The sequence below is a fragment of the Carcharhinus amblyrhynchos genome, chromosome 18 (assembly GCF_965287045.1).
Source record: "Carcharhinus amblyrhynchos chromosome 18, sCarAmb.v2.hapA, whole genome shotgun sequence".
Lineage (NCBI taxonomy): Eukaryota > Metazoa > Chordata > Chondrichthyes > Carcharhiniformes > Carcharhinidae > Carcharhinus > Carcharhinus amblyrhynchos.
Genome location: NC_137341.1, coordinates 25361418 through 25505596, shown reverse-complemented (window position 1 = coordinate 25505596; position 144179 = coordinate 25361418). Strand labels below are relative to the sequence as shown.

The 144179-nt window shown below is 43.6% G+C and overlaps 2 protein-coding genes across 4 annotated transcripts; both read right to left on the bottom strand.

Annotated features, from left to right (window-relative positions):
• Positions 1–13083: 13083 nt before the first annotated feature.
• On the bottom strand, positions 13084–55917 carry LOC145354933 (interleukin-9 receptor-like). Of its 3 annotated transcripts, none has more exons than XM_080206598.1 (9): positions 55850–55917; positions 43826–43908; positions 35630–35723; positions 30506–30714; positions 29366–29511; positions 27626–27800; positions 22187–22283; positions 20036–20120; positions 13084–15215 (listed from the first exon to the last, which is right to left on the bottom strand). In XM_080206598.1, the coding sequence occupies exons 2-9, from the start codon at positions 43893–43895 to the stop codon at positions 14532–14534; spliced, it is 1560 nt and encodes a 519-aa protein (XP_080062724.1). In that variant the 5' UTR covers positions 43896–43908; positions 55850–55917; the 3' UTR covers positions 13084–14531. The 3 variants fall into 3 exon arrangements, with proteins under 3 accessions (XP_080062724.1, XP_080062721.1, XP_080062723.1); XM_080206595.1 differs by lacking the exon at positions 55850–55917 and adding an exon at positions 44009–44427; XM_080206597.1 differs by lacking the exon at positions 55850–55917 and adding an exon at positions 44310–44420.
• Positions 55918–64299: 8382 nt separating this feature from the next.
• Positions 64300–126809, bottom strand: LOC145354666 (interleukin-21 receptor-like). Its single transcript, XM_080206099.1, has 9 exons — positions 126589–126809; positions 123730–123805; positions 117855–117969; positions 109021–109217; positions 106940–107091; positions 101628–101796; positions 95955–96063; positions 87527–87611; positions 64300–66331 (listed from the first exon to the last, which is right to left on the bottom strand). The coding sequence occupies exons 2-9, from the start codon at positions 123791–123793 to the stop codon at positions 65372–65374; spliced, it is 1851 nt and encodes a 616-aa protein (XP_080062225.1). The 5' UTR covers positions 123794–123805; positions 126589–126809; the 3' UTR covers positions 64300–65371.
• Between the last annotated feature and the right edge of the window lie 17370 nt (positions 126810–144179).

The following is a 144179-nucleotide window of genomic DNA, read 5'->3' as shown; positions in this document are numbered from 1 at the left end:
ATCCAGCTTGATGCAATATCTGATAGCTGATGTCTCAGGTTCCATTGCAGCACCATTAGTCTCCATCAAATTTGACAGAGATCTGCAGAGGAAGCTCTGACTGTTGCTTTCATGGCTCTAGATGCCAGTGTTCAAGAGGGCTTTCAGAGCTTCACCACATTTCAAGCTGTTTCACAGTTTTCCATCAGATTCCTAGCTTTGCTGAGGTGCTGCCCCAATAAAATGGTAGTGGCCCCACAGGGTATAAAGCTGCTGCTCTCTCTCAGAATGCCAGTATTTGTATGACTACCATTGCCAGCCAATCGACCAGTGTTCTTGATGTCGCCGGTGTGACAGCAAGCCCAAGCTGTAATTCCATTTGAATTTGGACATTCTACTGTTGAAGCTGCTGAAAGATGCCCTCCAGGGCCATCTTCAATCTCCCCACGTGTAGGTCAACAGCTTTCCACCTCTAGCCACTGGGTAACACCTTGTTCGTACCAATATCAGTAGGAGTGATCACCACACACTCTCTGGAGAAACTAATGTCCCTGTTTTCACATTGAGAATACTCTCCATCTTATTGTCTGGCACTATCACTGTGGTAAATGGGATAGATTTGTAATAATTCTATCAACTCAAAACTGGGCATCCATGATGCACTGTGGGCCATCAGAATTGTACTCCAGCACCATGTCACCTCATGGCCTGGCATATACCCCACTCTACCATTATCACCTAGTCAGGGGATCAACCCTTGACTTAATGAAAAGTGCAGGAGGGTATGCCAGAAGCAGCATTAGGCATACCTAAAAATGAAGTCTCAAACTGGTGAAGCTACAACACAAGGTTACTTGCATGCCAAACAGCACAAGCTGCAAATGATAGAGCTAAATGAATCCACAACCAACAGACCAAATCTAAACTCTGTACCGACATTCAGCCATGAACGGTAGTAGACAATTAAACAATTCACTGGAGGAGAAGGCTCCACAAATATCCAGTACCCTAATGGGTCAGATCTCTAATCATGACGAAACAGAGTACAGGAATGAGATAGAGAATTTGGTGAACTGGGGTGATGACAATAATCTCTCCCTCAATGTCAACAAAACAAAGGAGATTTCATCGCCTTCAGGAAGCATAGTGGAAAACATACCTATCTACGTCAATGGGAATGAAGAAGAAGCTTCAAGTTTTTAGGTGTCCAGATCACTGACAACCTGTCCTGGTCCCAGTCCCCCCAGGCCGACACTATCGTTAAGAAAGCCCACCAACACTTCTACTTTCTCAGAAGACTAAGGAAATTTGTCCGCTACGGCTGTCACCAACTTTTACAGATGCAACATAGAAAGCATTCTTTCTGGTTGTATCACAGCATGGTATGGCTTCTACTCTGCCCAAGACCACGAGGAACTACAAAAGGTCGTGAAGGTAGCCCCATCCATCACACAAACCACCCGTTGACTCTGTCTACACTTCCTGCTGTCTCAGCAGAGCAGCCAGCATTATTAGGGACCCCACGCACCCCAAACATTCTCTCCTTCACCTTCTTCCATTGGGAAAAATATACAAAAGTCTGAGGCCATGTACCGGCTGACTCAAGAACAGTTTCTTCCCTGTTGCCATCAAGACTTTTGAATGGACCTACCTTGCATTAAGTTGATCTTTCTCTATACCCTAGCTACGACTGTAACACTACATTCTGCACTTTCATTTCCTTTTCTATGAATGGTATGCTTTGTCTGTGTAGCACACAAGAAACAATACTTTTCACTGTGTGCTAATACATGTGACAATAATAAATCAGATCAAAATCAAATCACCCTTAATGTTGGGGTGCCCAACACAATGTTGCAAAAGAGAAGGCTAAAGCATTTGCAACAATCATCAGCCAGAATTTTGTCCTGTACACAAAATGCAGGACAAATCCAACTTGACAATTACTGTCAGCCTACTCTTAATTGTCAGTAAATGGGGATCATCAGCAGTGCTGTCCAGCAGCATTTATTCAGTAATAACTTGCTCATAATGCTCAGTTTTCATTCCATGCTCAGTTTTGGTACTACCAATGTCAGTCAGCTCCTGACTTAATTCAAATGAGGAAATGAGAGTTGGGCTCCAGGGGTGAGGTGAGAGTGACTGCCTTTGATATCAAGGCAGCATTTGACCGAGTATGGCATCAAAGAGCCCTCGCAAAACTGGATTCAATGAAAATCAGGGGGAAAACTTTCCACGTGTTGGAGTTATATTTGCCAAGTTTTTTGCCTCGGTCTTCACGGAGGAGGACGCGAATAGTTTGCCGGGTGTTAACGATGGAAAGATGGTAGGAATGGAGGGCCTGAATGAGATCATTGTTACTAGAGAGGTAGTGCTCGACAGACTAGTGGGACTGATGGTGGACAAGTCCCCAGGACCAGATGGAATGCATCCCAGGGTTCTGAAGGAAATGGCAGAGGTGATAGTGGATGCCTTAGTGATTATTTTCCAAACCTCGCTGGATTCCGGGGAAGTGCCGGAAGATTGGAAAATGGCTAATGTTACACCGCTGTTTAAAAAAGGTTGCAGGCAAAAGGCAGGGAATTATAGGCCGGTTAGTTTAACGTCTGTTGTAGGAAAAATGCTTGAATCCATCATCAAAGAGGGAATAGCGAGGCATCTTGAGAAGAATTATTTGATAGAGCAGACGCAGCACGGATTTGTTAAGGGGAAGTCGTGTCTGACGAATTTATTGGAATTCTATGAGGATGTGTCTACTGCGGTGGATGGAGGGGAACCGGTGGATGTGGTGTTTCTCGATTTTCAGAAGGCGTTTGATAAGGTGCCGCACAAAAGGTTGCTTCAGAAGGTTAGGGGGCATGGAGTTGGGGGTAAGGTGTTAGAGTGGATAGGGGATTGGTTGTCAAATAGGAGGCAGAGAGTGGGTGTCAATGGGTGCTATTCGTATTGGCGGTTGGTGACTAGTGGAGTGCCCCAGGGATCGGTGCTGGGGCCTCAGCTATTTACCATTTATATAGAAGATCTGGAGGAGGGAGCCGAGTGTAAGGTGTCGAAATTTGCTGATGACACAAAGATGAGTGGAAAAGCAAATTGTGCGGAGGGTGTGGAAAGTCTGCAGAGGGATCTAGATAGGCTGAGCGAGTGGGCGAGGACCTGGCAGATGGAATACAATGTTGGCAAGTGTGAGGTTATCCACTTTGGCAGGAATAATGGTAGGAAGGACTACTACTTACAGGGTGAAAAGCTGCAGCATGCTTATGGTGCAGAGGGACCTGGGGGCCCTTGTGCATGAGTCGCAAAAACCCAGCCTACAGGTGCAGCAGGTGGTCAGGAAGGCAAATGGGATGCTGGCCTTCATAGCGAGGGGGATTGAATATAAAAGTAGGGAGGTCTTGCTGCAACTGTACAGGGCACTGGTGAGGCCGCAGCTGGAGTACTGTGTGCAGTTTTGGTCGCCGCACTTGCGCAAGGATATTTTGGCCTTGGAGGGAGTGCAGAGGAGGTTCACTAGGCTGATACCGGAGTTGAGGGGGTTGAGCTATGAAGAGAAGCTGAATAGACTGGGCTGGTACTCGTTAGAGTTTAGAAGGATGAGGGGGGATCTTATTGAGACGTATAAGATGATGAAAGGGATGGATAGGGTAGAGGTGGAGAGGTTCTTCCCACTCAGAAAGAACAGCAGGACTAGAGGGCACAGCCTCAAGATAAGGCGGGGGGCAGTTTAGAACGGAGTTGAGGAGGAACTTCTTCACTCAAAGGGTGGTGAATCTCTGGAATTCTGTGCCCGTTGAAGTGGTGGAGGCTACCTCGCTAAATATATTTAAGACGCGGGTAGATAGGTTTTTGGTAGGCAAGGGGATTAAGGGTTACGGGGAGAAAGCGGGGAAGTGGAAGTGAGCCACTTCAGATCAGCCATGATCTTATTGAATGGCGGGGCAGGCTTGAGGGGCTAGATGGCCTACTCCTGCTCCTATTTCTTATGTTCTTATGTTCTTAACATAGAACATAGAACACTACAGCACAAACAGGCCCTTCGGCCCACGAGTTGCGCCGATCACATCAACACCTACCAATCCATAGACCTATCTATAACCCCCAATCCCATTAAATCCCATATACTCATCCAGAAGTCTTTTAAAAGACCCCAGCGAGTTCGCCTCCACCACCACTGACGGCAGCCGATTCCATTCACTCACCACCCTCTGAGTGAAAAACTTACCCCTAACATCACTTCTGTACTTGCCTCCCCGCACCTTAAATCTGTGTGCTCTCGTAGTGACCATTTCAACCCGGGGAAATAGCCTCTGAGAATCCACCCTATCTATTCCTCTCAACATTTTATAAACTTCTAACAGGTCGCCTCTCAACCTTCGTCTCTCCAGGGAAAAGAGTCCCAGCTCCCTCAACCTATCTTCATAAGGCATGCCTCCCAGTCCAGGCAACATCCTTGTAAATCTCCTCTGTACCCTTTCAATAGCTTTTACGTCCTTCCTATAGTGAGGCGACCAGAACTGCGCACAGTACTCCAAGTGAGGCCTGACAAGGGTCTTATAAAGTTGCAGCATTACCTCCCGACTCCTAAACTCAATCCCTCGATTAATGAAGGCCAGTACACCATACGCCTTCTTGACCACTGCCTCCACCTGCGAGGCCGATTTAACAGTCTTGTGGACCTGGACCCCAAGATCCTTCTGCTCTTCAATACTACTAAGACTCCTGCCCAAAGGAACACTCTTGCCAAAGGGAAAATGGTTATGGTGGTTGGAAATCATAGACACATAGAAACCAGAAGCAGGAGTAGGCATTCAGCACTTCGAGCCTGTTCTGCCATTCATTAGATCATAGTTGATCATCAAATTCATTATCCTGATCTGTCTCCCAACCCTCCCATCCCTTGATCCCTTTAGCTCCGAGAGCTATATCTAATTTCTTCTTGAAATCAGACAACATTTTGGCTTTAACTACTTTCTGTGGTAGTGAATTCCATACATTCACCACTCACAGGGTGAAGAAATTTATCCTCACCTCAGTTTTAAAAGGTTTACCCCTTATCCTCAAACTGTGACTCACTAGTTCTAGAATCCTCCACCATTTGGTACATTCTTTCTGAATCTGCCCTGTGAGAATTTTATCAGTTTCTATGAGATCCCCTCTCACTCTTCCAAACTCCAGTGAATACAACCATAACCAATTTGGTCTCTCCTCATATGACAGATCTGCCATCCCAGGAGTCAGCCTGCGAATCTTCGCTGTGCTCCCTCTTTAGCAAAGACATCCTACCTCAGATAAGGACACCAAAATTGCACACAATACTCTAGGTGTGGCCTCACCAAAGCCCTATACAATTGCAGTAAAACATCCCTATTTCTATACTCAAATCCTTATGATGAAAGTGAACATACCATTTGCCTTTTTTGCTGCCTGCTGTCAATTATCTCGGTGCCAGGACATCACTGCAGGAGTTCCTTAGGAAAGTGTCCAAAGCCCAACCATCTTCAGCTGCTTCATCAATGACCTTCCTTCCATCATAAGGTCAGAAGTGGGGATGCTTGCCAATGATTGCACAATATTCAGCACCATTTGCAACTCCTCAGATACTGAAACACTCCTTGTCCAAATGCAGCAAGACCTGGACAATATCCAAGCTTGGGCTGATAAGTGGCAAGTAACATTCATGTCACACAAGTGTCAGGCAATGGTCATTTCTAACAAGAAAGAATGTAACCATAGTCCCTTGACATTCATTGTCATTATCCCAACTATCAACATCCTGGGGGCATTACCATTGACCAGAAACTAAACTGGACTAATCATATACTGTGGAACCCCGATTTTACGCACCCTGATTTAGCATGCATTCGGATTTGATGCATCATGACAGATGGACCTTTTTTGCTATTTCCAGTTTAGTGAGTTAGCGTGACCCCGATTTAGCATGACCCCGATAACATTCGGGTAACATTTTATGGACCCCAACTATCGTGTTACAACATGGCTGCACTGTAATTACCATGACTACAAGAACAGGTCAGCAGCTAGGAATTCTCTGGCAAGTAATTCACCTCCTAACCCACTTTCTAAGAGCACTGTGGGCATACCTACACCACACAGACTGCAGCAAAGATGAAGGCAGCTCACCTCCACCTTCTTGAGGGAAACTAAGGATGGGCAATACATGCTGGCCCAACCAGCACTGCCCACATCCTGGAAATGAATTTTAAAAAATTAGGATTGGCAAAGGCAAACTGAAGAGGCATGTAGGAAATGCACAAGTGTGATTAGTTTATATTTATTGCCTTAAGGCATGTTTTAATTTATGATTTTGGATTGTAATGTACATTTTCTGGTGGCTTTTAGTTTGGTATTGTCAGCAAGAGGGAGATGTAAAGGTCAGTGTAATAAGTGGAGGCAACTCGATGTGGCTCCTACAACAAAAAGCATTTACTAAAGTATGATAACTATTCACACAATAGAGTCTGACAGAAGATCGCCTCCCTGGCTCCAACTGAACTCCTTCCAGTCACCCTCATTCCTGATTGGCTAGGCTTCCAGTGCTTCTGTTCCATAGGGTCCAACTTGATCATGTAAACTGCAATGGATCACCCCTTAAAGGGGCCACATTACTACAGTCAGCAATCAAGGAAAGGTAATTTGTGCAGGACTGTTGGATTAAAGGGAGTAATGGGCACAGTTCCTAGTAGCACCTGGTAATTATTTGATCATGTACAGTCTAGACAGAATCTATTTGCAATAGTAATTAATTAGATCGCAGTAGTTAGGTACCCACTTGCAAAGTGCTAGATGAAGACAGTGTCCAGTATGTGCCTCACAGGGAGTGTGCACATGCATCTAGCATCTATTTTGGTCTCCAGGAAGCTGTTAAATGCCTAAAAATGGGGGCAACAAAGTAAAATGATCTCCCAATGTCTCAGACAGGCTAAGAAATAAGCACAATTACCTCATTGCCCCCGGATAGATGTAATCATTTCATGATTCTTTTGATCCTATGATCCAATTCATTATGAAGGAAAGCTGAAGACTTCTTTAGACATCCAGCCACACTTTACCCTTGGTGATGCATTATATCCTGATAGATTTTGTGAAATGAAGTTGTTCCTACAAAATACCAGGAACCAACATGTTTACTATCCAGGCATGTAATGAATCATCTTAACCTGTTGTCCCTCTTCTTTTTGCTATCTTGGGCGTTTTGTATTTGTAAAAAGAACGTGCAAACAGGAACAAACATCCTGCACTTTTAGCATAAGTTAAGCAAATCAGTCAGCTAAATTATACCCTAACAAATCAAACGCATAAGAACTCTGGGAATGAACAATTTCATTTTCCAGCATTTCTCTCGCTACAGAACAGATCCATAAGCCTATCATAGCTATCAAGAAAACCCCATTACAGTCACTCTCTCGTACTGACCACAATGAGTACAGTCACTCCCTAGTACTGACCATTACTGGTACAGCCACTCTTTGGTACTGACCACTATGGGTACAGTCACTTCTTAGTACTGGCCACAATGAGTATAGTCATTCCTTAGTACTGGCCACAATGGGTACAGTCAGTCTCTGGGACTGTACATTATGGGTACAGGCATACTTTAGTACTGACCATTCTGTATTCATCCTCTAGTATTGACTGCAATGGATACAGTCACACTCCAGTATTGACCGCAATGGGTACAGTTACTACTAGTACTGACCACAATGCAGAAAGCTACCTTGTTCTCCTGACCACAATGGGTACAATTACCCACAAGTACTGAACACCAGGGCATTATGATTCCCATAGAAACTGTTGACTCTTTAAAATGAAAGGAATCCCCACGACACCAATGGAAAGAAAACTGTTTGACAAGATTTTACTTTTTAAATCTTTACTGTTACCAACTGTTATGAACCCAAGAAAAAGAAACTCTAACCTTTTGATGTGATGATCGAGCCTCAAAGTTCAGGAGCTACAGTATCCAGCAGGCCTCAGCAATCTCTGTGTATGCACCAACCCTGGAATGGCCGTACATATACTATTTGATACCTTTCACAGTCATCAGGTTCTGCCTATGTCCCAGCCGGACAATGGTTGCATATATGCAATCAGTGGGTGCAATCTTACCGCCTCGCCGCACCCAGCGATTGGTGTAGCAAGCTGGGAAAATAGCTTCTGACGCTAAATATCTGATTTGCGTCCAGCACAAAATGGTTTGCTATCTTCCTAGCCCCTTTTACTGGCACGAACTGCTTTAAAGCTTTGAAGGGCGTGAAGTGTACTAGAATGAGATTGACTAGATTTCAGTAGAATTAGCAAGCTCAGCACCTATTGAAAGGATGCAGAGGAGATTTACAAGGATGTTGCCTGGATTGGGAGGCATGCCTTATGAAGATAGGTTGAGGGAGCTGGGACTCCCTGGAGAGACGAAGGTTGAGAGGCGACCTGATAGAGGTTTATAAGATGTTGGGAGGAATAGATGGATTCTCAGAGGCTATTTCCCAGGGCTGAAATGGTCACTACGAGAGGACACAGATTTAAGGTGCAGGGAAGCAAGTACAGAGGAGATGTTAGGGGTAAGTTTTTCACTCAGAGGGTGGTGAGTGAATGGAATCGGCTGCCGCCGGTGGTGGTGGAGGCGAACTCGCTGGGGTCTTTTAAAAGACTTCTGGATGAGAATATGGGATCTAATGGGATTGGGGGTTATAGATAGGTCTATGGCTTAGTAGATATAGAAGTGATCGGCGCTACTAGTGGCCTGAAGGGCCTGTTTGTGCTGTAGAGTTCTATGTTCTATGCCCGCTTCCCCCCTCCCAGATGCTTCCCACCTCACTAATGAGATGTCACATCAGTGCAAATCACTACTGCTCTATAAAAGTGTGGTTCAGATGCAGCAGTAATGAAGGGGAGCAAGAAGGTGACTACCACTGAGCACCAACCTCCGGGCTGCAGGGGGGCATCTCAGCCAATGCCATGGTGTGGGATGGGGGTTTTTGCATAAGTGCAGGAGTTCTGGGGGTGGCTATGCTAGATGGGCAGTGCCAAGGTGCCCCTGGACATTGGCACTTTGCCCCTTGGGCAGTGCCAGGGGCCTCAGGCTGGCACCCCTCACCTGACCATGAATATAGCCACAGTTGAAGGGCATACTGTTGGGATGGATGACCCTGTCGATCACCTGCTGCCAGGACCTGTTGAGTGCCACCTGTAAATCCTTTAGAAATTCCAGTGAGTGCTATTAAACAATTAACAAACAAATTAGGTCTAAAGTGGGAGGTGCATTTAACCCATTCCTAACAGCTATACCCTCTCTGTGAAATGGTCCTGGGAAGATAAAAAGTGGAAAATTTCTTATGCTTGCTCCTCCTGTCATAACAAAATCAGTAATTTTATGAATTTGTGCTCTGTTCCAACATATGATTTTGAGAATTCCCTGGAATAAAAGATAATTAACTCAGGGAAGAAACTAAACACGATATACATGTTAATGTCTTTATTTGTGGTGATGAGATACATAATTGCAGCAATATATGTTTTATATACATAAATCCCATCATAGAACCTATACAGATATCTTAGAAACAGCGACTCAGTAGAAATATGGTTAGGTGAATATAGTATTACTGTAAATGAAATACTTGGAAAGTTATCAATAATGATAATCATTTTAACACAATAAGCAAAGTGCATAAGCTCCTAAATATTCTCCCATGGGACTATGTACAATTCAAGTCTACCATCCATTGAGAATAATTTGATCGGGTGCCCCTCTTCTGTTGTTCAGAGGAAGCAGCTGCCCCAGCTATGACTGGACAACATAAGCAGTAAAAGCATAAGGCACCAAGCTGTGAGTGGCAGCAGAAAACTTGCTGATTTTAACATCAGGTTTGATTTACACAAGGATGGCTAACTGCTGGCCAAAATGGCCACAGAGTTAGTACATTATTTGTAAAAAATTAAAAATCTTCAGACAAATGTATTTTAAAAAACAATAAAATGAACATAACCAGGCTTAAAATGAGCCAGAGGGCAATGTGATGTGTTACCCTTATTCTTGATTACAATGACTGGTGACATTATGCAATATGTATCCCCGTCTCAAATTACAAAAGGCAGGGGATGAGACAGTCCGGATGTATGAGCAGGTTTGTATATCAGGATAAATTCTATGGGCCCCCATAACATTCACTTTCTGATTAAGATATTGTTAGGTTTCTATTGATGTAATATGATGCTAATTTGCATATATGTTTGAGGGTTTCACTTGACTCAGAAGTCAGAAATGTTCAAATCGCAAAAGCTGTTGATGGAGCAGGAAATTCACCCATTCCATTTTGGCTCTGCAGTTTATGCCAAGTTGGGGGAATGGGTGGTGGGATTCAAATCCCCATCCACTTTGTCAAGTTATTACCAAAATGGCAACAGTGGAATCTGGAACACCAACCTCAACGAACATCCAGAATTGCTCAGTTAAGGAATTCCCCACAGAGAGTTTAGTGAGCTCAGTAGAGATTTGTTTCACCCTCAGATATTGGAAAGATCATTAGGTCCATTAGAACCCTCATTCGCCATTCCTATCACCACAGTGTTCAGAAATGGAGTGCATTCCCCTTTAGATTCCTGAATTAATCTCTATCCACACCTGCACCTCCATCCTGATAATAGCAGGCTCCATGGAACATGTGGGCAACATGCTAATTAGGTTGATATTGTGATGTTTCCAGAGAATGTCTTTCAGTGTCTTAGTTCAAGATCATCAAGTAGGCCCTCCACACATCCAGAATGATATTGCTGCTGGAGTGGAAATTGTGAGTAGAACACAATCCTGTGAGGAATCTTTACCTTCAAGGAAGGAGAGAGTGCAGAGGAAGCAGAAAGGAGACTCCAAAATAAAACATATAATACTGGAAATACTCAGCAGCATCTGTGGTCAGAGAAGCAAAGTTGACAGACTGGATTTTTATCTTGGAGAAGGGCAGCGGGTGTTGGGAAAATTCCAGACATGGGAGTAGGGGGAGCACCTCAAAAGGCATGATTTTCATTCCAGAGTCAGGGAGACAGGTGTGCATGCTGGGGTTGGGTCTGCTGCTCCCACAAGCAGTTTGCAGGTGCCACAGTGGATGCTGCATGTCGAGGCAGGCTGATTAAAAGGCCCACCTCTGTTCTCTGTTTGATTCAGTTGTCTTGTTCAATAATAAGCCCTCTAGCATTTACACCCCTTCGTGTCCCCACCCACTTCCCATGCTCCATCCAGGCCAACGCATGCCTACAATCCACTCCCAATGATCTTTTGTACTTTCCATACAAATCCACCCTTCCACACACCCTCAATTCCCTCCATGCCAATTCAGAGCATTTCGATACAGAACAAATTGAACCTATAGTAACAATGGCCCATTCATAACTTTCTTTAAAAATTGCTGTTACAACAACTCTAGAATTGTAGCTATTCAGACCTTTAAAGTAGTAAAAGCAGAAACTGTAAGAACCTAACACAGAGTCATAGAGGTTCACAGCATGGAAACAAACCCCTTCTGCCCAACTTGTCCATGCTGCCCTTTTTTTTAAAATCCCTAAGCTAGTCCCAATTGCCCGCATTTGGCCCATTTCCCTTGATACCCATCTTACCCATATAACTATCTAAATGCTTTTCAAAAGACAAAGTTGTGTCCACTACCAATGGCAGCTTGTTCCAGACATTCACCACCTCTGTGTGAAAAAATTGCCCCTCTGGACACTTTTGTACTTCTCCCCTCTCAACTTAAACCTATGCCCTCTAGTTTTAGACTCCCCTACCTTTGTGAAAAGATATTGACTATGTAGCTGATCTATGCCCCTCATTATTTTATAGATCTCTATAAGAACACCGCTCAGCCTTCTAGCTACAGAGAAAAAAGTCCCAGTCTACCGGCCTCTCATAACTCAAATCATCAAGTCCCGGTAGCATCCTAGTAAATCTTTTCTGCATTCTTTCTAGTTTAATAATATCCTTTCTATAATACGGTGACCAGAATTGTACGCAGTATTCCAAATGTGGCCTTACCAATGTCTCATGCAACTTCAACAAGATGTCCCAACTCCTGTATTCAACATTCTGACCAATGAAACCAAGCATGTTAAATGCCTTCTTCATCACTCTGTCCACCTATGACTCCACTTTCAATGAGCTATGAACCCGAACCCAAGATTTCTTTGTTCTGTAACACTCTCCAATGCCCTACCATTAACGAGTTAAGTCCTGCCCTGGTTCAATCTACCAAAGTGCATCACCTCACATTTATTTAAATTAAACTCTATCTGCCATTCGTCAGCCCACTGGCCCAATTGATCAAGATCCCGTTGCAATCAGAGATGACTTATTTCTCTGTTCACTATGCCACCAATCTTGGTGTTATCTGCAAATTTACTAACCATGCCGTCTATATTCTCATCCAAATCATTAATATAAATGACAAATAACAGTGCACCCAGCACTGATCCCTAAGGCACACTGCTGGTCACAGGCCTCCAGTTTGAAAAACAACCCTCTACCACTACCCCCTGGCTTCTATCATCAAGGCAATTTTGTATCCATTTAGCTACCTGGATCCCGTGAGATTTAACGTTGTGCAACAACCTACCATGTGGTACCTTGTGTAAATAAAGATAGGAATACTGACAAAATAAATCTAAGAAAACAAAAGTTATTAATCAAGCATGATTTTCCTGTTTCAAGAAGCCAATGGAAGTTTGAGTTCTGAGCCAAGCATATATAATGAAACTCAGTTGAGAGCCCAGACTTTTATTAGTTTGTTGAAACAAGTACACACAGGGAAAACATCGCTTGATTGACAGACTTTTTCTTCGATCAATTTGTCAGTGATTGAGTGTACACTGGGTGAATTAACATGGAAGTTCTGAGTTGGTATGGAGGGTATGAGGGGTCATTGGGGGTGGATGGGGGAACAAGAGTTGACCTGAAGTTAAAGAGTCAGAGTCATACAGTACAGAAGAGGCCCTTTAGTCCATCAAATCTGCACCGACAAAACTACACTAAATCTACACTAATCTTTCCTGCACTTGATCCTTAGCTTTGAATGTTATGGCATTTTGAGTGCTTATCTGTGATACTTTTAAAATTTGTGAGGTTTCCTACCTCTACTCAGGCAGTGCATTCCAGACTAGTGCCACCCTCTGGGTGAAAATGTTTTTCCTCAGATCCCCTCTAAACCTCCTGCCCCTCACTTTAAAATTATGCCCTTCATTATTGACCCTTCAGCTACTTCCTATCAATCCTGTCCATATCCGTTGTGGTCTTATACAACTCAGTCAGGTCCCCCTCAGTCTTCTCTGCTCAAAGAAAACAATCCAAGCCTACCTAGCCTCTCTTTGTTGCTCAAGTGCTCCATCCCAGGGAATCTCATTTGCACCTTCTCCAGCGCAATCTCATTTTTCCCACAGTGAGACAACCAGAACTATAGCACTCCAGCTGTGGCCAAACTAAAGTTTTGTACAGCTCCAACGTAATCTCCCTGCCACTATAATCTGTGCCACAACTGATAAAGGCAAGTGTCCCATATGCCTCCTTAGCTACCTATTAACCTGTCTTGGTGCTTTCAGGAATCTGTGGACATTCGACCCATGACCCCTCTGTTTCTCTGAGATTCCTAGTCTCCTGCCATTTATTGAATGCTCCCTTGTCTTGTTAGTCCTTCTAAAGTGCATCTCTTCACACTTTAAGATTAAATTTCATCTGCCATTTATCTACCTATCTGACATATTAAACGCTCATCCATGTATCTTTTAAAAGTTATGAGGTTTCCCACCTCTACTGCCCTCCCAGGTAGTGCATTCCAGACTGTTGTCATGCTCTGGGTGAATATAGTTTTCCTCAGATCTGCTCTAAACCTCCTGCTCCTCACCTTAGAATTATACCACCTCATTATTGGCCCTTCAACCAAGGGGAACAGTTGCTTCCTACCCATGTATCTAGGGGTCTGTATCTTTCTACAAACGAAGACCTTCCTCCTCACTATGACTCCTTTGATCTTTAAAAGGTTCCATCATTCCAGACTATGGTTCATAGAAGGACGTGAACTACATGTCCTTGAGAAGTTGGCCTAACATCTTAAAAATTGCAGGGGGGATGGGGGATTGCAGTTTTAGGAATGTTTACCCCCCACACTGGAGTCAGCCTGGTTTAGAAGAAGAAACAGAACAGAGCACAGATTATGGTCTGAAATTTTTTAACTAGTGTTGAGTTCACAAGACTGTAAAATGCCTGAATGACTGAGATATAGGCACTTTACAGAAACTCTGTTTCTCTCTCCTTAAATGCTGCTTGACCTGTTAAGTATTTCCAGCCCTTTCTGTTTTTTATTTCAGATTTCCATTACCTGCCGTATTCTGTTTCTCAAGTAACTAACAATACTTGGCTTCAGGGATTCAGTTGATATGCACAACCCTAGGACATGGTCATAGTGAGGACACTGCATGTAGAGTCACTGTGGAAGCTGCTGCTTCTCTGAAGGGTTATCCTGACTCAAAACTTTGGCTCTGTTTTCTCTCTACAGATGCTGTCAGACCAGCTGAGTTTCTCCAGCATTTTCTGTTTTTGTTTCAGATTCCAGCACCTGCAGTATCTTGCCTTTATCTGCTGCTTCTCTGCTGGTGCTAGACAAATTGGGGTTGTCATCAGCCTCAATGCCATCAAAAATCGGGGCAACTTCTCTCTTCTCTGTCTGGCATCGATTGGTTGCGTTGAGCCGGAACCCAATCTTTGCAGGCACCAGGCCGTGGCTGATATCAGATTGAGAGAGGGTGCAGTATTCATCGCTGTAACTGTACCCACCATCTGAATCCTGGGGCACTATGGACAAGGCAGCATTTGCCAGATCCTCAAACAGCAACCAGCTCTCAGTCCTATGTTGAACCTCAAGTGGCGCAAAGGGCAGTTTCCCACTCAAACCAGAAGTGTCACCACAATATTCAGGCTTTGAAGTGGAATAAAAGCTTTTGCTGGATTCAGTGCAATAATTCTTCTTTACATACATGGCATCTGAATCAAAGTTTTGTTTTGTGCTGTCTGGGTTAATGGGTGACATATGGTTAATTGGAATGGGCTTTAGGTAGGAGATGTTAGAAACAACTTCAGCCCTGGGATTCACAATCACTATGCCAGTTTCATTTTCCAGTGGCCTCTTCATTTCTCTCATCTCCTGGACTGGGCTTCCACCAGCGTTTTGATGAACGTGGATCCATTCCTGAAATACATAATCAAAATTAGATAGTATTTTCACATCTTCCCTTCTCTTGCAAAGTTGCACAGGCCTGGTCATCATTTTTACCCATTGAGTAGGTAGGCTCCCCATTCTCACCCCACTTCTAAGTTGCCTCCTACTTGAGTGGGAAAAATCTTTAATTCCTGCTCTATGTGCCCCGCTGTTGTGTTTCCTCCCTCCCACCGATACATACACACATTTACATCATAACAATAGGGATCAGAAATTATCTATATTTATGTAAACTGATGAACTTAACCATGCAGTACCAGGTTAACCTGTAGGACAGTTTGATATTTAGAAAGAGAAACAGAACAGGACACAGATTACACTCTGAAATTTTTGAACTCGTGTTGAGTTCAAAATGCCTGAACGATTGACAACCCTTCACTTTTCCTCACTGTCCTCAATTTAAAACCTCCATGACCTTTTTTGTCATCACGATAACCTCTTCCTTCCCTATAACTCTCAGGTACAGCCATTCAATATTGGTCTCTTGTGCATCCCTTATTTGCTCCATTCCACGGCTGGTCCTAATTCCAGGGCCCTAACCCTAAGCGTGAATTTCTCCCTAAACTTCTCTGCCACTTTTTTCTACTGTTCGGAAAACAAAGATAGTTTTATGGTATTATTTTTGCGTTGGTAAGCATTAGAAATAAGGTGTAGTTTTCATTGGATTTAATTTTATGTTTCTGTGCCTAGAAGGATAAAACCTATAGTTAGATACATGCTGGACAAAAATGTTTGAATATATGATTAAATTCCAGCTGTGATTCTATTATGCTTAGAGAGGGTTACGCATGAAAAATAATAAAAAGCATAAGCATTTGGCCATTGCTTAGCAACTGGAGTCACTGTAAGGTAGAAAAGCTTTTAAGTCTTAGTATTAGCTGGATATATTGCAGTTGGGTACAGGACACTGGGGAGTGAATATCTCTCAACTCTGGCAGGAGAAGCTGGACAGGACAAGGAAGTTGCAAAGATGCGGGTTTCCTACGGAAAAAATTGCAGTACAGATAACCAGGTATTGGGACAGAAAGAACATCTTAAGACAACTGAAGTTAAGAGAATAGAGATGAAGGTATTATTCAAAATAATTCAAGGAAGAGTAAACAAAAAGAGTTCTGAGATAAAGTGACAATTGCAGTAACTAGTTTTAAAATGGGACAGCAGGATTAAGAGGTAAGAACAGAAGAACATAAGAAATAGGAGCAGGAGTAGGCCATCCAGCCCTTCGAGCCTGCCCCGCCATTCAATAAGATCATGGCTGATCTTATATGGCCTATAATTCCCCGCCTTTTGCCTGGCACCCTTCTTAAACAACGGCGTAACATTAGCCGTTTTCCAATCATCCGGCACTTCCCCGGAATCCAGCGAATTAAATTAAATTAAATTAAATTAAATGTATTATGCCACTTTACTGGAGTCTGGGAATTGAAAGTTAAAGCAATTGTGGGCAACATTGTGGTAAGTAATGCTGCGTCACAGTCTAGGGACCCAGGTTTGATTCCGGCCTTGGGTGACAATCTAGAGCTTGCACATTCTCCCCTTGTCTGCTTGGGCTTCCTTGGGTGCTCCAGTTTCCCTCCACAGTCCAAAGATGTGCAGGTTATGTGGATTTGCCATGCTAAATTTCCCCTTAGTGTCCAAAGATGTGCAGGTTAGGTGGATTAACATAAGAACATAAGAAATAGGAGCTGGAGTAGGCCATCTAGCCCTTTGAGCCTGCCCCGCCATTCAATAAGATCATGGCTGATCTGAAGTGGCTCACTTCCACTTTTCCGCTTTCTCCCCAAAACCCTTAACCCCCTTGCCTACCAAAAACCTATCTACCCACGTCTTAAATATATTTAGCGAGGTATCCTCCACCACTTCAACGGGCAGAGAATTCCAGAGATTCACCACCCTTTGAGTGAAGAAGTTCCTCCTCAACTCTGTTCTAAACTGCCCCCCCCTTATCTTGAGGCTGTGCCCTCTAGTCCTGCTGTCCTTTCTGTGTGGGAAGAACCTCTCCACCTCTACCCTATCCATCCCTTTCATCATCTTATACGTCTCAATAAGATCCCCCCTCATCCTTCTAAACTCTAACGAGTACAAGCCCAGTCTATTCAGCCTCTCTTCATAGCTCAACCCCCTCAACTCCGGTATCAGCCTAGTGAACCTCCTCTGCACTCCCAAAATATCCTTGCGCAAGTGCGGCGACCAAAACTGCACACAGTACTCCAGCTGCGGCCTCACCAGTGCCCTGTACAGTTGCAGCAAGACCTCCCTACTTTTATATTCAATCCCCCTTGCTATGAAGGCCAGCATCCCATTTGCCTTCCTGACCACCTGCTGCACCTGTAGGCTGGGTTTTTGCGACTCATGCACAAGGACCCCCAGGTCCCTCTGCACCGTAGCATGCTGAAGCTTTTCGCCCTGTAGTCCTTCCTACCATTATTCCTGCCAAAGTGGATAACCTCACACTTGCCAACATTGTATTCCATCTGCCAGGTCCTCGCCCACTCGCTCAGCCTATCTAGATCCCTCTGCAGACTATCCACACCCTCTACACAATTTGCTGTTCCACTTATCTTTGTGTCATCAGCAAATTTCGACACCTTACACTCGGCTCCCTCCTCCAGATCATCTATATAAATGGTAAATAGCTGAGGCCCCAGCACCGATCCCTGGGGCACTCCACTAGTCACCAACCGCCAATACGAATAGCACCCATTGACACCCACTCTCTGCCTCCTATTTGACAGCCAATCCCCTATCCACTCTAACATCTTACCCCCAACTCCATGCCCCCTTACCTTCTGTAACAACCTTTTGTGCGGCACCTTATCAAACGCCTTCTGAAAATCGAGAAACACCACATCCACCGGTTCTCCTCCATCCACCGCACTAGACACATCCTCATAGAATTTCGATAAATTCGTCAGACACGACTTCCCCTTAACGAGTCCGTGCTGCATCTGCTCTATCAAACAATTCTTCTCAAGATGCCTCACTTTTCCCTCTTTGATGACGGATTCAAGCATTTTTCCTACAACAGACTTTAAACTCACCGGCCTATAATTCCCTGCCTTTTGCCTGCTACCCTTTTTAAACAGCGGCGTAACATTAGCCGTTTTCCAATCTTCCGGCACTTCCCCGGAATCCAGCGAGGTTTGGAAAATAATCACTAAGGCATCCACTATCACCTCTGCCATTTCCTTCATTAACCATGGTAAATGCTTGAGGCTATGGGGATATGGTGGAGGGGAGGCCTTAATAAGATGCTCTTTTGGAGAGTCGGTGCAGACTTGACTGGCTGAATGGCCTCCTTCTGTATTGTATGGAATCTATGATGTTGAACAGTGTTGGCAGGATTTTCCAGCCACCCTCGTGCCAAAACAGGAAAAATCTAAGGTTAATGAACTTTAGATCATCCACGGCCCCTGTCTGCTACGATTCCTGTGGCAAATGGATGGGAAAATTCACCTTGATGTACAGCAATCAAGGCAAAGAAATCCAAAAGGGATTAGTGTAATTCCCAGACTGGATTCACTGTTAAAAGTACAGAGGAAGTTTTATTTAAAATTTGGAAAACCTGGACTGGATTTCAGAATGCAAACAATTAATGAAAGCATTGTTGTAACTAAAGATTTTAAAGCATTTTTTTAGGTGGAGAAGTTTGGAAACTCTCACATCATAAACACCTGGGTGGGAATCTGAGGAAAAATCCACATACATTCACTTAAGGTTCAGAGTGAAGAGTGTACCTGACTATAGGCATCTTGTGTGTTTAAAGGGACTTTGTGTTACTGAGATGTTATAGCTTAAGGTATGTTTTGCCTTAAAATCTGCATGTAGTTGTGAAGCTAAAGAGAAGTAAAGGAGTATTGAATTATAATCCAATTTTTCCATGTTTAGTAAATTTTTTCTTGTTGTTAAAACTAATTAGCAGTTTTGTGACTCTGTTCCTCCATGTTTTATGAAAAAAAAAGTAAAAGTTATGGTTGTTTGAGCCAGGGTTCCATTCTGGTATCTTTCCGCTCAGTTATAAATACTCAGCCTTCTTACCAATCCACGAGATTGTGTGGACGAGACACCTGGGACTTCCCCACTGAGAGAATAGTACCTTACCATAATAGAATAAGATGTAGAAGCAGAAATAGGCCATTTGCTTATCAAGTCTGCTACACCACTCAGTAAGCTCATGATTGATCTGATATACTAATCCCCAATTCCACTTCCCCGCCATATCCTCATAACCCTTGATTTCCTTACTAATTAAAAATCTGTCTATCTAAGCCTTGAACACGCTAAACAACCCAATTCTAAGGCCCAGGCGGGTAATGAATTCCACAGATTCACTACTGTCTGAGAGAAGAAATTCTTGATCATCTCTGTCTTAAATAGGCACTCCTTACTCTGAAAATATACCCTTTGGTCCTAGACTCTCCCACAAGGGGAAGCAACCTTTCAGCATCTACTCTGTCAAGCCCCCTGAGAATCTTATGTCTCAATAAGGCTGCCTCTCATTCTTCTAAACTCCAATAAGTACAGGCCAGCTGCCTCAACCTCTCCTATTGAGCAAATCGCTCCTTACCTATTGAACCTTCCCTGGACTGCCTCCAAAGTCAGTATATTTTTCTTTAGACAAGGGGATCAAAACTGTTCACAGTATTCCAGGTGTGGGTCTAACTAATGCCTTGTATAGTTTTAGCAAGACTTCCCTATTTTTATATGCCATATACCCAATAAGCTATGAGGTCCCAGAGGAACGTAACTTCAGTTGTGAGTGTAATTCTATTGAGCATTAGTGTCTTTACCTTAAAGTCTCCATTGTGTTCACTGTAGAGTGGCTGGAAAAAGGTGGCTGGGTTTGGAACATGAATCCATACCTTATTCACAACACTAAAAATAGATTGAAATTAAAGCAAAAATTAACCGTTTATATCATTTGGATAAAAGGCATTAAATATTTATCAAATACTGAGAGTGAACATGTGGCTGGTGAAAAGGAAATTTTGATACTGACAAGATTGGAAGATGCAGAAAATGTGTTCATGAATGAAAAGACAAATGGGAGAAAACATAAAGGGTAGGATCTCATTGAGACGTATAAGATGATGAATGGGATGGATAGGATAGAGGTGGAGAGACTCTTCCCGCTCAAAAAAGACAGTAGGACTAGGGGGCACAGCCTCAAGATAAAGGGGAGGCGGTTTAGAACGGAATTGAGGAGGAACTTCTTCACTCAAAGGGTGGTGAATCTCTGGAATTCTCTGCCCGTTGAAGTGGTGGAGGCTGCCTCGCTAAATATTTTTAAGAAGCGGGTTGATGGGTTCTTGATAAGAGAGGGGATTAAGGGTTATGGGGAGAGGGCGGGAAAGTGGAACTGAGCCACAACAGATCAGCCATGATCTTATTGAATGGCGGGGCAGGCTCGAAGGGCTAGATGGCCTACTCCTGCTCCTATTTCTTATGTTCTTATGTTCTTATTTTCCTTCTCTCTGTGACGTGTTTCGCAGCAGCTGGAGACGGCATGCCGTTCAGTGGCGGTCGGATCTTGTGGTCTCGCTGTTGTCAACAGGATTTCCCATTGAACATACCTCTTTCCTCCAAGAAAGTCATGGGGATGCATTGTTGTAGGATCATAAATGGAGACCAGGCGTGATGGTTACGCCGGGGAGCTCGGAGGCTCTTGAAATGCCTGGATGGTTGTTGACATGGCTGAGCACTGCCCACCTAACAGTGCCAGTGTGCTAGAGGCAGTGCCAAGGGGATGGGGCCTGAGTGGGGGTGGGGAAACATGCTACCAATGAAGAGGAGGGATTCCTAATGTCTGTGGGGGGAGGGAGGGGTCTTCCAGTGCACTGTGACATCGGCACCCAATCGCTTTGTAGCTCGCCTCATTGGCCCTCTCAGAACTGGCGTGAAACCCACCACTCTCCCAAAAAATGACTAAGTGTGGGACAACTATGGTTCAATCCACACTGGACAGACTGGCACAGATCACTCCAGTTTTCTTGCCCTTAAGACAGTTAGTCATTTTTTGAGAAAGTTTTGCCCATCGTTTTCCCTCTAATTCAGTCAGTGGTTAGGGACAGCAGTATGTGACTGCAAATGAGGCAGGTAGAGGGATCCTGAATTCAGAAACAGAAGAGCTTTCGCTCTTGACCTTGTCTAACAGATACAAGGTACTTGCTCCCTTGTTGAATGTTTTTAAGGCAAAGATAGATAGATTTTGAACAGTAAAGGAATTAAGAGTTATGATGATCTTACTGAATGGCGGAGCAGGCTCAAGTGGTCAGATGGCCTACCCTTGCTCCTAGTTCTTGTGTTCTTATGTTCTTGTCATTGAATATATTTAAGAACTCAGACAAACAAATTTTTGATCTCTCAGAAAATCGAAGGATATTGGAATGTGTGGGGAAATGGAGTTGAAGACCAGGTTCAGCTATGATCAAATTGAATGGTTCGAAGGCTCAAAGGTATTCTCCTGCACCTATTCCTTAAGGCCTGTAGAGAGCTGTAAAGTGAAGGAAACACTAGTACTAGCATGATGGGAGAATGGCCTCTTCATTGCTGAAATTAGTGCATTTCTAAAGGATTGGTACCTGACAGCATCAATCCCTAATCACTTTGAGATTGTTACTGGTTCCAGTGAGCTGTGGGATAATTGTTACAAGCTCCAGTGGCAGTGCAAATAAACGGTTACTGTTGACAGTGACACTGGGAGAAACTGTTGCCGACACTTGTGATATTGGTAAAGACTGTTGCTGGCTCCATTAATGCTGGGATGGAGTGATCAACTGGGAGAAACTGTTACTGGTTAAAGTAAGACCTGGGATAGACTTTCTGGCTCCATTGAAACTGGAATTGACTGTTACTGGTTACATTGAGCACTGGGCTTGACCGTAACTGGGTTCAGTGTGCATGTTGGAGAGACTGTTACAGGTTGAATTAAATAGACTTACCATGCATAAATCCTGAAGTACATAAATGTGAAAATGATGACAGCCAATAGTAGTGGAGCCAGGACAACAAGCAACTGTTTGGTAGGATTGCCTGGAACTTTAAAGAAAATAAAACAGAAATAGAGTATTTATTGTTGGTAAATCATGGGACCAACTCCACAGGATAAAATAGGTCATAGCTTCTGATTGGGTGGCAATTGAGTCAAATTGTCTCTGCTTATAAGTACTTATTCTAAACTGCAAGTGATCGTATCTCACCCATCCTTCTGTTTCAGGCCAGGCAGATTCTGGGCAGTGCAGCACAATCCTGGGGACTAATGTTTAAGGGCTGCAGAGTTAAAGGAAGGAAGTCATATACCTTGTTTACAGCAGTTGGTGTCAGGCCTGGGGTTGGCTAGGCCTTGATGGAGAGGGGAGGGATCAAGTCAGACTGGGCCTGGGGATGAGAGCCAGGCATGGTTGGGGAGTCCCTGTTGGGGGTGGGGGAGCAGTAGACTCCTGGGAGTTGGAACTGTGAGGAGGTTGAGGGGGTGGGGGGTGGTCAGTGCAATAGTTACCCAGAAGTTATAAGAGATTTTAATTCTTATAGCTATTTCTGGTTAACTATTGATGTTACTGAACCATCCGAAGTTTGCAATTTAAATTGCATTTTCAAACAGCTCCCAGTGCAAGGCAATTGCTCAGGTGACTTTTGCACCACAGGTACAGGGTATGTTAGATGCATAGTAACATTCCCTTTACACTGTCCCACACTAATAAATTACACATTTTTGTAATAATATCATCACTTATTTATTGAATCATCTTTGTCAGGCTTAATTAATGGTATCTTACAGTGCTATCAAAACCCAGGACCAATTCCCATTCTATAAACTCAGCCCCTTGCCTCAGACTTTGGTGGTCAGTTAATATACAATAGGCCCACATGAGTTGGCTCTTTCTGCTTCATATAACTTTTAATTTATTCACAGGATATGAGCATTGCCAGTCAAGCCTGTATTTATTTTTACCTTAATTGCTCTTGAGAAAATGGTGGTGGTGAGTTACCTTCTCAAACCACTGTTGTACAAGTTGTTGGTACTCCCACAGTGTCAGAGGCAAAAGTCCAGGATTTTGAACAAATGACAGTGAAGGAAGAGTGATATATTTCAAAGTTGACGTGGTGTGTAACTTGGAAGGGAGTTTGCAGGTGGTGGTGTTCCCTTGTGACAGCTGCCCTTGTCCTTCTAGGTTATAGAGGTCGCAAGTTTGTAAGGTGACGTTGAAGGAGCGTTGGCAAATTGCTCCAATGCATCTGTAGACGGGAACACACATGTACCACTGTGCATCTATGGTGAAGGGAGTGAATATTTAAAGTGGTGGATTGCGTGTCAGTTAAGCAGGTTCCTTTGTCCAGTTTGTGCCCAGTGTTTTGGATTACTCATCCAAGTAAGTGGAGAATATTATTTTTTACTCCTGACTTGTACCTTGTAGATAGTGGAAAAGTTTCAGGGAGTCGAAAGATGAATTACTTCCCACAGAATTCCCAGCCTTTGACTGCTCATGTAGCCAAAGTATTTTTGTAGCTAATCCAGTTAAATTTCTGGTCAATGGTGATCCCAGGAGTGTCACTGAGTAGGCTATTGCTAAGTAAGTATCGTGGTGCCATAAACCTGTTGATGACACCTTCCATCACACTGCATTGAACTGATGGAGCAGGAGTTGGTCAGATTAAATCTTTCCAGCTCCTTTGTGGACAGGATATACTGAGGCAATTTTCCACATTGTTGTGTAAACGCTAGTGATGTAATGGTTGCTAGAACAACTTAGCTACAGGCACTAGCTCTGGTGCACATCTCTTCAGCATTACTGTTGGAATGTTGTCGTGGCCTGTGGCCTTTATTGTACCCCATACCCTCAGCCTTTTTATGTCATGTAAGATGAGCGAGATTAGTTGAAGATTGGCATCTATGATAAGGGGTAGGCCATTTAAGACCAAGACGAGGAGGCATTTATTCACTCAGAATGTGGTGGAACTTTTGGAATTCTCTACCCCAGAGGGCTGTGGAAGTTCAATTGAATATGTTTAAGAGAGAAATCGATAGATTTCTGGAGACTAATGACATAAAGCGAAAATGGAGATTGTGATAGCTCCCCATGATTTGCATGAGGAATCACTGATTGACCTCCCTATAGAACTTGTTGCAAACGAGCTCTCTGGGAATTGGTAATTAACCAACCAGGTGGAGCTTGTATACCAATCCCTGTATCAAGCAGGCCCCTGAGCAGGTCCATTATTCCTTCTGTCCAGGTCGGAGCCAGTTGTGTTCACCACAGGCTTGTGATTTTGTTTTACTTTATTTTGTGCAATTAAAGCACTGTTCTTTTACAACCGACTCCTTGAGTTATCATAGAGATAATGCAGGGAAGTAATACTGAGATAGTTGATCAGCCATGAATGACAATTGAATGACAAAACAGGCTCAGTGATCACAGGCCTACTCCTGTTCCTATGATGGGGACCTCAAAAGAAAGGGACAATGAGCCATCCACTCAGCACGACTAACTGAAGATGGTTCCAGAAAATCTGCAGCATCGTCTTTTGTACTGATGTACTGGATGCAGTCATCCTTGAGAATGAGAGTGTTTGTGGAATCCACCGTCTTGTTTGTTGTGTAAATTGTCCACCCAAGATTTGTGACTGGATTTGACAGAACTTTGATCTCAACTGATGGCTGAACAGAAAACCGTCTTGATGTCTGCCAGCTATCTGAAAGAGAGCCATATGTTCCATTCCCTTCATCTAGTAGAGATGACTAAAAAATTCCTAAGCAGACCTTCTATAGGGAATTGTCTCAGGGCAAACAACAAACATCAGGTGGTCAGCACAAATGATCCAAGGACACCCGAAAAAAAGCCTTACCAACTTCTGCACTGCTGACTACCTCTCTTGGGCCAGTCAGCTGCAATGTTTTCACATGTAGTTGCATGCAGTGAAATTTGGTTCAGCATGCATTGAGGACCATCCACTCACAAATTCGTAAAATATAACATAGCCAGAGGAAGGCCACAGATGGTGCGTCTGCAGAAGCAACAACAATGACAATAGGAACTGGTAGTTAAGTGGATGTCCATGCTGATCTCACATTGGATTCTTCAGTCACAAGAAGACCCACAAAAAATTAACATTATAACTTGGGCATGCTTGAATAATGAGGAGTATATCACAATAGTCTTGATCCAATTCAACGTTATAGGAGTTTGGAGCAGTTTCTGCTCAGAAACTGAACTGGACTAATCAGGTAAATACTGGGGCATCTACAAAGCAGAAGTATGGAGTGTGATGGAATGCCCTCCACTTGCCAGGATGAGTACAACTCCAACAACAATCAAAAAGCTCAATATCATCCAGGATGAAACAGCCCATTTGTTTGGCATCCCTTCCACAAACATTCACTCCTTCTGCCACCATGGTGGCAGCAGTATGTACCATTTACAAGATGCTCTGCAGCAACTCTCCAAAGCTTGTTAAGCAGCAGCTGCCAAACCCATGACGCTAGTATCTAAAAGGACAAGGTCAGTCGACACATGGGACACATGTAGACACAGTTTCCACATGGAAACTCTCCCTCTAAAACCACTCACCATCCTGACTTGGAAATATATCACCATTCCTTTACTGTCACTGGGTCAAAACCCTGGAACTCTCTCCCTAACAGCACTATGCATTACGGAGCACTCCCTCCATAGCAAGAACATTCTTCCTCCAATAAGAACACCATAACTGCACACAACTTTCCAGGTGTGGTCTCACCAAGGCTCTGTCTAGCTGCAGAAAGATATCCCTGCATCTGTATTCAAATCCCCTCCCTATGAAGGCCAACTTACCATTTGCCTTCCTCATCGCCTGCTGCACTTGCATATTAACTTTTCAAAGACCCGTATACAAGGATCTCCAGCAGTTTTACACATTCCCCTCTCTTAATCCATAGCCAGTAAGATAATAATCTGCCTTCCTGTTTTTGCTACTAATGTCACATTTATCCATATTATACTGCATTTGTCATACATTTGCCCAATCATTCAACTTGTCCAAATCACAGTGAAGCATTTCAGCATCCTCCTAACAGTTCATCCTCCCACCAAACTTTGTATTATCTGCAAATTTGGAGATATTACATTTTGTTCCCTCATATAAATCATTAATATATATCGTGACTAGCCAGGGTTCTAGCTCTGATCCCTGTAGTACGCTGCTAGTCACTGCCTGTTATTTAGAAAGAGCTCATTTATTCCTGCTCTTTGTTTTCTCTGTCAACCAGTTTTCTCTCCATCTCAATACGCCACTACCATCCCACGCACTTTAATTTTACATGCCACATTGCATTTTACTTTGCTAAAAGCCTTCTGAAAGTTGAAGTAAACCACATCCACTGGCTCCACTTCATCAACCATACTAGTTATATCCTCAAATAATTCCAGTTACAATTGTAGAATTCATCAGTGCAGTAGGAGGCCATTCAGCCCATCGAGTCTGCACCAACCACAATTCCACTTGGGCCCTATCCCCATAACTCCATGCATTTACCCTAGCTAGTCCCCTTCATACTAAGGACCAATTTAGCATGGCCAATTCACCTAACCCACACATCTTTGGGCTATGAGAGGAAACCGGAGCATCCAGAGGAAACCCACGCGACACAGGGAGAATGTGTAAACTCCACACAGACAGTGACCTAAGCCAGTAATCGAATCCAGGTCCCTGGTGCTGTGAGACCCCATTGATTTGTCAAGCATGATATATCTTTCATAAATCCATGCTGACTCTGCATGATCCTGCCACTGTTTTCCAAATGCTCTGTTATTAAATATTTTATAATGGACTCTAGCATTTTCCACTACTGACATTAGGCTGACTGGTCTATAATTCCCTGTTTTCTATCTACCTCACTTTTTAATTAGTGGGTTTACATTAGTCACCTTCCAATCTGTAGGGACTGTTCCAGAGTTTATAGAATCTTGGAAGATGACTACTATTTCTAGGGCCACTTCCTTAAGTACTCTGGGATGTAGAATATCAGGCCCTGGGGATTTATTGTCTTCAATTCATCAATTTCCCCAATATTATTTCCTTACTAATAGATTTCCTTCAGTTTCTTCCTCTCACTAGACCTTGGGCTCGTCAATATTTCTGGTATGTTATTTGTGTCCTCCTTTGTGAAGACAGAACCAAAGTATGTACTTAGCTGGTCAACACAGTAAAGAGTCTCATAACACCAGGTTAAAGTCCAACAGATGTATTTGGCAGCAAAAGCCACTAGCTTTTGGAGCGCTGCTCCTTCTGGCTGGAGACAAAACATGTCTCATTTTAGCTGGTCAACCATTTCTTTGTTCCTGTGTTTTTGACTGGAAGGAACCTGTCTCATATTTCAAACTGATACTTGACAGCAGTATACTTGCCAGGGTTTGTCATCCATTCTACTTCTGGGCTCCACTTGCTCCAGATGCCCCTATACAGTCCATTTTCTGAAGGTTTGCTGCGGACTCTTGCTTTATAATTGGTCTCTGGTTCAAGTTCTGTTTCCTCGATAACCAGATTTCGGATATCGTTAACCCTACTTTTTACCTTTACATCCTGGAGGAAAGAAAGATATTCAGTTAGGATGTAAAATTAAACAGAAGGTAAAACTTACCTTGAAACAAAGAATGTGTTTATCATAAACAGGAAGTTTTCAGAACAGTGCTGGGTGGTTTATTTACAGTGTGGCAAATTTACATGGCATAGGAATGTCTAATGTAAATGGCAGCCAAAAAAAGCTGTGAGAATATTGACAAGATAGGGAATGGTCTAATACATGCCAGATGGAATTTGGTATCATTAAATGTGTGGTAATGAACTTTCAATTTTTAAAAATATGTAATTCCTCAGGTACCGTGAGGGGAGGCGGGGAGAAAGTCTTGAAAAAATGGTCCTGTGTTTGCAACGCAAATGGATGGGCCACATAATGCATTTTTGAACTACGACATGATAGGTAGGGGTAGACGGAAGCAGCAGTTTCTAGTGGTTGAGGGTCAAGGAATCATAGATACATAATGCATTATTTAGAATAGAGAGCAGGAGAAGTTTTTTCAGATTTGTGAGACTGGAATTCATATTTTAGATGAAACTGGATGGATGAAGGAAGGGATTCAAGAGATCTGGGAACAGTGTGGATAAATGTAAATTTTTTTTGTGTGCAGGGAATCAGTCCAAACTGGTTAGACCAAATGGCCTGTTTTGCCTTTTGTTGGAACTTCTATGTATAAAAATCAGGACAAATCTAGGGCATTAAAATGGAAACTGGGTTCAGCCTATAGTTTTTGGTCTGAATATCCCCCCCGTCCTGTACCTCATTTCACTTCAAGACTAAGCTTATTCTTTATTTCCCAAATGTGATGTTACAGCAGGTCCACTTGAACATATTTAAAGAGCAGTGTTCCAAGCAAAATCTCCCCGTGTGCAGGCGACACCAAAATAAAAGCAGGGCAATTGAACATAATTCAACCAGTTTCAGAAAGATTAAGAACAGTTAAAATAATAGGGCAAAGAATTGGCAGACTCAAGTGAGTATGAAGAAATACAGAATAACAGTCGATGTTTCTAACTCTTGTTTCTCAGGAACAGCCAGTTTCCTTGATACAAAGACTGTGGTTAAAGGGGTTGACATGTTTATTCTATCTTTTTACCTATTTACCAATAATTATGTTAGATAACTTATTATGTGAAATGTGCAAAAGCAAGAATTATTCTCTTATTGTTTTCCAGGATGTGTGCACAGATGATAAGGCTGAAATTTATTACCCGCCCTTAGCTGCAGGCCATGTGATGAAAGTACTCCCACAAATCATGGATTTTTGACCCAGCGACAATAAAGGAATAGCAATATACGTATCCAAATCAGGATATCATTTGTTTTGAAGGGAAACTTGGAGGTGATGTCATTTATGCCCCTCCTGTCCGTGTCCTTCTCGGTGATGGAGGTTGTGGGTTTGGTAGGGGCTGCTGAAGTTGTTGCAGTGCATTCTGCAAACAGTAGAAACTGCAGCAACGATGTACTGGCAGTGGAGGGAATGGATATTGAAGCTTCTAAAAGCCACAGGATGGAACCTGGGAGGGTGCTTTGTGGTGAGTGTCAGTGAGCAGCAGCTAGAATCACCCACCTCTTTTGTCTTTCTGCTCCAGTATTCTACTTCATGCTCCAGACGGCTGTACAGAAAAGCTACTGCATCATTCTGCCAAGTGATGTTAACCCTCTGTGTGGTGGAGTTCACTATCGCAGACAGTTGCTGAGGAGCGCTGAGCTGGACTGCAAGATATGAGTGATTCAAGAGATAGGCAATGAGATATCAGATAGTCACAAGAAGAAAAGAACATCCTGTTAAGACTGAAATGGAGAAAAAAATAACTTTTTTGTGTATTATGGAAACAGTTGATAGCTCTGAGAGATAAAGCTCTTCCATTTCAGATGTCCTGCTCCAGCATTAAACATTCAGAGCAACTGCACAATGTAGCCAGATATCAAGATGCACTTACTGTTATCACAGAATCCTTACAGTGCGGAAGGAGGCCATTTGGCCCATTGAGTCTGCACCAACCGCATTTCCACCCAGGCCCTGTTCCAGTAACCCACATATTTACCCTGCTAATTCCCTGACACTATTGTCAATTTAGCATGGCCAATCAACCTAGACACGGGCAGAATGTGCAAACTCACACAAGACTGTGACCCAAGCTGGGAATCGAACCTGGGTCCCTGGCACTGTGTGGCAGTAGTGCTAACCATTGTGCCACCATGCTACCCTCAAAATAATGGCATCCAACATGGGGCACGAACCCACGACCCTGAGATTAAGAGTCTCATGCTCTACTGATTGAGCTACCCGGGTTACGGGGAGGGAATAATAGTAATGCTGTTGTGGAGGGGATATTGCTATGCAGTCAGTACACACAATATTATGGAGGGACTAAATAGACATTTACCTTTAAGGAAAAGAGTGTCCCCTCACCTCCCCCCCACCTTACTCGTAGTGGATTTTGCTGTGGCTGAGGTGGCTCACCATTTGGCTGGCAGTGGGATCTTCCGCTCCCACAGTAATCTATGGCGTTTTACATGACTCACCTGCTCCACCACTGGGGAGCCTTTCGCAGTGAGTTGCCTTTGGTGGGAAAGGCTGAAAAATCCTGCCTAATGTTATGGACGGAATACCCTTTTAAATACACATTTACAGTTATGGAGCAAAAGTCCCTTTAAATAATCAGTGACTGGTATAGAAGAAGTGCCCCTTTAAACTAACACTTACTGTTCTTAGATGGAAAAAAATCCTCAATGGTACAAGAGTGCGATGTCCTTGCCCAGCTGTTTGACTCAAGAACCAGTTTGAACCATTGAAAACTCATGAACAAATGGAATTCCATAGTACAAGTGTAGACGTGGACCCATTCCTCCTCCTCTATTGCTCGCACTGAACTTCTCGTGAAAGTACAATAATTCGCCAGGGTAGTCTTTGGCCTGTTTGGAAATGATTGATCAAAAAGTAAGAGTCCATCAGTGCTGGTAATATGGCCCAAACATTTGTGGCCAACCCCCATCAGCATCCATCATGCGGCCTTAAAAATTTAAACGTGTACTCTCTCTTGCACTGGTGTACTTTAGCTATAGTTTGTACTACCTATAGGATGCACTTCTTAAAATTGTTTGGACTATGAAGAGAGGTTGGACTGTGAAGAGAGGCTGGTTGGACTATGAAGAGAGGCTGAATAGACTGGGTCTGTACTCGTTGGAGTTTAGAAGGATGAGGGGGGATCTTATAGAGACGTATAAGGTAATGAAGGGGATGGATAGGGTAGAGGTAGAGAGATTCTTCCTGCTCAGTAAGGACAGCAGGACTAGAGGGCACAGCCTCAAGATAAGGGGAGAGCAGTTTAGAACGGAGTTGAGGAGGAACTTCTTCACTCAAAGGGTGGTGAATCTCTGGAATTCTCTGCCCGTTGAAGTGGTGGAGGCTATCTGGCTAAGTATATTTAAGTCATGGGTAGATAGGTTTTTGCTAGGCAAGGGAATTAAGGGTTATGGGGAGAAAGACTGAAAGTGGAACAGAGACACTTCAGATCAGCCATGATCTTATTGAATGGCGGGGCAGGTTCGAAGGGCTAGATGGCCTACTCCTGCTCCTATTTCTTATGTTCACAGAATGTGAGCTTTACTGGCTAGGCTAGTATTTGTTACCCATCCCTAATTGCCCTTGAGAAGGAGTGATGAGCCATTTTCTTGAACTGCTGCAGTCTATGTGACTTGAGTACACCCGCAATGCTGTTAGGGAGGGCATTGATGATCTTGATTCAGCGACAGTGAAGGAACGGTGATATAATTCCAAGTCAGAATGGAGTGTGGCTTGAGGCGGTGGGGGTACTGTAGGCAATGGGTTTCCCATGCGTCTACTGTCCTTGTCCCCTTGGATGGTAGAGGTGGCAAGTTTGGAAGATGCTGTTGAAGTTAGGTTGCTGCACTGAATATTGTAAATCAGTGGTGGGCAACCTAGGCTAGTGAGTTGCATAAGTGGCTCTCCTTCAGCGGGCCACAAGGTTGAAATCAGGCTTGTTCACTAATCATGACCCCCTCCGCTCCCCCCATCGATCAGATCAAATATATTTAATACATGCTGAATATTTCATAACGACTTATAGAAAATGCTTAATCGTTCATATATTAGTAGAATTGTCATCAACTTCAAATGATAAAAACAAAAGATATATTTACACTTTGGATGCAGTGGAAGTGCACAGCTCACTGTCAGTGTTGTATGCAGTCAGCATGCACCTCACTTCACATGTGTCATGTATCATACTGGTAGGAAAACAACTACGTGGTCAGAAATCAGCAGAATGTGCAGCCCTACACATGGGCAATGCTCAACAAAATGTCTCATGGCTGGATTCAGAACCCACATGTGGCTCCCAGGCCGCACGCTGCCCATCACTGTTGTAGAAGATGCCATTGTGAGCAATCGTGGAGTGAGAGGATGTTTAAGGCGGTGGATGGGGTGCTATTCCAAGTGGGCTGCTTTGCTCTGGATGGTGTTGAGCTTTTTTGAGTTTTTTGTTGGGGCTATATTCATCAAGGAAAGTGAAGAGTCCTCACTTGTGCTTTGTTCGTGGTGGGCAGGCTTTGAGGAATCAGGAGATGAGTTCCTCTCTGAAGAATTCCTAGCCTCTGACCTTCTCATGTGACCACAGTATTTAGAAGGCTGGTGCAGTACAGCTTCTGGTCAACGGTAACTCCCAGGATGTTGATTTTAGGCTGTCAGTGATGGCAATGAATGTTCAAAGAATGTTATCTGTTTCCCAAACACTGTCCCAGTGGATCAAGAAGGGAAACAACATTGTGCACTTTTTAACTCATTGACATATCTTAAGACTCATTTAAAGAGCTGGGCACTGATCTATTTACACTCTGAGGAGGGTGACAGCAGGAAAAAATAATTAAACCAAAGGTGCTACATTTGAAGGCATAAAGCATTCACACAAAATAAATTCATTAATAGCAAATGTTACAAATTAATGGGTTTGTTCGAATAACCGTTAAGGAGATGTGCTTACAGAGTGACCAAAGTTGGAATTAAATAGTCGAGGGTAATTGACTCTTAGAAGAGATAGACAAGCTGGAAAAGTGGAAAGGTTGGGATTAAAACATTAGCCTGGGCTGCATGTGTAGGTGTAGGTTATACATCCGTGATTGACAGAGGCAGCTACACATGTAAAGTACATTTGCCTTTAAACAGATCCAATTTTCGCAATGAAATGACCAAAGCAGGATATGTGGGCTTGATACTTTTCAAGAGAAGCTCTAAAGCTGCCAGAGTTATTTGGTGAAGTAAGGTAACTTTCTGGATAGGTCTAGGAATACATTTGGAAGAGTTTAGCGGCCTCTTTTTGCAGGGAGGCTAAGTGCCCTTTGGAATTATTAAAAGTAGACATAAATGTGTTTATAAAATGGATTAACTGATTTGAATTGTCAAGGCACTAATTCTCCTGACTTTCTAAATTATAAAAAAATCTTCACTTTAAAGTCTTTGATGTGGGGTTATAAATACAAATTTTCATTTTTATTAAGGATTGAGCACTTGAACGAAATGTTTGTGTTTACATTGGAATAGCTCTTGAAGGAATGCAAATGCAATGACTATAGTGAGTTTTATGAATAGGAGTTTTAAAAAAGTCTGCATTAGACAATTAAAACTTTATTTTGTTTCATTTCAGCAATTCAGCATTGTCCTGAGGTCTGCCTATTGGTGAATACTGGATGAGCACTGGAGGGTGTAAAGGCAAATGAAAGTGGGTGAGTGACATGATTTGACAATAAGTTGGCATGGCATTAAGTACAATGGGTGTGGATGAAATGGCATAGGTTGACATGAAGGATATAAGGGGCCAATGAGGTGCTAGAGGGGCATTGGCTGGAATGGAGTGTATGAATGGCCATGGGGAGTAGTTGGGGATGGGGCATTGGTAGGGCATGGAGACTGTGCAGTAAGGCTTGGAGGGCTTCTTTGTTTTATAGTTGCTTTTACAGTTAAGACAATTTAGGAATAATAGTAGGAAGGACTACTACTTACAGGGCGAAAAGCTGCAGCATGCTACGGTGCAGAGGGACCTGGGGGTCCTTGTGCATGAGTCGCAAAAACCCAGCCTACAGGTGCAGCAGGTGGTCAGGAAGGCAAATGGGATGCTGGCCTTCATAGCGAGGGGGATTGAATATAAAAGTAGGGAGGTCTTGCTGCAACTGTACAGGGCACTGGTGAGGCCGCAGCTGGAGTACTGTGTGCAGTTTTGGTTGCTGCACTTGCGCAAGGATATTTTGGCCTTGGAGGGAGTGCAGAGGAGGTTCACTAGGCTGATACCGGAGTTGAGGGGGTTGAGCTATGAAGAGAGGCTGAATAGACTGGGCTTGTACTCGTTAGAGTTTAGAAGGATGAGGGGGGATCTTATTGAGACGTATAAGATGATGAAAGGGATGGATAGGGTAGAGGTGGAGAGGTTCTTCCCACTCAGAAAGGACAGCAGGACTAGAGGGCACAGCCTCAAGATAAGGGGGGGGGCAGTTTAGAACAGAGTTGAGGAGGAACTTCTTCACTCAAAGGGTGGTGAATCTCTGGAATTCTGTGCCCGTTGAAGTGGTGGAGGCTACCTCGCTAAATATATTTAAGATGCGGGTAGATAGGTTTTTGGTAGGCAAGGGGATTAAGGGTTATGGGGAGAAAGCGGGAAAGTGGAAGTGAGCCACTTCAGATCAGCCATGATCTTATTGAATGGCGGGGCAGGCTCGAGGGGCTAGATGGCCTACTCCTGCTCCTATTTCTTATGTTCTTATGTTCAAAGTCTCAGATCAGTGAAGCGGACCTTTCACTTCTGTAACCAGTAGCCCCATGGCAGGAATGGCAGGTCTCTAGTTATTAGCTGCTCCCACCCCCATCACCTCCACAAGGAACGAAAACTTTACTATCTAGGGCACTTTCTCCTGAGTTGATTTTGTGGAGCCAGGAATTTTCCTAACTTTGCTAAGAGTGAAGATTTGGGTCTTTTTATCTGTAAAATGTAAAACAAAAAAATCCTGAAGTAGTGGGGAACATATGTCTAGTGACTGAATGCTGGAATAAGGGAAGATGGACTAATTAGTTCTCCCCTAAAGTTTAGAAGGATGAGGCGTGACTTTATTGAAATACACAAAATTCTTAAGGGGCTTGACTAGGTACAACAGACGGTCAGAAAATGTTTTTCCTGTTGGACGTCTAGAATGAGCTCGTCAAATCTCTGAATTTAGGACAGTCAGTCATTTAGGACTGAAGTGAGGATAAGTTCCTTCAGTCAAAGGGTTAAAACTTTTTGGACTTCTCTACCCCAGCATGCTCTGATGCTCAGTCATTGAGTATATTCAAGTCAGAAAAAGATAGATTTTTCGTTTTGGATACTGAGGAAATCAAGGGATATGAGTAGTGCAGGAATATGTACCATGATTAGAATGTGAAGAAAACCAGAGGAGTTGAAAGGCCTATTCATGTTCTTGTTTCTTTTGTTCTTATGCTGCATAACAAACATTCCTGGTTCAGCACAGGCTATAGTGGAGTTCCTTCTAATGTGTCCTTGGAAACGCCTTCAAGACTGACAGATCAGTTTTTTTACTGGAAATCATATTGGTCCTCTGAATCAGAACCCAAGTTTCTGTTCTTTTGTGTTTGTGCTATTCATTAGGATAGGGATTGAAACAGCCTAAGCTTTATTCAAAGGGGTGGAGTTCATGAAGTCTGTCTGGACTGGATTTGAACTCAGGTTTCCAAACTGAAATTGGCTCATGTTCAGGTATCAATTTCTTAGTATAGAAACTAAATGCTATGGGATTGCACAAGAGTTAGTCAGTGTGAAGTGCTTACCCATAGACTTCCAGTGTGACATTGCTATTGTTGTTTCTGTCCTTCCACGTGCAATCCATTGTATGATTATAGTCAACATAACAGCTTAGTGGACCTTCATAACAAAAAATATTTCCAATTAAATATGAAGAAACATGGTTAGGCAGTTGACAACCCACACTCAATCAAAGACCAGAAGTATGCTTTCTCTTGCTCAGCCCCTATCTATGAAATGTCTAGGTCGCCTTACGATCTGTTTCAAAATTCAGTTGCAAACCACTAAGAGTAAGAGTCTTATGAACAATAACATTGAGATTTACTTTAATTATTAAACAGCCTTTACTGATAATTTTTACTTTCACCTATTGACACTAGTAACTTGATGGACCAGAACAATTACCCAGAGAGAAATCAATGGGAATGAAAACCTGGCAGGTAAGGTGAGTGATCCACTTGGTCAGTTTGCTGCCCTAGTGGTGAGAGTGCAAATAATTCCCGAATTGCGCTGCATGAGGTGAAGCTGAACATGGATGAGATGATGGGTATCAGCTCTCTAAACTCAAATGTAACATTTTGTCCCCCTTTGTTAACCATGACAGAGTCTTAAAATTGTCTCCATGTTGATTACAGCAGTCTAGAACACTGGGGAAAGCAGGATTTGATTGTAGTTTTTGCCTTTGGTTACTGCTGGCCTCTCAGCAATGGAAATGTGGATCAACTCTAAACTCAAAATGACTGAAATTATTAAAGGAGCCTCAATGTCCTTTGGATAGTCTCTCTTCTCTACTCTCCCACTACTTGACTGTTCTTCCTTTCTGCCAAGATGGACGGTATAGATTATAGAGACATTGTACATGCATGGATAGACTGATCAATCAATATTTAGACAAACTGGTTCATAGATATATGGGTTAACCAATAGATTTATATGTGGACAGATAGATTACTCAATACATAGAGGGTGAGACTATTCAATAAATACGTGGATAGACTGATCAATTGTCACATAAAGAGACAGCAATCGACATATAGGTAAATACATTTCTGGGCAGCTGAATTTGGTTGGAGCCAGGCTTACTTCAGGCCTTTACAATGCCTTCTGACATGGCTGTACCATCCCTGCACAAGATGTGGCATGATACCTTTTACATCCCCAGTGCGATTGAGTGGTCGCTGGAGTGCACCACAGATCTGCCCCCCACCCAGATATGGGGTACAGACCTCTGAGACCACAGATCATTGGCAGCAGCATGAGACTGACTGGGCTCAGCACTCCGATGCTTACGTAGAGCACATGGGTAACTGTGGGAAGGACCTCGTTGAAGAACTCTTGCAGTATACATCTGTGTGTACCACCTGGACAGGCTTCCAGACATGGCGTATATTTCAAACAGATGATAGGAAGATACCCTCCTGACTCCCACACGATGGGTGGCCATTGTAGGGACCACTGTAGAGCTCATGCAGAGCTGTATTAATGCCTGCTGAGCTACATTGATTTCTGCCAGGTACTTGTGACTGTTACTGGGGCCTGGAGTTTGTTGTCCACGGTTAACCACGGGATCCTTTCCAGCAGATGAGTGGCAGGATAGTGGTTGCTACATTAGTGGGATTTGACCTCGACCGTTGGAACCTCTTGGCAGGGGCGCGGGGAGGCATCTTTCAGAAGGCAGGCAGAAGCTTGCCTTAGGCCCAGCCTGAGCGTTCTCCTGCCCCTATCCCATACTGTGGCAGCAGCTAACCCACCCTCTTGCAACCTGCAGGTGGGTGCTCAGTGGTACTCATCTCCTCATTCAACTCCCCAAATGTTGCGCCGGAACCGGACCAGTAATGTTTTGCACTGGTGTGACATCACCCCAGAGGGGCTGGTGTATTCTGGGAAGGAGGAACATCACATGGCGACCTGGCTGATGAGACTGAAATGAAGTCAATCTCATGCTAATCAGCCATGCACCCTTTCTGGGCACGAATCAGTTCGTACCATTAGAAAGGGGCCAGGAGAATTGAGAACTGTTTGGTGCCAGGTGCAAAAAGGATATTTAGGTTCACACGCTATTCCCCAGCATCGACGTGATCTATCATTGGCATGGCGAGGCTGTACTTGTATTCCTATAGAAAATACAGCCAGCAGGACCTTAAAATTATTTTCCAAGCTAAAGAAATCGGAATGCTGTACTGAAAAGCTACAAAGACACCCGCATTCTTTTTCTCTCTTGAAATTATTGTGCCAGGATTTGCAGAGTAAACATCCAGAGAAGAGAAATCTACTGCAAACAGATCTTTAGGAAATAAAATGTGAAAATCTGCTCCATCGAACTACATCCAGGATGACAATTGATCAAAAAGACCACAATGTGGAATCACCGCAACAAGACCGACCAAAGAACAATAAATTGGATCTTTTCTTTTCTTTATCATTTTCACAAACTGAAAATATCTTTAAGCCTAGCCTCTTATTCTACCAGCATATGTGTGAGTCCAGGGAATGTGAATGATGTATGAATGGTGGCTGCAATTTACCTAGTTCTATTTTAATTGGGGAAGTATTTTCAATAAATGTACCTTGCTGTTTAAATTCAGAACACCTTTATAATCTGAAAGCATACATAGTCAAACTTCTGCAGTATTAGCAAAGCATATCCTCCCTCAATTCACAAAAATACTCTGTCAAATCAAACTTGCTGTAGTAGAATTGGGGAGTCATTTTTTACCCCTCGCATGGTTGTAACATTGTTCATTGAGTAGGGAAGGAACTGATCATTGCCAATCCTGCACCTGATTATTGGACAAACTTTTTAATTCAGCAGGTCTGAGATCAGAGTTGGGAGGTGCACTGTTTCACACTGCCAGCCTCCACCCCAGTTTAATGCTATCATCCTGATCCGATTGGATGCCAGTTGCTTCCTGTCAGGCACATAATTTAGCACAATGAATATTAGCCACGGGACAATTGAGGTCACATTCATGGGTCAAGTGAGATTTTCAATTGACAACGTAGGCATCCCACATCGGCCTGCCATGGTGAACTCATGGTGGGAAGTTGTGGGGCATGGTGGTAGAGTTACATAGAAACAAGAAGCAGGAGTAGGCAATTCGGGCCCTTCGAGCCTGCTCCGCCATTCATTTTGATCATGGCTGATCATCAAATTCAATATCTTGATCCTTCCTTCCCCATATCCCTTGATCCCTTTAGCCCCAAGAGCTATATCTAATTTTTGCTAGAAATCAGACAACATTTTGGCCTCAGATACTCTGTGGTAGTGAATTCTACACGTTCACCACTCTGGGTGAAGAAATTTCTCCTCACCTCAGTTCTAAAAGGTTTACTCTTTATCCTCAAACTATAACCCCTAGTTCTGGACTCTGTCACCATTGGGAACATTCTTTCTGATTCTACCCCATCCAACCCTGTTTGAATTTTAAACATTTCTATGAGATCCCCTCTCACTCATCTAAACTTCAGTGAATATAATCCTAACTGACTTAATCTCTCCTCATATGACAGACCTGGCATCCCAGAAATCAATCTAATAAACCTTCACTGTACTCCCTCTATAGCTAGTATATCCTTCTTCAGATAAGGACACCAAAGCTGCACACAGTACTCAAGATGTGGCCTCACCAACACCATATACAATTGCAGCAAAGCATCTCTATACTCAAATCCTCTCTCTATGAAGGCCAACATCCAATTTGCCTTCTTTACTGCCTGCTGTACCTGCACACTTACTTTCAGCAACTGATGCACAAGGACACCAAGGTCTTGCTGAGCATCCACCTCTTTCGATTTACACCCATTTAAGTAATAATCTGTCTTTTAATTATTGCTACCAAAATGGATATCTCACATTTATCCACATCATACTGCACCTGCTGTGCACATGCCCATTCATTGAACTTATCCAAATCACGCTGAAGCATCTCTGTATCCTCCTCATAGCTTACCCTTCCACCCAACTTTGTATCATCAGCAAATTTGGAGAAAATACATTCAGTTCCCTCTTCTAAGTCATTAATATATAATGTGAACAGTTGGGGTCCTAGCATAGATCCCTGTGGAATCCCAATAGTCACTGATTGCCAATCAGAAAAAGATCCATTTATGCCATGGAGGTTTCCCCTTCATGACCACGGTCAGACAGCTGTGGCTGTTTTGAATCACAAACAAATTTACCTTTTCTTTAGAGGAGGGTCTCCTTGCCTCTCTCTTTCAATTGCAAACCTGCACCTCAGATGATAGAGTTGTTGGTATGTCAGTGTTGTAAGGCCTCTTATTGGCTCTCAAGCCTCAGGAACGTGACAACATGTCTGCACCCTGTCATTAATTAGCGAAGATGGTGGTGTTATGGTAATGCTACTGGGCCAGTAAACCAGAGACCAAGTTTTGGAATTTGTATTCAGTTAATAAATCTGGAATATAAAGCTAACCTCAATACTAGTGCCCATAATTGAATGGTGTAAAAACCCATCTGGTTCACTAACGTCCTTCATTATCATCTGATTCATAGTCATAGTCGTAGAGGTTTATAGCATGGAAACAGGCTCTTCAGCCCACCTTGTCCATTCCACTCAGTTTTTACCACTAACGTAGTTTCAATTGCCCACATTTGCTCTATACGATCTGTATCCATTTTGCCCATGTAACTGTCTAAATGATTTTTAAAAGACAAAATTTTACCTGCCTCTACTACTGCCTCTGGCAGCTCGTTCCAGATATTCACTCACCCTCTGAATGAAAAAATTGCTCCTCTGGACCCTTTTGTATCTCTGCCCTCTAGTTTTAGACTCCCCTGCCTTTGGGAAAAGATGTTGACTATCTACCTCATCTGTGCCCCTAATTATTTTATAGACCTCTATAAGATTACCACTAAGCCTTCTACATTCCTGGGAAAAATGTCCCAATCTACCCAGCCTCCCTTTATAACTCAAACCATCATGTCCCAGCATCCTAGTAAATCTTTTTTGCACTGTTTTTTCTAGTTTAATAGCCTTTTGATAATAGGGTGACCAGAACTGTATGCAGTATTCCAAGTGTGGCTTGTGCAACTTCAACAAGACGTCCCAACCCCTGTATTCAGTGTTCTGACCAATGAAACCAAGCATGCTAAATGCCTTTTTCACCACTCTATCCACCTGTGACTGAACTTTCAAGGAGTTATGTACTTGTACTCCTAGATCTCTTTGCTCTGTAACTCTCCTTAGTGCCCTGCCATTAACTGAGTAAGTCTTGCCCTGATTCGATATACCAAAATGCACCACCTTGCATTTGTCTAAACTAAACTCCATCTGCCATTCATCGGCCCACTGGCCCAATTTATCAAGATCCTGTTACAATCCTAGATAATCTTCTTCACTGTCCTCTATGCCACTAATCTTGGAGTCATCTGCAAACTTACTAACCACTTCTCCTAAATTCTTATCCAAATCATTCATATAAATAACAAATAACAGTGGATCTAACACCGACCCCTGAGGCACACTGCTGGTCATAGGTCTCCAGTTTGAAAAACAACCATCTACAACCACCCTCTGTCTTCTGTCACAAGCCAATTTTGTATCCAATTGGCTACCTCACCCTGGATCCTGTGAGATTTAACTTGATGCGACAATCTACCATGCAGAACCTTTTCAAAGGCCTTGCTAAAGTCTGTTTTTAGACAACATCAGCTGCACTGCCCTCATCTACCTTCTTGGTTACACCTTCAAAAAACTCATCAAATTTGAAAGACATGATTTTCCACTCACAAAGCCATGCGGACTGTCCTTAATCAATCCTTCCTCTCTAAATGCCTGTAAATCCTGTCTCTCAGAATACCTTCTAATAACTTACCCACTACAGATGTTAGGCTCATAGATCTATAATTCCCAGGCTTTTCCCTGCAGCCTTTCTTACACAAAGGCAGAAAATTTGCTACCTTTCAATCTTCAGGCATCTCACCTATGGCTGTTGATGATTCAGAATATCTCTGCTATGGGACTTGCAAATTTCCTCCCTTGCCTCCCACAGTGTCCTAGGATATATTTCAACAGGTCCCAGGGATTTATGTACTTTGATGTGCTTTAAGATTTCTAGTGCCTTCTTCTCTGTAATACGTACATTCCTCAAGATATCACTATTTAGTTCCCCAAGTTCCCTAACATCCTTTCTCAACAGTAAATACTGATGAGAAATATTAATTTAGAATCTTACCCATCTCTTGTGGATCCTCACATAGATGATCTTGTTGATCCTTCAGAGGCCCTACTCTATTCCTAGTTACTCTTTTGCCCTTTATGTAGTTGTAGAAGGTCTTGGGATTCTTCTTTGCCTTATCTTTCAAAACAATCTCATGTCCCCTTTTTGCCCTCCTGATTTCTCTTAACTCTACTCCGACAACCTCTATACTCTTCAAGGGATCCACTTGATTCCAGCTGCCTACTCATGTCATTTGGCTCCTTCTTCTTTTTAACCAGGGCCTCAACATCCTGAGTCTTCCAGGGTTCTCTACTTCTATCAACCTTGCCCTTCACTCCAAAAGGAATGTGCTTACCCTGAACCCTGGTTAATACATTTTGAAAACCTCCCACTTACCAGTCATCCCTTTGCCAGCCAACTTTTGAAAGTTCCTGTCTATTACCATCAAATTTGGCCTTGCCCCAATTTAGAATTTTAACTTCTGGGCCAGACTTATCATTCTCATAGCTATCTTAAAACTAATGGAATTATGGTCACTGGTCCCAAAGTTCATCACTTCATAAGATGTCAGAGCAGAATTAGGCCATTTGGTTCATCGAGAACACTCCGCCATTTGATCATGGCTGATATGCTCCTCATCCCCATTTTCCTTCTCCCTGTAACCCTTCAAAGTGATCCCTGACTAATACTTCTGCAACCTGCCCTTCTTATTTCCTAAGAGGAGGTCAAGCTTTGCCCCCTCTCTAGTCGGGCCATTTCTTCTCAATACACTCAACAAATTTCTCTCCATTCAAGCCCCTAATGCTATGGCTGATCCAGTCAACATTGGAAAGTTAAAGTCCCCTGCTATTACCACCCTATTTTTCTTGCAGGTATCTGTAATCTCCTTACATATTTGTTCCTCAATTTCCCGCTGATTATTTGGGGGCCTGTAATACAAACCTATCAAAATAAAGTACAGCACAGGAACAGGTACCTCAGCCCTCCAAACCTGCGCCAATCATAATACCTGCCTAACTAAAACCATATGCACTTAGCGTCTGTAACCTTCCATTCCCACCCTATTCATATAATCGTCCAGTTGCCTCTGAAATGCTACTATCATACCTGCTCCCACCACCTTCCCAGGCAGCATGTTCCAGACATTCACTACCCACTGTGTAAAAAATTTGCCTCACACATCTCTAAATTTTCCCCCACACACCTTAAACCTATGTCCCCTAGTACTTGATTCTTCTACCCTAGGAAAGAGCATCTGACTATCCATGCCACTCATAATCTTGTAAACATCTATCAGGTCACCTCTCAACCTCTGTTGTTCCAGTGAGAACAAACCAAGTTTATCCAACATCTCCTTATAGCTAATACCCTTCGGACCAAGCAACGTCCTTGTAAACCTCTTCTGTACCCTCTCAAAAACATCCACATCCTTCTGGTAGTGTGGTGACCAGAATTGTACACAATATTCTAAATGAGGCCTAATAAGGTTCTGTACATCTGTAACATGACCTTTTATACTCAATGCCCCGACTGATGAAGACAAGCTTACAACTACAATGCCAAGAGAAAAGGAAAAGAAAAACTACTTATCAGTCATCAGCCAATCACTTACCTGCTGGCTGTGACTGCACAGTTCAATTTCTTTCCACCTCTCATTGGTCCTCGAGTCTCCCTTGCAGGTCTGCCTCTCCGCTGCTCACAATGATGAGCACCTCTTTCCCCTCAGCTCCAAATTCCTGATACCCCCTCGCTCTGGCTGAAATCTCACTCCTGCTGACTGGTCGTGCGCTTGCTAAACCCACTGCCTTATATAGAGCTGAGGTGAGCTGGGATGACTCACACACCCAGTGTAAAATTCCTAGGTGTTCACATCTATTGAGGCCCTAGTCAGTCTTCAATTGATTGACAGATAACTGCCACTTAGCTAACTGGACAGAGCAGATAGACATCAAAGTGGAAGAGGAAAGAGGAGGAAATTGGGAAAAAAACAGGTAAACTGGCTAAGAACCAATTCTGATGAAGACAAATCTCCAAATACCTACATGGCTTTTGAGCTTTCACAGTGAAACACAGCAGTGGAAGAAGGATTAGCCTTATTCTGATGATTGCCATGGCAAAAGCAAATCTGCAAAACAAAATGCAAAACAGAACAAAATGAAGAGATCTTTATAAATGAAAGAGCCTACAGTGCAAAACTAAATTAAAACAGCAGTTGGCAACCTTACCCAAATATGGCACAGGTCCTGAGGTTGAGAATGCTGAATCTGCCCTTGGAGTGTTTGATGGGACAGTGTAAAGGGAGCTTTACTCCATATCTAACCAGCGCTGTGCCTGCCCAGGGATTGCTTGATGGAACAGCGTTTACTGAATTTTGCTCTTTTTCTAATCTGTGCTGTACCTGCCGTAGGAATGTTTGATGGGACAGTGTAGAGGGAGTTTTTACCCTGTTTCTAATCTATGCTGTATCAGTCCTGGGATTGTTTAATGGCTTTGTGCAGACTTAAGGAAGCTGTACTCTGCACTTACCCTGTTTCAACCAGATCTCAAGTGCTCAGTGTTGACAAGAGACTTGAAAATAGTCACCCTTATTTGCAAAAATTCACCCACACCTTAAACAGTTATACAGAGCCTGATCTTATCTAGGAAGTGCCTGCACTTTGAAACCAAAGTGATGTGATCGACAAGAATGCATGGAATGACTAAATCTGATTAATCATTATCAGCTATGAGTGTCAGAACTGAGATGTTGTTGCTGCTTATTGCAACATGCAGTTCAATCATTAATCAGTAGAGATCGAACTCCGCTTGTCAAACATCCTGTCAAGGATTGGTTGAGAGTTCCAGCTTCTCAAGGCATCACATAGAATAAATAAATTAAGCCACTTTTGTAATTCTATTGGAATGTGGATCTAATTTAAAGCTGCAGCTTTCATAGCAATTTCTAACAGTGGGTGGTTGAGAATAACAGATGCAAGCGTATTTGCAGTGGCGTATCTGTCACCTCCTTCAGCAGTGCTGAGAGGAGCTATTCTATCTGATTCAGGCACTGCACCTTTGCTGTTGTGGGTATCTTGGTGGCCAATTGCATTGATACACTCTCTGAGAGTTGAGTTCCTGTGAGGAGATATTAATCTAAATACCTCTCTATCCTCCCCCCCACTTCCACCAACACCCTCCCAGAGTTACTTTATTTTGGTTGAACCTTTGTATATGGACTTCGCCTTATTTTGTAAATAAGGTTGAATTATAATTATGATAAAGTAAAGTAAATAAAGTTTATTTATTAGTCACAAGTAAAATTTACATTAACATTGCAATGAAGTTACTGTGAAATTCCCCTAGTTGCCTCACTCTGGTGTCTGTTTGGGTCAATGCACTAACCAACATGTCTTTCAAACAGTGGGAGGAAACCAGAGCACCTGGAGAAAACCTGCACAGACAAGGGAGAACGTGCAGACTCTGCACAGACAGTAACTAAAGCCAGGAATCGAACTTGGGTCCCTGGTGCTGTAAGGCAGCAGTGCTAACCATTGTGCCACCATGCCACCTGCTAAATGCACCATTAAATAGAATAAAATGCTCCATATTTAGTAATGGATATTTACTCCCCTCTGGTAATGTATGACCCATATGTATCTCAGTGTCTGCTTCTGTGCATATGTAATGACCTCAGCCACTAATTGGGAGTAATTGTATTGTTCCTGCTGTTGTGTTCAAGTAAAACAAAATATTCTGTTGACAGGTAGCAGATGAAACCACTCTGTTCAAATATAAGCACACTGAATGGTCATTTGCAGCCTATATTTGCACGGGCATGCACCATTTTGAATTCTGGCAATACCTGACTACCAAAATGTAATTGAACGAATTTCCTTGGTTCTGGGATATGTACAAATCGAAGAAATCTGAGGCTACATTTTGACTATTCCATAATAAAACACAGGTTAGTTGGAAGAAATCTGAGATACAAGGCCAATTCACCAGTGGGTGTGGCAAAGACTAACCGTATGAGAAGTAAGGGGCGATATTTGTCTTATGCTCAGGGTTAATACAGGAGTGGTGTTTTTGTTGTTTTTAATGTTCTGAGATTGGCATTGGTTTTCTTACAGATCACTCAGGCAGTCCAAATTGTTGTGACAGCACATCTGAATCCATGGATAGTGATAGTACACATATGGTTGACCATGCTCCTCCCTCCTGCTGTTGGTGGACATTGGAAGGATTTACAGGTTAACAATAGGCCTGTTTGGCTATGTTATGAACACATCTTCCTTGGTCATCAAGTTTTGAGTGGCACCGAGCCTGCAGTTTCTGATTCAAAAACAGAAACTTACTACTGTGTCATTAGACTTCCCACATATTTGTACTTACTATAAATTAACTGCCCATGTGCATTGCTATCCATTTATCTGTTTAATATTCATTGACTATGTAGGTTAGCAGAATGGGCAGTCAAGTAGCATAGGAACATAGGAGCTGGAGTAGGCCATCCGACCTTTTTGAGCTTGCTCTATGCATTGTCCATGGTCATCAAGTCCTGAAGTAAGACTTGAATCCAGAGATAGGACCTCTGCACCACAAAACCTCCTTCACAAGGGGATTCTCGGCAGAGTAAATGAGTGAGGGAAAACTTGGCAGATGAAATATAATGTGGGAAAACCTGAACTTGTTTACTTTGGCAGAAAAGGAATATATTACTTAAATGGAGAGAGATTACAGAACTCAGTGGCACAGCAAGATCTGGTTGTCCTGATCCATGAATCACACAAAGTTAGTATTTAGTCATCACAAATGATTAGGAAATTTGGTGTTTATTGCAAGTGGAATGGAGTATAAAAGTAAGAGTGCTTTACTGCAGTTGTATGGGGATTGGTAAGATCACATATGGACTACTGTGTATAGTTTCGGTCACCTTATTTGGAATAAGATTTTCCAGTCCCATCCACCAGTGGGACCATCTAGTCCCATCAAAGTCAATGGACTTTTGGCTGGCTCACTGCATCTTCCGCAGAGGAACTCGCCATGTCAGAGCTGGAAAATACCAGTCATAATTGGTTTGTTGTTCATTGGCTCATTCCTTAGATGAAGGGCTTAGGATATGAAGAAAGATTGAACAGGTTGGGCCTAATGTGAGGTGATATATTGAAACATATAAGATCCTGAGGGGATTTGATAGAGTAGATATAAAAGGATATTTCCACTAGCTGGAGAGACTAGGACTAGGGGACACAGTTTAAGAATGAGTTGTCTTCCTTCTAAGACTGAGATGAGGAAAATTATTTGCTCTCAGAGAGTCACTGATATGTGGAAATCTCTTCTCCAATCAGCAGCGAAGCCTGGGTCATTGAATTTATTCAAGGTTGAGTTAGATAGAGTTTTGCTAGACAGGGCAATCAAGAGTCAACTGTTTTCCTTTGGAAAAGGGAGAGACAGGAAAGTGTAATTGAAACCGCAACCAGATCAGTCATGGTGTTATTGAATGGCATTTGTAACGTGGCCTAATCAGCCTGTAAATCCTTGCAATGACAAGTAGTACGAGCAGAAGAGTTTTCTGGTCAGCCATGCTGCAGAAGGCAATGGCAGACCACTGAAGTACTTTGCGAAGCATATATCATGAGTAAAGCCAATGCCCTCTTTGGTATCTGAAAGCGGAAGATATCTCTTTGCAGATTGTCTATCTCCTCTTGACAATTTACTTTTCTGCCTATCTTGGTGCCATTATCAAATTTAGCTATCATGTATTCCAAATCATTGAGGTATATTGTAACTAATTGAGGCCACAACACTGATCCCTGTGGCACTCCACTTGTTACAGCTTGCCAACCCAAAAGAGACCTATGTATCCTTGCTCTCTGCTTTCTGTTAACTACCCAACACTTTATCCATACTAATATGTTACCCCCTACACCATGTCCTCTTATCTTATGTAGTAAACTTTGATGTGGCACTGTTATGTATTTAAAATAGTTGCATCATTGCTAGCAGAACATAACGTGACATGTTAGCAGAGTGGTTTGTGAGCTTTTATAGCATTTCTATTTTGGACCTTAGACAAGCAACATCACCTCTTTAAACCTGCATCATGTTTGACTTTAACCCATGAGTGTAGCATTACTTTTCTTTTTGGTTCAAATTTCTAGTCAATACATAACAAAGAGAAAACTGGTGACGAGAGTGGAAATATTTGAGAAAAATATCTAGCACCTTGGATGAAAAAGGTTATCAAAGGCAAGGAGGAGAAACTACTGAGGCAAAAAGAAAAAAGGTTGAGAAAAAAGTGTGTCAGCAAGAATGAAAAAAAAACCTTATTTACTATTTAAATAAAGTAGATAGACTTCCAGGCAAAAGAAAAATTTTGCACAGTTGGATAGGGAGATTTCTTGGATTGTAAAAAGGTAGTTTGGAAAAAAAAGTATAGAACCTGGGAGCCAGTAACCAAAAAGGACAGGCCAAAGGGATGCATTTGATGAAGATTGCGAGACTTGGAACTCAAATGAAGAAAGATTCCAATATTATTTACAAGCAAGTCAAATACCAGATGACCTAAAGGTAGAACATAAAACTTTATGACAAAGTCTTGTCCATCCAGCAAAGACAGGAGTTAAATCTACAATGAATTGATAAAAATCTTCGAAGAGTTTTTCTCGCTGAAGCTCCTCATCATTGCAGAAAGATATAGGCTGCACTGCCAAAGGCAGGAGGAAGGCGAAAGTATTTCACAGTTCATGGCAACCTTACAGAGGCTAGCTAACAACTACAAATTTAGTTCAATATCTGATGATACTCTTCACGATAGGTTGGTATGTGAACTCCAGATAAGGCCGCTCACTGAAAATACATTGAGCGGAATCTTACCGGTTTCTTGTACTGGTCGATTGACATGGCAAGCTGGTAAGATTGGGTGAGAGGTGAAAAACCCTTCTCGCAATTTTGCTGGCCCTGGGTGATGCAGCCAGGGCGGCGATCGAGCGAGGGGGTGGGGTGAAGGATTGGCGTCAGACAGAATGCTACGAGTTTGGGGTGCCTTGCAGTTGCACCCCTAGAGCTCAGCAGCTGGCCTTACAGGTGAGCGGACACTCCACCCACTCCCCCTCCTGACGAGATTCATATTATTGACTCTGTATTGCTCAGAGTTCTGTAAATTACCATAACCTGCCTCATTGAAAAAAAAAAGTGGAAAAACCTTCCATTTCTCACCCATTTTACACTGAGAATTTTTTTGAGAAAATTCTAGCCATTGACCCTTAAATCAGGAATAGACCTGCAGTGCCAATGGAGCTAGCTGCAAAAGAGGGATAAAGATCCACGAAATGGAGACTGCTAGAAATAAATCTGCAAAACTACAAGCATGTCACCTGGGGAAAAGCTGGAGTCGGGAAAACAACGCAGGAATTGTGGCAAAAAGTCCATTTTGCCAAAGCATGCTGGACACAGCAAACTTTTGCTACACCATAGATGTGTAAAGAACACATCCAAGCCTGCAAGAAGAATCTATAAGATGACAGGCAAAGGTAAAGACACCTTAGAAGATAATGTGCCAAGCTACGTTAAGGGGCTGAAGCTAGGCATCTTGTTGGTACAGGGCGATTCACAATGTTTTTGGATAATGGTAAACTAGCCAAAATGGAGGTTGATACTGAAGCTGCAGGACCATTGATGTCTGAGACAATCTATAATCAGTCAGAAGCCATTGAAACCGTCAAATGTTATTCTATGGATGTACACAGAAGAGGTCGTACAACTAAAAGAATACATAACGGTAAAAGTAAAAGTGAATGGACAAACAGTGGAGTTGCATGGGAACTTTCCTGCTTGATTGGGTTGGGAAAAATTAAACTCAACTGAGGAACTGTAAATCACTGGTCAAGTCTGACCCACAGCAACTTGTGGAAAAATACGAAAGTGTCTTTGAAAATTCACTGGGCTTAATGACAGGAGTTGAAACCATACTCAAATTTAAGCCCAACAGTATGCCAAAAAGCCAGAACAGTACCACATGCCATCAGATCAAAAGTTGAAGAACTGGAAAGACTAGTCCAAACTGGAATCATTGAACCAATTATACAAATTTTAGCGGTCCATGGATCAAACTCTGTGGAAAATATAAAAGAGCAAAGGAAGAGGTTAAATGGCACCTGTATCAGATAAGCTTCTCTTCTGTACAGATTCTCCTGACTGTAACAATTTTGGTCTGATAGTCATGATGGTTTTACTTAGCCTCGTGACATGACCAGTGTTCCTGCAAACCTGTATATGTACAAGTCTGAGCTACAGCCTGGAAGATAGTGTGCTGGACTTGTTCTTAACAAATACTGTACCTGCATGGTCATGCAAATAAATTTGAAATTACTAGAATTTTAGTCATTCTACTACCTTGGTTATATGACACACCAGAACACTGGTCCTAGCACAGTTCAGCTGAAGCTTCCACACCAATCATCGAGCCATGCATTTTCTCTCTAATCTTATTTACACCAATTTGCTTGTGAATCAGGTAATAATTCAGAGATTATTGCCTGTGAGGTTCTGATTTTTAATTTAGCCCCTAGCTGCTCATAATCCTTAAACATATGTGGGATGATTTTCTGGCCTCTCTGTAATGTGTTTTTCGTGGTGGGTAATGGTCATTACCTACCACAAGAAACATGCTGGTATTCCCCATCAATTGCATCCCAGGCTGCCGGGACATCCGTGGCAGGGGGGCACCATTGGCGGTGGACCAAAGGATTCCACTGGCATGAACAGTTGGGAAGTTCTGTCCATGGAATGTAATGCAGAGAAGTGACGTGATAATTTTGGCAAATGGATTAGGTACAGAGAATATATACTTAATGGCACAGCTCTTAAGTGTCAAGGAACTTGGAGGCTGATGTGCATGGACCTCCGAAGATGGCAGGGCAAATTGAGAACTCTTAGCAAAACATGTGAGAAGTCAGACTTCATAAATAAGAAGTATTGAGTACAAATGCAGGGATGGTACGCTGAATCTATTAAGCCCTAGTTAGGTCACAGCATATTGCATCCAGTTCTGGTTGCTGCACTTCAGGAATGATGTATATTTATTACCCAACCTAAGTTGCCCTGAGAAAGAGGTGCTGGGCCTTCTTGGTACATTCCAATCAGTCAGTGTTTAGTAACAAGAGATCTGATGAAGAGTCCAGCCCCAAAACATTAAGTTTTTATTTCTGTTTCCAGATACTGAGTTGCCACTTATGTGCTCTCAATATGTTTTGTTCTTATTTCTGACCCCTGGGGCAAAGGCAAACATTATTTTGCAGGGGCTTCAGATTCGCTTTTAGGAATGGCTAGAGGAGAACATATAAAGCTGCAAGAGTTGATGGAGTCCAGTAACATAATTCATGATGCAGTAGTGTAGTGATTGTGGTATGGGACTGGAAACTCAAAAGGCCAGAATTAATAATCCAGACAATGTGAGACATGGCAGTTTGATAATTAGAATTTTAAAACAAAACGTACGAATACAAACCTTTATCAGTGTAAGGGACCATGAAGTTGGAGGATTATAGTAAAAACTTAACTGGCTCACTAATGGTGTTTAGGGAAACAAACCTTATGTCCTCACTTGGCTGTGTCTACATGTGACTCCAGTCTAATTCTTTACTATACTGAAGTGGAAAAAAAAGGTGCTAGAGTGTGGGGACTTCTTGCGAGCTGTCCCCAGCATACCCTCTAATTATATCTTTCATTCTCGTCCTATGCTCTTAAAACTGTACTTGAACACTTTTAAACTTTCTAATAATGCTCTTTTTGAATCTCTTAGCTGCAAAACAATATTCTGCACCTTCTCCTTTCCTTCTCCCTTATGTACTCCATGAATGGTATGTTTTGTCTGTATAGCTCGCAAGAAACACTTTTCACAGTATCCCAATATATGTGACAATAATAAATCAATTCAAAAAGTGGATGAACAAGCCACTCAGTTGGGGGCAACTAGGGATGTACAATAAATATCAGCCTTTTCGTCGACACACACACTCCAGAGATAAAAACAGGAGTGAGATTCCTATTTGTTATCCCAGTCACCTTATGTGGGAGTGTGCTGGTTTATTTAATGCCAGCTAAAGTCTCAGTGTGAATAGTGGAGATCTGTACCAACCAGGATTGGCTGACTTTCTCCCAAACATGTCCAACATAAGTCCCCTGAAGGTAATGGAGAATCACCCAGACCCCAGTGACTAAATTGAGAGTATTTTACCAAGAGCATGTGTGTGCGGTCTTAATACACTTCAAAGAAACGTACTCAACTGAAGAAAAATCCCCAACAGTTTGAAACAGTAAATGTCACATATTAGCAATGAGCATCAGAGGAGAGCTGTGGAAAATATAAAAGAGCAAAGGAAGAGGTTAAATGCCACTATGTAAGATAAGCCTCTCTTCTGCACAGATTCTCCTGACTGTAACAATTTTGGTCTGATAGTCATGATGGTGTTACTTAGCCTCGTGACGTGACCAGTGTTCCTGCAAACCTGTATATGTACAATTCTGAGCTACAGCCTGGAAGATACTGTGCTGGACTTGTTCTTAACAAATACTGCACCTGCATGGTCACGCAAATAAATTTGAAATTACTGTGCTGAAAAACTGGCCGCACACATCAGCATTTTACAAGGAATATTGCTCCTAACCAGGAGTTTCTGATTTGTTTTTTTGACTCTCTGACATGTTTGCGGACTGTGATTCATAACCAGTTTTGTGGTACTATATTGTATAGACCCTTTTGGCTAAGGGTTTTCTCTGTCTCAAACTCTACCAGGTTAGTTTCTCCTTCAGTCAAGGTCAGTGTAGCTTCACTAATTTTCATTCCCAAGAAGGTTAATTATTCATTCTTTATTCTACACTGTGCACAAATACACAGCTGTGACTATAACACTAGATTCTGCACCTCTCCTTTCCTTATCTATGAACGGTATGCTTTGCCTGTATAACATGCAAGAAACAATACTTTTCACTGTATACTAATACATGTGACAATAGTAAATCAAATCAAAAAAATTTTTTAAATACATAGCATTTTACCCAATTCTCTATTGCCTGCATACTTGCAGCTTCTCTGATTTCTGCCTTAAGTCCTGAAATGGGCAGCATATTCTTAAAGTGAGATTGAATTTCTCCTAAATTACTTTCTGGAGCAGACCCTTGCACAGAAAGTGCTGACAAATAATTACAAAGAAAAATATTGCTACAACATATCTGGGGAGGATTATCAAACAAAGAATTATTGTATTTACTTGGGACTATCCAAACCTGTTAAAAGGTAGCTTAGAAATACAATATGCAAAAGACCCTTCAAATGGGGGGGAGAATTATTCTTGTGCTGTCTTAATCCATATTCCAGTTAGTTAAGAGACTTCAATCTCATAGAAAGAGGAAAAGGCCATTTAGCTCTTTGAGCCTGTTCTGCCATTCTAATAGGGTCATGATTTGATCTGTACCTCAACTCAATTTACCTTTGCTCCATATCCCTTGATAGACTTGGCTGACAAAAATCTATCAATCTCTGCCCCAAAAATTTCAATTCACAACCCCCTCACCCTGCATCACAGGAGAGACAGTAGTGTCTGTCCCCATACACCTACCCTGCACGATTGTAAGCATATTTACAAGCTTTTTGAAGCCTAATACTTCCATTGTGCATGAACTCACCCTAAAAACGTACCGACTGAGGCTGTTCACGTAGATGCTTTTGATCAGGGGTAGGTGTGCTCAGGATAACTCAATTAAAACCCTGCTCATAAAGAGTGGACACCTGGAGGGGAAGCTCCTCGAACAAGCTCTTGTTGATGTTACACTCACTAAGAGAAGTGACTAACTATGGGGAAAATCACAAAGGAGAGGTAACTCCCTGGGTCCTCATCCAAAAGACATTGCGGTGCCAAAAATCAGAAGCTGTTTGGAATTAATTGGCTGAAATAAGGATGCTGTGTATTTAAACTCACACGGTCACATCTGTTCAGACAAAAAGACCGTTCAACCCATTTCACCCAATCTCTCTAGAGCTTCCCACCTTACCCTCACCCCATCACCAATAGTAGCTGGCTTTTTAACATGTCTCTTGTCCTGGCCTCATTCACATTCTGAAACCATTTCAGCTGTTGGTCACAATCCATGTACAGGAATCATTCCCAACTATCCCAATTTCAATCCATGTACAGGAATCATTCCCAACTATCCCAATTTCAATCCATGTACAGGAATCATTCCCAACTATCCCAATTTCAATCCATGTACAGGAATCATTCCCAACTATCCCAATTTCAATCCATGTACAGGAATCATTCCCAACTATCCCTTGCAACCTGCGCTAGTTCCTTGCCTGAGAGGTACACACTCCAATTATCTCATGTGTCTTTTTAAAGTGATGCCCCACTTTAATGAGACTGTTCATTAAATGAGATCCTACTTTAACTGTACACCTCATTAATCAGCCCCCTTGTTAATCAGACCACATTTTAACCATTTTAAACAGACCACTCTTAAATCAGACTCTCATTTATAGGCTGAAGTAACTCAGATTACTTCATTATAAGGGTGCAGCCTTATTTCTCTCTGGACAATGTTTGTAGTCTGGCAGTGCACATATCACCCCAGGTGTGACCTATACAGGTATATTGCATCAATCATAGAAAGGTTTGAAAGCAGCACAGGAATGCAACACATGAAAGGAGTAATGAGTAGCTCTGCACAGGAGACACACAATCCTCCCCCTCCCCTTACAGCCCATGATCCCTTTGCCACCATTGCAAGTTTCTGCCATTGGTCTTCATATAGTTGAACAGAATGTACACAGAGGCAAAGACCACCCCCCCCCCCCCCCCCCCCCCCGCCCCATCCACCTCCCATTGAGCAGCCACTCCACCACCCCTCACTCACAGTGCGGACTCCCCTCAAACTCCATAACTCCCTTGTCCACAATGCAGATATCCCTCACACCCTATCACCACCTCCCCACAACATCCTTCACACCGTAACAGTCCCCTCACCAAGGACAGACGTCCTCCACGACGTATCCACACCCCCCCCAACCAAGAGCAGACATTCCTCACTCCCTATCAACCCTACCCTACTCACCTCTAAGGGCAGACATCCCTCACACCCTATCAGCCCCTCACCAAGGCCAGACATCCTTCATACCTATCACCCATCCCCCCTCCCCTCCACCAAGGGCAGACATCTCTCACACCCTATCACCCCCTCGCCAAGACTAAACATCTCTCACACACTACCACCCCCTCACCAAGGGCAAACATCTCTCACACCCTATCACCTCCTCACCAAGACTAGACATCCCTCAAACACTACCATCCCCTCACCAAGAGCAGACATCTCTCACACACTATCACCTCTTCACCAAGACTAGACATCTCTCAAACACTACCACCCCCTCACCAAGGGCAGACATCTCTCACACTCTATCACCTTCTCACCAAGAGCAGACACTCTCATACCTTATCACCCCCACACCAAGGGCAGACACCCCAAACACCTTATCACCCATTCCCCTCCCCTCCACAAAGAGCAGACATCTATCACCCCCTCACCAAGGCCAGACATCTCAACATTCCATCCCTCTGCCTCACTGAGCAGCTCCTTTTCACACCTCTCATTGAGCAGATATCCTTTGCATCCCACATTGGAATTTCCATTAGGGGTGCTGCTGAGGAAACCTAAGTATAGACCAGGTGGCTCACATTGTATGGGGAGAAATATCGAAGTCAAAACAAGTAACAAATTATGTGACTTATCTTTGGCTATTCCTTCTGTCCAGAAAGCTGGAAACAGGGGAGCAGGTTGTGGTCTTTCAGCAGTAAGATTGGGGGAGGGTAGAAACAAAAAAAGGAGTGGGCAGACATATTCCCTTTTCAATTCAATTGTCATGAGTTACGTTTTTTGCTGTTGGCAAATCTACTCATCAATATCTTGAGAATAGCCCAGAATACAAAGAAACTTCAGAGACTGACAATGACTGAGAAACTAAGAATAATCGCAAAGAGTGAAAATGCTCAACCCTCTGTTCATCATGTTCTCCAAGGTGTCAATCAACATACCTGCAGTAGCTGGCTCCGGATGAAGAGCCTTTTCAACTGGCCCACGGATTTGGCAAATTCAGATGTGGTGCTGTGGGATGCTTTCCATTGTAGCAGTGAATAATTTCCACACACACACACAAAATACAAACTTCTAAAGTTTTTTTAAAGCTATTTGTCACAGAGTCATTTATATCTCACCCCCACATAACTGCACATCTGATAAGGATTTGAGAGACCAATAAGCATTAGGGGTGTGGCCAGCTGCTCCAGATGTGACTGGCGATGTACTGTAGTGATGTACTCTCCTTATCTCTCTTTCTCTCAGTTCTGTTTTATCTTTTTAATTTTCTTTTTCTCTGTCCCAATTCTATCTCTTTTTTCTCCTCATTGTTTTTTTTATTTTGTTTTCCTCCTTTTTGCAGGATGATTCTCCCTCTCATCTTGCCTATGTTTGTAGAAAGAGCCACGGATTGCTGAAAAAAGGACTAAATGGTATTTACACATTTTCCTGGGGTTTCTGATGCTCCTTTTGCCATAGAATACAAGCTAATGGGACAATTTGTGTGGTGAGTGCAACCAATACCATTTTCCAGCACAGCAGGTTTTTGTCTCATTGTCCTGTGCCCTCTGTCAAAGCTCTCTCATCAGTCCCATTCCTCAACCCTTTCCCCATTTGACCTATTGCCATCCATGCTATCTCTTTGAAACAGCTCTCCTTATTCTCAATGCTCTTTCTCTGTCTCCTCTTATTTAAAAGGAAGATGGTTGTGATTGGTGAAGGCCAATCATCTTGGCCCCAGGACATTGCTGCAGGTGTGCCTGGAGGTAATGTCCTAAGCCCAACCATCTTCAGCTGCTTCATCAGTGACCTTCATCATAAGGTCAGAAGTGGGATTTTCACTGATGATTGCACAATGCTTATTTGCAAATCCTCAGATATTGAAGCTTTCTGTATCCATAATGCCACAAGAGCTAATCAACTTTCAGACTTCAGCTGACATGTGGAAAGTGACATTTGCACCACAGATGTGTCAGGCAATGTCCATCTCCCAACAAGAGAGAATCTAACCTTCTTCCCATGGTGTTCCCTGACACCACCATCTCTGAATTTCCCACTGTCGACACTCTGGAAGTTACCATTGACCAGAAACTGAACCACATCAGTCATGTAAATACCATGGCTACAAGAGCAAGTCAGAAGTTGGGAATCTGAGATGGGTAACTTCTTTCCTGACTCCCCAAAGCTTGTCCACGATCTACAAGGCACAAGTCAGGAGTGTGATAAAATACTCTCCACTTGCCTGGATTAGTGCAGCTCCACATGTGAAGTTTGACACTGTTCTGGACAAAGCAGCCGCTTGATTGGCACCCTGTCCACCACCATTAACATTCACTCTCTATACTACCGGTATACAGTCACTCCCTATACCATCGGTACAGAGTAATTGCAGTGTGTACTATTTACAGCATGCACTGCAGCAACTCACCCAGGCTCGTCTGAAAGTGCCTTCTAAACCTGGGACTGCTACCACCTAGAAGAATAAGGGAAATGGACGTCTGCAAGCTTTCCCCCAAGGCACATACCATCCTGAAATAGAACTATGCCACCGTTCCTTCAAGTCACTGAGTGAAAATTCTCAAACTCCCTTTCTAACAGCATTGTAAATGTTCCTACACCACATGGTTCCTACTACTGCTGGTTCACTACCATCTTCTCAAGGGTCATTAGGGATGGGCAATTAATGCTGGCCTTTCCATTGATACTCACATCCTGTGAAAGAATAAAAAACAATGTTATCCCTTTTTTGATATTTTATATACTGTCTCCCGCATTGATTTTGGTCAGGCATTCTATATCTTACTAACCACAAAAAAACTCTCCTAACCACATCATTTCTTTTTGGTGATGACCTTTAATTTGTGTTCTCTAATTACTGACTCATCCACCATGGAAATAGTGGAAATATTTATCTCATGAAGTCTCACATCATTCTCAGCATCTCTATCAGGTCAAATGTGAACCATTTCTGTTTAAATGAAAAGACCTCAGTTTGTTGATTTTTCTCTAAAATTGAAGCACCTAAAGCTGGCATTACTTCAATGAAATCCCCATGAAAAAAGTGAGATGCTCAAAATATCCTAACTGTTGTCATAACCAGCAATCTGTTCATGTTTAGCACAGTTTTTATGAGTTTATATTTTACCAGTTTATAACATTTTGGCTCCCAAGTGTTTTTTCCTTTAATTGTATCAGGCACATGCAATATAGGCTTGTGGATTTATGGAAAATGGATACTGCTTTGAAAACCAAATGCAAAAATGTGTCCTTCACTTTTTAAAAAAACAAAATTGAGTTGGGAGGTCAAATGACCTTTTCTTTCCTGTAATATCCATGGAACTACACAAGCTAGCCTTCATGTCTGGAGAAAACATTAAAATGCAAACAAACTTTCTGGACATCCCATTGAAAATGTAACAGATCTTTCCTGTGGATTAATGGCTGCCCAGGCCAAAAAGGATAAGAAGGGATGATTCATCTGTCACATTTGTAACTTTGATAAAAGCCATGGTGTTGGTGGCAGAGTGGGGGAGATGGGTATGACTGGAAGGATTCAAACATGGAGGTACGGGAACAGAGGCGACACTGCATAATAGACTTTGGAGGAGAAAGGGAGGCTAGAGATGGGGAAGCAATTTGCATGTTTGGGATTCATTGAGGAGAGGGACTCTCTGAAGAGAGAAAACTGTCAAAAACATAAGGAGGGTAGTTGGGTGATCAACAGCCCAAATTTACTCAGAGTGGTTGGGGTATGGTGTGGACTGTCTGCTGTAATAGTGGAGTCGGACACTTTAGGAACTTTCAAGTGGCTATTGGCTAGGCACATGGAGCACACCAGAATGATAGGGAGTAGGATAGTTTGATCTTGGTTTTGGACAAAGCTTGGCACAACATCGAGAATGAAGGACCTGTACTGTGCTGTACTGTTCTATGTTCTATGTAAACTAGTTCTCAATACTTGTTGTAAACTTTTCAGTTTAGAGTGGAAGTCTGAAGAATGAGTCTGAAAAAATCCCATTGTTATGACAATGATATGCAAAGATGTGAAACTTCATCAGAGACCATTTGTGAGGATAGTGAAAAACAGAGACAATGATTTTTTATTTATTTGTGGGACGTGGGCGTCACTGGCAGCCAGCATTTATTGCCCATCTCTAGTTGCTTTTGAGAAGATGGTAGTGAGCTGCCTTCTTGAATTGCTGCAGTCCATGTTTTGTACGTTGACCCACAATGCTGTTAGGGAGAGAATTCCAGGATTTTGACCCAGTGACTATGAAGGAACAGCGATTTATTTCCAAATCAGGATAGTGAGAGGCTTGGAAAGGAACTTGCAGGTGATGGTCTTTCCATTCATTTGCTGCCCTTGTCATTCTAGATGGAAGTGGTTTTGGGTTTGGAAGGTGCTGAGGATCTATGATGAATTGCTGCTGTGCGTCTTGTAGATAGTACACACTGCTGCTACTGAGCTTCAGTGTTGGAGGGATTGAATGTTTGTAGATGTGGTGCCAATTAAGCAGGCTGCTTTGTCCTGGATGGTGTCAAATTTCTTGAGTGTTGTTGGAGCTGCACCCATCCAGGCAAATGGGGAGTATTCCGTCACACTCCGACTTGTGCCTTGTAGATGGTGGAGTCAGGAGGTGAGTTACTCACCGCAGTATTCCTAGCTTCTGACCTGCTCTTGTAACCACTGTGTTTACGTGGTGAGTCCAGTTGAGTTTCTGGTCAATGGTAGCCCCAAGAATGTTGACAGTGGGGGATTCAGTGATGATTACACCATTGACTGACAAGGGGTGGTGTTTAGAGTGTCTCTTATTGGTTACGATCATTGCCTGGCATTCGTGCATTGCGAATGTTACTTGTCACTTGTCAGCCCAAGCCTGGATATTGTCCAGATCTTGTTGCATTTGAACCTGTACTGCTTCAGTATCTGAGCAGTCCTGAATAGTGCTGAACATTGTGCAATCATTGGTGAACATCCCCATTTCTGACCTTATGACGGAGGGAAGATCATTGAAGAAGCAGCTGAAGATTGTTGGGCGTAGGACACTACCCTGAGGGACTCCTGCAGAGATGTCCTGGATTTGAGATAACTGACCCTTCACAACCACAACTATCTTCCTTTGTACCAGAAACAACATCTTCCTGTGTGCCACAATCAAAAAGGACTTAAGAACATAAGAACATAAGAACATAAGAAATAGGAGCAGGAGTAGGCCATCTAGCCCTTCGAGCCTGCCCCGCCATTCAATAAGATCATGGCTGATCTGTTGTGGCTCAGTTCCACTTTCCGGCCCTCTCCCCATAACCCTTAATCCCCTCTCTTATCAAGAACCCATCAACCCGCTTCTTAAAAATATTTAGCGAGGCAGCCTCCACCACTTCAACGGGCAGAGAATTCCAGAGATTCACCACCCTTTGAGTGAAGAAGTTCCTCCTCAACTCCGTTCTAAACCGCCTCCCCTTTATCTTGAGGCTGTGCCCCCTAGTCCTACTGTCTTTTTTGAGCGGGAAGAGTCTCTCCACCTCTATCCTATCCATCCCATTCATCATCTTATACGTCTCAATGAGATCTCCCCTCATTCTTCTAAACTCTAACGAGTACAAGCCTAGTTTATTCAGCCTCTCCTCATAGCTCAATCCCCTCAACTCCGGTATCAGCCTAGTAAACCTCCTCTGCACTCCCTCCAGGGCCAAAATATCCTTGCGCAGGTGCGGCGCCCAAAACTGCACACAGTACTCCAGCTGCGGCCTCACCAATGCCCTATACAGCTGCAGCAAGACCTCCCTACTTTTATATTCAATCCCCCTCGCTATGAAGGCTTATCATCTATTAGTGGTTAAAGGTGAGATAATCATACCTTTAACCATAATCATAACCTTTAACCAAATGAGATAATCATTTGTAATATTATTGGTGTACTGCTGGCATTGTAGTGCTTTATAATTAATTCTAGATTTTGTGGCAGTCGTTTTGAATCTGTCTTGAAGATACAATAAAATCTTACAGATGCTGGGTAGGACTTTCCTGGCTGCACTTGTCCTGAAACCAGAAAATCCCACCTAAGATCAACAAACCTTTGCACAGTCCACACACCCCACCCGCTACGATTCCCACAGTGGGCAGGAAAATTCCACCCTTTATGTACTGTGTAATTTCTCATAAATCCCAAGTAAAAGTATCATAAACGCCAAGACCATAGTAGTGAGGACTCACACAGACACAAAGTGGCTGCAGTGTGCACTGGCTATAAGGTGCGCTGCAACAACTTGTCTTCTTTTACCACACTGTCCCAAACTGCAACTGTACCACCTAGAAGGATAAGAGCTGCAGGAATATGGGAACATCACCACCGTAAAAAGTCTGACAACATCAGGTTTAAGTCCAACCGATTTATTTGATAGTAAACTCACTAGCTTTCGAGGTTACCCCCTTCGTCAGGCAAATGGAGAGTTCTGGCCTCAGACAGAGCATATAAAGCACAGACAGTTTACAGTTTACGAAGGGGGTAACCTCGAAAGCTAGTGAGTTTACTACCAAATAAATCGGTTGGACTTAAACCTGGTGTTGTCAGACTTTTTACTGTGTTTACCGCAGTCCAATGCCGGCATATCCACATCAACATCACCACCTGCAGGCATCTCTCCAAGTTACACACCATCCTGACGGAAATGTATCAGCATTCTTTCATCATTCCTGGATCGAAATCCTGGAATTTTCGGGCTGCGGCAGGGGCCACATCTGCACGCCATAAGTTAACTACCTGTTTAAACACCTTGAGGAGTTTGTTAACGGGATGGTGAGAGCCAATGGGGGGTTTCAAAGCTGGAGAGTGGGAAAACCTATGCAAGTAGGTGATCAGCTGTCGAGAGCTATGCAGTTGGACATTGTTTGCGGTAAAAGAAATGATTCAAAATGGAAAAACAGGGTGATTGAAACAAAGCTCTTCACCTTCCAGCCTGTTGCTGGGTTGTCATGATGTGGAGATGCTGGTGTTGGACTGGGGTAAACACAGTAAGAAATCTCACTTTGTTGAGTTGGCCATTAGGTTGCATCATGCTGCTGGTCATTTGATCTGTTGCCTGTATGATTCTGTAAGGCGACTGCCTTTCAACATTACAGTCCCGAGCCACATCCCATCTCCATGCCGGTCCCAAGATTGCCGTTGATGAATGTTGGTATCTGGCATCGCATCAGCCCGTTCTAGTCCCTTGTATCATGATAGCGTCTATTCGAAATCTTCGGGCACGCACTGGGTTCGCAACTGAAGTGTCACTCCAATGCAGCAGGTGGTCACCAGTATACTGTGCACATGGAAACCCTCTGATTAGTCTCCAGAAAATGCAACTGAATTTTGTGCAGTGAGAGTTGGAAGCAGAGTGGAAGGAAAAATGTAAATTAATTGATTGATTATTCTTTGGGCTCTTTTCTACTATTTTGACTTCAAGTTAGTTCAGCTCATTTATCTTGGATTACCTCCTAGTGTACAATAAAACCTTTAAACTGTCAAGAATGTCTACCTTTATCTTCAGGGTCTGAATGAGATTTGAGTAATGTGTCCAGAGTAACCTATTTGGTGATTGCTGGCAAACATCCAGTGAAGCCACCAAAACTATATATTCTCTTCATAGTATGTCTTCGAAATGTGATAGTGAGTAGGATGTCACATCTTTCAGACTTTTATTTAGGTTAAACCTTTAGAAAATGTATTTAACAAATACAAGCAAAAAAAAAGTTGCATCATTTAATAATATAATTAGTGCAGAAAGTCTGTTTAATTCAAGTAGATAAAGATTCCAATCTGAGAACAAGTTTGAATCTTAATGTATAATGTTCACATGCACACAACAATTCTTCATCTTATAATGAATTTCTTTTCTCAGTGGGCCTTAAAGCTTTTCAATTAATAGATTTTCTTTTCCCTCCTTTAGGAGACTAAAATTAATTTATTAATTAATTTTAAACTCCGGGTTTCTGTGTTGTGAATCTCCACAGACTTGTTCCTTAAAATGCTAATATTCTATAACAGGATTTAACAGGATATCTACTAGACTTAAATATCATACTCATGACAGATCTTTCTTAATGGAATAGTACAGTCTATGAGGCTGTGTGTGCTCAAACTTTCAGATTAACAATGGCACAGTGGTTAGCATGGCTGCCTCCCAGCGCCAGGGACCTGAGTTCAATTCCGGCCTTGGGTAACTGTTATGAAATTTGCACATTCTCCCCGTGTCTGCATGGGTTTTCTCTGGGTGCTCCGGATTCCTCCCATAGTCCAAAGATGTGTAGGTTAGGTGAATTGTCCCAAGATATAGAAGTTAGGGACATTAGTGGGGTAAATATGTGGGTTATAGGGATAGGGCCTGGCTAAGATGTTATATTGGAGAGTTGATGCAGACTTGATGGGCTGAATGGCCTCCTTCTGCACTATAGGGATTCTATTAATAACAAAAACGCTGTTCCATTTATAATAGTGGAAATTTCAAAGATGAGAAGTTCAGTAGCGCAGAGGGAGGTAGAAATATTCAAAGCTTGCTCCATGCCCTCACTCTTATTAATTTGCTAATTGTCAAGTTTGAACCCAAGGAAAATGTGTCCTCGCCTTTTTAAGAACCAGGTGATTGACTGGTGTTTGATTTAAAAAAAGATTGTACTTCATTCTTGAAGTTACAAAGCCAATGCTCAGAGTGGACCAGGTAAACCCAAGTCCATTCCTTGTTTGCTCCAAAAATCAAATTCAAATTCCAATTGAATCCAATTCATGGTTCCCTCAAGAGAAACAAGTAAGATCAAAGATGACGGGATAAGGCATTGAACCCCATCTTGGCTTGATCCAACACTAGGATATTGAATTTTCCAAGAATGATTCTAAGTGTCCAGCTAATGTGAAAATGGGGGAGTTGCAGATCTGTTTTTTGGGTGAGATTTCACACCAATTTTGTACAGGTAGTGCATGGAAAAATGGTCTAGAACATTTCTAGCTGTTAAAGGCAGTGGGCTGGGCTTAATTTGCCAGCCAGGTTGCAGGGGGAGCTATTGCATATGCGTAGACCTCTGCATCTCACATGCACATTAGCAACTGCAGAGAGAGTTATTGCGTTTGCGCAGACCTCTGATTCTGCATACATGCAATAGTAGCAGCAGAGATCTGACAGAGAGAGAGCTGTCAAGCCTGTGTGCTGCTGCAGGCCGTCTTACCCAACTTCCCCCTGCTGCAATTGCGGAGGCCCACAACCAATCATGAGTCCAACACTGCCTGAAATGTAGCCCCAGTTGTGTACCCTCCCTACCCAATGATCGCCTGTGGAGTGCGCAGCAGTCCCCCCTTCCCAGATCAACCTGCCCCCCCCATAGCCTTCACCCCAATTAGCCCCTGCCCCCTTCAGGCCCCACCCCTATAAGCCCCACCCCTGTAAGTGCCATCCCAAAGATCCTACTCCCTGGCCAGTGCCAAAGTGCTCAGTGGGCATTACTGAGGTGCCAAGTTGGCAATGCCAAGACTGTTCCCCGTCCATGACGAGCAGGTGTTTTTCTCGCCAGAGAGAACCTCTCCTGGAGAGGCCATAAAGGCAAGTGAAGCTGGATAATTGAAGACTGGGCTTACTTAACACAGGGTAATAAGTATTATAATATATTTGCATAATTTATTCAGCCTCTCACCCACTTCCAGCAAGAGGCTAACCTTGCCTGAAATCCGGTTCTAGTAAGATTGTGAGAGCCAGGAAATAGGATGTGATCCAGATTTCTCGGCTCTCATGATTTTACCAGCTCGCTCCGCGAGTGGGGGGGCAAGGGGAGGCAGGGGGTGCAGTGGGGCAACCTAGTAAAATCCCAGTCTTGATCTTAGCCAAAAGGTTGAGAAGTTGTTAATCCATCCATTGGATTCTGATTTTCCTGTCAAAACTATTTAAAAGGCCGAATTGCTTGTCAATCAGTCCTTCTCTGCTCCATTATCTTTAAGTGAGTTTAACTATGTTAAGTTCAACTCAAATTGGCCTTGTATCTTTAAAGCTGACATATGAATTGGCTGAAGGAAGTTTAAGGAACAGGAGTATAATTATAGATTTTGAAGCTGAGAGCAATTTCACAAGATAAGTGTTGCTAAAGTGTGACCTTTTTATTTCCTGTATTGACTAATATCCAACAATTCTGGGGACATTGGAGGTTTTGCAACACTTAGTTAATTAGCAGAATTTCTGAAGCATCAGAGGAAATCTAAACAAAATTGAGTAAATTATAAAAAGAAACTGTACAGACATATGTTCTTCAATGCAGTTAATTTTCTTAATTTGGAATGGAGTCAAAGAAAATGTGTGTTGAACAATCACTCCCACTGAGTGCTGTTACTTTTAGCTATGCAGGAATGAGACCAGTGCAACCTTTTCCAATATCATGACAGGCAATGTGGCCCATGGAGCTATGCCTGCTAGAAGACATTAGAAACTAATCAGAGTCATTATCCATGGCTGCTGCAGTCCGTCTAGGTAGAAGTGGACCTGGCCCACTGCTTGACATAGCTTCTATAATACTGCTCTTCCTGCTCTGAATTAGCAGAGCTGTTATCATCCGGCACTTGTTCCTGTTCTGCTTTGATTATTCCACCTGTGTCTGCATTTGTTTTATATCCAGAATCCCCAGCACTCATAGAATCGGTATCAGTCTCCGTGAATCCACTGTCAACAGTGTCTAAATCCAGTGATATCTTTGGATAACCAAGGTCAGGTTCTAGCCTACTGCATGATGAGATAGTATCAAGGTTTCCATCGCTCCAAGAATTACTTTCACTTACATTTCTATCATTCCACGAGGCATCTTCATCATAATTCAAAGGAAAATGTTCATTTTCTGGTCCCCAGTCAGCCATGTTAAGGCAATGAAGATCAAGAACATTTCCACTTGTCCTTTCTTGAACACCAGAGGATTGTAACAGGGACATCATGATGTTTAATGGTGTGGTGTTGCCACAATTCTGAGGGGTTTCTGGTGTAACTGGGTACAAATGACTGGACAGTTGGTTGCCAGTAGAATAATTCTTTTCACTTGAATTATCTGCATCAGAATTGCTATTACATTGGGTCAAGTAGGGTGGTTTGGTTGACTTGCATTTGTAACTGCACTGGGAACAACAAGGTACAACCTCATCAGTCACTGTTACAGTGTTGATAGATACCTGTCCATACGATTTATCCTTCCACTGTTGGATGTTGTTTCCAAATTGACCCCCAGAGTGAGATGAAACACAAGAACTTGGGCCACACAAAGCCTGCCATGAGGAATGGATTTCAGTTTGTTTGTCCCAGGGGTTCAATCCCTTCATCAACTTTTTCTCAAAAACAATAGGTTCATCGTATACCTGTACACTGTCCCCCTTCTCCAAGACCATTACATTTTTCTCATTGACTTCATATAATGCATCTGGATGTTGGGCATTAACCCAACTCTGAAACAGTAAAGAAAAACCCAGTTAGTCAGTAAAGTAACTATATTATACAAGGGATTACAAAATACAATCTCTTAATATAAATCAACTAACATTGATCAACCAATATCATCTATTCGTTGATACCGCAAATTCGACAGCATCACATATCTCACAATGGCCCTTTTCACTTCTACATTAAAACATTCTGCTGAATTAAGTGGGATCAAAGGAAATAAGTTAACATGATAATAGTTAAGTATAATTGAAGAAGGACATGACTATCAGAACTTCCTTTTTAAAGTATAGAAAACCAGATTAAACGGCATAGTGCAACGCACTGGCAAGATAGAGATGCAAGTACCATTTTTAATTCTATGATGCTTTTCGTGACCTAGGCTTGGGTCCTAGGCAAACTAAAGATAACAAAAGCATGAATGAGTGTTTCAGTACCAGTAGTGGAGCAATTAAAATTGGGTTGCACAAGAGACCAGAGTTAGAGCAGTGCAGATATTTCAAAAGGCCGTGAAGTTGGAGGAGAGAGATATATATGTATATAGGGCTGAGGCCATGGAGGGATTTGAAAGCAAGGACGAAAATGTTAAAATCAAGGCATTGTTTGTTTGGGAGGTCAATATAGGTCAGCAAGCACAGGGGTGATGGGAAACCAGGTGCAAGTTAAGACACAGATGACCTGAAGTTTATGGAGGGTAGAAATTTGGGAGACCAGCCAGGAGTATGTAAGAATAGTTAAGTCTAGAGGTAACAGAAGCATAAATGAGGGTTTCAGCAGCAGATGAGCTGAGATAGACTGAAGATGATCAATGATACAGAGGTGAAAATAGGAGGTCTTGGTGATGACATTAATATGAAATCAGAAGCTCATCTCAATTTCAAATATGACACCGAGGTTTTGAACAGACCAATTTAACCTGAAACTTTTGCCAGAGAGAGGGATGGAATTAGTATCTGGGGAACTGATGGAATGGGAACTAAGAATACTGGCTTCAGTCTTTCCAATTGTAATTGGAGAAAATTTTTGCACATCTGGTACTGTATGTCAGAGAAGAGGACTGATAATTTAGCACACCATTTGTAGCTTTGATAAGAGCCATTCTGGTACTGTGGCAAGGATGGAAGCCTGACTGAAGGGTTCTCAGGATTTAGGTTTTGAGCGAGAATGAATCAGAGTAGAAAACTCTGATCACATTTGATTTCTGTAGAGCGAAGCTGAAGGGAAGAAATTACACAGCATTGGGACCTTCAGTGCTCAGAAGAGATAAGGCTGGAAAGCAGGAAGAAGCATTGAGTTCAGTCCAGTCGATAAAACTGATAGATGAATAAAAAAAGCGATGGGAGACAATTGTTGAAAGGAAAACTGTCAGAGTAAAGATCCCTTTACATTGTCTGATTAAACACTCCCAAGACTAATTGCAGTGCTTTAATGATCTAGTCTATGTTAAAGCTCCTTCAATCTTCTGAAAACTATGCCTTAGCCCCAGTGAGAGAAGGGGAGTCTAATTGCCCTTTTGTGACATAAGACATGAGAAATAGAAGGTGGAGGCTATTCAGCCATTTGAGATTGCTCCACTGATCCTGGTTAATCTTGTATTTCTATTCCACCTTTCCACACTATCCCCATGTGCCTTTATTCTCTTAATATCCAAAAATTCTGATAACCTCTATCTTGAGTATGTCACAAAATATATCTTTTTAGAAACCCTGACAAATTATCCAAACTGCAACATGTGGCATTGTGGAATGAGCAGCTGGCTGTGAATGAAGGAAAATTATTTGAATCCAAAATACACAAACCTTGCAAAAAGAAAATGAAATTAGGTTGGAAAATGTGCACATCAAAGTTGAACTGGAAGGTTTGAAACACAAAATTCAAACTGAATATATCCCTTTGAAAATGCACACTATTAGCCAAACTGTTTAAGATCTGAACAAACACATACAAAGGTACCAGAAGGAAATAGCAACTCTGAATTCCATTGTTGGCAAATCAAAACAGGACTAGGGAAAACCCAACCAGAAATATAGCCAGACACAACACCAGGTAGAAAATACAGTCAAAGAAATTGTGGTCTTGAAAGAAATGAAGAACCAGTTGGCTGAGAAGTCTCAGGAATGTTCTGCCTTCCAAGGGGGAAGTCAAGAGATAAAAGAAAGAGATTGCGGAACTGAAAAAAATGGTTGGCCATTTGGAAGACAACTTGGAAAAACATCATTTTTCCAACAACATATTTGAGGGTATGAAATTAAGAACAAGGAATGGGAAGAGGGAGGAGAAGTTCTCAGTGTGAAGAGCCTCAGAAACAATTGGCAGATGTGCAATTACAGGATCTGAGCTTGAAGGATAGTGGAGAGGAGTTATGTTCTGCTAAAGAATATCTGATCAGCATAAAGAATCATACAAAAGATGAGTTTGTAAATGAAAAATAAGAACAGTAAAATGTCGCTCACAGGAAGTAGAACACTTGAAAGAGGACTTGAAACACTCCATATGAGGAACTAGGGTGCAAGAGCAAGGGGTAATGCAGGACTTATACATTACACTTGTTAGACTCAGCTGGAATATTGTGCATAGTTCTGGGTGTCACACTCTAGGAAGAATGTGAATGCATTGGAGAAAATGCAGAAGAGATTTACAAGAATGATACCACGGATGAGAAAATTCAGTTGGAGAAATGCATTGGAGATGTGGGATTGTTCTCCTTGGAAAGGAGGCGGCTAAGGGGAGATTTGAAAGGGGTGTTCAAAATTAGGAGGGGCCTGGACAGAGTAGATAAGATAAACTGTTCCCACTCATAGAATGATCGAGATGGATGCTGCATAGACGCAAGAATACAAAACTCTCAATCTGGCTCCTGGAGTCAGTTTTCACAATGTAGGTAAGTGGAGAGGACGATTCTGAAAGGATCTGCTCTTTCAATCACAGGCTGTTTGTCTCCAGTGTTTGCTGCTGATCGATCGGTTCAATGGTGTTAGTGTTAGTTAAATCCAGTTTCTTAGTTCAGCCTTGGTGCTTTACCCACTTCCCTGGTAACTATGATTTGGTGCCTCAACTGCCTCTCTTTAGCTTTGCTTCTTAAGCAAAAAGGCAAAAAATGTTTCAGCTCTGCTCCTTTGTGTTTTTTTTAATGGTCATTTTAATTAATTCTTAAATGATCTATTCAGTGCTTAGACATTGTTTTGTTAAGCTTGTTTATATTTTCTTCTAATCTTAGCTTTTTTTTGTTAAATTCATGTTTAATGTTGTGCCAAACCACATCTCAGGCAGATCCTGCTGGATTGTTGCTGAAAGGGAATGAGAGGCTGACAAGAAGTCTGATTGCTTTTTGGAGGGCTGGTAAAAGGGGTTATTTTTTCTCCAGTAGAAAGGGGACATGTTGGAGAATGGTTAGTGTGTCTTTCAGCATCTGTGCAGAGAGAAATTGAGATCAGAAACCCTTTGTCAGAACTGCTGAAGATCGTAGACCTGAAGCATTGACTCTGTTTCTCTCTCCACAGTTGCTGCTGAGCATGCTGAGCATTTCCAGCAGGACTTTTTTCTCCTATTATATGCTCTATGTTGGGCACATAAGAACATAAGAATTAGGAGAAGGAGTAGGCCATCTGACCCCTTGGGCCTGCTCCACCATTCAGTAAGATCATGGCTGATCTTTTTGTGGACTCAGCTCTACTTACCATTCACCATAATGCTTAACTCCTTTACTATTAAAAAACGTATCTATCCTTGTCTTAAAAACATTCAATGAGGTAACCTCAACTGCTTCACTGGGTAGGGAATTCCACAGATTCACAACCCTTTGTGTGAAGAAGCTCCTCCTCAACTCAGTCCTTGGTTAGCAGTTTTTGACTAATGTATTTCTTGAATGCCCTCTTGAAACCCATACAAATACCATCCATGGTTTTGTTCTCTACTTACCTCTTACAAACTAAATGATACAGTTTAAAGGCATGCTAGGATAGCGAGACCCTTGGGGGGAGTGGGGCGGTGAATGTACACAAATCTTGGAGAAAGCATATTGAATCTCTGGCTCTCTAGAGTACAAGAGCAAGGAAGTTAAACTAACCTGTGGAAAAACTCTGATTATAACTCAGCTGGAATTCAATTCTAGGTACCGCATTTTAGGAAGGATTTCCAGGCTGTAGAAAGGGTGCAGAAGAAATTTACTGGAATTGTACCAGGGATGAGGGACTGAAGAAGATGTGGTTGATTTCTTTAGAAGAGAGAAGAAGAGATTTAAGACAGGTGTCCAAACTTCTCAGAGCATGAGGAAAGCGTTCGGGTATGTGCTCTTGTCTTACAGACTAATTAAATAGTTATTCCAAAGAACTGGTAGAATCAGGACAGGTTGACTGTGTTTGTGCTGTATTATTTTATAATTCTATGATAGTAATGGATCAATAAAACAGAAAAAGGAGTCTGGCACGGTGAAGCACGGATAAATTTGCTGTGTTAGTGGTATCACCAAGTGACAGCATGTCTTACACTCCAATTCTTGTTTCAACTTAGTACGTGATGCTGATCTGCTTTGCTTTAGAGAGAAAATCATTGTGGCACATCTCACTCTCTATGAAAGTGTTGAGCTAGCTTTAAGGTTGTCTCACTTAGTTTTTCATTTTGACAGATCTGGTACTTATCGATAATAATATCTCATGGCATCATCGAACAAGAAAAGACATGAACAACGCTTCAAGGTTTCTGATCCAGGGCAGGTTGACATGTATGCATGTAGTCCAATGAATCTTGTGTGCATACCTATGTGAGGTTGAACCTTTGTGTATTCATGTGTATATATGTGTATGTATCCAGCTGACTTGTACTCTGGTCAGTTTATCCATTTCAAAACAGCAGAGATATTCTGGCTCATCTATCTTATCTCAGACCGGGAAATTGAAAAATCATAAGCAACTCTATAAAGTGAAAACTCAAGTTCTCCCTCTTTACTGAAAGTAAAGTTTCACACTGGGTGCTATTCCCCAGTTACCTGTGGAGACCTTCCCAGATCCTCAGTTTTCTTGATGAAACCCAGAGCATGATTGTTTGGTTGGTCAATGGGCTGTGTTCTCACCTAGTGCTGGTGTGTGCATCTTTCAGCAACATTGAGGAAATGTCTTCAGTGCAGTGGGCCTAATCTTCCCTGCCTCTGAATAACCAACCAATGGCTGGAATTGGCTAATTTTGACACCTAGATCGGTCTGTTAAAGAGTAGATACAGATGGTAAGATTACTTATAAAGGGATCTTTCTTGGACAGTAACATTGGATTCAATGATTATCTAGAAAGTGGGAGACAGTAACACAGATTTGTAAAAGTCATGTTGCCAACACTGGCATTTTCCTGACTAGAACTGATGCGATATTTGTTAGATAAGAACAATGGATAAAAGTAGGTAAATGGAGATGAGGCTGAAATCCACCATGATGTGACAGAATAGAGGACAGACTTGAAGAGCTAAGTGGCCCATCTTAGTTCAATGTACATCAGTTTGGAGTTGTGATATTTTAGACGTCATGATTTAAGGAATGTTAAGGTGACAGACCTGGTACAGGAATATTTGCTAAAATGATTTAAGGGCTGAGAGATTTTTTTCTGAGGAGAGACTAAGGAATTAATGAGAAGAGACAAAATTATGAAGAACTTTTAATTAAGTAATTTTAATAAAGCTCGTCCACTGTCTACAAGACATAGCTCATGAGTGTAATGGAATATCCTGCAAACGCCTGGCCAAATGCAGCTCCAACAACATTCAAGAAACCGGATACCAATCAGGACAAATCAGCCTGCTAGACTGGCATCCCTTCTATAAACATTCACTCCCTCCACCAGCAACACTCTGTAGCAGCAGTGTGTACTATCTACAAGATGCACTGCAGGAACTCACCAAGATTCTTTAGACAGCACCTTCCAAACCCATGACCTCGACCATCTAGAAGGACAGGGGTATAGATCCATGGGAACCACTACCTGGAAGTAGATACGTGAGAACTACCACCTGGAAGTTGCCCTTCAAGCCACTCACCATCTTGACTTGGAAATATATCATTGTTCTTTCACTATTGCTGGGTGAAAGTCCTGGAAACCCCTATCTAACAGCACTGTGGGTATACCTACACTGCGGCAGTTCAAAAAGGCAGTTCACCACCAACCTCTCAAGAGTATTTAGGGATGTTCAATAAATGCTGACCTAACCAATGATGCCCACATCCTGTAAATGAATTTTAAAAAAGTAAATCCAGAAAACCTATTCCCAATTATGGATGAATAATGAGTAGTGGTATTATGTGAAGTTTAAGATCAAAGGAAGAGGCATTTTTTTTTGGATATACAGAGCATTGTTAGAACATGGAATATCTGACCAAAAACAGTTGAAAACAAACAAGGAAGTAGACAATTATTTCAAAAGTAAAATGCTATAGAGGAAGGCAAGATAATGGCACTAAGTGGATAACTCTCTTTAAAGAGGTCGCAGTCTGCGAAGGGGCTGAATAGCCTCTTCACTTCAGATGAGTCTCTCTCCTAAAAGGAGGTCCACATAGTTACATTCCCTTTTCAAAAGTGGATCTAAATGGTGACAGTTCCTCTTTGAAAGCGACCCCAATTGTAATATTATTTTTCAACAGCTCAAACTAGAAACAATGGTTTTATCTCCAACTGTTGACCCTTCCCCACCCCAAACAACTCTGGCCCTGTCAGTTCTCTTCCTGAATTTCCCTTTTTGCATCAAGTAAAACATGAGTTTCTCTTTGGCTCTCATTTGAGATGGAGCCTGATTTGTTGAACGGTCAGAGAAGGGAGTTTCATGGCAAATGTACTTACATTAATAGTGCTTATCACTTTGGCATACTGCGAATGCTTTTGAGTTCATAGGGTATCATTATGTAGGTCAACCCAGCAGCCAGAACTGAATACCATTACATGACGAAAGGCCATTCTGATGAAAGATTATCAACCTGAAAGGTTGGGTTGAATTGTTCTACCAAACCCAGTGGGCTTCAAGACCCCCAATGTCAGAATCAAATGGAATTCTCCTTCCCACGGAAAAATGCAGCCTTCAGATTGATGATGATACTGGGATCCAGACTGGTCAGACGATTTTTCCAGAGACACCCTCCTGATTAGCCCCTTTGCACTCACCAAGCTTCCAATTCTGCTGAGCAAGAGGACCGGCAACCTTGAAGCACTTTAATGGGGAAGTGGGTGCTACTAAGGCAGGTAGGAGACCTCCAGAGTTACTCAAAAGGGCGGCACCTTTGAAACACATACATTTGAACTATAAATTGAGAAGTGCCAGCTGTGAGGCCCCTCAAAGCTGAGGGGAAACTCCTCCAGTGGCAACGTTTGGGCCTGGGGTAGGCCTTTGCTGCCGCCACCCTCCGGTATGTGGGATAGCCCTCCGTCCTGCTTCAGGGAGATTGCCCTCAGAGAATGGATTAGGAAGACAGACAACAAAATGCCGCTTCCCTAGGTCACCCCTAATTGGAGCCTCAATTATTTAAATTGACTGCCTGCCTCCATTCAGCTGGCTACTGATCCACATCCAGATCCATCCCTAGGAATCCTTCCTGGCCACGAACATGCATGGGGAGCATTGACACAGCTCCCTGTTGTGTTCTGGGGGTTTATTAAAGGCCCATTGAAGACAACCAACTTGGGCAAAGCTTTGTTCAAACTACATATGGAGTTATTGCATTGGGCATGGATATTTGATAGATTTCACCTTTGCTAGGATGGGATTGAGAAGGTCAAGAGCATTTATACTGAAAGACTTTCTCAACCTGATCCAGTCTTCTGCTCCTAGGTTTTCCTTGTTATTTTTCCAGTCCTGGTTACTCAGTGTATTGAGCAGATGCACTAAATCAGAAATTATTGAACATACTGATTAAAGTAGAGCAGATATGTGCTTTGTTTATTGAAAGTCCGTTTGGACCTTTCTGCATTCCTTTCTACATTCATCCTGTACAAGGCCATTGTAAAGTGGAGTCCTTTTATCAGCATGTTCAATTCTCTGCGCAACTGCAGGACTTCTTTATCAGAGGAAGCTGAGATCCTCTGATCTGAAGTGTTATGGGAGGCTAGGATAACACTTCAAACCAAACCAACTGCCTGGCAACTGGCTCAACCAATCAAAAATAAGAAGAGGGAGCCCACCTGAAGCCAGTGATATATTTTTGCATCCTTTTGAATGTCATTCAAAGATTGAATTCAATTCCAGGGCAGTATTCTTTCTGAAGGTGTAATCTGTGAATCACAGTTCACAAATCTCAATAGCGGTGTCAAAATTCTGGAAAGGCTGAAGAGGATTCAGCACTTCAACTCACTGGGAATATATGGTTTGGTATACTGGTTATGAAGTGGCAGTATTGATGCTGGTTTCTTTGGAGATCAACTTTCTTCGCCTCTCCCCTGATTCTCATTGGTTTCAAGTTCTCGGTTTTCCTGAAGGCTCTGGGTTTTGCAGTGTTTAAGTCCCTTCCTCTCCTGAATGCAAGATCCTAAATAGGATTCAAATTGTGATCACTCCTGAATGAAAAAAGGGGCATGGCCCATTGGGGTTCTGTGTCTTGGGGGTGAATGAGAAAAGAGTTTACACCATTGGAATTCTATAGAATGGAAATGAATTGGAAGAGCTTTGGAGCTTTGTGCAATGAGACTGAACGGGAAGGGGTTTGTACCACTGGGATTCCAAACAGATTGTTCAATGTGCACACTGCTGTAAAATATCTGCAAAAAGCAACTGCCAATTGTTGTAAAGGAAGAAGGAGATGTAGGTCTTGATCAGTGCAACATTCAGGAAGTCTATCTCTTTAATCTTCAAGTATCTAAGAATGTCATCAACTGTTGCAGAACCTACTTTAAGTTGAGCTTCCTGTCACTGCAGCAAATGCCGGATGTTTTCATTCTTTTTATCTTAATAAGGTCAATGATTGACATCTGTGGGCATTTCACATTTCTTTGAACATCTCCATTGTTGTACAGTCAGTGTCCAGTGACACCTTACATCAAAACGCAACATCTGAAAGACGTGCTGGTTCGATGCATTGGTCATGCTAAATTCTCCTTCTGTGTTTCCGAATAAATGCCAGAGTGTGGTGACTAGGGAATTTTCACAGTAACTTCATTGCAGTGTTAATGTGAGTCTTCTTTGACACTAATAAATACACTTGAACTTAAAACTTAGAAATCAACTGAAGATTCAATTTGATGCGAAGAATTTTGGAAAGATAAATGCTGCTCTACAACAATTAGCATTGTGGGTGGGGGCTGACAATGGGACAATGAGTGACATGTGGCCTCAGAGAGTTGCTGGGTGGAGGAGAGAAATGGGGTGGCCAAAATATAGACAGTAGTATTAGATTGAGATTGACACAGGACTATGGAGAGATCATGGCAGTGGAATTGGACAGTCAAGAGAATTGCTCAGGAATTCTCAATATCAATTATGGACCTCATGGCATCAGGTCAAACATGATCAAGAAAACCTTCTGCTGGTTACCACCTACCAACCTCCCCCAGTTGAAGAATCAGTATTCCTTCATGTTAAACAGCACATTGAGGAAACATTAAGGGTGGCAAGGGCACAGAATGTACTCTGGGTGGAGGATTTCAATGTCCATCACCAAGAGTGGCTCAGTAGCACCATTACTGACCAAGCTTGCTGATTTCTAAAGGACATAGCTGCTAGATTAGGTTTGTGGTGGTGATGAGAGAACGAACCAGAGGGAAATACCTACTTGACCTCGTGCTCAGCAACCTACCTATTGATAGATGTCATTTGCACCTATCAATGACAATAATGGTGGGAGTGACCACTGGACAGTCCTTGTGGACACAAAGTCCCCTCTTCACATTGAGAGAATGCTCCATCGTGTTGTGCGGCACTACTGCTCTACCAAATGGGATAGATTTCAAACAGATGTAGCAACTCAAAACTGGGCATCCATGAGGTGCTGTGAGCCATCAGCAGCAGCAAAATTGTACTCAGCCACAATCTGATGGTCAGGCATATTCTCCACTCTACCATTACTATCAAACCTGGGGATCAACTCTGATTCAATGAAGAGTGCAGGTGGGCATGCCAAGAGCAGTACAAGGCACATCTAAAAATGAAGTGTCAACTGGTGAAGCTACAATAAGTGAATAATAGTGGATAATTAAATAACTAACTGGAATAGAAGACTCCATCGGTATCCCATGGGGAATCCAGCATATCAGTGCAAAAGATAAGGCTGAAGCATTTGCAGCCAAAGGTGCCAATTGGATGATCCACCTTGATCTTCTTCTGAGACCCCCAGTATCACAGATGTCAGTTGTCGCCAATTTGATTCACTCCGTGTTATGTCAAGAAATGGCTGAAGGCTGGGTCCTGACATTATTCCAGCAATAGTACTGAAGACTTGTGTTCCAGAACATGCCACACCTCTTGTCAAACTTTCTAGTACAGCTACCACTAATATGGAAAGCTGCCCAAGTATGTCCTGTCCACAAAAAGCAGGACGAATCCAACCTGGCCATTTATCACCCTATCAGTCTCGACTGTCAACTAAATAATGGAAGGGGTTGTCCACAGTGATATCAAGCGATACTAACTCAGCAATAACCTGCTCACGTATGGTCAGTTTGGGTTCCACCAGGGTCACTCAGCTCCTGACCTCATTACAGCCTTTGTCCAAACATGGATAAAAGAGGTGAGGATGAGTGCCCTTGACGTAGCCAAGGCTATTACACCCAGGAGCCCTTGCAAAACTGGAGCCAATGGGAACTGGGGGAAAAGGCTCAACCAGAAGGATAAATGCAGCAGATAAATGGGAACACCATCACATACAAGTGTTCCTCCAAGTCACACACTATCCTGACTTGAAAATATATCACTGTCCCTTCACTGTTGCTGGGTCAAAATCTGGAACTCCCTCCCTAACAGCACTGTAGGTATAACTACACCAAATGGACGACAGCTGTTCAGGAAGGTGGCTCACCACCACCTTCTCAAGGGCAAACAGGGATGGGCAATAAATGTTGGTCCAGCCAGCAATGTCCATATCAGCTCCCACCATCAGGTGAGTTGACGGGAAATGCAGTCTGGCTGACTCTGACAGCCCGCTGTCATTTCGTTCTCAAATTAACATTGATCAGCAGCAGCTGGGAATTCCATCCCCGCTTGGATAGAAGCCCCACCTTGAAGGGCAATTAGATTGTGCTGGAAGAGGTACCGGATAAGTTCTAGAGGGTCCAGGGAGGGTAGCAGATTCCCTGGAGGGTCACTGGGAGGGCAATCTCACTGTCAGGGGTAGACTGGGGTTATGGGGGTGTGGGAGGGCTGGAGCTCTCTGGTCCGTGAGGGGAGAGTGCCCCCAGTCTGAAGCAGTTCTCTGAGTCGCCTCCCAAAGTGAAAGGTGGGAATGTTTTGTGTTTCCCACCATTAGGCATCAGGTGCCCACCAGTCTAAAACTTGAAGCTGGGCAGGAAAAGGCCCTTAGAGGCTTCCTGTCCTGTTCGTCCCAGTATAGAACCATTTCAGGGTTTGGGCAGGCATGATCCCGGAGTAGAGAGTATAAAATTTTGGTCTACATCTCTGAAATGGCTCTCGGGTAATAGGTAATTATATATTTCATACATGACTGAGGATTTGTAGGAACATAGGATTTAGGAGCAGGCAAAGGCTATGCGGCTCTCCCAGTCTGCTCCATCATTTAGTAAGATCTGCTTGTGGTTTCTATTACACTTTCCTGTCTGCCTCGAGTCCCTTGTCAATCAATATTCTGTCTAACTCAACCTTGACTCTATTCAATGATCCAGACTCAACTGCTGTCTGGGGAAGAGAATTCCACAAACTAACTACACTCTGAAAGAGGAAAAAACCTCTTTATTTCCATTTTAGAAGGGAGACCTCTTATTCTTAAACATATTCCCCAGTTCAGCTGACAATTAAAAACATTCACCCTCTCAAGCCTCTTCTGGATTTTATATGTTTCAATAAGATCACATCACCGTTCTTCTAAATTCCAATGGGTACAGGCCCAACCCATTTAAGTTTTCTTCATAGGATAAGCTCTTCATCCTAGGATTAAGTTTGATACATGGCTTCAGGGAGAGCAAGGCAATGAAATTTGTATAAGATTGATCCAGGACTATGAAGAAAGTGTGGCAGTGGGAATAGCAGGAGATTGACTAAGAGCTGTAGGGCAAAATCTTATCAAAAAAATGACAGTGTTGTTTCCTTCTCTCCAGATCCAACCGTGCTCTGCCAAAAAACACCCAGGTGCGTGTTTCACGCAGTTTTGCAGGGAGTGGGGCCTCAACATGTCTATAGGGCGCCCGGAACAGAACAGCAATAAACCTACCACACCGCCCACCCTGGAGGTCTCAAGGAGTCCCCTCCTCCCCCGCATTGGAGCCAGCATTCAACTTTGACCCCACCCCACATCATCAGCCCTTTCCTCCTTCCTCCTCAGAGTGGGAGCCAGCAACACCCCCCCCGCAGCCACTTCCCAGAAATGACCATTGCCGACATCCCCTACTCCCCTGCCCATCTGCTCTGACCCACCACCACATATAAATGAATCCCCAAACCCCCATGAGGCTTGCAGTGGATCTGCCCCTTGGCACAGGTGGCATTGCCAGGGTAGAATGGGAATGGTGCCACACTGAGTGCCACTCTGTGCCTAGGGGCTTTGCCAGGAGGCATTGCAAGGTCACTGCCTGGTCATGTCCCTCTTCCCCAGGGACTATACTCATCTTTATGCCCCTGGAGGTTCCCCATGACAAGATCATGTCTGGCTGAACCTTTTGTAAACCTCCTCAACGTGACATCATGTCATTGTGGTTTGAAAATATGCAGGGGGGTGGTGTTAATAGAAATGTACAAAATAGCTGCAAGAGTAGGCCATTGAGTGTCCGGTGAGCCTGTAGCACCATTCAATATGATCATGGTTGATCATAAACATTCAATATCCCACTCCTGCTTTCTCTCCATACCCTTTGATCCCTACAGCCACAAGGGCCCAACTCCGTCTTGAATATATCTAACGAACTGGCCCCAACAGCTTTCAGTGGTAGAGAATTCCACAGGTTCACATCTCTCTGAGTGAAGACGTTCTTCCTGATCTCAGTCCTGGATGGCTTACCCCTTATTCTTAGACTGTGACCCCTAGTTCTGGACTTCCCCAGGAACATTCTTTCCACATTTAGCTTGTCCAATTCCATGAGGATTTTATGTTTCTATGAGATCCCCTCTTCATATATCAGCCCTGCCATTCCAGAAATCAGTCTGGTGAACCTTCACTGGACTCCCTCAATAGCAAGAATGTCCTTCCTCAGCCTAGGAGACCAAACTGCTCACAACACTCAAGGCGTGGTCTCACACTCAACATACGTGAGGGGGCATGTTAATAATATTAAAATGTATTGAAATATATTTTCAGACGTGAACTTGGTGACCTTGCCAGAGGGAGGTGGGGAAGATCAGAAATCACAATCTCACCTTTGAGATCTGCAACTTTTGGATCGATCGAGCCCCCACTGGCATTCCCACAGGTAGCGGGAGTGAGCTCAAGATCATCCACATAGGAGAATGCAGTATGGTAGAATATTTAGCGATCGATATAGGGCGATGAGAAAGTTGGGGGTGATTGGATGTAGGCTGCATCATTTGCTAAATTCCAAAGGAGATTTTCCCACTCCACTCTGGATCTAACCTGTCCTGTGAATGTTTAGTGGGACAGTGTAAAGACAGCATCATCTGCTTAGCAAGATGGATTGAACCCATGCTGTCTAAAACCTGTCCACCATCTATAGGCACAAGTCAGGAGTATGATAGAATGGAGGAGTAGTTTTAATCGTCAAGAAGCTCAGTACCACCCAGAACAAAGCAGACCACTTGATTGACATCTCATCCACCACCTTCAGCATTCACTCCCTCCACCACTGATGCACAGTGGCAGCAGAGTGTACCATCTACAAGACACATTGCAGCAACTCCTTAGACAGCACCTTCGAAACCTATGACCTCTGCCACTTAGGCAACAGATGCATTAACCAGCACCACCTGCAGGCTCACCCCCAAGCCACACGCACCATCCTGTTCTGGAAATATATCATCATTACTTCATTGTTGCTGGAACTTTCTTCCTAACGTACTCTTGTACGTACCTACGTCAGACAAATGGCAGCAATTCAGGAAGACAGCTCCCCACCACTTTCTCAAGCGCAATAAGGGAAGGGCAGAAAATGCTGATCTTGACAGAGATGTCACATCCCTTTAAAGGGTTAAAAAAAACTATCCTGGGATAGGCCATGGGATGGCCATAATGTAGAGATGCCAGCCTTGGACTGGGGTAAGCACAGTAAGAAATTTCACAACACCAGGTTAAAATCCAACATGTTTATTTGGCAGCACTAGCTTTCGGAGCCTCAAGCTCCTTCATCAGGAGAGTGAGGACTTGTCATAAGTTACAATGTTGATAGGACAGATTAGAGGGAGCTTACTTTAACAGTTCTTTTTTAGAACGTAAGAACATAAGAAATAGGAGCAGGAGTAGGCCATCTAGCCCTTCGAGCCTGCCCCACCATTCAATAAGATCATGGCTGATCTGAAGTGGATCAGTTCCACTTTCCCGCTTTCTCCCCATAACCCTTAATTCCCCTGTCTATCAAAAACCTATCTACCCGTGACTTAAATATAGTTAGCGAGGTAGCCTCCACCACTTCAACGGGCAGAGAATTCCAGCGATTCACCACCCTTTGAGTGAAGAAGTTCCCCCTCAACTCTGATCTAAACTGCACCCCCCCCTTATCTTGAGGCTGTGCCCAGTAGTCCTGCTATCCTTTCTAAGCACGAAGAATCTCTCTACCTCTACCCTATCCATCCCCCTCATTATCTTATACGTCTCTATAAGATCCCCCCTCATCCTTCTAAACTCCAACGAGTACAGACCCAGTCTGTTTAGTCTCTCTTCATAGTCCAACCCCCTCATCTCTGGTATCAGCGTAATGAATCTTCTCTGCACTCCCTCCAAGGCCAATATATCTTCCGCAAGTGCGGTGACCAAAACTGCACACAGTACTCCAGCTGCGGCCTCACCAGTACCCTGTACAGTTGCAGCAAGACCTCCCTACTTTTATATTCTATCCCCCTCGCTATAAAGGCCAGCATGCCATTCGCCTTCTTGCACCTGCTACACCTGCAGACTGGGTTTTTGCAACTCGTGCACAAGGACCCCCAGGTCCCTCTGCACCGTAGCATGCTGCAGCTTTTTGCCTTTTAAATAATAATCCCTCCTACTATTATTTCTGCCAAAGTGGATAACTTCACACTTGCTAACATTATACTCAATCTGCCAGGTCCTCGCCCTCTCACTCAGCCTATCCAGATCTCTCTGCAGACTTTCCACACCCTCCATGCAGTTTGCTTTTCCACTTAGGAATACTACATAGAACTTCCTCTCTATTCTCTCCTCATTCTATCAATTGCAAACTTCTCTAACCAGCAACACTCACCACGTGTGAGAAAATGATTAGTAGCGCACTGTGTAATGATCAACAATTGAATGGCAGCTGGCAATGTTTGCAGTACCTGCATGACATCTGGTGGTAGAACTGAATAGTGCAGGCAACTGAAGCTTTGCATCACATTTAATCAGGGATCAGACAGAAAACTCATAGATCTTTCATATGTTTTCCCATTCAGCCATTCTGTTTTGAACTGAGATTCTCATGTGGAGGGCTGTGCTGTACAGGCAGGAGAGAATAAGTAATTTCCATTGTGCAAGACACCACCATAGTTGAGGAAAGTAGGAAAGAAGTTGGTGCAAATTGGTGACCAGCCGGAAAGATGTAGAAGAGAAAGAGAGCTAGATTTGGGTTCTAGGAAATAAGGTGGGTCAAGTGGGGGACATATATCATATGCACCTTTATTCTGCTTTATTTTACTCTATTCCCTTCTTTACCCAGGAAGCTCTAGCTTTGGTTGTCTTATGCTTCCACCCCTCCTCATTGGACCATTTTAGCACCAATGGGCAAAGTATGGAAGAATTTAGGATAACCTTAGAAAAGGACAAGGGGCAATCTAAAGCAATCTAAAGCAATCTAAAGTAAGATTAATTGATTGGGGGAGAGCAATTTCTATGGGGTAATAACAGATCTGGCCCAAGTAAATTGGAATCAAAGAATGGCTTACAAATCTATAACGGATTCATGTGGGGCCTTAAAGAGAAGTTAGCTCGGGTATAGTTGACAAAATCCCAATGAGGAGGGGTGGAAGGGCAAGACAACCAAAGCTAGAACTTCCTGGGTAATGAAGGAAATAGAGTAAGATAAAGCAGAATAAAGGTGCATTTGATAAATGTCAGATTGATAATATAAGTAAGGACCAGGCTAAATATAGAAAGTTCAGAGGGATAGCAAAAAAATAGAAGCAAAGAGAGAGGAGGAGAAGAGATTGGGAACCAAAGGTTTTATATAGGCATTATAGGATAATAAAAGGGTGACAAAAGGAGTGGGGCCGATTAGACTTCTAAAAGGGGATTTATACACAGAGGCAGAAGGCATAGCTAAGGTACTAAATCAATACTTTGCATCAGTCTTCACCAAGGAAGCAGACACTTCCAAAGTGGCTGAGACACTGGATGGACGTAAAATTGATAAAAAAGAAGTTCTAGAAAGCTGCCTGTAACTTAAAGTATGTTGACTGCACCCAATTATACCTCACCACTGCCTCTCATGATTCCTCTATTTTGATTAGATTGTCAGACTGCTTATCAGACAGCCAGTACTCGATGAGCTGGAATTAACTACTGGAAAGACTCGAGCCTTTCTTTACAGTCCTCAATTTCAAGTCTGTTTCCTAGCCACCAATTCCATCCCTCTTCCTGGCAACAGTCTGAGATTAAACAGATCTGTTCACAACCATGTTGCTACATTACAATAAAATAAAAGCAAAACACTGCGGATGCTGGAATCTGAAACAAAAACAGAAAATGCTGGAAAATCTCAGCAGGTCTGACAATATCTGTGGAGAGACAATAGAGCCAACGTTTCGAGTTTGGATGTTACATTGCCTGACTTCACCCTTGTTCACCTCATCTGGAAATAGGGTGGCATAATGGCACAGTGGTTAGCACTGCTGCCTCACAGCATCAGGGACCCAGGTTCAGTTCCTAGTTTGGGTCACTGTCTGTGTGGAATTTGTGCATTCTCCCCATGCCTGCATGTGTTTCCTCTGGATGCTCCAGTTTCCTCCCACAGTCCAAAGGTGTGGGGGTTAGGTGGATTAGCCATGCTAAATTGGCCCTTAGTGTCAGTGGGACTAGCTAGGATAAATGCATGGGGTCATGGGGATAGGGGCTGGGTGAAATTATGGTCGATGCAGGCTCAGTGAGCCGAATGGCCTCCTCCTGCAATATAGGATTCTATGATTCTATGAAACCCTCATTCGGGCATTCATTATCTCTAGACTTGACTTATCTAACGTACTCCTGGCTGACTGCCCACATTCCATCTTCTGTAAACTTGAGGCCACCCAAAATTCTGCAGGATTAAGTACTGCTCCCCTATCACCCCCTTGACTCATTACGACCTACTTTGGCTCCCAGTCAAACAACATCTTGATTTTAAAACTCTCACTCTTGTTCTCAAAACCTTCCAAGGCCTCACCCCTCCCGATCTCCAACCATCTCCAGCCCCACAACCCTTTGTGAATCTGTGCTTCCTGAATCCTAGCCTTTTAATCATGTCTGATTTTAATGTTCCATCATTAATTTTCAAAAAAGGTTGTAAAGAAAAACCCAGCAACAATTGGACAGTTGGTTTAATCTCAGTGGTGGGAAAGCTTTTAGAACTAAATTAACAATCACTTGGATAAATTTGGATTAATTAAGGAAAGCCAGCATAGATTATTATAGTCAAATTATATTGAACTAACTTAATACGTTTTTTGATGGGGTAATAGAGAGGTTGATGTGGTGAAAATGGACTTCCAAAAGGTGTTTATGCCAGCAAAACACATGTTCAGGTGCAACGGACGAAGACAATGCATGAAAAGATGAAGAACGCCATTTTGAGCCCTTTGCTGCAAACTGCAGCCAAATTTGCTTGTCAGGAAAGTTAAAGCTCATGAAACAAAAGGAGCATGAAGTTTTATGGAAATGAAGTTGACGGAGTGACAGGAAACAGTGGTGGTGAACATCGTCTCTCAAATCAGAGGGAACTATCTAATGGGGTTCCTCAGGAGTTGGTATTGGAACAACTCATTTTTTGAATCCATATTAATGATCTAGACCTGGGGGTGCAGGACCCAATATCAACATTTGCAGAGTAAGCAAAACATGGAAGTATTGTGAACTGTGGAGAGCATAATGAAAAACCTCGAGTAGATTTAGATAGGCTGGTGGAATGGATGAATTTGTGGCAATCAAATTTAAGATGTGGATATGCCGGCGTTGGACTGGGGTAAACACAGTAAAAAGTCTGACAACACCAGGTTTCAGTCCAACCGATTTATTTGATAGTAAATTCACTAGCTTTGGGGTTAGCCCCTTCGTCAGGTGAATGGAGAGTTCTGGCCTCAGACAGAGCATATAAAGCACAGACAGTTTAGAGATTACTGATTAGGATGCGAATCTTTACACCTAACCTGCTGTTCAAGTCTTAAAGTGGCTAACAATGTGTGTGGAAGGAGCACTGATCACAGGTTAAAGAGATGTGTATTGTCTCCAGACAGTACAGTGAGTGAGGTTTTGCAAACCCAGGCAAGTCACGGGGGTTACAGGTAGTGCGACATGAACCCAAGATCCTTGTTGAGACTGTCCTCATGTGTGCGGAACTTGGCTATCAATCTCTGCTCAGCAACTCTGCGCTGTCGTGTGTCATGAAGGCCGCCTTGGAGAATGCTTACCTGAAGGTCAGAGGCTGAATGCCCGTGACCACTGAAGTGTTCGCCAACAGGAAGGGAACAACCTTGCCTGGTGATTGTCGAGCTAGTGAATTTACTATCAAATAAATTGGTTGGACTGAAATGTGGTGTTGTCAGACTTTTTACTGAATCAAATTTAATGCAGAGAAATGTGAAGTGATACATTTTGGTAGGAAGAACGAGGAGAGGCAGTATAAACAAATTGCTCTTCTACAGTGGTAGCAGTGTGTATCATTTACAGTAAGAACTGCAGGAACTCACCTAGGTTCCTTAGGCAGCACTTTCCAAACCCAGGACCACTACTATCCCGAAGGATATGAGCAGAAGACACATGGGAACACCATCACCTGCAAGTGCCCCTCCAAGCCACTTGCTATCCTGACGCGGAAATATATCACCATTTCTTCACTGTCACTGGGTCAAAATCCTGGAACTCTCTCCCTAACAGCACTGTGCATGTACTTATACCACGGGTACTGCAGCGGTTCAAGAAGGCAGCTCAACACCACCTTCTCAAGAGCAACTAGGGATGGACAGTAAATGCCAATAAGTGAATTTAAAATAAAGATACAGTTCTAAAGAGGGTGTAGGAATAGAAAGACCGGAGGTACATTGTTGAAGATGAAAGGACAGATTGTGAAAGAGGTTATTAAGGTATAAGGGAACCTGGGCTTTATAAATAGAGGCATAGGGTACAAAGGCAAGGAAGTTATGGTGAACCTTTATAAAACACTAGTTCAGCCTCAACTGGAGAAGTGGGTCCAATTCTGGGTAGCACACTTTAGGAAGGCTGTGAAGATTTCAGAGACTGTGGAAAACATTTACGAGAATATTTCCAGGGATGAGGAACAAATGGTTTGACTAGAGAATCAAGGGTTGTTCTCCTTAGAGGAAAGAAGGTTGAGAGGAGATTTAATTGAGGTGTTCAAAATCACGAGTGTCTGGACTGGGGAGACAGGGAAAAGCTATTCCCAGTGGCAGAAGGGTTAAGAACCAAAGGACAGCAATATAATGTCATAAGAACCAAGGCAACATGAGGAAAAACATATTTACACTGTGTATTATCAGGATCTGAAAAGCATTGCCTCAATAAGGTGGAGGCTTTCAAAGGCAAATTGGATAATTATCTGGGGAAGGAAATTGTTGAGGTGAGCTGGGGGAATGGGTGTAGCTTTTGCAGAAAGCTGACATGGACACAGTGGGCTACATGGCCTTCTTCTCTGTTACAATTGTATAATTTTAATTGATGCCTTGCTTTGTTTTAAAAAGATTCCAGAGTGTGGCAGGAGCAGATCCAGAGTTCTGACCAGAGTTGAGTGAAAAAGCCAGGATGAAGGGGGCAGGGCAGTGTGGAAACAATAAACAGGAAATGTTCCAATCACAGAGGGTTCAGTTGAAGAGAGAGAAAAGAGTGAGAACGAGATTCTGTGTGAGAGGAACTCATTGATAGAGAACAACCCGTTTCTATTTCCTGCCCAATCTCTGCTGAGGTCAGTACTTATTGGTTGTATTTGTACACAGGATTCAGTCTGCTTGCATTTGGCAAAGTGGGACCCAAACTCATTCACTCATGACCCTTCTCGTTGGGAGGACTCCCATCAGGATCGTAAAATGACATTCAGACAGTGGACTGAATTTTCTCATAGTGCTCATTTTATGGGCAAAAATCAAGTGTAATGAGCAGCAGTTTTGGGGACCAAAGTCCCTATTCCCGGAGTATGTCTGAGATCTCGATGCGTATTGAATTTGACCATTTTTCATTAGTTACTGCCCCATGACCTGATTTAGGCTCCTCTCCAGAGTGATAGGTAGTGATTATAAGAGTTGGGATCAGGCTGTCTTCTTTAGGATTCAGCTGGGTTGCTGCAGCCCTAATTTTTGAAAACATTTACTGAAGAGCCATGGTGCTCCCGTGTCCAGAGTATTGAATTGCTTCTTCCATCACTGCCCTGCAACTTGCCAGTGGCCCAGATTACGATAATATGTCCAATTTTGTGTCAGCCTCTCGCATCTTAGTTGGGGCTAACAACATGCATCACATCAGGCCTAAATACAAGCCTGAAGGAATCTTGTATCACTCCACACTGTGATTATGTAAGAGTGTCATGAACTTCCTTTCCTGCACTGTGGTTACAAGAAAGCGTCACTAATACTCTCTCACTCTGCATTGTAATTACATTCTTATGTCACTGGCTATTTAATTTCCAATGCCCTTGAGTTAAATTTTAGACATCTGCCCCACGCTGCAGTATTCCCCAGTATTCAAACTCCCATTAAACATTTGCTGGATCATTACCGTGAAATTTCCTCCATGATCCACGAACAGCGGTTTGAAGAATGGGGCTGGATTGGGAGTTATCACCCACAGTTTCTTCCGCAGTCTGTAACAGGAGATTAATCAGTATTTATATTTCAGTGTAACACACCCAAAAATGTACTAAATTAAAAATTGCATTGAACATATTGCCCACATCAAGTCACCATACATATGTGTACTTGCAGAAAGGGTCTAAGAGAAATATAGAAGGATGCATTGTTTTAACATCACATGCATTTCTGATTCTGAGAGCTTCTTAGTGAATACTTCACTGTTTCTTCCCTAGATGCTTCACAATTTTGTGCACAGGAAAGCTTCTCTCTCTGGTTACCCATTCATAGCTCTTCAGAATGGGCAATGACCCTAAGACAGAGCTGATCTTAAATCCAGATGACCCTTTGACAAGGCTTTGATTACTAAGGCTTACAGATGCTATCAGACCTGCAGAGATTTTCCAGCATTTTCTCTTTTGGTTTCAGATTCCAGATTCCAGCATCCGCAATAATTTGCTTTTACCCTAAGACAGAAGGTTGTCTGGGATTGGGTGAGTGAGTGGAAGATCTGATAGTCCCTGAAATGTTCTGTTTTCACTGCTGTCCAAATAAAACCGAGTTAATGGGGTCCTGTGATTGGCTTTTATCAGTCTTTCCTCCACTGAGGTTGTGGGATACGGAGAGTGAGGAGGGGCACCTGGCAACAGGTGATGGGGATACAGTTGCTGGTGCAAAATGGCAGTTAGAGCTGTTTGCACTGCCTCAAAACGTTCTGTACTGTCATGCCTGCCGCTATGAGAACCCATCTTCCAGCACAGACTGATAGCCTTCACTTACAGGACATAGATAATTCATCTCTAGGACATAGAGCCCTTAGCTCCAGGTCATAGATCCTTTAGCTCCAAGACAGATCCCTCCTCACATATAGGCAGTCATTGTCTCCTGTTTCTGCAGATCTCAATCCACAGAGGATGCAGGAGGCTGGAGTATCACAGGACAGAAAAAGAATTGATCCACAGTTCAGTGATGTCTCCCTCCCTGTTTCCAACAGGCGGCAAGAACAGACCCACCTGCCTGACCTTGGAAGCCTGGATGGGAATGGCAGCAGAGGTTAGCAGCCTTGAGGTCCAGCAACATGCCTACTACCATAGTTGAAAGTGGATCAATGACCTCCTCCGCACTGCCAGAGTGATTCTGAGTGAATGCTGAGCACAGTGTGGCTGTCCAATGGGCAAAATGTTTTCTATGTCTTGCATGTTTCTAAAATGCTGTGGGCCTCAACGTGAGGAGGGATCAGCTGGGTGAGTGAATGAACAGTGTATCGCAGCAGCAGCTGCCCCAGGAGAGATTGCTGCATATGGGAGACAGGGATTTGCCCTCGAAGTTAGCATCCTCCAAGTCCCATGAGAATAGACGTGGGAAAAAGACAACTTAGAGGCCTTATCAGGTTCCAAAAGGATGACAGCCAAATAGATCATGTCATGTAGACTTTTTTGTTCAGTGACTGATGGCTTCTGACTGACAATGTGAACTCTTGCACTGTCATCTGCCCATTTACAGAGGTGTACAGGGCATAGGGCTTGAAGAGGCTGGGCAATAGACCTTGATGAGTACAAAATGTTTTGAGATTTGAGGGTGAGGCAGCCTGGTGGTCTTCCTAGTCTGGTGGTGGAAGCACTCACTGGGTCATATAGCAGAGTTGATGCAGAGCAGTCCAGACAGCAGAATTATTACTTGAGTAGACCGGTTGTCTGTTCAATTGTGGCCTGGGTCGACCCATGACAGACATTGTAAAAGTTCCTTGGCTGTCATGCGAGGGTTCCTCACTGGTGTCAAGCCAACTTTTGAGATGGTGCCCCTTATCAATGAGGAACGGTGCACAGAGCTAGAATAACTCCTGGGATCGCTGATGCACATAGGCATTATGAGTGCTCTCCAGGAAGCAGGCACACACTTGCAGGATGCATTAATGCTAATCACAAACTAGTTGGATGTTTATTGAGTAGATGCCTATTTATGATGACTGCAGGCTGATTTAAGGGAGCTTTGGCAGATGCAATTGATTACACCTTGCAATGGCCCAAAGCCAACAGACCTTTCTGCTGGTTATTAGGGTCAATGTGGCAACACATCAACACTCTAAGTTCTTTCAAATGGTGCACTGATCACTTCCCTAATGCAGCTGTGTGCAGCTGCCTGGGATATCTTGCACATGTTCCCAGTGGATCCCTGGAAGGTGCCAAAGATGATTTTTATCATTGCTGACTTTAGATGCCAACCAAACCCATTGGTCACAGCATCATGCAGTAATCAGTGATGGACTCCTGAAGGAGACAGGATCCAGTAAAATTTGGCAGAAGTCAATGAGTCTTTGAAATAGCTGTTGAGACAGGGCAAACACTGTTGCTGGAATATAGACCAGCCTAAAATGCTTCTGAAAAAAATCAAAAACCTAATTTCCTGTGAAAGTTCAGCAAATTATGACCCAGAATTACTAACCATAATAGCAGTAGATACATCATCTGCAGGTCTCTGTGCAGTATTATTTTAAGTACAGAGAGATGGTAAACGTAGAACAGCTTACTTCATTTCAAGGTCATTCAGCAGATGCCTTTACGCAGGCCTGTCATCCCTGTGCACCACACATTTTATTTGGAAGTCAATGTTTAATTCCAGTCAGAGGTATGCACACATGACATAATGAGGTGAATTTTCCTGTTTCGCCTGCTATGGGAATCGGAGTGGGCGAGGCTCAGGCCAAGGAAAGGTTCTTCGACTTCGGGTGGGATTTTCTGGTTTTGGAGCGAAAAATCCCACCTAACGATTTTTCAGCAAACTCAGTTGCTTTCTTACTGTTTCCATGTGATATGACCACCTTACTGCCTCCCCGCTACTTGCATAAGTTGGGCCCTCAAAGTGTCTGTGCGTTCTTCCAACATTCTCTGCGTCAAGATATGACTCATATCCTGTATCTTCATTCTTATAATTATTTGACTCCTTTGTCACAGACTCCCTTAACAGTGGAATCATGCCCCTATTCTGCTTCTGAAAACCCACTGCTGAACATCTTGCGGCAGATTCTTGTGATTGAAGCATGACAATATTTGACAGTAGGTTGGAGTGGTGGTTTAAGGCAAGGGTGATAAAGGGATATGGAAACAGGGTTGGACTGAATATTGTATTTCCCTATTACCCTGCGTAATTGTAACAAACTGTGATTCGAGGACAGCAGCAAAGTCAAAATGAGTTTTTGTGGAATACAAGAGGACTGAACTGATGTGACTTTTAAGAAGACTAATGGCTGCCTTGAGGTTGATGCCACAGCTGCATGATTCTAGCGTCTGTCTGCCCTGCTTGCATTTTTATATTTTTAGTTAAGCTGACAAGCAACTTCCGGAGGAAATGTGATTCAGTAAAAATGAAAGAAGGCAGTGAGGGACGACAGCCAAACCAAGTTAGCAGTATGTCTCTTTAACAGAGGTGGCTAAGCAGTCTTGAAATGTTTTTTCACAGCCTCCTCTTAACCTTACAATCTGACTTTAGAACATTAGCCATCCCTAAATATCGATTTGATTATGCAATGGTTGATGTGGAACTGAGTCATGCACATCAGCACACACAAGATTCGGTCCCCAATCTATGTGGGCCGAGTTCCTCTCAACTGCAATGGAAGTAGGGGTTCTATTCATGGCTTTCAGATCCCTTGGGATCAGCAAGGAAAATGAGCTCTGCTTTCTGGTCCTAATTATTCCAATTAACCCTGTTGAAAATGTACAGGGTGGTTCTCCCAGCCTGCTGCATTGCTCTAGCAGTGCAATAGACCAGGAGAAATCAGTGAGGCCATTTAGTGGGCTCCCCATTGGGGGTGCCATGGCCTCTGCATGTCTCTGGTTCCAAGATTTTTGGAGTAATCAGCTCTGCGTCACAAGTTGGCATGCAGCTGATTTGAACATTTAAATCGCAATTTCAATGTCATTCGCGGGCGTGGGACTGAAGTCTCTGGGCCGCTAGCTTCTCCCACCACCGCCCCCCACCCCCCCCCCCCCAATCCCCCAAGCCAGGAGTGATTCGCTCCAGCAGAGTTCATAAATGGAGAACGGGCAGTCCACCCCACTGGTGGGAATATATGACAATGAAGACCACCCCCTGCCCCCCCACGAGGTTGGGTAAGGGGGGTGCCCTCCGGATTGTGCCAGGCTGACAGTGCCAGCCTGGCCCCTGGCACTGCCCAAGGAGCAAACTGTCAATGTCCAAGGGGCATCTTGGCATTGCTCGTCGAGCACTGGAGAGTGTCGAGGGGCAGGGCGAAAGGGGGAAGGGCCTGTTGGGAGGTGATCATTGGGGGTAGGGGGTCCCACTGCCACTTTGCCATAGGATTGCAGGCAGAGGGTTGGGAGGGGTGCTGGGGCGGCCTGGTGGGAGGGTGGGGGAGGTGGAAATCAGAGCAGCCGGGTACTGGGGTGGTCAGGACTGCGGAAGTGGGAATGGGTGGTCAGGGAGATTGGGGCTAGTGCAGGGACAGGAGGGGTGATATCAGGGCTTGCCTAGAGAGGTCCAGAAGACCAGTGATCAAGGGGTGGGGAGGTTTGGAGGGGTAGCGATGTGGGGTCGTGGGGCTGGCCAACGATTGGGCTGGCCTGTGATCGGGAAGCCGGCAGTGTAGGGCCACTGCACATATGTTGATCTCGAAGTTGACAAATCAGTGCATGTGCAGCAGCCCGCTCAGTGCTATGCTGCCTCTCCAGTAGGAATCGGCTGCACCCGCTGATTTTCTGAGTGAATTATGTCCTAGCACTCTGTGATACACGGAGTGTCGGAGGTTCATTCTATCTTGCTAAAAAAAAATTGTTGGGAGTTACTCCAGTTTTCACACAAATTCACCATTTAGAATTTCTTTGGGAGAATCGCTCCTGCCCACCAACCCCCCACCCCCCACCCCCACCTCCCCCCAACCACTCCGTGAGTTTCTTTGAAGTTAATATTGGTATGGCCTGTGAAGTCTCCATGGTGAACTATCCTGCCAACAGTGACTGTTGGGTTCACATGTGAGGAATGGAAGGGATTTGAGCTGTTGGCATCTTGCAGAATGGGAAGGGACTTCATCCACTGGAATTCTGGATGATAGGAGTGAATTTGTAGGAATTAGGTTCATTGGACTTAAATAGAATGGATGCAAATTGGTGAGGCTTTGATGCATTGAGATTTTGGGAATGAATTAGAAGAGGTTGTTTTATTGATATTCTATACAATGGTATCATGGCTGCTTTTTGATTCTTTATTTGATAATAGTTTGGGTGAATCCCTGTGAAGTTGCAACACCAGATTTCAGTCCTTGTCTGACCACAACTTTCCTGGAGTCACTAGATAGTGATCAGGATCAGGAATCTGTTAAATATTATGGAGTGCTAAAGATAATAGTTAAACTTTGTATCATGAAGCAACAGACTTTCCAATGTCAACAGAATGGGTGTGAAATGTCATTGGGGAAAAGCATGGCCTTATCTTGTGTTCTGCAGTGCTTGTATAAAGAAACACGTGACAGTAATGACATCAGCCATGAGGAAATTGAAGTGTAACTTTAGGTGCTAGGATAATAAACATGGTAGAGGTAGAGGTATGGAAAGATAACAGATGATAAAGCTTGTTCTTCAAAGGATTTAACAACAGTTGCATCAGAAAGTGTAGTTTCAGGGAAATAAGTTTTCAATAAAGAATTACAACGGTTTACATGAATTGACTGTCTTCAAAGGATCTGGGATTAGATACATCATGAGGTTTTATCTATGCTGTGTACCTTTAACATGGATATAATGTGCTGTAAAAAGGAGCATGGTTTTCAATAATTCCTCAGGGGCCTCAAAAGAGAGAACTTGAGTTGACCATTCAAACCGATCATTAATCAAGTTTGATCCATATACAACACTACAAAGCAAGAAGGAAGGAGTAAAAACAGAAAATGTTGGATAAACTCAGCATCTGTGAAGAGAAACAGAGTTAATGTTTTAAGTCTAAACGACCCTTCTATAGGTCTGAAGAAAGATAGAAATGTAAAGGATTATATCGTTGGAAGGGGGGTGAAGGAGATGGGGCAGAATGGAAGATCAGGGAAGGGAGAAAATTGACTGCTAACGGACTTTTGTTCTCACTTTTCAACCCAGGAATCCTGAGCCATGAGATCTGTTAATTTGGGCAGGAATCCCACATAATGACCCTCAGACATTCCGTTGGAACAGCTGAGTCTGTAACTGAGGAATGATGTTTTGTATTTAACACCCAATAATAGTAAGCACCCTTTAATTGAAAAAATCATTGCAAGGCCTTTCACCAGAGCATAATCAGGCAAATCTGGATACTGCACTAATGAAGGAGAGATTCAGTCCAAGGTCTAAAAACCTTGTCAAATAAACCAAAGAATTTAGTCTTAAGGGATACTTAAGGGAGAAAGAGGTAAAGAGGTTTAGGGACGGAATTCCAGAGTTTAGGGCCTAGACACAGCTGTCAAGTGGTGGCATACATGAAATGGGGGATGCACAAAAGATTGGAATTGAAGGAATGAGGAAGTTGGAAAGTTGTAGGCCTAAAGGAGATTATAGAGATAGGGAGGGAACAAGCTACGGAGGAACTTAAACTGAATGGCTCACTATATAGTAAATTAGCTAAGGCAGCAACACAATCCTGTCACATTCCCATGTTGATGATTTCAGCATCACCATCATTTTACTTCAGTTTGATTGTGTTGACTGAAAGGACCAATTGAGATAATTGACTTTGTGTGGTGCAATATAACACCTTAAACATTAATTAATGCATTCCTTCTTTATGAAAACTTCACATCAGTTTCATTAGGACAAGATGAGTCACTATTGACAAAGTCACTAGGGCCAAAAAAAGACTTGATTATTACATTAACAGTGATGGTAATTTAAAATTTTAATCATGCATTCAGTTTTAGAAGAGTTTTCTCTCCAGAAGGCTTATCGCGAAGTTCACATTCCAGGAATGGATGATTTCAACAAGCCTCTCTGAATTAATCTATATACTAAAGTGTATAAACTACATCTTTTCCCCACCATATCTTACCAGCTAATGGAATCTCTACAACATTGTAGTGAAATCCGATATTTTTCATTCAAGCCTTCTCAACAACGGGCGGAATTCTCCAAAAAAAATTCTTAAGTGTTGAATTTGGGTGAAAACTGGAGTTATTCATGCTGTTTTTTTCAGTGGGAGTTCAGAAAAGAATCTCCCACACTCAGTGCACTGCAGCGGCCACCAGTGTGAATATTATTAAATTTCAGGGGTGGGGCCTGTGTTCCCGTTGGAGAGGCTGAAATCAGCATGTTGAGTGGGCTACTGCGCATGTGCTGATCTGTCAGTGCCGAGATCGGTGCATGTGCAGTGGCTCCGCACCACTGGCCTACCGATTGATCGTTGGCTAGCCTCATGACCCCTGCAAAGTCAGATCTCTGTCCCCCTACCCCCAGATCCCTGGCACCCCCGACCATTCCTGGACCCAGCCCTGACTCCCCCACCTCCTGGCCCGCTGTGATCTCCAGTCCCCCGCTACCGATTTCCCCCACGACCTCTGTAGTGCTGACCACCCACCCCCCACAGCAGGCTGACCATTGCCCTGGCTGACCACCCCCTGCACCCCCCCAAGCTCACCCTGATCACTGGCCTCCCTGCTTCCCCCACCAATGCTGCCTTTAGAGTGGCAGTGGGGCCCCTCCCATCAGGTCCTGCCCCCTAGACCCCATTCTCTTATGCATCGCCCCCTTGGTACTGTCCCATGCCTAATTGGCAGTGTTAAGGTGCCCCCTGGGCATTGGCACTTTGCACCTTGCGCACTGCCAGGGGCATAGGCTAGCACTGCCAGAGTGCCAATGCCTAGGCGACACCCCCCCACCACCCGACCCTCTTGAGGACCCCTATTGTCCCCCCTCACTCCAGTGGGGACCTCCACTGGTTCTCTGTTAGTGGGGAGCTACTCTAAACCCTGCTCGAGTGAACCACTCGGGTGGGGGGGGGGGAGATCCTTGCATGCTCATTCAAATGATATTTAAATTACTATTTAAATTGTCTTTGAGCCTCCCCACCGATTTCTGGTGCACAGCAGACACTGCCGGAAATTTGCCTCTGGGAGATGCAAGTGAGAATCTCCCAGCCTGCTGCACTAATTTATTAGTGCAGTGGGATGGGTGAATCAAGGCCAATGTGTGTGTGGAGAGCATCCTTTGTGTAATAATCTATCTCACACAATAAGAGAAGAACGGAGAAGAAAAGAGCCTGTGAAGAGAATGGGAGAAGGTTTAGGAGAGAGAAGGGCTGGTCAGATTTAGTTGTTGTGTGCGCGTGCTTGCACGCGCGCGCCAGTAAACAGGACAAGAAGTGAGGAACATGTGGGGTGATCTTACCTTTGAGGGATGTTGAGAGAAATAAACACTACAACTCCAATCAGTACAATGATGAAGCAATAGACGAAAGGAAGCCAGGATATCTGTCCAACGTCTGTCTTGCACACTGCTGTAGAGTGCCAAAAAAAGACTTGATTATTACATTAACAGTGATGGTAATTTAAAATTTTAATTATGCATTCAGTTTTAGAAGAGTTTTCTCTCCTGAAGGCTTATAGCGAAGTTCAAATCTATATTAATGTTATCCAATCAGCTGCTCTGATACTGGTACAAGAGGAAGGTACTCCAGACGCTGGAAAACTAAAATAAAAGCAAAACATTTTGGAAATATTCTGCAACTCTTGCAGCACCTGTGGAAGATCAATGGCCCAGTTTCATCACAACTGGGAGCACTTTGAGATATAACAGTGTTTAGGCAAAGGAGGAAAAGTAGGTTGGGGAGGTAACTAAAGAGCAAACTGAAAGATTTGTGAGATGGAGGAAGGCAGGAGAGATAAAATGACAAAACAGGTTGTTGGATGTTCAGTAGTTGACAACAGAGGTTGTCTTGACATCTTCTGCCATTTTTAGTAGGTAAAGGGCACCTCTGCTCAAGACAGAAAAAGTTGGGTTTTGGATGATATGCATGACTTTGAAGGTCTGCTTGCTGGCACATCTTTGTGGTTCTAGGCCCATGCCTATGATCAAAAGTCAGATTCCTTTAGGCCAGTAGAGTGTCATTCATTGCCAGAGGTCTCAGTTCCTTATCCGAGAGGAATAAAGTACTGGCTCCCACGTCTAAATTGAAATTAGTGAGATGATATTTACTGAGATGTCCATATTTCAAAAAGAGGATCCAGGGTTCTTGAATTCACTCAAGAAGCATAGTTGGTTTCTTACTGGTGTGATATCTCAATCCATTGGATTGTCTCGGGATCCTCTATCATGTGAGTGTCTTAGCTTTGTATACTTTTTTGAAGAGTCCCAGGCAGCTGCAGTTGAAGCACTACATTAAGATTGCTGGATATTGCTCTTTCCTGTGAGGACATTTGCCTCCACAGCACTGAAATGGTCACCTATCCTCTTGTGGTTGGCTTGGGCTTTACCTTCTTTGGCCTAGAATCTTTCTGTCCCTTTGTTGCTTTACTAGCTGGACAGTTGGAGTTGCTCTGTACCAAGGCTTGCTTTGGCCATATAAAATGGATCAGTGCTGTTGACTGATTTCAGGCAGTCTTTGGATGGTCTTTTCTAAAGTCAGATCTTGCTTGGCCTGTGATATGTCTGAAAGGTCATCGCCAGCCACTCTGACAATAATTGTTTGTCATGAATTCTGACTTAAGGTCACCATAGTCATAACCTTAAGCCAGTCTGTATAATTTGTTTATAAGAGTCAGCTGGTTCTCCAGACTATTGGATATGTTTATTGGATTTTGCAGTCTATAAAATTTTATTGCTTCTTCGGCTAATATATACATGAAAGTATTTTAGAGCTTCATTACATTTATTTGAAGATTTGTTTACTCTACCTCACAATTTTATATTTGGTCTGGCCCTTGGATAAGTCCAAATTGTTCTGGTAATGTTGATTTGTTGTCCAGGGTTGCTTTAAAGTTCAGGTGAGTACAGCTTTAAATGCTGCACAAAGAGTAAAGAGTCTTCCTGCGCTTGTCACGTTTTGGCCAATTCCCATGGGTAATAGCAGTCCCGGCTTCTTTGGGGTCTAGCATTTTGCAACAGATTGTTAACAACTGGGGACCTTCACTGCATTTTCAGAGGTTTTACAATTGATTCCTAGCTTTTCTTAATCTACAAAACAAGCTTGGTCACCACATGAATCACCACATGGTGTGGTTCTAATTCTGAACAAGGGCAAGCCTCAGTACTTTCGCAGACTGGCTGCTCTCATTATTTTACAGCACTGTAGCTTTCTATTCAAGTCCTGGCTTAGAACTGAACTTCTTGTTCATCTTTGGTAGGTCCTTCAACTCTGCACTCTGGAAATTCACAACAGATCTTCATGAGACCTTGCGAAGTCCTCAGCTGTACAGTGGAATTTTTTTTTTCTCTGCGTTTCTGCTTCCAATCCTACAACAGATTGTTTTTCAGGCAGTCTCCCTCTGTGTTTTTACTTTGTCAGGTCAAATGCTACTTCTTTGGTTTTCCAGCTTTCAAATTTCTGCTCCAGCTCTTCTGAGGCTCTTTCCATTAGCTGTCACCATGTTGTGTGCTTGTTCAGTAGGTCTCACCAAGAGGTTCTGAGTCTTCTATCGTTGAGCATTAACTATTTATTGGTAATATGTAACTATATACATATAAGCATTGTATACTCCAAGCTATTGTTTTCATTGGAGCATCAAAGGATGAGGGGGAACCTGATAGAGGTTTACAAGATTATGACAGGCTTGAATAGAGGGGATAGGCCAAGTCTTTTTCCCAGGGCCAAAGGGTCAATTACTCAGGGGCACAGGTTGAAAGTTAGAGGGAGAAAGTTTAAAAGCGATATAAGGGGTAAGTTTTTCATACAGAGGGTGGTGAATAACAGGAACACACTGCTGGAGGAGGAGGTGGAAGCAGTTTCTGTAGCAACATTCAAGAGGCATCTAGATAGATACATGAATAGGCAGGGAATAGAGGGATATGAACCACATAGAGGCAAGAAAATATTAAGTTAGAGAGGCATCTGTGTCGGCACAGGTTTGGTGGGCCGAAGAATCTGTCCCTGTGCTATACTGTTCTTTGTTCAATGAGCTAACCCCATGTTTGCTTCCATACTTGGATGGGACATTGTTGTGGAAAGGAAAGGGCACATTGGAGATGACTGAGAAGTGAACCAGGGTGTCACAGAGGAAACAATGCCCTCAGAATACTAAATGGGGAGGGGAGGGGGAGATGTGTTGCGGTATCATCATACTAGAGATGAAATGGACATGATTGTGGGCCCTATCAACCTGGGTGAACAAAGAATTCCCAGTTATAGAAAAAGGAAAACATATTAAAAGCTGCTGGTTTAAGAGGCTGCATCATCAGAACAGATGCCATAGAGATGGAGAATCGATGAGAATGGAGTCCTTACAAGAAGCAAGATGTGAAGAAGAGTGGTTAACAGAGAAATCAAGGAAGGGAAGGTCAGAGATGAGCCAGATTCTGATGAGGGAAGGATGGAAATTGAAATCACATTTGATTAAATTTGTCAATCCATGATGAGAGCAGGAAAAAGTGTTAATACAATCATTAAGATACTGGAAGAAGAGATGGGGTCATAATCCAATGGGAGTTAGGAGGAGGAGTCTGCCTGAAAAGTTAGCAGAGGCAGAAAATCTCATTGCATTTAAAAAATACTTGTTTTTTCCCTTTGTTGATGGATGTGGCCAGCAGTTAGTGCCCATCACTAATTGCACTTAAACTGACCAGCTTGTTGGGCCATTTCAGAGGAGAATTAAAGGTCAATGACATGGCTGTGGGCCATATCAGGTAAGGGTGGCAGATTCTGTCCCTAAAGGACATTAGTGAACCAGGGGGAGTTTTATGACAATTGTTAATAGTATCATGGTCACCAATGAGCAATTCTCAATCCCAGATTTTATTAACTTATTTTAAATTCCACCAACTGCCATTTGATTCCATGTCCCTAGAGTGTTAGCCTGGGTCTCTGGATTACCACTGTGCCATCATCTCGCTGATGTGCACTCGAAGTGCTGCAACAAAGAATTATTGACCAAGATCTGAAATTGGGCTGAATAATTCCACCTCAGCCAGCACAGACACAGTCGCCAGAATTCTACTGTCCCTCCTGCCACAGGAATCAGAGCATGCACGGGGCAGACATAGGAAAGTCCGTTGACCTCGGGTGGGATTTTCCGGTCTTGGGTTGAGAAAGGCTGTAAAATCCTGCTGAATGAGTGGATGGTTTCCTTTGGTGCAGTCATTTTTTTCTATGTTTCTTTGGTTCTGTATAAATTCAAGGAGAGCACTTTGGGCAAGAACTTCTAGCTGTGCTTGCCCCAAGACCAGAAATTCCTGCCCAAGATCAATGACCCTTTGCATGGTTCTGTCCTGCCCATGATGGTGGGCTCGAGAATTTCTGCCCTTAATCTCTTGATTAGGCTGTTTACAGCATTCTGGGCTCAACATTGAGTTTAACAATTTCACATCATAAACTCTACCCCAATTTTATTCTTTCTATTTATTTTTGGATACCAGTTGTTGGTGATGATTCTGTGTATCACCTCTTCTAGATTCAACTTTTACTTGTCTCATTATCACCCACTTTTGCCTTGCACATCATCCTTTTTGCAATCTAATTTCTCCTGCTTTCCACTCTATCACAGACCTTCTCTTTTCTTCTTTCTTCTCTTTCTCATCTTCCCTGCTTTGCTTAAAACAATTGCATCTCAAAGTACCCTCAATTCTGATGAAAGGCTGTTGATCTGAAACGTAACTCTGTTTCTCTCTCCACAAATGCTGCCAGAGCTACTAAGTGTTTCCAACATTTTCTGATGTTATAACGCTCTGGTGATTGGTCTGAGTAATGGAGAACAAAGCAAAACAACCACAGTCCCAGCCCATGATCCCTATTCAGCAACCCACAGACACGTGCAGGTGATACAAACATAGGATTGGATAACTGTGATGTCCAGCACAGTCAAACAGTTAGTGGACATTCAACACAAAACAGAAAATGCTGGAGAAAGTAAACAAGGCTAACAGCATCTGTGGAGAGAGAATGGAGCCAATGTTTCAAAACACGGGCTGTATTCTCTCTCCACAGATGCTGTCAGACCTGCTGAGTTTCTCCAGCATTTTCTGTTTTTGTTTCAGATTCCAGCATCCACAGAAGTGTGCCTTTATCTTAATGGACATACAATGTTTTGCTTTACACATGAAACATGTGCACTTGGGTGAGGGCATGACAATTGTGCCACCATCTTTAGAAGGTGTCTCAGCCCTGGGTAGGAGGAGAAGACAGATCAGGGCTTCTGAACATGGCAGCGCTCAATCAAGCAGGCTTCAGTGATTTAAGAACCTGTTGACATCGTCAATATCCAGTGCCAACATTTAGAGAATGGTCACTTGGTGAGAGGCTTCTCCAGTGGAGAAGCCAATGGAGTCTGCAAATCTGGGGAGCAGAGGGGAACTGGAGAGCAAAGGGGAACAAAGCTAACCAATCTCAGTACAGAGTGACTGACATCTTGAGAGGCTGAGATGAGTTTCATGCAACAATGAATAAAATTCTACCAGTCTTTACAGAATTAGCTTCATATCACAGTGTTAGTGATGCTGGTAAGCAAAGTGAAAGGCACAATGCGAGCCTCCTCTTCACCCTGCCCACCACCTTCCTCTCCCCACATCCTCATTGTTTTCTTCTCTGTCCTCTCCTCCTCATCTCAACTTCTTTCCCTTACCCTTTCTGCTCCTCCTCTGTGCTCTGCCTCGACCTTTTCCTTGTCAACCTGTATGCCCCTCCTCACACCTTTTCTCCTTATCCCCCTCACTTTCTCCTCACTTGCCCACCCCTCTCTCTACCTCAGCTCTCTCTTTCCTCTCCTCCCTAGACTATCCCAATCTCTTCTCTCATGTTCTGAGTTCAGACCTATGGGAAACTTAGCATTCTCCAATCTTGCCCAGGATTGGGAGCGAGACCCTTCAACAAAGAAATCCACTGATACCTCCCATAACTCTGACTGGGTCACCAACCTGTTTTCCACATCACAGGGGGGCTCCATTCACTCCAGGTCCCAACGTAACCAGAGCTTTCTGCAGGGCAACAGCGGATCTGTGCTGAATACTCAGTGTCTGATACCAACTCCGAGGCCACCAGCGGGAAAGCTGTCTGGTCATTTCTTATCCACTTGACTTTCTGGCGCTGTAAATGAAAAGCAATAATTTAATTCATCATTGAAAATATAAAGCCTTTGGCCCGGAACTGAATCAGCTGTTTCCTGAGGATTAATTGTGGTCATCACACTTGATCAGTTGATCCGATCCCCGTGGAAACCAGGCAGCCAGCTCATTAAAATTCATCATTAAATAGGGGTCACCCGACTCAGTCAGTAGGTCAGGGTCAGACAGTTGTGCTTCACATCCCAGTCCAGAAATTTGGCCAGGTTGGCACTATAGTGCAGAACAAGGAAAGCTGCACTATCAGAGAGTCAGTACTGAGGAAGTGCTGCATTGTCAGAGGGTCAGTATTGAGGAAGTGTCGCACTGTCAGAGGGAGAGTACTGAGATAGTGCCGTACTGTCAGAGGAGCAATACTGAGGAAATGCTACACTGTCAGAGGAGCAGTACTGAGGAAGTCCTGCACCATCAGAGAGTCAGTACCGAGGAAGTGCTGCACTGTCTGAGGACTGATGCTGAGGGATGCTGCACTGTCAGAGGTACAGTACTGAAAAAGTGCTGCACTATCAGAGAGTTAGTACTGAGGGAGTGCTGCACTATCAGAGGGGCACTACTAAGGGAGCCCTAGACTGCCAGCAAGTATCATTAAGGACCTCTTATCATTCATAAAGTCATAGAGGTTTACAGCATGGAGACGGGCCCTTCGGCCCAACTCCTCCATGCCACCCTTTTTTAACTCCCAAGCTAGCCCCAATTGCCCATATCCCTCTATATCCATCTTACCCATGTAACTGTCTAAACTTTTCTTAAAAGACAAAATTGTCCCTTCCTCTACTGGTACCTCTGGCAACTTGTTCCAGACACTCACCATGCTCTATGTGAAAAAATTGCCCCTCTGGATCTTTTTGTATCTCTTCCCTCTCCCCTTAAACCTATGCTCTCTAGTTTTAGACCCCCCTATCTTTGGGAAAAGATATTGACTATCTAGATGATCTGTGCCCCTCATTATTTTATAGAGCTTTATAAGATCATCCCTCAGCCTTCTATACTCCTGAGAAAAAAGTTCCACTCTATCCAGCCTCTCCTTATAACTCAAACCATCAAGTCCTGGTAGCATGCCAGTAAATCTTTTCTGCACTCTTTCAAGTTTAATAATATCCTTTCTATAATAGGGTGACCAGAACTGTACACAGTATTCCAAGTGTGGCCTTACCTATGTCTTGTACAACTTCATCAAGATGTCCGAACTCCTGTATTCAATGTTCTGACCAATGAAACAAAGCATGCCAAATGTCTTCTTCACCAATCTGTCCACCTGTGACTCCACTTTCAATGATCTATGAACCTGTACCCCTAGATCTCCTTGTTCTATAACTCTCCCCAACACCTTACCATTAACTGAAGTCCTGTCCTGGTTTGATCTACCAAAATGTGTCACCTCGCATTTATCTAAATTAAACTCCATCTGCCATTCATCAGCCCACTGATCCAATTGACCAAGATCCCATTGCGATCCCAGATAACCTTCTTCACTGTCCACTATTCCACCAATCTTGGTGTCATCTGCAAACTTAATAACCATGCCTAATAAATTCTCATCCAAATCATTAATGTAAATGACAAGTAACAGTGGATCCATCACTGACCCTTGAGGCACGTTGCTAATCACAGGCCTCCAGTTTGAAAAACAACTCTCTACAACCACCCTTTGTCTTCTATCATCAAGTCAATTTTATGTCCACTTGGCTACCTCACCCTGGATCCCATGAGATTTAACCTTATGCAACAACCTACCGTGTGGTACCTTGTCGAAGGTTTTGCTAAAGTCCATGTAGACAACATCAATTGCGCTGACCTCATCTACCTTCTTGGTTACTCAGACTCTGAGCAAAGACAAGCCAGAGAACAGAGCTGCAACCATTGGCAGGAGGTCAGTCAACAGTCCTCCTGCAACTGTTCAAGGGCCCCTGGGAAATCCACTCAGGAATCACGTTCTGATCATAAGAGGGAAAAACCTCAGCAATCTATCTGCAAAAATCTGTCATTCCAGCCTGAATCCCATTATTAAATAGATAACTTCCATCATATTAATGCTGTTTTTGGTTTAAAGGTGCTGTGTCTTTTATCGAGATACATAGACTATCACTAAACAAAGCAAAAGTGGGAGATGTCTCAATGCTTTCCAGACTCCCCACCAATAATTGATATGCAAAGATGCTACAAATTTGGAAGAAATTATTTGCCTGGCAGAAAGAAGCAATGATGTGGAGATGCTGGTGTTGGACTGGAGTAAGCACAGTAAGAAGTCTCACAACACCAGGTTAAAGTCCAACAGGTTTATTTGGTAGCACAAGCCACAACCACAAGCTTTCGGAGCTTGTGGCTTGTGCTAGCAAATAAACCTGTTGGACTTCTTAGAATGAAGCAGTACATCAAACAGCCACTGGAGGGGGCTGCACAATGACAATTGTATAAGAAATAAACCTGAGAACCAGCCACTCATAGCTGGTTCTCAAACACACCACCAGGACACAATTCCATCCAGTCCCCATGAATCACCCAGCCTAATCCTCACTCCCTTTGCCCTACAATATCTCACCCAGCCTAATCCCACTCCCAACCCACTCCCCATAGCATACAATATCTCACCCAGCCTAATCCCACTCTCCTAGTCACTCACCGACCCTTTGTCACGCGGGATAATCACACTCTCAATCTTGCTTTCTGCACTCTTCCATATTTATCCAGTTCAAGCAACTATCTAATTATCATATTGTAAAATTCCTGGACTTTTTCCAACCTGCGTTTGTGTGGAGAATCCTATACTCTGCATCAAGATGTTTTCCAAGCTTATATTAAATGGGAACCTTTTGGACTTGTCTCACTGACTAGAGGAAGCTTTTTTTTTATTGTTCATTGGATTTAGGAATAGCTGACAAGACCATCATTTCTTGCCCATTTCTAATTGCTCTTGAGAAGATGGCACTGGGTAGCCTTCCTGAACCACTGGAGTCCAGATATAGGTACAACCATAGTGCTGTTAGGAAGGGACCATGACTTTGACCCAGCGACAGTGAAGAAACAGCGATACAGTTCCAAGTCATGATGGTGTGTAACACAGAGGGGAACTTGAAGGTGGTGGTGTTCCCATGTGTCTGGTGGCATTGTCCTTCTAGATAGCGGAGGTCAGGTGTTTGGAAAAGTCTGTCAAAGGAGGCTTGGTGACTTGCTGCAATGCATCTTGTAGACGGTACACACTGTTACCTCTGTGTACCACTGTGTGTACAGGGTGGCAGTATGGTGGGCTGTTTTGTTCAGGATGATCTTGAACTTTTGAGTGTTGTTGGAGCTGCACTCATCCAGGCAAGTAGAGAGTGTTCCACCACACTCCTGACTTGTATCTTGTGGATGGTGGACAGGCTTTGGGGAGGTGAGTTACTCACTTTAGGACTTCCAGTCTCTGACCTGCTCTTGTCGCCACAGTTGTTATGTGGCTGGTCCAGCTCCGTTTCTCCAGCCCATTGAGATGTTTCTTCCTGATTCTCATTTACTTCAATTTTACTTAAGCACCTGATGCCATATTTGGTCATATGCTCCCTTGATGACAAGATCAGTCACTCTTACGCTTTTTTTCTCATGGTGTGTCAAGGAACTCCTGCAGTGATGTTCTGGGACTGAGATGATTGTGAGCCCCAACAACTATAACCATTTTTGTTGTGCTCAGTATGACTCCAAACATTTTTCTCCCTGATCCCTTTGACTTCAGTTTTGCTAAGGCTTCTTGATGTCACCCTTGATCAAGTGCTGCCTTGATGTTAGGGGCTCTCACTCACTTCTGGAATTTGTTCTTTTTCTTATGTTTAGACCAAGACTTTAGATAAGGGCTGGAGCTGAGTGATCCAAACTGAGCACCAGGAGCAGGTACAAGTGCCGCTTGATAGCACTGTCACTAACACTTCAATCACTTTCCTGATGAGCATGAGCCTGATCAAAAATAATGGCTGGATTGGATTTTTTATTCTTTCTGTGAACAGGGTATACCTGTTCTATGTTGACAAGTCAATGTCAGAGTTGTAGAAAGAAGATCTTGACTAGAGAGTGGCTGATTCTGGAGCACAAGTGCTCAGCAATACAACTGGGATTTTGTCAGGATCCATAGACTTTGTTGTATCCCGTCTCTTCAGTCATTTCTTGATATGACTTGGAGGGAATTGAATTGGCTGAAGACTGGGGACCTCAGGAGATGGCAGAAAAGTATCATCCAGTCAGGTAGAGATTCTTCAGTTGTATCATTCGCACTGATGTGCTGACTCCATCAACCTTGTTGAGGACATTTGCAGAGTCTCCACTATCTGTTAGTTGCTTAATTGTCTACTGCCATTTAAAACTAGATGTGGCAGGACTACAGAGCTTTGATCTGACCTATTAGTTGTGGGATCATGTAGTTCAATCTAATGCATGCTGCTTCTGCTGCTAAGCAATGTATGTAGTCCTGCGTTGTAGCTACACCAAGTTAGCATCTTATTTTTATGTACATTTGACATTGCTCCTGGAATACTCTCCTTTCACTTGCTCAACATTTACTCTATAAAGATCCCTTTATCCCATTGTCCCTCACTATTTGTGAGAGTTAATGCTGGAGGAAATTACCTCAGTGTGAGTCAGTATCTGTAAGCCTGTTTCTCAGCTAGAGTTAGTATTTCTGGAACCTATACCCAGTGAGAGTTAAGGTCTCTGAAACTGGACCACAGTGAGAATCAGTGTGTGTGGAACTGTATCTCAGTGAATTGGTGTCTGTGGAACTGTACCCCAGTGAGAGTTAATGTGTATGGAACTGTGTCCCAGTGAGAATCAGTTTGCTGGAACAATAAGAGTCAGTGCCTGTAGAACACCCATCCAACTGGGAGTCCATGTCTACCCTGGTAACTGTGGAAACCATAATTTCAGTGAAAATCACTTGCCAGTGGGTGTCTTTGTGCCTGAGCACTGAGAGTCTGTACCGCACTGAGAGTCTGTGCGGCTTGAATCCGTACTCTACTGAGAATCGGAACCCAGTGAGAAACAGTGTTTCTAGTATAATAAACAAACAGTACTGTGTGGGTAAAATGGGCAAACCTCTGGGAAGCGGAAACATAGCACTACTGGAGAGGAATAGGCCACAATCCTACCTCCCAGCTATCTTCTTTCTTCTTGTATCTCAGCTCATACTCAAAGTTGTCCAAATAAGAATCCTCAGTATAGACGATTTGCCAGGTAAAGTTGTATGTTTCACATGGAGCAACATACGAAACATTTAGATTGAACGGTGCAAGAGGTTTGACTGTAGAGACATAGATTGGTTTTACAAGTTAATTACAAAATGAACAAAATAATTACAAAATAATTAATGCAGAGCAGAAGGTGCCCACAGGGTCAGGGGTGTGAAGTAGTAATTGTGAATGTAGTTGAGGTTGTGTGAAGTCTCCCTGTAATAAAGTGAATTGACCATGTTGGTGGTGGTTATGAAAAATCCCAGAAGAACACAAGTTAAATAGGAGGAAGCAGGGACATCGTAAGAATATTTTCACCCTGATGCTAAGAGTCGTGGTATTAGTTTCTGCAGTAGAACGTTGAAATGGAGTGAAGATGCAATAGGATGTATTTTGAATGAGATAGAGAGGGGGTGGGGGGGAATGAGAGAGAGAAGGAGCGAGAATCACAGAGAGACAGGGAGTGATAGAGTGAAAGAAAAGAGGAGAAAGTAGGACAGAGAGATGGAGAGAGAGTGGGAGGAAGAGAGAGAGGGAACAAGAGAGAGAGTGAGTGATGGACAGAGTAAAAGAGAGGCATAGAGAGAAGAGGGTGAATGTTGGGACAGAGGAAGAGAGAGTAAGAGAGGAGGAGAGGGAAAGAAAGAGCGAGAGGGAACAAGAGAGAGAAAGAAAGATGGAGTGAAAGAGACAAAGGCACTGAGAGAGAGGGTGAAAGAGAAAGGGAGAGAGAGAGAGAAAGTTAAAAAGGGAGAGGGAATGAGACTGAAACAGGAGAGAGGGAGGGGGAAGAGTGTGAGAGGGAGAGCGTAAGAGGGAGAGAATAAAGCAGAGAGAGGGAGAGAGAATGAGAGTGAAAGAGATGAGGGAAAGAGAGAATGCGAAAGGGAGCGAAAACAAGTGAAAGACGGGGGAGTGAGAGAATGAAAGAGAGAGAGGGAACGAGAGAATAAAAGGATGGGGGGAGGAGAGCAAGAAAGAGAGTGTGAAAGAGAGAGGAAGAGAGAGCGAGAGAGAATGAAAGAAAGGGAGAGAGAGTGAGAGAAGGAAAAGAAAGCAAGAGAGAGTGAAAGAGAAAGGTCAAGTGAGGACATTTGCAGAGTCTCCACTATCTTTTAGTTGCTTAATTTTCTATCGCCATTTAGAACTAGATGTGGCAGGACTACAGAGCTTTGATCTGGCCTATTGGTTGTGGGATCAGGTAGTTCAATCTAATGCGTGCTGCTTCTGCTGCTAAGCATGCATGCTACACCAAGTTAGTATCTTATTTTTATGTACGTTTGACATTACTCCTGGAATACTCTCCTTTCACTTGCTCAACATTTACTCTATAAAGTTCCCTTTATCCCATTGTCCCTCACTATTTGTGAGAGTTAATGATTGTATGAAGACACAAGGGGTGGGATTTTCCAGCCTTTCTGCCAGTGGGATCCTATGGTTCCCAAAGTGACACCACCCCCCCCCTCACCTCCAATGGCATGTTCCCCAGCAATGAACCACATGAAGTGCTGTAGCTATCAGTGGGACCAGAAGATCCTCCCAGTGGCCAATGGTGAGCCACCTCCACTATGGAAAATAGGCCATGAGAGGACAGGAAAATCCCACCCATTGTTACTAGTGGAGTGCAAAATCAGTTATTGGACAACTATCTCCCCATTCACTTGAAAGTTGGGGCTAATTCTGTTTGAAGTTCACTTTAACTCATTGTCCATCCAAAGAAAACAATAAGTATCAAATTAAAAATCATTCATGTCTAACATGTATGTACAAGTGGTTTCACTCTTTATCTAACCTGGGCTGGATCTGCCCTGGCCGTATTTGATAGATTAGCGCATAGGGAGCTTTATCCTGTACCTAAGTCATGTTATGACTGTCTGGGGAGTGTTGGATGAGACAGAAAAAAGGTTTTTATTCCTCAACAACAAAACTGCTCACTCAAATGTCAACTCTTGAAATGACCAATTCATCTGATACTGACACCAATGTGCTTTCACACTTACTATTTTGTGTTGTATCAAAGTAGGGACATGTTTCAATAAACTTCTCATCTCCTTTGCTGTTTGATTTGATGCTGATGGTGTAATTTTCCATTGTAATTCCCATTTCTTGATAGAGTTTACACTTGTACTCGGTGAGACCCTCATCCCCATCGGAACAGGACATCATACTTAGGTTACAGGAAATCTCATCATCCTGCCTAGAGTGGAAAATAGGAAGAAATGACACATGATTTATAGTCTGATAGGAGAGTCCCATAATGAGCACGGTGCTGATCATTAACACAGCAGACACATTCCTGGAAGAATAGCTAGTCAGTTGGACCCTTAAGCAAGAGGTGATATTGGTCGTGGGGCTGGGTACTCCAGAGCCTGAAAGCAAGCCCCGCAGTGTTTCTGCTTCTGATCACTTTCCAGTATTCCCTGCTGGAAGGTGTGTGATCCTAGAACGAGGACAGCATCAGGTTTGATTATAGACACTGTCACTCCAAAAACATGTCTAAATTCACACATGAAGAATGGCCATAAGAACAAAGAACTTCCATTTATATCATGCCTTTCATGATCATAGTGCAATCTGATGATTAGGTATTTTGGACGTGGTTATTATTATGATACAGGAAACTGCAATGATCTGACAATCTGTTTTAGTAAAGTCTTTTGAGGAACAAATCTTGACAAAAGCAATGAGAAATTACTCCTCTCCTTTGCATAGTCTGTTTGTTACGTGTATCTTCTTGCTCTTTTTCCCCCTTGAAAAGTGGAGTGTTGAAGGATTTTGGAGGCTGACTATTAACTTGCTTTGAGCTGTGTTAATGTTCCTCCTGTGGCCAGAAGAGGGGTAGGGATTGCAAAGGGAAGGAAGGAGAGACAATACTAGACTGACAGACCATGGCAGGGAGGGGCTGATTGAAAAAGGGGGCCCAGAAAGGAAGCAACTCACCCCCACCCCTACTTTCAGCACAAGCCTGAACAGGGGTTTCTGCTGGGCTTTAACCCCATCCACCACCTTCTCCCTGTGGTCTAAAGATTGGGGCCACAAAATCCATGCCAGACTGGGGGTGCATGAGTAGGTGGTAGGAAATTTGCCCACATCATTTGACGAACTCCACCACATCTTCGCCCCTTCCCCGCCCCTACTTCCTACAAGCCCGTCAATGTCTTATTAATTACAATGTTAAGGTTTAATAGCAATCACATTGTTAAACAGGTGATGGGGATTTGTACACCTGGAAATGTGAATAGCTGGGATACTGAAATGTTGGAGAACAAAGAACAAAGAAAATTACAGCACAGGAACAGGACCTTCGATTCTCCAAGCCTGCACCGACTATGCTGCCCGACTGAACTAAAATCCCCTTCCCTTCCGGGGATCATATCCCTCTATTCCCATCCTATTCATATATTTGCCCAGATGCCTCTTAAAACTCACTATTGTATTTGCTTCCACTACCTCACCCGGCAGTGAGTGCCAGGCACCCACTACCCTCTGTGTAAAAAACTTGCCCTGTACCATCTCTGTTAAACCTTGCCCCTTAGTAATTGACTCTTCCACCCTGTGAAAAAGCCTCTGACTATCCACTCTGTCCATGCCCCTCATAATCTTGTAGACTTCTTTCAGGTTGCCCCTCAACCTCTGTCGTTCCAGTGAGAACAAACCAAGTATCTCCAATCTCTCCTCTTAGCTAATGCCCTCCATACCAGGCAACATCCTGATTAATCTTTTCTGTTTCCTTTCCAAAGCCTCCACATCCTTCTGGTGGTATGGCAACTAGAATTGAACACTATATTCCAAGTGCGGCCTAACTAAGGTTCAATAAAATTGCAACATGATTTGTCAAGTTTTAAACTCAATGGCCAGTGAAGGCAAGCATGCCTTCTTGACTACCTTCTCTACCTGTGTTGCCACTTTCAGTGACCTGTGTACCTGTACACCCAGATCCCTCTGCCTATCAATACTCTTAAGGGTTCTGCTATTCACAGTATATTTCCTATCTTTATTAAGTCTTCCAAAATGCATTACCTCACATTTGTCCGGATTAAACTCCATCTGCCCAAGCCTCCATCTCTTCACCCAAGCTTCCAACCGATCTATATTCTGCTGTACCTTCTGATGGTCCTCATCGCTATCCGCAAATCCACCAACTTTTGTGTCATCCGCAAACTTACTGATCAAGCCAGTTACATTTTCCTCCAAATCATTCATATATATTACGAACAGCAAAGGTCCCAGCACTGATCCCTGAGGGATGCCACTTGTCACAGCCCTCCGTTCAAAAATGCACCCTTCCATTGCTACCCTTTGTCTTCTATGACCGAGCCAGTTCTGTATCTGCCTTGCCAGCTCACCTCTGGTCCCATGTGACTTCATCTTCTGCACCAGTCTATCATGAGGGACTTTTCAAAAGCCTTACTGAAGTCTATGTGGACAACATCCACTGCCCTACCCTCATCAATCATCTTCATCACTTCCTCGAAAAACTCGATCAGGTCAGTGAGACATGACCTCCCCTTCACAAAACCATGTTGCCTCTCGTTAATATGTCCATTTACTTCCAAGTGAGTGTAAAACCTGCCTCGAAGAATCCTCTCCAATAATTTCCCTACCACTGAGGCTCACTGGTCTGTAATTACCTGGATTATTCTTGCTACCCTTCTTAAATAAAGGAACAACATTGGCTATTTTCCAATCCACTGGGACCTCTCCTGTAGCCAGTAAGAATACAAAGATTTTTCTCAAGGCCCCAGCAATTTCCTCCCTTGCCTCTCTTAGTATTTTGGGGTATATCCCATCAGGCCCTGGGGACTTGTCTACCTTAATGTTTCTCAAGAACCCCAATTCCTCCTCCTTTTCGATCTCAATATGACTCAAACTATCTACACACCCTTTCCAAAATTCATCATCCACTAAGTCCTTCTCTTTGGTGAATACTGACACAAAGTACTCATTTAATGCCTTGCCCATTTCCCCATTTCCTCTGGCTCCATGCATAGATCCCTCCTCTGTCCTTGAGTGGGCCAACCCTCTCCCTGGGCACCCTCTTGCTCTTTATATATGTATAAAAAGCCTAGGGATTTTCCTTAATCCTGCTGGTCAATGAATTTTCATGACCCTTTTCAGCCCTCCTTACTCCTTGCTTAAGTTTCTTTCTACTTTCCTTGTATTTCACACTTGCTTCGTGTATTCCCAGCCTCCTAGCCTTGACAAATGCTTTCTTTTTCTCTTTGACTAGGCTCACTATATGTCTCATTATCCAATGTTCCCAAAACTTATCCTTTATCCTTACTGGAATGTGCCAGTCCTGAATCCCTATCAACTTACACTTGAAAGCCTCCCACATGCCAGACGTAGATTTGCCCTCGAACATCTGCCCCCAATCTACATTCTTCAGTTCCTGCTTAATATTGTTGTAATTATCCTTCCCCCAATTTAGCACCTTAACTTGAGGACTACACTTTAAGCTTTAAGGTACTGATGGATAAGGAAAAGATGGTACAAGGCAAGTTTTTTTACACAGAGGGTAGTGGGTGCCTGGAACTCACTGCCGGGTGAGGTAGTGGAAGCAAATACAATAGTGAGTTTTAAGAGGCATCTAGGCAAATATATGAATAGGATGGGAATAGAGGGATATGGTCCCCAGAAGGGAAGGGGATTTTAGTTCAGTCGGGCAGCATAGTCGGTGCAGTAAGCTTTAAGCTACCGGTGGATAAGGAACTGAGTTGTGGGTCACTGTCCCCTAGGTGCTCCCCTACTGAAACGCGACCGTCTGGCTGGGCTCATTTCCCAATATCTGGTCCAGTATGGCCCTTTCCCTAGTTGGACTATCCACATACTGTTTCAAGAAGCCCTCCTGGATGCTCCTTACAAGCTCTGCCCTATCCACGCCCCTAGCACTAAGTGAGTCCCAGTCTATATAGGGGAAGTTAAAATCTCCCATCACAACAACCCTGTTATTCTTACACCTTGCCAAAATCTGCCTACATATTTGTTCCTCTATCTCCCACTGGCTGTTGGGTAGCCTATAGTAAACCCCAACATTGTGACTAAACCCTTCCTATTCCTGAGCTCTATTCATATTGCCTTACCGTATGAGTGCTCCGAGGTATCCTTCTGCAGTACGGCTGTAATATTCTCCTTAGCCAGTAGTGCAATTCCCCACCCCTTTTACATCCACCTCTATCCCGCCTGAAACATCTGTACCCTGAAATGTTAAGCTGCCAATCCTACCCTTCCCTTAACCAAGTCTCTGTAATAGCAACAACATCATAGTTCCAAGTACTAATCCAAGCTCTAAATTCATCTGCCTTACCTGCTACACTTCTTGCATTGAAACAAATGCACTTCAGTCCACCAGACCCTCTTTGATTAGCAACTAAACCCTGCCGTCTCTTTCTCTGAGTCTTATTGGCCCTACTCTCTGGTTCCTCTTCAGTTAATTCACTTTGCTTTGGTTCCCACACCCCTGCCAAACTAGTTTAAATCTTACCATGTGACACTAGCAAACCTCCTGGCCAGAATATTTATGCCTTTCCAGTTTAGATGCAACCCGTCCTTCTTGTACATGTCCCACCTGCCCCTGACGAGACCCCAGTGGTCCAGATATCTGAAACTCTCACTCCTACACCATGTGTTGAACTGCACTATCTTCCTATTCCTAGCCTCACTGGCATGTGGCACAGGGAGTAATCCAGAGATTACAACCCTAGACGTCCTGCTTTTTAACTTTCTACCTAACTTCCTAAATTGCTGCTGCAGGACCTCATCATTCTTCCTGCCTGTATTATTAATACCAATATGTATTATTAATACCAACCTCTGACTGTTCACCCTCTTTCTTCAGAATGCTTTCTGCCCATTCAGAGACATTCTGGCACCAGGGAGGCGACATACATCCTTAAGTCTCTTGCACATCCATAGAAGCACCTATCTGCACCCCTCAATATAGAGTCCCCTATAACTATTACTCTAGTGCTCTTTGTCCCTTCCTGCAGAGCTGTGGCACTATTGCTCTGGCTGCTGCTGCTGTCATGCCCTGATAGGCCATCTCCCCCAACAGTATCCAAAATGGTATACTTGTTAAGAGAGGGATGATCTCAGGGGATTCCTGCATGGACTGCCTGCCCCTTCTAGCAGTCACCCATTTATCTGCCTGCATCTCGAGTGTGACCACATCTCTAAAGCTCCTATCTATGATGTTTTCCACCACCTTCATGTTCCTAAGTGCATCCAGCTGCCGCTCTAACCTATCCATGTGGTCTGTAAGGAGCTACAATTGGGTAGACTTCCTGCAAATGCAGTCATCTGAGACATTGGAAGCATCACGGATCTTCCACAAATGCAGCACTTAACCCCACTGACTGACATTTCAAGTACCGTTTAAATTATTTGAGAAAATTAATAAAACTTTTACTTTCACTTTTACCTTCTCATAGCGGCCTTTTTTTTTGGTTAGGGGAGAAGGGAGGGAGGGAAACACTAATGTAGTGGTTCGGGCTTACCACTCCTTGAGACCAGATCTTCCGCTTCCCACTTCTTGTTGCCGGGCCACCTTCTCCTGGAATGCACCAATGAAATCCCTCAGTTGCCTCTCCAGATGCTGTAACCTCTGTTTATCTCTGGAGGTGTTCTTGTGCTTCCCACTTCTTGGTAAATGTTGCCAGGCTAACTTCTCCCAGAATGCACCAGTGAAGTCCCTCAGCCGCCTCAACCAGATGCTGTAACCCCTATTTATCTCTGGAGGTGTTCTTCCGCTTCCCCTAGTGTTGACTAAGTCAATAAACTCTTTCCAGCAGACAAAACAACTGTTTCTTGGTGTTAACTTCATAGAATCCCTATAGTGCAAAATGAGGCCTTTTGGCCCATCGAATCTGCACCAACCACAATCCCAACTGGTCTCTATTCCCGTAATCCCATACATTTACCCTGCTTATCCCCGTGATACTAGGGTCAATTTAGTATGGTGAATCAACATAGCTTGCACATCTTTGGACTGTGGGAGGAAATCGGAGCACCCGGAGGAAACCCACGCAGACATGGGGAGAATGTGCAAACTCCACACAGACAGTTACCCAAGCTGGGAATTGAACCTGGATCTCTGGTGCAAACCACTGTGCTACCACTGTGGATTTGATTAACAAACCTGCTAGAAGGGGCTTTAAAATTCTGCTCTAGAATGGGACTCGTACTTGTGGCTCAGATGCAGGAACGTTACCAATTAAGCCATTCAAGCTCTTCCATACATAGTGCAGTGTGATCTTTTATAACCACCCAAGACAGCCGACATGGCTTTATCCAAAAGCGGGTACCTCCAATAGTGCAACACTTCCTCGTTACTGCTTGAATTATGGGTTCAAATGTCATAGGACTTGACCCTCTAAATTTCTGAGTTTGAGACAAGTATGTTACTCACTGAAACACAGCTGTGTTTCACAGTGATGCCAGTAAATTCTTCTGGAATAGATTTTTAAAAAGTGAAAGTAAATTAAAATGGTAAGCGATAATGACGGGAACAGTGAAACACAGAGGGGAACTTTATTTCTTTTTCGAGTTCAATAGCATTATTATCTGAGTAATAAAACAACTCCCACAAATACCCAAACATCTTGTAGTAGTATAATTAGCTCGAACTAAAACTTTTTAAAAAATGACCCGGGGAGACTGGAAATTCCCCAGAGCTACAGAACTTTAAAAAGATCACAAATCATTTTGTATTTTAAGCCCGAATAAGTCAGTGGAATATTTGGTGATGTCATTTTATTCATACAGTGTTGCACTGGAGCAAATATCTGTTATTTATTTACCAGCGATTCGTTAAGTGGGTTTTATAAATCTATTTATACCAGGTGCAGAAAGACGTCTTGAGGAGAGCTGACAGTGCTACACTCTCCACACCACAATGACATTAACTCTGCACAGACTGTGCTTCAAACACAGCACGAGATCTCAGGGGAAACCACAACATCTGAGCTCAGGCATCCAAGCAGTCAGTCTGACTTTAAAGACATTCACAGCTCAGTCTGTCGATTGAACTTATTCTCTACCTGACACTGCCCATCAGCAGCCTGTATGTCCATTTGATCTCTGTCAAGCTCTATGTCCATCACTCAACTTGTCCATTGTCCCTCACTTTCTCTTGCTGTCTGTCTCTTTCCTTCTGTCTACCAATCATTCTCTTGCTCTCTGTGGATTCATTCCTCTCTCCTTCCTATTGTAGTCAATCCCTCTCCATATTAGTACCTGGCCCCATCTCAATTCAACTATCTAACTCCATCAACCCTCTTTCCATCTGTCTGTTTTCCTCTCCAACTGGTCCTTCTATTACTCTGTCCTTCACTCTCCATCCATCTCTCTTCCTCTATCTGTCTCTCCAATTGTCTTTCCCAACCTAAATTGATCTTTCTCATTCTATGGCTTTAACTCATGCTTCTCAATTTCAAAGCTGTGAATCCCTTTATCCTACATTGGCTCCTCTCCCAGTTACACTGCTGTCCTTATAACCAAACTTGATGTCACTGCTTCTGCTTTACTTCTCTTTTTCTTTGCAATCTTGATGATGTCCTCAGCTGTCCACTTGTTGTTCTGTATGGCTGCGCCCATTCCCAGGTGATGTTCTGCACTGTGCCCTATACTGTGGTACTGGGCTATTCCACTGGTGTCCAGCACTTGTAGCACATGATTCTTCCCCTGATTTTCTGTAATCTGGAACTGGGCCTTTCCCCCGATGTCCAGTACTTTGGGGCTGAGACTTTTCTCTGGTGTCCTTTCCCATATGTCTGGGCTCTCTCTCTGTGGTGCCATGTGGGACCGGGTCCTTTCTCTGGTGTCCTCTCTTGTGGTCCCCTTTGTGATTGGCAACTTCTCCAGCTGCCCTTCACTCTAGAGCAGGGCCCTTCTCCTTTTGGCCTGCAATGTGGTCGCAGCATTTTCTCGTACCCATAATGTGGAATTAGATCATTCTCTGGTGTGCTGCACTTTGAATGTTAGCCCTTTCCCTGGTATCTTACACTGTGGGACTGGGGCCTTTTCCTTTGAGATTGGACTCTTTCACGGAGCCCTGTGGAACTGGGCCCTCCCTCTAGAACTTCATGGTACTGAGTCTTTTTTCTGCTGCATCATTCTGTGAAATTGGAGCCTTCACCTGTGCTTCACCTGGAAGGATGAGTTTGATGGATTGAAAGGTTACATGTACCTATGGTGAACACAATTGTTTTCACACATGTTGAACTCGCTGTTAAATTTAACAAATATTTCAGTCAGCAGTTTGTAACTCTGGGAATCTGTTGCTATGAAAGGTTTGCTGCTGCCTAGACTTGATTGTCAGTATGTGCACAGATCGATGATGCAAAAATATATGAATTAACAGTCAGTGATGTAAGAGCAAGCAATTTAACAGTGTGATGTGTAAGGAGTACTGCAACAGCTGGTGGTGTAAAAGCACTGTGTAACATTAAATGACGTCAACAGTGAATGACATTAGTTAGTGACATCGGTAACTGAAATAACAGCAAATGACATAAGAACACATAATGGAATGTATGAAATGTAACTGAGTGATATAACAGCAATTGATGTAAAAAAGAGTGAACAATGCAAAAACAAGTGATGTAAGAGCTGGTGATGTAAAAGCAAGTGGCAAAACAGTGAGTGATGTGAGACTTGCAATGTAATGAGGTCAGAGTGAATAGTGTAAGAAGAGCAAGTGATGTAAAAGCAAAAGATGTAAGAGGGAGCAGTGCAAAGTTTGTGATTTGTTTGCTATTTGGTTTCGTTTTTACCCAACAATGTCATAGATCACCAAAGATGCAACGGCTCAGAGTTTGAATAATTCTATACTTACGAAACTGCAGTAAGGTGGTATGAAACTCCAGGCTCACGTGGTTCTGAAACTCTCCAGATGCATGTTATGTGCTCTAAGTAGTCGGTAACACAGGTTAAAGCATCACAACCTGTAGCTTGAAAGAAATTATTGGAAGATGTTATTATTGGGGTGGTTTAACTCCTGTTCCCCTCTGAATATACATCCTGGGATACAGCTTCCTCCCTCAACCCACACCACGGTTGTGGAAGATCCATTGCTGTTTGTGTATGCTTGCTGTGTGTAAGATGGCTGTTATATTTGCCAATATGACAACATTCACTGTGCTAAAAAGTAACTCATGTGAAGCGCAAAAAGCTAAGGATTTTATACAGGTTAAACTAGTTCATTAAAATTTACATTTTCCTGTAATTGTTACAAACAACGCACGAATTACTGATTTAAATTTTTTTGTGAGTTATGAGATTCAACTGCTGGCAGCACTAATATCCCCCATCTTGAACACTGTTTGCCCAAACAGACAACTTGGTTTTCAACCATGACTGAGGTGAATTATGGTGATCATTCCCTTGCCTCTGCAAATGGTCAGTTACTGGGAACTTCTTCAACATCAGGAGCATAGAATTTTACAGCAGAGAAGGAGGCCATTCAGGCCAACAAACCTGTACTGTACGTCTGAAATAAATGTCATAGGATCCCTACAGCGCAGAAAGAAACCTTTCAGCTCATCAAGTTTGCATCGACCACAATCCCACCCAGGTCTATTCCTGTAACCCCACATATTTACCCTGCTAATCTCCCTGACACTAGTGTCAATTTAACATGGTCAATTAACCTAACCCTACACATCTTTGGACTGTGGGAAGAAACCAGAGTACCTGAAGAAACCCAAGCAGACAAGGGGAGAATGTGCAAACTCCACACAGACAGTGACCCGAGGCTGGATTTAAACCTGGGTCCCTGGCGCTGTGACGCAGCAGTGCTAACCACTGTGCCACCGTACCGTCCAATCGCTCTCAATCCTTTGCCCTTTAACTATTTGACCCTTTACATTGTGATGGCTCTTCAAAAATATATATCCTATGTCTCATTGATTTGAATAGAATTAACACTGTTTCTTTACTTTAGCATCCCACTCCAATTTATAGAATACAGGATCTTGTCGATGCCAGCTTTAGAAAAACAGCATTACCAAAATGTTCTTCCACTTTTAAAGATTTGTGCACCTGACCCCATCAGTCAATGTTCCTTTATAGTTGTATCAACAAAAAACAAAGAACAGTACAGCACAGGAACAGGCCCTTCGGCCCTCAAAGCTTGCGCCAATCATGATGCCTGCCTAAACTAAAACTGTATGCACTTATGGAGTCCGTATCCTTCCATCCCCACCCTATTCATGTGTTTGTCTAGATGCCTCTTAAATGCCACTATCATACCTGCTCCCAACACCTCCCCGGGAAGTGCATTCCAGACATTCACCACCCACTGAGTAAAAAACTTGCCTCACACATCTCTAAACTTTTCCCCACTCATCTTAAACCTATGTCCCACATTACTTGGCTTTTCTACCCTAGGAAAGAGCATCATGTGGCATATATTTCATCTTCCTACTTACATTTCACTACATTAACTTTCATGTGCCTTCTATATTTCCTGTCAAATATTTATCCCTCAACCAACATGATCTGCTCCTTGATCTCATTGCCTTTTGTGGGAGCTCGCTGTGTGAAAATTTGCCAATGTGGTCACCTGCAAAACAACAGTGACTACACTTCAAAAGTACTTAAAACTGGCAGTGAAGTGCTTTGCAACATCCTGAGAATGCCAATTATACGGTATAAATTATTTCTTTATCTGTCCAATCTTCACAGATAAGACTCCGTCCTAAGCTCTCACATTTTTTGCACCTGTTACTGTGTCAGTGATTTCAGGAGAGGAGAAGAGAAGAGGTTAAGTCAATTGTAATGAGACAATTTGAAGCTGGTTGAGGATTTTAGTCGCCTGGCTGGCCAGTCTCAGCAGGATTCCACTGACTCTCGATATTTAAAGCTTGTTGTCAGTTCAGGATTGAAGTATGAGTGGAATTTTGCCACAAAGTATCTGTGCAGGCTAGGACTCCGGTCACATACATCAGCAAGTATTGGTTTCTGGAGCCATCCTCACCTCAACACCCCACAGTTGACTAAATATTAAATCAGATCCAATATTGCAGTTCAGATCCCAATTGGCTCATGCTTCTGCCAGTCCTTACCTGCTCATGCCCCAACCCTGCTCATACTCCTGGTCAACTTTCACTCCGAACTGGCTCATGTGCTTGTAGGTCACATTCCAGTCATTTGGAACAAAATGAAACTGAGTTCTTTTCTCCTTACTACTTAATGAGTAACATTGTTGCTCTCCTCATCCCTTTACCTTATCAGAATTCTTCCCCTGAAAGCACTGACTCTGGGCTTTATTTCCATAGGGTCAGAAAGGAAACCTTGCCCCACTGGCCAGTCCCCCCATGTGAATCTACATTGTGAGTGTTGGGATGCCCCACTAAACACCCAAACATGACGCATGATATCGTCTTGTTCGTGGCTAATGATTGTGCATTCACTCTTTTCCCATACTGTTCAATATGCAGGGACAGAGGTCCTAGTGGATTTTTCCCTCGGAGGCACAGTGGCTAACACTGCTGCCTCATAGCGCCAGGGACCTGGGTTCAATTCTAGCCTTAGGTGACCGTCTGTGTGGAGTTTTCATGTTCTCCCCGTGTCTACATGGGTTTCCTCCAGATTCTCCGGTTTCCTCTCACACTTCAAAGATGTGCAGGTTAGGTTGATTGGCCATGCTAAATTGCCCCTTAATGTCATGGTAAATTAGCAGTGTAAATACATAGGGTTACGGGGACAGGTCCTGGGTGGGATTGTTGTCGGTGCATGGTCGATGGACTGAATGACGTCCTCCTGCCCTGTAGGGATTCTATGATTCTATCCCAGGGTGCTGTGGCCAGTAATCCTGTCTCTATCACAGGCCAGCTAAAATCAGATAGTTCGGAATGGAACCCAGGCCCATCCCAGGGGGTAGAGTGAAACTGCAGGCTGACTCAGTGAAACAGATTTTAAATGTAACAGTTGGAAAGGCTGAATGAGGGGAGGAATTTCACAGTTCTGAGGCCTTGGTCATGAATTAAGTAATAACTTCAAATGTCATTGCTGTTCAGGAGAGCTAGAATTGTAAGAAAAATACTTACCTAAACAGATCCACCACAATACAACCCCACCTGAAGTGCACAATTATTTTACAATTCCTGAGGAAACTAGCTGTTATAGGAGGTATCAGTGACGTGGCCTCAGATGGCAGAATCCTCCTGGGTTAATGCTCATAATTGTTCAAAGAGAACTTTTCTCATATTTCACTTCAAATATCATCACTATTGGCTTAAAATAGTAAAGAAACTGAACTCGAGGGTGTCTAAGAGATAGTTCTGTACCATATCCTCATAAAGCTAGATTAAGGATACTGGATCAAAAATCTCCTGGTTATGAGTTTAAATCCTACCATGACAAATAATGAGATTGAATTTAAATAATCTAATTATTTGTCAGTTGGCACCAAAAAAAATACATTTGTGAATTAGTGGATTAGTGTAAAACCCTAATTTGTTCACCAATGTCCTTCAGGTAAGGGAACCAACATCCTTATCCAATCTGAGCCTAAATATGACTCCAGTCACATAGTGTGTGGATGACTGTTAATGTCTTGATGGAAACTAGGGATAAGCAACACATGAGGCCTTGCCAGTGTCCAACCCTCAAAACAAATTAAAAATTCAAACAGGGGAAGATCAACAAACCATTCCCTTTCTAACAGATCAACTTCACCTCCCCACTATCGCCCCAAATTCCTCAACTGCACAAACCATCTTCTCCTTATATTCCTCAATCCCACATAACTCCCTTCTCCCTATTGTCTAGGTGACATCTCTCCACTGTCATCCATCTCCCTCACTCCCACCTATTCACTTTCTTCCCATCTCTCTCAATTCCACTTCCCTCCTTTCTCCCCATTTATCTCAACTACACATAGCCACCATTTCTCATATCCCTCAACCTCACCTACCTGCCTTCTCCCATATACCTCAATCCCACCTACATGCTTTTTTCCATATCCCTCAACTATACTTACCTAGCTTCTCCCTTAATCATAGCTATCCAGCTTCTCCTCATACCCTCAATCTCATCTCAACTCTCTTTCTCCCTCTGTCTAGAAAGATACTCAGTACTCTTTTGACCTAACTTAATTTTCTTTCCCTTATAACATATTCTGTATTCTTTCCTTTGCATGAAAATATTCCCAGACTTCCTTCTTAATTTGATGGCCCTATTTTCACTTATTTCACAAGATTTGACCTTTCACCGCAGCAGATGAGTGATTTGATGTTCCTATAGTGAATTCAGGCCAGGATTTTCTGGGCCCATCATGGTGAGACCCACCTGTAGGAGATTCAGCAGCCCAGCCAAAAGTCCATTGAGTTTCAACAGGACCAAATGATCCCGGTGACAGGTGGGCTGAAAAATTCTGCCCAGAGAGATTAGAACACAATCAAAAGCATTGTTTATATCTAAAATAACAGACACCCAGGAGAAAGTCAAAGGCTGGATCTAATTGAGGAATTGGAGTAGTTTATATGTAACATAATGGCTATCAAGAACATAAGCAGGAATAGACCATAAGGCCTGCTGAGCCTGTTCTGTAATTCATTATGATCATGGATGATCTTGGGCTTTAATTCCATTTTTCCATCTGCTCCCCCTAACCATATATTCCCTGTGAGACCAAAAATCTGTCTATCACAGCTTTAAATGTATTCAATGATGGAGCGTCCACACCCCTTCTGAAATAGAGAATTGCAAAGGCTCACAACCTTTTGCATGAAATAATTTCTCCTGATCTCAATCCTAAATGATTATATTATACCCTTATACTGACCTTATGGTCCCATGTTTTAAACAGCTCTACCAGCAGAAACAATTTCTCAGCATCCACCCTATCAAGCCCCTTCAGAATTTTATAAATTTCAATGAGATTTCCTCTCATTCTTCTAAACTCCAGAGAATGTAAGTCCAATTCGCTCAGCCTCTCAGAGTTACAGGATGGAATCCAATGGAGGGGTTTAGGCAGTTTATATATAGAATAGCAGCAATATATAAAATATATATATATTATATATAGAATAGAATTCCCAGGAATGGAGTACAAACTGAAATATAATTGGGGGTTTGTGGAGTCTTTATATATAGAATAACAGATATTCAGGAGTGTACTGCAGTACACTCCAGTGCTGCAACTGAAGCACAAACATTGGTGCATTTTTAATTTTGCAATGAATATAATTTGGGCAATAGAATGAACACATTGCAAAATGATCTGCCCAGTGAGAACAGAGGGAGGATTACCAAAAATTGTGATGATTTGGTTATCAATTGTATAAATTAAGATTATTTGTGTAGAGGTGGAGGAGAACTTATTGGATAATTATTTATAAAAGCACATATAAAGGGGCACCTAGTGAGACTGGTAGTGGGTTATAGAGTTAGGAGATACACATGTGTAATGTCTCACTTTCTGAATAAATCTAAAACTAAGCAAATATTGACTTCTGATTTCCTCCTTCACCAATTGGTTATCACAAGTTTAACATTGGTTACTATTACCCCATTCCTGCTCAACACATGCCGTTTGCAGGTGTCTTGAGAGGGTAAGTCAGACCACCACCAACCCCCGGTTTGCATTCTGTTAATTTGGACCATCACAAAAGGACCATTAACACTCATTGTAACCCTGCAAAAATCTCCTCCGCACAGGTGACATGGTGGCACAACTGAAATTCAACACATTAGTTTGAACTTACTGCATTGTGCCTGTCTACACAGAAGGAGCACTACGGTCAGCAGGGTCCCCCAGAGACAGCTCATTGTGGAAACTTTCTGTAGAAGAAAAGCACCATGTTTAATATCACATTATCAGGCAATAATTTAACCTGTCATAAAATTATTTACAAAACACATGTCTGAACAGCAGCAAAGAGGAGGAAAAATTTGGAAACAAGCAGAGGGTACAGATTTTGCAAGCATACAGATAGTGAAAGGAGATTATTCTGCAGGCTAGTTGCATAAAATGGGAAAAAGTGTAGCTAGTGCTAGCAGAGGATATGGGCCTGCATATATGCAAAGGCTGAGAAAGTCTGTGTATGTTCACACACTGTTACAGGGCTGTGGGTTATAAAATGCTATTACAGGGTTGTGTATATTCACACACTGTTAGCGCGCAATATATATTCACACACTGTCACTGGGTTATATATAATCACACACTGTTAGAGGGCTGTGCATATTCACGTACTGTCACAGTGTTGTACATACACACATAGTGATAAAGAACTGTGTATATACGCACAATGTTACAGGACTGTCCACATTTACACATTGGTACAAGGCAGATTATATTCACATACTGTCACAGGGCTATCCATATTCACACATTGTTACAGGGCTGCACACTTTCACAAAATATTACAGGATTGTGACTGGGAAAGTGGGACAGGTTATGTGTCTATTATGATGAAGTTGATATCTGGGAGTTGACAGGCTGTCAGTGTGTGATCTTGGAGGCACTCTTATCTAAGAATAGGAGACTTTGTAAGCATATGATGAAGGAGTTAATAGTAGAGAGAGGGACAGGTTGTGTGTCTATGATGAGGCAACTGGTAACTGAGTGTGTGTGTGTGATGTAGGAGTTGGTAACTGTGTGTGTGATGAAGGAGTTGGTATCTGAGAGTGGGAAAGGTTACTTGTGCATGAGATGAAGGAGTTGGTTTTTGACAGTGGGACAGATTGCGTGTGTGATGAAGGAGTTGGTTTTGAGAGTGGGACAGGCTGCGTGTTGAGGTGTGGGAGTTGGTATCTGAGAGTGGGACAGGTTGTGTGTGTTGACGAAGGAATGGTATCTGAGAGTGGGACAGATTGTTGTGTGTGTGATGAAGGTGTTGGTATCTGACAGTGGGACAGATTGCATCTGAGATGTGGGAGTTGGTATTTGAGAGTGGGACAGGTTGTGTGTGTGATGAAAGAATTTGTATTTGAGAGTAGGACAGGTTGTGCGCGTGATGAAGGAGTTGGTATCTGAGAGTGGGATAGGTTGCGTGTGTAAGATGTGGAGTTGGTACCTGAGAATGGGACGGATTACTGCATGTGTGTTGAAGGAGTTGGTGTCTGAGAGTGGGACAGGTTGTGTGTGTAATGAAGGAGTTGGTATCTGAGAGTGGGATAGGTTGCATGTGTGTGATGAAGGAGTTGGTATTTGAGAGTGGGATAGGTCGTGTCGATGATGAGCCTTGTTGCTGTCGGTGTTTTGGTCCATTGGAAGTGTCTGCCACATTTGATAAGATTGTATATTGCTAACATTAACTCTTCTTATAAAATATCTCAACACAAAGCAATATATCACTGAGAGTTAAGCAATGTTTACTGCTGAGTTGTGTGTGCATGTCAGACACATTTGCTTTCATTGTTATTTACTTTATTTTGATATAAACCTGGAATTTGAAAGCTTGGATGAGAGTAACAGTGGGATAGAGGACACTGAAAATTGCTAAATTGGCTGCATGGATTACTCAGATTTGATACTGGAGCCAGTCCTGGTTTTAAATGGGGTCTCCCCCTTCCCTCAGGTGGTCTTGTGGCTCAGTGGCTAGTTGCCCTGTCTCTGAGGCACAAGCTTCTGGTTCAAAGTTGCACTTCAGCATTCATGATGCTATTCCCAACAGGTTGATATTCAGCCTGCTCATCCTTCCCCATTATTCCCTAAAGGAGAAATATCTGTGAATGACGATATCGAATGAACAACTCCTCCATATAGAATACCGTAGCTTTTCCAGAAGGAATCGGTTTCTCCAACATTTAAGCAATAGTACTGGCTTCGACGGAATATTTCGCTCAGCAGTTAGGAAGACAATAAAATGGGGGGAAACGTCGTTGCGATCTGTAATTCTAACACACAGGTAGCCGGCTCTTTAGTGCGGGCCCCTCTGGGCAGGACAGGGAATCTGGTCCAGTATTCCAACATCAATCGCTCGCCCCTTCCCTCCACCCCTCCTCTCCCACCCCCCCAAATAAAACACCAAGTCACTCCGCTGCATAAAATGCATTTCTCAAGAGGCGCACATCGTCTATCCTAAAATAAAACAATCAAATAAACCTCCCTCCTGACCTCCAGTCAGATCCCAACTCTTACCCAGTTTCCTTTGGATTCTGGTTAGAATGCAGACTCAGACACGGCTCAGTCCCGCAGAGAATCAGTGATGAGCATTTGTTTAATGATCTCCTTTCCTCAGTTGCTGTTTCACTCTTACAGTTAGCCTCCCCAAAGTCAACCTTTAACATCAACTAACCTCCATTCACTGACCTGCCCAACCTTGCTGATGTCTCAGTCTTTTCCTTCATTTCACTTTCCTAATGCGGCCATTTGCTGGGTATCCGAGGTGAGAAATTTCTCATTGTCGATTAAAAGGTTACAGGAGCAGTTAGTGATACATGTCTATAGAGCAGACTGCGGCTTAGACCATGGGTCTGAAAATCAGAGGGATTACTGAAAAGCCACAGCAAGAAACTATGGTCAACAGCATCGGTTGTTATGGTGAGAAGGGCGACTGGAAGTGAAGCCACATCCCATCTCCTCGCCAGCACCCCCTGCCCTTCCAGCACACACTTACCAACTGCAGAGTCCTTGTTTAACGCCCCGACGGGGCCAGGAAACTCACTCCACCAGTCCGCTCTTTATCGGAAGATCGCAATCCCAAAGGTATCTGTGTGACTGGGAAGGGAAAGCGGCCGTGTGTTGCTGTTGACTCTTGGCCATACTCTTCCCTGGCGGAATGCCAGAGGAGCGGAGGGGAGGGGACAACTGGCCAGGTGCCCGAATTAGAAGCGGAGTGCTAAGAGCCCTCTTTCAGATGAGACACTCCGCACTTCAGTAACTAGTGGAACATTCAAATAAATCTTACACAGCATTGACGTCACCTGTTGTAGATTGAGAAAAGGTCAGGATGTGGTTTAAGGTTAAAAAATTAGCGGCTGGCTCATAAAATCATCACCAATCTCCTTGTCACAAGGCAGCACTGCTGGGGTGGATTTGGACACTGCACCTTCCAAAGAAAGCAACATTCTTGAATTAAATTGTCCTTCGTGGTCTTTTGGTTTCACTGGAACAATTCCTCTTTAACACTATCCACTAAGAAAGATGTACCCGGGAATCCTAGCTCTGATACAATTTGTGCTTTATCAACCCTTTCTGAAATACTTCCAAAAGAGCCCCGTCCAGGTTAAAACATCGAAATGAGGAGCGGTACGGTAGCTTGTCTGAGCACAGCATATTCTCACAAATAACAGCCATGCGAGGGACCAGTCAATTTCTTTATTATAGGGTTTTGATCGAGGGATGAATGTTGTCCTGGACACTGTAGGGGATACAGCAGTGAGGAACCTCCACCAATCGTCGGGACACAGACTTCGAGAATTACCGCCAGAAAGCCGCCTGCTTTATCGAACATATTGTGATCAGGGGAAATTACTGCCTGCTCAATGAGAGAACATTTAGATTGTGTTGTGAAGATGTACAACGCTCTTTATTTCTCTGCAGTTAGTGGTGTGATGGGTTGAGTTAAAGCAAAACAGCTGCAGCTGAGGTGAAAACAAGAAGCAACAAAATAGCATCGCGCTTACTCCTGCAAATTCAGTAACATTTACAGTAAAAACACAAATGAAAGCGCAGAAAATCCATTAACAATCTGCATCCTTCAATACTGCTCACTGAACCGGGACCGGGTGACATTCACATCTCACGAAAGGCAACGTGCAAAACGGGAGCATTTCATCCCACACCCATGGGCGGATGCACCGTGCGAAATGATGCACACACGTACGTATACCCATACTCACACTGATGCACACATACCCACCCACACTCATACTGATACACCCAAACTCAAACAAACACACACACACACTCGCACATACCCACCCACATTCATACTGATGCACACCCACCCACACTGATACACCCAAACTCTCACACACACACACTCACGCACACCCAGCCACACCCACATCCACCTATCCACCCAGACCCACACACATTGATGCACACCCACAAATATACACACTCCCACCGACACACTGATTCACACACGCTCCACACTCACCCAAACCCATTGACACACATGCACACACACCAACACACACTCAAATCCACACATGCACCCATTGACAGTCACATACACACACACTGACATTCACACACACACTCATACCCATGCTTACACTCACACACACCCACAAACTCACACTGTCACACACATACACTGTCTCACACTCTCACACACTCATACTCTCTCACACACACACACACATTCTGTCATAGACATTCATTCCCTCACATGCACATATTCACGCTCTCTCATACGCGCAAACTCACACTCTCTCTTCATAGATACATAGAACCCTACAGTGCAGAAAGAGGCCCTTCGACCCATCGAGTCTGCACCGACCACAATCCCACCCAGGCCCTATCCCAATATTCCTACACATTTACCCGCTAATCGCTCTAAGCTATGCATCATAGGACACTAAGGGGCAATTTTAGCATGGCCAATCAACCTAACCCGCACATCTTTGGACTGTGGGAGGAAACCAGAGCACCCGGAAGAAACCCACGCAGACATGAAGAGAATGTGCAAACTCCATACAGACAGTAAGCCAAGCCGGGAATTGAACCTGGGTCCCTGGAGCTGTGAAGCAGCACTGCTAACCACTGTGCTACCGTGCCACCCTCACAGCACTCACGCTCTCTCTCTCACGCACTCATGCTCTCTCAAACACACTCATGCTCTCTCACATGCACTCATGCTCAGTCTCACATGCACTGATGCTCTCTCACATGCACTGATGCTCTCTCACACGGACTCACGCTCTCTCACATGCACTCATGCTCACTCTCACATGCACTCACGCTCTCTCACATGCATTCATGCTCTCTCTCACATGCACTCACGCTGTCTCTCACACGTACTCATGCTCTCTCTCACATGCACTCATGCTTTCGCTCTCACGCACTCACGCTCTGACACACTCTCTTTCTCACACTCTCACACACTCTCTTCTCTCTCACATATTCTCTCTTACACATATGCTTCTCTTACACACACTCTTCTTGCACACAGACTCTCACACACACATACTCTTCTCTCACCCATATACTCTCTCTCACACACACTCCTCTCTCAGACACACATTCTTCTCTCATGCACACCTCTCACACTCCTCTCTCACACACACATACGCACACACACTCTTCTCTCACACATACTCTGTCATGCACACTCAGGCTCATACACACATACACTCTCTCACAGATACACACTCACACACTTCTCTCTCACACACACACTCTTCTCTCTCACACACACTCTTCTCTCTCTCACACACACACATTCTCTCATACACACACTCGACTCAGACACACACACACTCTCTCACAGACACACACACTCCTCTCTCTCACACACACACACACCCACCCAGTCTCATACACACACACTCCTCTCTCTCACACACACACTCTCTCATATACACACACACACTCTCACACACACATTCTCTCACACACATATTCACGCTCTCTCACACGCACACTCATGCTCTCTCTCACACACACACAGTCATGCTCTGTCAAACACACTCACGCTCTCTCACATGCACTCACGTTCTCTTACATGCACTCATGCTCACTCTCACATGCACTCACTCTCACATGTATTCATGCTCTCTCTCACATGCACTCACGCTGTCTCTCACATGCACTCACGCTGTCTCTCACATGCACTCACGCTGTCTCTCACATGCACTCACGCTGTCTCTCACATGCACTCACGCTGTCTCACACGCAGTCATGCTCTCTCTCACACGCAGTCATGCTCTCACACGCAGTCACACTCTCTCTCATGTGCACACACTCTCTGACACACTCTCTTCTCTCTCATACACTCTTCTCTCTCACATATTCTCCCTTACACACGCACTTCTCTCTCACACACTTTTCTTGCACACAAACTCCCTTCTGACACGCACACTTCTCTCACACACACACTTCTCTCACACACACACTCTCTCACACACACACTCTCTCACACACACACTCTCTCACACACACACTCTCTCACACACACACATGCACACTCAGACTCATACACACATACACTGTCTCACAGATACACACTCATACACACTCCTGTCTTACACACACACATTCTCTCATACACACACTCTCTCACAGACACACACACACTCACACACACACTCTCTCATACACACACCTCTCTCACTCTCTCTCAAACACACACACAGACTCTCTCTCATACACACACCCTCCTCTCTCTCTCTCACACACATACACTCATGGACACACACACACTCACACACACTGTCTTCTCTTACACGCTCTTCACTCACACGCACACTCACAGGGTCCAGGAAAGTCCGGAGCTTAAATCTTCATAGTTAACCGACCCCAGTGGAAATGGCAGTGAAAGGGGAGGAACTTTCATTGGCGGCGTTGTCTCTCCGACAGGAGAGGGAGAGGGAGCAGGAATCCTGCTGCTGCTCTTTAGCCTGCCACTCCAATTGGAAAGTGTGCTGGGTGCGAAGGTGGAATGGTATTTGTCGTCAGTCCAATAAACCAGAAAATTTACATTCACAATCCCACCGTGGCGGCTTGCTGATTTGAACTCAATGAATTTGACGCTGTTGGATTGCCATATAAACATCCAACGACTCAGTCCTGTCCCTTCGGGACCATATGTGACTTTAGTCCCACACCAACATGGTTGATTCTTAGCTGGAATGATCAAGCATGTCACTTAGTTGTATTGAAACAACCGAGGATTGGCATTAAGCGCCAGTCCACATCCCAGAAATGACATTGAGTTGAAGTAGTCAGAGCGGCTGTAGTTAGGAAGAGCAGGAGAAACAAAAATATCATCAGAGTGTCCAAAGATGTACAGGTGAGGTGGATTGATCATGCCAAATTGTCCCTCAGTGTTCCAAGATGTGTAGGTTAGCGGGATTAGCGGGGCAAATTGGTGGAGTTACGGGGTTAGAGTCTGGACGGGATGATTTGTCGGAGAGTTAGTGCACACTCGATGGGCCGAATGGCCCCTTTCTGCACTGTACGGATTCTATTCTATGATCAGGGCTTTGCAGTGTGCCGCTGTGCAGCTTGCCCGGGGCTGGGAGATCCAGCTGCACTAATTCTGCACCAAGACAGGTAGCAGCTTTTTGCAGCTTTCTCATAGAAACAACGTAAGATGTTCAGAACCGATAGCTGGAGAATTCTCTCCGCTTTGCGAAAACCGCAGCAACATGAAAAATAAGCCCACACAAGTCTTAGAATTATAATTAAAAAGTCAGGTGGAAACACACAATCAGAGCCAACAATCAAGGGGATTGCAGGACGGGGGAAGACTGTCAAAATGAGAAAACGATAAAATGGTTAAATCATTTGTAAATGGAACAAACAGGAATAATGAAGAATGAAAACGGCTTGTTTCCTTCTTCTCATCATCATAAAAGCACTGCATCTCACTGGTCTTGTTCACAGTTTTCCTTTAGCATTTCCATTCGCTGGACATTGTCTCTGGTACATGTAGGCAACAAGTAGCATTGGACTTTTCTGGACGTTTCTGCCATGAAGGGTTTCAGCACTGCACCCTTATCTGATATTCTCACTTTGGTCATTTGCAGTCGGTGACAAGCAGCGATAAGTGATCTGGAGAAACGTTGGCAGATTGTGTCTCCCAGCCCCCTCTCCAACTCTGCTGGTGGCCAGTTGCAGAATTCATGAGTAGCTAAGGTCAGATGGCTCAGACACACAGGCACGGTGAAGCAGGAGTCTGCCTGTTTTGTGTGGATCAGTACATGGGAAACCCCAACCACCGGTTCCTGCCTGCAACAGCCCCAGTGTTGCCCAGTACCCCATCAGCAACATCTTGGGGTCACTATTAACCGAAGGCTGAACTGGACTAGGCACATCGATAAGGTAGCTACAAGAGCAGGGTGAAGACTGGATACTCTGCAACAAGTCGCTCATGATCCCTTAAAGTCTCCCCCACCTTGTCTCATGCTTCAAGTTAGAAGTTTGATGGAATTGTCTTCACTCACTGGAAGCAGAAACACTTAATAATGATCTAGAAGAGCATTTTGCTTGTTTGATATCTCGGCCACTGGGCTTAATCTTCATCCCTCCCCCCCCCCCCCCCCCCCCACCCCATGCCCTGCCACTGGTGCACTGTTTACGACCTGCCAAATGCACAGCACCAACTCATAAAGGTTACCACCAGAATTTTCCACTCCATGACCTCTACCACAAAGGCAGCAGGTGAGGGGCAACACCATTACCTACTAGTTCCACCCCAAGTCACAAGCTGTCCGTGTCATATTCCCTTCCCCTTCACCATCTGAAATTGCCTACCTAACACCATCCTGGGAGTACCTGCATCACACGGCCTGCAATATAACCCTTTTAGTATAACTCGTGATGGCCGATAAATCCAGCTTCGCCAATGTCACTCACAACCAGAGAACAAAATATTAAATATCTTCCCAGTTTGATTGACTCAATACCACACAGAACAGTGCATTTTGCCCACTGAGTCACAGGAGTAATTGTTAAGCTGTAATGTAGTTAGGGTTTTTATTATATTAACTCCTGTTAATAAAGGTGAGACGGTCATAATGAACTCAAAAAAGTCTCACAGAACTATTCCAATTCACTAATCATGCTACTGAATAAAATGTCACTGTTTAATTGAATTACTTTTAGCTATTTTTAATGAGAACATCAACTTGTGGGCCATAACCGTCAGAATACAGATCAATGACAATTAGTGAGAGTCTAATCTCAGGCTGCACCTGCTGCTCTTGTTAAAATGTATTCATTCATGTCTAGTCACAGCATTAGATTTTTTTTTCCTGTTTTTCAGAAGTTTGCTATCGGTTTCAAGCCAGGCTGATGGCGTGTTGCAGTCCTCGGGGCACCATGGTTAGTCTCACTGTCCTTTTTGCCAAGGGAGTTGAAGTTACTCTCAATGTTTACCACAACCTAACTTCCTGCTTTGCTGAAGACCCATTTTATCCACTGATGCATGATCTATATAAACTGCCCAAGGAAATTTCACAGCAACTCGGTGCAAAAGCTCCCTTTCACTGCAATCTCTCACTCCAACAGACCATTATCAATATTTCATTGGCCCTATTAAGACCACAGTTCCATTTCAGCCTATAACTTCCAGTGCCCACACTCACCATCTTCTGCAGACTTACTCTCGATATTGAGAATTATTGCATTATTTCTTAAATTTGGGGGGAAATGTAGAAATGCAACAACTTGATCTCATCAGACCAACTCATTGGAATACAAATCATGCTCCTTTATCAGGCATCCACTTTGTCTTTTAAAATCTAAGCTTATGGCAGTATCTCAGACCATTGGATTCTGACATATTTCTCTAATGGATGAAGGTGTTGTGCTCTGATCCACCGAGCAGCTGGAGAAGCCCTGTGTTGTGGCTCGGTTCCTGACTCTGGCCACCCGAAGATGTACTTTTCGTTAACCAATATGAACTAAATCGATATACTCAAAGGAGCCATCGACGATGTTCTGCTTTATGGGGTGGACCCAGCAGAGAGCAGTTGTTGGCCAAGAAACATGAGATTTTTAACACAACATGTGGGGTAACTCACACTACTCACCACCGTACCCTGCTGACTTTCTCACACGGTTAACAATTCATACGACATGCTTCAATCTGAAGGATCTGCGTCTCCTGATCTTGTAGACATGTAGCAATCCCTCATTCAGAGCTGCCACCACTGTTTATGTTTTGGACAAAAATACAAACGGGGAAATCAGGGCAAAATAGAGAAATAAAATGAATTCTTCCTTGGTTTCTTTGAAGTAAAACCTCTCACTTCTGCTTCGGTTGTGCGGCGTTGATGGGGACTCAGATACTGAAACTGTTTTTTTCCTCTTTTCACATCCAGACATTTTAAAATCCTATGTACATTGGTGAGCTTCACTTCAGCTACTGTTACCAGTTGAGGAACCTTGCATCTGGTTAACCCCCGTAGCATCTTTTTATTGGTGTAGAAACTTCAAGTTCCCACCATTTCTCTTCCACTTCCCTGAATGTGGCAATGTTAGCCATCCTCAGGTTTGACACCCACATGTTGATGCACAAACACATACAGAAAGAAAGACTGGGCAGAATTTTGCCACCCCACTAAAGTGAGAATGGAGGTGTGGGGGAGTGGGGGGACAGTACTGACATCTTACTGTCACCTCCCAATTTTTTTAGCTGATGCAGGCATTGAGATGGATCACTGACTGCCAAACTGGTGGCAGGCAGGTAATTAGGATAATCAAACAACCATTTGTCAGGTAATTGCCTAGCAAAGTTGAAGTCATTGTGAACCCAGGGGAATATCCTATCTCAAAGGAAGATGATTCTGATTTTTGGAGGCCAATTATCTTAGCCCAAGGACATCACTGCAGGAATTCCACAGGTTGGGCCCTGGACCCAAATCTCTTCAGCTGCTTACAGTGGTGCACATTGTCTGCAGTGTGCACCATCTACAAGATGCACTGCAGCAAATCACCAAGGTTCCTTTAACAACTCCTCCCAAAGCTGTGACTTCTACCACCTAGAAGACAAGGATAGCAGATGCACAGGAGTACCACCACCACCTGTAAGTTCCCCTTTGAATCATTCACCGTCCTGACATGGAAATATATCGTTGTTCCTTCACTGTCATGCATCAAAATCCTGGAATTCCTTCCCAATCAGCACTAGTCAATTTGGAATGAGCAATGCTGGATTGCCAGTGACACTTGCATCCTAAGAGTAAATATAAAAAAAACTTGCCACCTTTTTTTGATTTCACTATGCTTTCAGATTAGTGGCACAAAGAGCTCCAATGGCCTATTGAACATATTGGATGTGAATGGTGAAGACAAATGGGGACAAGAGGGCAGCCCATGGTATAGAAGGTTCTATCCAGTTTAAAGGGTGTACTGACAAGCTCAGCTTCATCACAACGTCCAAGCACCAATACCTGTGAAGATTGTGTTTCTTCATAGAGCAGTGACAAAACTGGACCAGGAGTTGATGCCAAAGAAAGTGGTGGATACCCAATGCCTGCCACCTTAAAGATGATTTTAACATCTTTGGCTGTAATTTTTTTCCAGCAAATGTCTAGTGTTCCATGTGGCATCTCTTAATCAGCAAGGTCACAGGTGCCATATACAGCAGAGTTGGTCAGTATATCAAGTCCACAACTGATCAGACCAGTGAGGTCAAGAGGGAAGTTAGTTTTGGGGTTATGGATGAGAAATGGTCATTATTGACTATACTCATGTGGCGAACAAAGCTTTCCTGGAGCACCTGGGCACTTTTGTGGATAGGAAGGAATTCCAGTCCTTCAAGACTTAAGTTGTCTGTAACTACCATAAGCTGCCATGACTTCTTCATCCTTAAACAGAGCCAATTACTTCATGTCTCAGGCCACCAGAGCACCTTTGTGGCTTGATACTGGGGAATAAGGGTATCTAGTAAAGCCATAGTTTCTGATCAATGTAGCAACCCCAACACACAGGTAGAGGTCACATATAACCACTGCCATGTGACTACAAGGGCCACAACTGGGCAGGCAATTGCCTTTTGAAGATAATGTTTAGATGTGTCGGTAAGTCTGGGAGTATCCTGCAGTATAGACATACAAGAGTGTCCTGCATCATTGACATCTGTTGCGGATTGAACAACAAGTTGCTCCAGAGGGGAGTAGTGCTGTAGGCAGAAGAAATGATTGAGAGAGCCACATCCTCACAGGAAGACAATAAAATAAGCACGAGGTGTCTGAACAGTAGAACAAAGATATTCTCAAATTGAGAAGGAAGGGTTGGTGGCTGTAACTGGTGTGAAGAAGTTCCATCAATATGTCTACAGTCAACAGTTTTTTATAATTGCTGACCATAAACCCTTACTGGACGTTTTCAAAGAGGATAAATCTATTTTCCCCATCTCTCCCGCTCAGATACAGTGCTGGACCTTGTTATTTGCAGCCTATGAATATATTCTGGAACATTGCCCTGGGATCTGAATTGCTAATGCAAGTGCACTGAGCTGCCTCCTGTTTCCCAGAAACCTGGCTCTTTTACCAACTGTAGAAGAGGTGTGGTGACCCTAATCTTTTTGAAGACATTGTTAATGTCAGCAAGGCAGATTAAAGCCTGGACCCAAAATGACCTAACCTTATCCAAGATTAGGCACATGATTTTACATAGTGGACTCCAAGGACGGCCCTCGCAAGAAATGAAACCCTACCTCATTAAGATATCTGAACTTAGTGTTGAGGACGGTATCATTCTTTGGGGGTTCTGAATAATTGTTCTGCCCCCAGGATGATGTCCAATATTAATGGAACTACATAATGGCCACCTGGGAGCATCAAGAATGAAAACACTGGCCAGGGGTTAGCTCTGGTGGCTGGTCCTGACTCTGACATCACAGACTTGAGAAAGTCTGTGCCAGAAAAATTAATACCTCTGGCCTCAGTCTCCCTACACCCATGGGAGTGGCCTGGTAGGCAATGGGAATGTATACATGTGGATTTTGCAGATCCCTTTATGGGTGGACATGCACTCCAAGTGGTTGGAGGTGCAGCACATGAGCTCCATGATTACTCAGGCTACGATCTGGAAACTGTGGCAAAGCTTCAGCACACACGCAATACTGGTAGTCCTGGTTTCCAATAGCAGCACGGTCTTTACTAGCGGTGATTTCCAAAACTTTGTGCTCTCCAGTGGTATCCAATATGTTCAGACTGCATCTTATCACCTGCCACCAAATGGATTGGCAGAACAGGTGGTTCAAACCTTCAAAAATATTGTGAAGAAACAACCTGTAGCATCATGGAGACTAAACTGGCACAATTTTTATTTGATTAAAGGACCACACCACACACAACAACAGGTGTTGCTCCAGCAGAGCTGTTATTGGGACAATGGCTTCATACCAGATTAAGCCTATTATTCCCAGACCTGGCAGGGAGCATGGAATCCAAACAGTAAAGCCAAAAAACAACTTCAATTCTGCAAGGATAGAAAGAACTTTTGTAGTGGGTGATCTGGTTCATGAAAGGAACTTTGGGGATGGTTCCACTTAGGCCAACTCATGGCCAGGGAATCCTTGCCTGAGCCACCCAGCCACAGGCCATGGAATTAGCCGCTGCCAATGCCAGCCCTCAGCATGAAGCTGACTCCACATTGACCCCTCAGACAAGATACAGACTTGGAGGTGGAGGCTGAAGAAGTGGAACTCTGGGCTGGAGCAGAAAGAGAAACCTGCTTCAATAATTCTGTGACGCTTCCTCTGGAAAAGAAGGTTCCCTGTTTGGTTTACACTGTCCAACTCAGCCCCGCCTTCAACAGACCTCTGCCTGAGTGCCAAGTGACAGAAAGACCTCTGCACAGTGTGACTACTGGAAGTGACAACGTCCTAAGGGGCGAGAGATCTTATGATAACCACAAAGGCCACAGAGAATCATCAATAGATCTACCTGTGGGCTTCGTGGAGTTTGAGCTGCCTTTGAGCTTGTCTATTGAGAAGTACAGTAAAAAGTCTGACAACACCAGGCTTTAGTCCAACCGATTAATTTGATAATAGACTCACAAGCTTTCAGGGTTAGTCCCTTTGTCAGGTGAATGGAGAGTTCTGGCCTCAGACAGAGCATATAAAGCACAGACAGTTTAGAGATTACTGATTAGAATGCGAATCCTTACACCTAACCTGCTGTTCAAGACCTGAAGTGGCTGACAATGTGAGTGGAAGGAGCACTGCAGCACTGATCACAGGTTAAAAAGAGATGTGTATTGTCTCCAGACAGTACAGTAAGTGAGGTTTTGCAAACCCAGGCAAGTCACGGGGGTTACAGATAGTGTGACATGAACCCAAGATCCCTGTTGAGACCGTCCTCATGTGTGCGGAACTTGGCTATCAGTCTCTGTTCAGCGACTCTGCGCTGTCGTGTGTTGTGAAGGCCGCCTTGGAGAATGCTTACCTGAAGGTCAGAGGCGGAATGCCCGTGACCACTGAAGTGTTCGCCAACAGGAAGGGAACAGTCTTGCCTGGTGATTGTCGAGCGATGTTCATTCATCCGTTGTCGTAGCGTCTGCATGGTCTCCCCAATGTACCATGCTTCGGGACATCCTTTCTTGCAACGTATCAGGTAGACAATGTTGGCCGAGTTGCAAGAGTATTTACCATGTACCTGATGGATGGTATTCTCACGTGTGATGATGGTATCCATGTCGATGATCCGGCATGTCTTGCAGAGGTTGCTGTGGCAGGGTTGTGTGGTATTGTGGTCACTGTTCTCCTGAAGGCTGGGTAGTTTGCTGCGAACAATATTCTGTTTGAGGTTGTGTGGTTGTCTGAAGGCAAGAAGAGCCACTTCTTGCCTTCAGACAACCACACAACCTCAAACAGAATATTGTTCGCAGCAAACTACCCAGCCTTCAGGAGAACAGTGACCACAATACCACACAACCCTGCCACAGCAACCTCTGCAAGACATGCCGGATCATCGACATGGATACCATCATCACACGTGAGAATACCATCCATCAGGTACATGGTAAATACTCTTGCAACTCGGCCAACATTGTCTACCTGATATGTTGCAAGAAAGGATGTCCCGAAGCATGGTACATTGGGGAGACCATGCAGACGCTACGACAACGGATGAATGAACATCGCTCGACAATCACCAGGCAAGACTGTTCCCTTCCTGTTGGCGAACACTTCAGTGGTCACGGGCATTCCGCCTCTGACCTTCAGGTAAGCATTCTCCAAGGCGGCCTTCACAACACACGACAGCGCAGAGTCGCTGAACAGAGACTGATAGCCAAGTTCCGCACACATGAGGACGGTCTCCACAGGGATCTTGGGTTCATGTCGCACTATCTGTAACCCCCGTGACTTGCCTGGGTTTGCAAAACCTCACTTACTGTACTGTCTGGAGACAATACACATCTCTTTTTAACCTGTGATCAGTGCTGCAGTGCTCCTTCCACTCACATTGTCAGCCACTTCAGGTCTTGAACAGCAGGTTAGGTGTAAGGATTCGCATTCTAATCAGTAATCTCTAAACTGTCTGTGCTTTATATGCTCTGTCTGAGGCCAGAACTCTCCATTCACCTGACAAAGGGACTAACCCCGAAAGCTTGTGAGTCTATTATCAAATTAATCGGTTGGACTGAAACCTGGTGTTGTCAGACTTTTTACTGTGTTTATGCCAGTCCAACGCCGGCATACCCACATATTGAGAAGTCGTCAGTGGGGGGTTTTTGAGCCTGTAACTTTACCTGGATTGACATTGTAGGTCCCAAGATGAAGACTACCTGACTGTAAGCCACAGGAGTGGCCTTTTTCTTTGGTACATAATAAAGGGTATTGCTGACAGGGAACAGGCATTTGGCTTAATTACTCCACACGCAATACTGGAAGTCCTGGTTTCCAATAGCAGCACGGCCTTTACCATTACAGATCCCCCTGCTCATGGAGATGATGTGGAAACAGGCTGCTGTCTTTCTTGTTCTGGTGTATTAGGTGGCTGTGGCCTGCATTCTCTGGGTGCTTGAGCCCCACTGCAGCCCAGCACATTAAGAGTCACTAGTATTTGTGTAGGGGCCTCCTCAGTCACCAGGAGCCTCTATTACCTTCAGTCTGCTCCTTCTCTTGCCCTTTCAAAGAACAAAGAACAGTACAGCACAGAAAACAGGCCCTTCAGCCCTCCAAGCCTATGCTGCTCATTGATCCAACTAGACCACTCGTTTGTATCCCTCAATTCCCAGTCTGCTCATGTGACCATCCAGGTAAGTCTTAAACGATGCCAGCGTGTCTGCCTCCACCACCCTACTTAGCAGTGCATTCCAAGCCCCCACCACCCTCTGTGTAAAAACACCCCTCTGATATCTGAGTTATACCTCTCCCCTCTCACCTTGAGCCCGTGACCCCTCGTGATCGTCACCTTCGACTGGGAAAAAGCTTCCCACTATTCACCCTATCTATACCCTTCATAATTTTGTACACCTCTATTAGGTTTCCCCTCATTCTCCATCTTTCCAGGGAGAACAACCCCAGTCTACTCAATCTCTTCTCATAGCTAAGACCCTCCATACCAGGCAACATCCTGGTAAACCTTCTCTGCACTCTCTCTAAAGCCTCCACGTCCTTCTGGTAGTGCGGCAACCAGAACTGGACGCAGTACTCCAAATGTGGCCTAACCAGCGTTCTATACAGCTGCAACATCAGACTCCAGCTTTTATACTCTATACCCTGTCCTATAAAGGCAAGCATACCATATGCCTTCTTCACCACCTTCTCCACCTGTGCTGCCACCTTCAAGGATTTGTGGACTTGCACATCTAGGTCCCTCTGTGTTTCTATACTCATGATGGCCTTGCCATTTATTGTATAACTCCCCCCTACATTAGTTCTTCAAAATGCATCACCCTCACATTTATCTGGATTAAATTCCATCTGCCATTTCTCCGCCCAATTTTCCAGCCTATCTATATCCTGCTGTATTGTCTGGCAATGTTCATAGCTATCCGCAAGTTCAGCCATTTTCATGTCATCCGCAAACTTGCTGATAAGACCAGTTACTCCTTCTTCCAGATCATTTATATATATCACAAATAGCAGAGGTCCCAATACAGAGTCCTGCGAAACACCACTGGTCACAGACCTCCAGCCGGAAAAAGACCCTTTGACTGCTACCCTCTGTCTCCTGTGGCCAAGCCAGTTCTCTACCCATCTAGCCACCTCTCCTTGTATCCCATGAGCCTTAACCTTCTTAACCAACCTGCCACGAAGGACTTTGTCAAACACCTTACTGAAATCCATATAGACGACATCCACGGCCCTTCCTTCGTCAACTGTTTTTGTCACCTCCTCAAAAAATTCCACCAAATTTGTAAGGCATGACCTCCCTCTTACAAAACCATGCGGTCTGTCACTAACGAGATTGTTCTGTTCTAAATGCACATACATCCGACCTCCAAGAATCCTCTCCAAAAATTCCCTACCACGTACGTCAAGCTCACCGGCCTATAATTACCCGGGTTATCCCTGCTACCCTTCTTAAATAACAGTACCACATTCGCTATCCTCCAATCCTCAGGGACCTCACCTGTGTCCAGTGAAGAGACAAAGATTTCCGTCAGAGGCCCAGCAATTTCATCTCTTGTCTCCTTGAGCAGACTTGGATAGATGCCATCAGGCCCTGGGGATTTGTCAGTTTTAATGTTCCCTAAAAAACCTAACACTTCCTCCCTTGTAATGGAGATTCTCTCGAACGGGTCAACACCTCCCTCTGAGACACTCCCAGTCAACACGTCCCTCTCCTTTGTGAACACTGATGAAAAGTATTCATTTAGGATCTCCCCTATTCCCTCGGGTTCTAAGCCTAATTCCCCTCCTTTGTCCCTGAGAGGTCCGATTTTTTCCCTGACAACTCTTTTGTTCCTAACATATGAATAAAATGCCTTAGGATTCTCCTTAATCCTGTCTGCCAAGAAGATTTTGTGACGTCTTTTTACCTTTCTAACTCCCCATTTGAGTTCTTTCCTATTCTCTCTGTATTCCTCCAGAGCTCTGTCTGTTTTCAGTTGCCTGGACTTAACGTACACCTCTCTTTTCTCTTTGATCAGACCCTCAATTTCCCTGGTTATCCACGGCTCTCGAAACCTACCTTTCCTATCCTTCGTTTTTCCAGGCGCATGCCTGTCCTGCAGCCTTATCAAGTGTTTAACATCTGTGGTAGGTAAAATGTTAGAATCTGTCATTAAGGAGGAAATTGCGAGGCATCTTGAAGGGAATTGCTTGATAGAGCAGACGCAGCACGGTTTCATTAAAGGGAAGTCGTGTCTGACAAATTTACTGGAGTTCTATGAGGATGTGTCTAGGGCGGTGGATAGAGGAGAGCCGGTGGATGTGGTCTTTCTAGATTTTCAGAAGGCGTTTGACAAAGTACCTCACAAGAGGTTATTGCAGAAGGTCGAGGGACATGGAGTTGGGGGTAGGGTGTTAGCGTGGATAGAGGATTGGTTGTCAAATAGGAGGCAGAGAGTGGGGGTCAACGGGTGCTATTCGGATTGGCGGATGGTGACTAGTGGAGTGCCCCAGGGGTCGGTGCTGGGGCCTCAGCTTTTTACCATTTATATAGATGATCTGGAGGAGGGAACCGAGTGTAGGGTGTCGAAATTTGCTGATGACACCAAGATTGGGGGAACGGCAAATTGTGCGGAGGGTGTGGAGAGTCTGCAGAAGGATCTAGATAGGCTGGGCGAATGGGCCAGGAAATGGCAAATGGAATTTAATGTTGGCAAGTGTGAGGTGGTCCACTTTGGTAGGAAGAATGGTGAGAAGGACTATTACTTACGGGGCGAAAAACTGCAGCAGGCGACGGTGCAGAGGGACCTCGGGGTCCTTGTGCATGAGTCGCAAAAACCCAGCTTGCAGGTGCAGCAGGTGGTCAGGAAGGCGAATGGGATGCTGGCCTTCATAGCGAGGGGGATTGAATATAAAAGTAGGGAGGTCTTGCTGCAGCTGTATAGGGCATTGGTGAGGCCGCAGCTGGAGTACTGTGTGCAGTTTTGGGGGCCGCACCTGCGCAAAGATATTTTGGCCTTGGAGGGAGTGCAGAGGAGGTTTACTAGGCTGATACCGGAGTTGAGGGGGTTGAGCTATGAGGAGAGGCTGAATAAACTGGGCTTGTACTCGTTAGAGTTTAGAAGAATGAGGGGAGATCTCATTGAGACGTATAAGATGATGAATGGGATGGATAGGATAGAGGTGGAGAGACTCTTCCTGCCCAAAAAAGTCAGTAGGACTAGGGGGCACAGCCTCAAGATAAAAGGGGGGCGGTTTAGAACAGAGTCGAGGAGGAACTTCTTCACTCAAAGGGTGGTGAATCTCTGGAATTCTCTGCCCATTGAAGTGGTGGAGGCTGCCTCGATAAATATTTTTAAGACGCGGGTTGATGGGTTTTTGATAAGAGAGGGGATTAAGGGTTATGGGGAGAAAGCAGGAAAGTGGAACTGAGCAGCGACAGATCAGCCATGATCCTATTGAATGGCGGGGCAGGCTCGAAGGGCTAGATGGCCTACTCCTGCTCCTATTTCTTATGTTCTTATGTTCCTTAAAAGACTCCCAAATGCCAGACGTGGACTTACCCTCGAACAGCCTCTCCCAATCAATGGCCACCAACTCCTGCCTAATCCGGCTATAGTTAGCCTTCCCCCAATTTAGCACCCTACCCAGAGGACAACACTCATCCTTGTCCATTACTATTCTAAAATTAACAGAATTGTGGTCACTGTTTGCGACATGTTCCCCTACTGAAACTTTGATGACCTGACCGGGCTCATTTCCCAGAACTAGGTCCAGTATAGTTCCCTCTCTAGTTGGGCTATCTACATACTGTTCCAAAGAACCTTCCAGTACACATTTTACAAATTCTTCCCTGTCCAGACCCCCAGCACAAAGCACTTTCCAGTCTATACCAGGGAAATTAAAGTCTCCCACTACAACAACCCTATTTTTTCTGCACATATCCAGAATCTCCTTACATTTCCGTTCCTCCACTTCCCATGGGCTGTTGGGTGGCCTGTAGTATACCCCTAGCATAGTGATTGCACCCTTCCTATTTCTGAGCTCCACCTACAGCGACTTATTACATGACCCCTCTAAATTGTCCACCCTCTGCACCGCTGTAATATGCTCCCTAACTAATATCGCTACTCCCCCACCTCTTTTAGCCCCTCCTCTGTCTCGTCTAGAACACTTATACCCCGGAATATTCAGCTGCCAGTCCTGTCCTTCTTTTAACCAAGTCTCCGTCACTGCAACCACATCCAAATTCTGTGTAAGCATCAAGGCCTTAAGTTTGTCTTACCCGTTATGCTCCTCGCATTGAAGCAGATGTACTCCAGACCTCCAGTCCCACTCAGGTCATCCTCCTCCAGAATGCTCTTCTTCTTAGCTAGCCTTGCCCTGGCCCCCAGCTTGACCCCAGCCTCAGTGCTTTCAGAATCCACATGCAGTCCTATTCTCGTCTGGAGTGCTTTAACTCCTGGCAACAGAGCAACATGTGGCTGGCCTATCTCACCCACCCATTTCTCCATAGACCT

Bases quoted from the DNA above. Each gene is read 5' to 3' on its own strand.
- LOC145354933 (XM_080206598.1), bottom strand. From the start codon at position 43,895: ATGGCAATCATCAGAATAAGGCTAATCCTTCTTCCACTGCTGTGTTTC. The intron at 35,724-43,825 runs GTAGGTATTTGG...TTTGTTATGAAG, and splicing joins TGTGAAAGCTCAAAAGCCAT to GTCCACTAAGCTGTTATGTT. The intron at 22,284-27,625 runs GCAAGTATACTG...TTTTCTTTAAAG, and splicing joins AGAATGGATGACAAACCCTG to TTCCAGGCAATCCTACCAAA.
- LOC145354666 (XM_080206099.1), bottom strand. From the start codon at position 123,793: ATGAGCTGTCTCTGGGGGACCCTGCTGACCGTAGTGCTCCTTCTGTGT. The intron at 109,218-117,854 runs GTAAGTATAGAA...TTTCCACTCTAG, and splicing joins TACCACCTTACTGCAGTTTC to GCAGGATGATGAGATTTCCT. The intron at 101,797-106,939 runs GTAGGATTGTGG...TTTCATTTACAG, and splicing joins AGAAAGAAGATAGCTGGGAG to CGCCAGAAAGTCAAGTGGAT.